Source organism: Mytilus edulis, chromosome 1 (assembly GCF_963676685.1).
Source record: "Mytilus edulis chromosome 1, xbMytEdul2.2, whole genome shotgun sequence".
Classification (NCBI taxonomy): Eukaryota; Metazoa; Mollusca; class Bivalvia; order Mytilida; family Mytilidae; genus Mytilus; species Mytilus edulis.
Genome location: NC_092344.1, coordinates 40479993 through 40624171, shown reverse-complemented (window position 1 = coordinate 40624171; position 144179 = coordinate 40479993). Strand labels below are relative to the sequence as shown.

The following is a 144179-nucleotide window of genomic DNA, read 5'->3' as shown; positions in this document are numbered from 1 at the left end:
CCGTGACTGTTCATCCAAAACAAACTCGGTTGATCTCCTTGTTTACCACGCTGCTCGGATTCCTTGACGTGTGTTACTCCACCTAAAATCACTCTAATTTTAAACATGCACTGAATAGACAATTTACTCATGACATATGAGGGTTTTGAATTAATGTTCAAAGGGAAGTTCGTCAACTCTGTCATTGAATTTCTACATTGTGTAATATAATATTGAGAAAAACATACAATATAAATTTATAAATTATGCGTACAAAATATTTACCTTGTTTTATCGTGGTGTCTGCTTGTTTAAGTTTTTGTCTTTCCGGACAAACTTGGGCCGATTGGCGTCTTGGTTTTTTCGATTCATTACTAGTATGCAATATGTCTACTGTAAATTTCACACCTCCCGTCTTTTGTGTTTAACTCCAGTCTGTGTTAAGTCTTTGATTATATCGATTGAAGTTCTATTTTCGTGTCGTGCCGATTCACCCAAAACAAAGTTAGTTGATCTCAATGTTGGATGAACCTTGTTCGATTTTCTGCTGCCTTTACATTACATTACATGCAATATATCATATATACCAGAGTTATAACTTTAAAACAAAGTCAAATTATTCAGTAATAAAATTTGCTTGTTTACTTACTTATCATTACTGCACACACTGGTAATTGTTGAACTGCTATTTTCCCCTTTTCCCCCTTCAAACTGTATTTGGACCACAATCCATTGGTGCCAAGTGTTTTCAGCATTCTCCTAATGGTGTTGCCACTAGAAAAACCACCTTGGGCACTCAGCTGTTTCACCTGTTGAATAGAACAAGAAATTAAACCGTGATATGCACTATTCCAATCTTCTTTTTACATCGGGGAAACTGTATTAACCTTGTTGTGTGTGCCGGTCCTTCACACTTTCGTTTCACTTGAACTCCTCCTATAAAGTGTTATACTAAGGTAATCAGGCCTTTCATTATATATGTCCTACATCAGATCAAATCACTCATTTTTAAATCAGGTTGGAAAAAAAGTAAGAAGTGATTAGATAAACGAATTGTATTTTTTAGAAAACTGGATTGCTATATCGTTGCCAACTAACTGGGAAAATGCACACGCCATTATAAGTTACATATGGTTCGCTACTGACACCCTCTGGATCCATAGAGGGTAAGTAAAATGAATAGGGGATGAGGCCGAAGGCTGAAGCTTCTATGGATGTTATTCACCCTGTATGGTCCGTAGGGTCAGTTGTGAACCATATAATGATTTTATCGCACGCGAGACTTTTTCTGCTGCGTTTTGTGACGTATAAAATTTTCTGACGTCAGACACGCGAATCAATGAATGTGTTATGTTAAAATGTTCCTTTTAAAATTGTTACACGATGATGACTGCTGTACCCACATTTTGACTATTCTTATTTATTGTGTCTGTTTAGTTCACGCATCATTGTAAATATTACGGAATTTTATAAGCCTGTCATCAAAGTGAGAGGTTTAGCGCTATAAAACCAGGTTTAATCCACCATTTTCTACATTCGAAAATGCCTGTACCAATTCAGGAATATGACAGTTCTCGTCCATTCGTTTTTGATGTGTTTTGTCATTTGATTTTACCATGTGATTATGGACTTTGCGAATTGATTTTCCTCTAAGTTCAGTATTTTTGTGATTTTACTTTTTGTAGAGAGAAAAAACCAAAGGAAACACAGCAACATTAATGGATGACGTCAGCATTAACAATAGACGTGACGTCACGAACCATCTATGGAATTTACTAACCCCCTACGCATCCATAGGGAATCACAACGTGACGGCGTAAAACCAATCACAAAGTGATAATTTACCAGCTGTGCGATAAAACGCCGTATCTATCCAAGAGTATAAACAGATGCATGAACATATCAATAACTAGAAAGAAAAAAAAACCTGACAAATTCTAATGATTGTGAAAAATTTAATTACCATTTTCCTCCTGGAGGATTGGTCGTCCTGTAACCTAGAGCAGAAGGCCTCAATCTCCAGTACGGACTCAATCTGATTGAAGTCAACTGCAGATTGCTCCTCTGCCCCTCTGCCTGATTCTCCGCAGCTCCACTACTTGTAACATTGAGCTTTCTTAGGAGACTCAATATCTCTTGTTGATTTTTCTGTATTGAGTCCAACTTTTCCATAATGGTGTTATTGTCTTTTCTATCTTGTCGGGACATCCGAACAATAGGTGGAATAGGGGCTTCTGAATAACTTGCTCATCACGTGAATGAGGACGGCTGTCTAATAAAGATACACTACACTCCATTGGTTTCATTGGTTCTAGTGAAAGAGATCTACCATCAGGAATTATATCATAAATGTATTTACATCATCATTGTCCTTAATTAGTGATAAATAAAGTTGAATTCTTTGATTCGCTGTTTTACGTCATGCAGGCTAACAAATTAAAAACTGTACCTATACGCATTATTTTAAGTCTAAATTTTTAGTATTCGTATTCTTAATTAGTGATAAATAAAGTTGAATTCTTTGATTCGCGGTTTTACGTCATGCCGGCTAACAAATTAAAAACTGTACCTATACGCATTATTTTAAGTCTTGATTTTTAGTATTCGTATTGTCATCTTAGAAAGTCATACCAATTACTACAAATAAAATACTACAACAGGGAAGTATGGGACAATGACTGAATTGATTAGTGTCAACCCTATGATTATAACCCGTGTATATAGCAAAATCCTAAATACACCGTTTGGTGGTGTTCCTGTCAGATGCGGAACGTACAGATAAGGTAATAGGTATCAGGTGAATATACTATTGATATCGGTATCGGATTCGACCCGGAACTTGTAAATTATTGGCAATATTAATTATGTGGAAAACAAAAGGGTATGAAGTGGTGAAATTTTCACTCAACACCGTTGTCCTATATAAAAAAAAAAAAAAAAAAAATATATTAGTTATATATGAAGTTGAATTCTTTGATTTGTCTTTTTTACTCCATGAAGGCTGACAAATTGGACATCGTTATTTTAGTATAATATATGTTTTTGTAGATAACTCTTTACAGTACAGCATTACCATAAAAAAAATCCCAATGATGTCTTCGTGACTTCATGAAATAATTGTGTTCATTTGATATATAATTTGAGTGTGCAGCTATGTATTACAATGTACATTGTTGATTTCAACATAAGGAAATTATATATTAATCAATAAAGTACGTAGTCATAATTCAAACAGGTAAATTTCGAATGTTATGCTGGACGTTGTCCAGTCAGAATAAAACTTAAAATCAGACTAGTTGCATTTTAATTGTCAAATATCTTAAAACTTTCTTATGATGTATTTTTTTTACTTCTGATAAGGGATGGTAAATGCAAAAATGAACCAATAAAGCTTTTAATGTTTGAAAAAGTTTATATGCTTATTTACCATTTTCCACACATCATATTTGCTCTGTTGGACATAAAACAATGTGTGTTTGTATCTTAAGATTGAAAAATAATGCAAGTTAAGAAAATGGGAAATAATCTTTAAATGTTTTATCATTTTTTATTTTTGCAGTACTGTTGACCCTGATGTGAAAACAAAACTAATGTGATATTACAATCATACACCAGAGAAATTGAACACCTACACAAGTATTATTACCATGCATGTCCTAACTAGAATTGTTGACATGAATATTACAGCTTCATTATAGAAGTCCACATAGGACCTTGAGAAATGAGCAAAACCTATATTGAGTTAGCTATAAGAAAAAAGTCTCCTTAGTTAAGTCATAAAACAGTTATGACAGAATATTTACTAAAAAAGCTGATATAAAAACAAAATAACTATGTCGACATGCAGCAACCAAAAAGTAATTTCATAGAAAAACAGGCTCCTGGCTAATGAGGCATCTTGAGGCATCTTTTCATTGTCTTCTACTTTTGTATTTTGCACAAGACGGTAGCAAATGATCAATTTTCTATGAAACTATCAGTGTTTCATAAAACCAATTGTACGTTGGTAATACGTTTTTTTTTATTAATTTACTATCGGAATTATCAGTTTCAGAAAGTTTATAAAATATTTTTAATTTTACAGCATATATCTGTATATGAATTTTAATTGTATGTTTAAAGCAATATCTGACAGAAATAGAATAATATTGAGCACATTTCATTTTGATTTTTTTTGAAAGACAATAACAATCAAAACCGAAGAGCAAACAAAGACTCACAACACCAAGGGACATTTACATCAACAGTTATAAATAAGAAACAACACAAACTCCACTAAAAACCGGGAGTGAAATCAAGTGCTCCGGAAGGGTAAGCATTTCCTGCACCGTATACGGAACCCGTCGTGTTATTTCTTTGACGTTGTCCAGTCAGAATAAAACTTAAAATCAGACTAGTTGCATTATAATTGTCAATATCTTAAAACTTTCTTATGATGTATTGTTTTACTTCTGATGAGGGATGGTAAATGCAAAAATGAACCAATAAAGCTTTCTAATGAATGAAAAAGTTTATATGCTTCTTTACCATTTTCCACACATCATATTTGCTCTGTTGGACTGAAAACAATGTTTGTTTGTATCTTGAGATTGAAAAATAATGCAAGTTAAGAAAATGGGAAATAATCTTTAAATGTTTTATCATTTTTTATTTTTGCAGTACTGTTGACCCTGATGTGAAAACAAAACTACTGTGATATTACAATCATACACCAGAGAAATTGAACAACTACACAAGTATTATTACCATGCATGTCCTAACTAGAATTGTTGACATGAATATTACAGCTTCATTATAGAAGTCCACATAGGACCTTGAGAAATGAGCAAAACCTATATTGAGTTAGCTATAAGAAAAAAGTCTCCTTAGTTAAGTCATAAAACAGTTATGACAGAATATTTACTAAAAAAGCTGATATAAAAACAAAATAACTATGTCGACATGCAGCAACCAAAAAGTAATTTCATAGAAAAACAGGCTCCTGGCTAATGAGGCATCTTTTCATTGTCTTCTACTTTTGTATTTTGCACAAGACGGTAGCAAATGATCAATTTTCTATGAAACTATCAGTGTTTCATAAAACCAATTGTACGTTGGAAATACGTTTTTTTTTTTATTAATTTACTATCGGAATTATCAGTTTCAGAAAGTTTATAAAATATTTTTAATTTTACAGCATATATCTGTATATGAATTTTAATTGTATGTTTAAAGCAATATCTGACAGAAATAGAATAATATTGAGCACATTTCATTTTGATTTTTTTTGAAAGACAATAACAATCAAAACCGAAGAGCAAACAAAGACTCACAACACCAAGGGACATTTACATCAACAGTTATAAATAAGAAACAACACAAACTCCACTAAAAACCGGGAGTGAAATCAAGTGCTCCGGAAGGGTAAGCATTTCCTGCACCGTATACGGAACCCGTCGTGTTATTTCTTTGTTAAATAAAAATTGATTTTTTTTTTAAATTTACGTCATTCATTGCCTTTTCAGTATGGCTATTAATCCGGAACTAATATTTCAATTATAAACCAAGTTAAATTCCTCTGGTATCATGAACGTGATTCACTGATTCCCTTTTTGTACTAAAAGATTTTACACGACAGGAAAATGTCTTCAAAGTGAAAGAGTTATACCCTCAAATTTTAGGGCAACAGAATATCCCATACATTGAGAGGATTGGAATAGAAATATATTCACTACAGGTATTATAGATCAACTGACCCACAATAAAACTATTGCCAAAGTGTTGAGTCCGTTTGGCTGTGCGGGATGTATAAGTACGCCGCCGCGTCCGTTAAGAATACGTATGGTTAATCCAATGCCTTGTGTAGAGTGTGCCACATTCTGCAAGTTAAAAACAACATGCAACAACAATTTGATGGGTCTACAGATGGCAAGTTTCCTTAACATTACAGATACGAACCACTCGGGAGGAATATCGGCGGCTAATGTGTATAATACTGAATGCCACTCGCTAGATAACTAGTATTTATGCTATATAGCGATAAGTAAAACAGATTTTTTTTAAGATGCAAAACACATCTTATGAAGATGTCAATATTTAGGAGGGCTTGCTTTTTCCAATTAATTATATTGCAGAATGTCTTGGTTGGTTGTTTAACTATGTTACCGCCGTTGGTGAACTCGTGTCAAATGAAAACAAAATAGAATTGCCTGTAGGAATGGACTTTCAATATTTGACCTTAAAAAGGGGCAATTGATATTTTCTTTTTTTATTACTAAGAACATATCAGTCTTATTATTATTGAATATAATGCACATTTGTACCCATATGGGTTAAAGGCATACATAAATCAACATAGTAATTTTACAATACATCATACAGAAAAAACCAACAAAAGAACATTATATACATATATGTATCTATATTGCAGTTGTTGAGTCCACCCTCCTCAGTGACCATGACTTTTTAACAAATGAAGCAGCATACTGCATAATTGACGGACAAGAAAGACATAAAACCAATTTATCCAAATTATCCATATTATCTATATCGGAATAGACATTTTTAACTTTTTGCAAGAATTCAAATCTCAAATCTTTATTTTTTGTACATGTAAATAAAAAATGCTCTTCATCATCTATTTTATTTAGACAACAATGTTGACATAAACGTTCTTCTCTTTTTATATTTTTGTATCTACCCCTTTCAATTTCCAAAATATGGTCACTCACCCTTAATTTAGTGAATTTTGTATATCAGATATATTTAAATTATTTTCATGAGTTATATTTTTTACAAAGGTATACCAAGAATAGGTTCCTGTTTCATCCAACAGTTTAGCTGTGCAATATGCATCATATAACAACGGATTAATTTCTGTGTTAGATACTCTTGCCATATATTTTAGTGCTTGAACCTTTACATATACATCTATTGGATATTGTCCTAACTCTGCCCTTGATGCAATGTTTACTGCTTTAATTTTTACTTAAACCTAGAATTAATTTGCAAAATTTTAAATTCACCTTTTCAATAAAGCTATTATCAATTGATGTTAGTAAATCAAAATCTTTATGATTATTTATTGCTCTACTCTGAGATCTTAATATTTTTTCATAGTCCATATACCGAATTTCTGAGTTATACATTAAAATAGGTTTTATCAAAGATTCAAACAGTTTTTTATGTATATTTATTATTAGTGTTTCTTGTCTAGGTTTACTCTTTAATAAACCATGTTGTCGAAATGTTACAATGCCTACATATATGTGTCAACTATATTCATTCAGACCGCCATCATACTAATGAATAAGGGTTGTTATTTGATTCCAATCATTTTTATAAGTGAATTGTTCGTTTCTTAAGTGTAAACTCCATAAACAATGTTGCATCAGCTTTTTACTTTGCCTATGGGAACATTATATTGAAGTATATTCGTGACACATGAATACAATGCTTGGGTGTAAAGAAAGTTTTAATTAAAAGATCTAATACATAATGTTTTAGAAAGAGGTAGGGCCAATATGCCGAGGATTTTTTTCACAGAAGGGCCAATTTCAAAAAGTGCCAACAGAGTAAAATTTCCTATAACAACCAAAAATAAAAATGCTTTTTGATCAATATCTCGATTTACATATAGTATGATATGTGTGATCAATAGTTAATTTAACCCTAAAAAAGGATGAAAGTCCAATATCCGGATTTTCGGGTGTTTTTATGTGGAAAAAACAGGGAATCCCCCAAGAAGGACATTTCAAACCAAAGAAAAGTTATGCTTTTTATGACTGTTGTTATTCATACTACTTTTTACTTCAAAAATGAAATTGGTTTAGTGTGTCCTTATTACATAAAAAACAACTTTTTAAAGAAAAAATTGTAACATCGATAAATTGTACCAATATAGTTTCTAAATAAGAGTCATAATGATAAGAATCGCCGTAGCTCCACCAGTAGAGCACAGAACTACTAATAAATGACGGTTTTGAAGAAAGGGTTCGAACCTCGCTCAGAACTTTTGCATTTTTTTGTGTTGTTATATTAAATTTTAAAGTTTCTATCATATTTTTTCGGTTGTTTGCTTGATTCATAGAGTCATTTTGGTTCATTTTGACTATTCAGTTAGTGTACTAGTAAATAATTTTACGTGTATCAAAGAAAAAACAATGTATCGCTTATTGTGTGCAATCCTATGACTGTCCATACTCTTGAATTACTTTCTATTCATGTGTTTACGTTATTACATATATCCAAGGGACAACTGCCGTCAAACTGATGTAGGTGCCTGTACATAACCAATAACACGAGAATTAATTCTATAGAAATTAAGCCTACATGTTGCGGGTGTAATATACACATAACTTAAAATAAGGCCATTGTATACAATTTTCATAACAACAAAACACATTTCGTCGAAACCTTTTTTGAACATGGTATTATATGTAACAAATGCAGTCAACAACAATTTTGTCGCCAAATCACAAACTGTAAAGATACTAGTACTGAAATTTTTACCACCGTCTATACACGGGTACGTAACTCATCAGAAAAATAAAACAACATAACAGAACAAATCAATTACACTACAAATCGTGATTGTAGGTAAAACACCAAGAAGCTGTTGCATCTGTATCACAACGAAGGGCCGATTTGTTAAAATTACAGAAAAGGCAATACAACATGAAGTAGTAACACAGGGTGATCTATGACCAACTGATGTAAGATGTTCTGCGGTTAAAATATATACATGCACATGACTGTATTTTCTTGTCTAATCTTATAGACGATAAAACCTTAAAAGACCAGGACAAATACTGTGTAACAGATATACATATTCAGAATGAGAAAATCACGATTTGAATTAGTTCGATATCATTTGGCTCCTTGAGAAGTTACATGGTATGGCACCTTGCATAAAGGATGTTAATAATAAAATAAAATCAATATTAAAAAATCAATAGTCATGGCCTTGTTTTTGTAGGAATACCTGTTCAAGGTATGAAAATAAATGATGTGACGTATTTTTATGTACTATAAATAGCATCTATCGGGCTGTTTAAAACATTATTTACCTATCTTATCGAATGAAACAAATTGCCGACAAATTGTCCCTACCTCTTTCACTTATTAGGTTTTTGTTTTATTGAAAACTACTGTTATTCAAGCAAGTGTACTTTGTTTTTTATTTTATATTAACAGAAAGGGCAAAAAAGATGCCTTTGGGAAAATGGATAAAAATATGAGCAGCAAACAACCCAGAAAAATCTAATTACGGGCTATGGAACAAGTTCCGCACAAATGTTAAAACAACAAGTATAAAATGTCCTTTTTTATATACTCTGGTTATACAATAGTTATCAAAGGAATTTTGGTTCTCAATGGTCTTCAACTTCGTACTTTATTTTGCCTTTTTAACTTTTTGGGATTTGAGCGTCACTGATGAGTCTTTTGTAGACGAAACGCGCGTCTGACGTATATACAAAATTTAGTCCTGGTATCTATGATGAGTTTATTTACAAATTGTTTATTAACTCCAAAAAAAATCTATTATTCAGTTCTTATTTGAGATTGTTGCTATAAGATACTTTTGAAGTAATTTCATTGCATGAAATAATTTAACAGTTTTGGATCCTCAATGCTCTTCAACTTTGTTCTTGTTTGCCTTTATAAATATTTTGATATGAGCGTCACTGATGAGTCTGATGTAGACGAAACGCGCGTCTGGCGTACTTAATTATAATCCTGGTACCTTTGATAACCAATTAAGGCATATCAGGCTTAATTATGGTATATATAACAACACAAAGTTGACTTACAGACTAGAGTTGTATTATCATTATGACTTTTTTAGACAGACCACATTTAAAGTTCAGATATGCTATCAATGAGACATGTTTGTGAATTTTGATTTAGATTTTTGCTTATTACAGGTGTTGTTTTTTTTAAAATTTTAGTCCACTATTTAAATAGTCTGCTTTTAGCTTCTTTCATGACAAAAGAATAAATTAAACAAATACTACAAGTTTGAAATTCATAATTCCTTTGCTGGCAATGTCTTACACTATTTTTCAGAAATATGAATTAAAGCTTGCGGCTTGACAGTGCTGTTAATACTTAATTTTGTCAATTTATATTATTAACAACTAAATCAGTTCAATATATTGTCGAGACTATTGTATACAGGTATTCTATCCAATTCTAACGTTTTAGATCATTTTGTTATTTTATAATTCATTATATGTAAAAATCCTTATTTAGTAAAATTAACGGTATCAATTTTCTTGCAACAGATGCGCATTTCGACAATACATGTCTCTTCAGTGATGCTCGTGTCCAAAATATTTGAAATCCAAAGCTTATATAAAAGATGAAGAGCTATAATCCAAAAGGTCCAAAAAGTATAGCCAAATCCGTGAAAGGAATCAGAGCTTTGCTTGAGGGAGATACATTCCTTAATTTATAATAATTTCTATCATTTTGTAACAGCAAATTTTAATAACACAAAAAAAATCCGTATTTTCATGCCAGTACCGAAGTACTGGCTACTGGGCTGGTGATACCCTCGGGGACTAATAGTCCACCAGCAGAGGCATCGACCCAGTGATAGTAATAAAATTAACGGTATCAATTTTCTTGCACCAGATTTAAACTTGCTCTTTTTTTTTTACATGTTTAAGATTTTATTTTTAAGAAGCAAATCTCCAAGACAATTAAATACAGACATGTCAATATGTGATATAGTTAACCATGCAATTTCTAATGTCACTCCTTTTCATTTGTAGAATACCTCTGATCTGCAATGGTGACAGAAATTATATGTATATCTCAACTTGACTCAGATGAATAATTGGAAAGTGCTTTTTGTTTTAAGATAACAGCCGACAGCATTGAATTGACTTAGGCAAACTAATTAGTGGACATTACCATGATCAATCATCATTAAAATAATTTCACAATGACTTTGAAATTGTTGTTTTAATGGAATTATAATTTATTTTTCACCACTTTAAAATATTCTAGTTTATACAATAATCCTTTTTAAAGGACCTGTAGTATTTAAAGATACACCAGAAAGAGATCATGACATATTCAACACCATTACCTCTAACAGTTTAAAGTGGCATCAATGTTCTTGAGAAAGAACTGCCACTGAATGAACTTCCTGCACCAGTAATTGAAATTCCATTAATGTCAGTAATGATGTAATCCTTAATGAAGATACTATAAAAAGAACTCTCCAACATTTAGGATTAAGTGCTTATTTATTACGTGATCCATCCATAGGAATTGTTCTTTACTGTGAAGTTATACAAATGTAGATGACGGAATACTGATCGACATCCACCGAAATGAAAACATACAAGAAAATTTCAAAAATTTCAAAAATGTTAAAAACAAATGTCTGATGTGCAGAACATTTAGAGAAATCATACACACAAGCTATGGAGATGCAAATCGTAAATCCTTTTCTATTTTTTTAACTGGAAGAACTGACACTTTTTTTTACAACCTAGATATTACCAATTCAACTTAAGAAAGAACATACTACAAAAAGGATAATATGAACTTTATATTACTGACTTTGTGAACATTAATTTAAAATGGACATATTGTTATATTTGTTTCTTTTAACTTTTTCCATTTTGTTTGGCAAGTGCCCCTTTCGACTTGTTTACTGAATAGAAAAAAGGATATGGAGTTTCCATCCATAACACAAAATCAGTTAAATGTACAACAAACAAAAAACACCCACAAAAAGCAACAATAGGTTATAGAAATATATTGTTAACCAGTTTACCGCTGGAATTTAATATAAGTACTACCGTCGTCTGCTAATCCTACGCACTGCTAGGACTTTGAAACAATTTTCAAAGCGTCTATCATTCTATCTATACAATTGAATAAGATAAAAGTTAAAGACTATGTCCCATCCACAATACAAGTACTACCGTCGTCTGTTAGTACTAGGGAAAGTTTCAAGCTGATTGGTCTTAAAATTCATCATAAACTACCTTGACCAAAAAATTCAACCTGAAGCGGGACGGACGGAAAAAGGACGCACAAACCGAAAAACATAATGACCCTCAGTTGGAAATTAAAATAAAATCACGATAAAATGTTTAATATTTCGGACATACATCTTTCATCAGTATTAAAGATTTAAAGAAAGGCAATAGTAGTTTATCGGTTTTCTAAAGTCATAAATCGATTGAAAAAACAATCCGGGTTACAAACCAAAACCAAGGGAAACATATCAACTATTGGAGGAAAACAACGAGAACACCGAAGTGCAGCAAAATTTAACGCTAACACACATAGAAACGAACACCTGCCATATTCTTGACTTGATACAGGACATTTTAAGAAAAATTGTAGGTTAAATTTGGTTCAATGTTATGCCAATCCTCCTACTCTACGGCAATATTAAAACATTTCGCTGAAACACTTTGACAGAAAAAAGTAAAATCACTGAACTGAAGGGAAAATTTAAAACGGAAAGTCCCTACTCAAATGGCAAAATCAAAAGCTGAAACTCAACAAATGAATGAACAAATGTAATACAGTACACCCCAGCAAACACAAAAACGTTTTTAAAATGTTATTTAAATGTTAGGTCAAATGTCATGAAAATATCTCACGAAAATATGTGAAAAATATGAAATGTATGGCTGAATAAATATCACAAAATCATTTCCAAATATATTTTCTTGAACATGTGCATGATAAAATTAAAACATTGCAACTACAATATCAGGTAAACATCAGTAAATGTCCTTAAAACATTTTGATAATGTTTTTTTAAATATTTGAAAAATGTTGTAAAAACATCCATTACTTTAAATAATGTCATAAAAATGTTTTGGGATCTTTTCTCTAAACCACCTACAAAATATTTTTAAAATGTTTTTGTGACATTTTCACTGAAGGTCCAGCAAAATATTTCTAAAATGTTTAAAGAAAATGTTTTGGGAACATTTATTTTAATGTGCATGCAAACTATTTTCCAACAAAACTGTAGTAAATCAATATTTCAGAGACCCCCGGTACCACCTTACCCTCTGCAAAGTACACCGGTGCATGAGCCTCAACGCATCTCTCAGTCTCCAATGCCGTGTCCAGAGATATCTTCTTGTAATTCAGGGCTACCTATATCAACTGCTACCCTACCAATTAATTCAGACCCCAATGTCGCAATACAAATGATGTTTTCAAACATGAGTATTATGAATCAAAAACTAGAAAGTGTCAGCAATTCTAACATAGTTATATACCAACAGTTACAAAAACTTGACTTATTGGAGGATATCAGCAAAAAACTCCAAATATTTGAAAAAAACATGACAGATATGAAAATTGAAATAAATAACATTAAAGCAACACAAGAACAACAAGCACATACGTTGGCAAAAGAAGAAAATCATCATTACAGTTGAACGGCAAACGATTTAATGGCTTCTAAGTTCAAGACATTGGTCACGTGATAAAAGGTCAGAGTTTACGATTTTTTGGTAAACGTGCATGCCTCGTGGTTTTTGGACTCGTGTCGTCTTATTTGTACTCGTACATTAATAAAAACCAAAGTGTTCAATTCTAGATTGAATAAGCTTTCTTATTTTATATAATTATAATAAAAAAGTATTGTTAAAATGTTATAAATTCACGAGTGAAGTGAAACTTTTTTTCTGAAAATTTGCGTAGGGTCACGGAAAATCATTAATAAGTCCTTAAATAGGTTTGGTAACGTGTTGAGGGGTATAAAATATGAAGTAAAACCGTTTTTTCCTTCTTATATCACAATATCAGATCACAAAAACCCCGGATACGCAATTGTGTCAGTTTATTCGTGGCGAAGCGGAGTTCAAAGGGAGATAACTCGGTACTCGCATCGTAGGATATTGCAAGTTCACAACAGTAAATTTTAGTAAAATTAATGATTGCAGATCTATTTCGAAGAGTTCTTGAATACCTTTCAATATTCCATGTTCCTCTACTGTTGTAACATTAAAATAGTCATGGAAAGGTTGAATATGACATTTTTTTCAAGTTCTTACAGGTTGTTGAACACTTCCAAAGAAGAAAAATACCTACATTTTATAACAGACTGACTATTTCTCTGAAACTTGAACTTATTGTATATATATATTCTCAAACACCTTTTTGGTAGATAGAAGGATACAAGATGGGTTTATCAGTCATTTGTCAAAAGAACCTGTGTTACAATAGAAGCAGAAGCAGAAGATTACATTTAAACAAAAATATGGAAAAAAAGGAAATATAGTCTTCAAAATTGTGACCATTACCATAGATTGAAAATAAAATCAATCTGCAGTAGCCAGAAGTACATGTACAATTTTTGTTTTATTATAGCTGCTTTAAGATACAATTGCAGATCTCAGGGAGTCTGGTGATTGGAACCTCCTCTCAGTTTTATGGAAGATTAATGCATTTGAATGGGATCATGCATGTAATTGGAACCATCCTTTTTATCCTTGGTTGAGAATACCACAACTTATGTTTAAAATTTTCTGGATTCACCCTGAGATAAGAAACTACATAAGTTGTACAAGTTATGTTGCTTGCCTTAATCAAGAGAAAAAAAATCTGAACATCCAAAGAACCAGAAAGGGATTTAAAACATAATAATCAACACAAAGATAACTGAACAAAAGCTGTATTGCAATCTGATATCCTGCAGTTATCATAAATCCTATTATATGTAATATTTCAAGTTTTGCTTTATATTTTTTCTTCTTTCTTATATTTGAATTCAAAAGTCCTGCAACCAACTGTTAAGTCCTTTCAATTAAATCATTGATTGGATAAGGCAGCAACCATTTGATTTTCTGGGGGGGGGGGGGGGGGGGGGGGGGCTATGGTTTTTTTTGGGAAAAAAAGTTTGTTTCCAGGTTTTAAAGAAAAAAATAATTTGTTTTTGATTCTGAGAAAAAAAAATTGTTTGTTTCACCCTCAGCTGCCACTATATGTAATGCTAAAATTGAAAGAAAAAAAGTTTGTACAGAAAAAAAAACCATAGGCCCCCCCCCCCCCCCCCCCCACCCCACCCCCGAAAATCAAATGGTTGCTGCCTAATAACCTAAGCTGACCAGTAAATAAAATTTGAAAATGCTTTGTTGAAATAAAATAGTGGTATTGTCATTAGATATACTGAATCAACTTCAAATTTAATCCAAATTCACATTTACCTGCTCTAAAATGCATAGTCAATTGGACTTCAAAAATCTGAGACTACTTCAATGTATTACATAGAGATTGTGGTCACCTCCCAAGTTATAGTAAGTCTCAGACAAAAACAAAACTGATTTAAATACAGTATGTTCAGAATTTTTTTGAAAAAGGACAACAAAAAGAAATTTATTATTCTGATATCAGAAATAAATTCAAAGCGGAATGTCAGTTCTTTTAATTGAGATAACTAGTTTAATAACATTATTTACTAGATATATAAAAAAAATCATGATATTATCTGCATTTACAATCATTGACTAAGCTTGTCATCCACTCACTTACTTTAAATGCTTTTAAAAAGTTAACCTGTCAGTACTAAAATAAAGAAATGTGGTATAAGACAAGATATTTTATTCCAATTAAAGGGCATATGAAGAGCAAAGTAATGTACATGTATTACAATGATTTACATATATGTATATATAATGGAACAATGATGTTGATATTAATCAGATAAATATGGAGATAACCAACTCCATTCTTAGATTTTAAACCACAGCCAGATCAGAGCCACACATATATTTGAAAAGGCATATAACAATTATATCTTCAATTAACAGCCAAATATTCCCAAAGGCCCAATTAAAACAATATCTGTACTCTATATATTGATAGTTTTCTGAGTTCAAAACATTTATTTTTCAACACTTTTCAATGCCTCTAGGTTTTCTTGAATGAAAAGCCAATTAGATTTGGCACTTGTGCTTAACTTTTCAATTTTTTTACAACTTATTATTATATTATCATTAAATTCTTTTCATAAAACTTATAAAGGGGAAACTGACATTTATGGTATAGTTGCCAATGAGATAACATTCTGGAAACTTATCACCAGAGTCCAAGTCTCTGTTAGCAGTGACAGTTAAATTACAAGTCACTTTACATACATCAACAATCAATACATTCCTTAGAGGAGCTGCTGTATACTAGAAAAAATGATTTTGATGATTTAACCCTATCAATTATCATTTTAGCATTACATTATTGTCAATTGCTATCTGCTCTATTTGTTCCAACCTGTTATGAGAGTCAAAATGTATACCTAGGGTGGGAATTAAACCCATGTACGTTCATTTACTTTATTGTTCTTTGTGTACATAAAATGTACATGTACATGAAATATATCAAATGCAAAAAATGCTGTAATGTATCATTACACCCTCACCAGTTAAGGACCAAGTAAAGAAAGTCCCTGCACCTACCTAGACGTATTTCTTGAGTAAGATGTATTATATAACTCTTGAAAGTATAACACGATAAAGGTTATTGGTAAGTATATAGTAACATCAACGTGCAATTCAGGTAAACAAACTGTCAAACATAAACAATCTACCACGTGTTTGTCTGCTGTGCTTGAATTCAAAACGACCCATCAGGCTTATTTACACGAATTTTTGCTCAAGCAGACAGTTAAATATGTCCGTTTACCTTATGGGGTCTGTTAAGAATGGATTTGCTGTTATAAATTGTGTATGCATGGAAATATAAGGAAGATAGCATTGATTTTTACCGTAACTTTTGAATACACAACATTCCCAAGGTATCCCCACAAAACACATGGCTACTTTGTAACGACGGCTGGTAACGTGTAGCCACTTTCTAACGGCAAATGTGATTGGATGATCTTCAAAGATCAATAATAAAATTCCTAATAAATGATTGGATACGAATTTGTGTCAGATTATAAATAGGTGAAAAAATGTAAACATTGAAATCCGCCATCTTGACGTAGGAAACAAACTTATTTTCAGTCTTGGATTAAAGGACATTGCCCACATTGCCAGCGTATCATGCATAAACAGTCATCTGCAAATATATCTTTCAATTTGTGTTTTACATTTACTTTTCTATGTTTTAGTTAATTTAATGTTTTAATTTACTACAGAATGGGACATCGTTCTCAAAGATGCCGTAGAAAAAATTATAGGTGGCGCTGTTTGTGGGCGTAAACATTTTACATACGGGTTCTTTTTTTGTCGACAAATTGACCTCTATCTGTCAGATTCAGGCGTTTGCCTTCCAACTGATTACATCATAGAAGATCGAGTAAAGTCAATGGAACAAGTCAACACATAACTTGAAAATGAAAACTTTGAACTTAAAGAACAATTTCTAAGGCTCCAAACACATTCAATGAAGTATAATTTGAAATTTGATTTTTAGTGGTATAACTGAGCAGGACAATGAATCCAAAGAAGATACTGAAAGTGTAATAAAAAACTTTATCGAAACTGAACTTGAAATCCGAGACGCTAACACAATTTCCTTTCAGAATGTTCATAGACTCAGACCAAGAAATGACGGAAAACCGAGAAATATTATAGCGAAATTTTCAAAATACGATGACCACCAACGTGTGATTCGAGTCGTCCCAGCAAAACTAAGGCATAAGTCACGTTATTCAGTCCAGCAGCAGTACCCCGCTGAAATTAATGATCGTAGACGAGCATTAGTACCGAAGTTAAAAGAGTTCCAAAGGGCCCGTAGAAACGCTAAAATTGTATATGATCAACTCATTGTCGATGGCCAGCCGTATGAGCCCCCACCCCGTGGTGCACCCCCTGATCAACATGTACACGGAAGTTAGGACAACACATCAGACACACATGAACAGTCATTACGATTCTCCTTTGTAAACGTGTGTGGATTAAAATCCAAGTTATTGAACAATGACTTTTGTGATATAATCAATCAATATGACTTTTTTTCATTTTGCGAAACAAAAACTGATAAGTATGATGTACTCGACTTACCTGTAAATTATTCTTATTATGCAAAACACAGAAAAAAATTCGAAAGAAAGTCAGGCGGCATTGTAATAGCATTTAAGAAAATTTTTGACAAACATTTGAAATTTTTAGATACTGATTCCGACTATGTTCAGTGGTTTGAAATTTCCCCGGAATTAACTGGGTTACGGGCCAATATTTTAGTTGGAGGAGTTTATATTCCCCCTGAGTACTCTAAGTATTCAACTGATAATGCGTTTTCTGAAATTGAAACGGAAATGATGCAATTTTCGGAAAATGCTAGTTCTACAATATTGCTGGGTGATTTTAATGCTAGAACTGCAACAATGCCTGATTTTATAGTTCCTGATGATACACTATTTGATATTTTAGATTTAACTGATAATCAGGATGTAGATACTCTTAAAATATGTATTCTTACAATTTTTTATTAGACTACAATATCCCTTTGCAAAGATCTTCAGAGGATAAAAAGTCTAATGGGTTTGGTTCAAAATTAATTGACATGTGTAAAAGGTGCTCATTGTATATTGCTAACGGTAGATTATTTGATGATACAATTGGTAAAACCACGTGTAAAAATGTGAGTCTCATTGATTATTTGATTATTTCTCCTGATTTATTTAATTATATTACAAACTTTAATGTATTAGATTTTGATCCGATGATCTCAGATGTACATAACAGAATACATTTTACCTTGAGTTTCCAGACTTTGAAACAAGTAAATCCCAAAAACCTAAATGACCTAGATCATACTAAAATTAAGTGGAATCCTGTTCATGCTAACCAATTTCAGCAGGTGTTATCAAATCGCTTAGGTGAAATTGACAGCGCGCTAGATGACCTAGATAGTAACCAAAAAATTACAACTGAACATGTAAATATGGTTGTCAATGACCTTGGCAATGTGTTGACCCAGACAGCCAGTAGTGTATTGGGCAACTCGAATATTCGTTCATATAAATCGAGTAATAGTAATAAACCTTGGTTTGATAGAGCTTGTCGAGGGAAAAGGGATGCATTTCATCAGGTAAAGGCAAAATTGAAGCATGACAAATCCGATTGTCAGATTATTGCTAAATGAGAGATCCAGAGAGTTTAAAAAGCAGATGAGCAACAGTTTTAATAAATATAAAGATAAGTGCGCAAATGAGCTGCGAAATTTTTCAAAATCCGACTCGAAGCAATTTTGGAAGTTGTTGAATAAATTTAGTAACTCTAAAAAAGATAGTCCGGATATATCTGTCGAAACTTTTTCAGAATATTTCAAAAATCTTAACTCTGATAATTCGGAGGATGAAATGCAAGACGATATGAAACCTGGGGATATTACTATCGATATAGATGCTGTCATTCAAGAAAATCCTATATATGATGAAATATTAAATGGGATTATTACCCAGACAAAAGTTGCTGAAGCTATTAAAAAATTGAAAAATAGTAAAGCACCTGGGATTGACAGCATTCTAAACGAATATCTTAAAAACACCCCACCTGAGTTTATCTCAATGTATTGTAAACTTTTTAACATTGTGCTAGACACAGGTATTATCCCAGATAGTTGGCTCCTGGGTATAATTAAGCCGGTGTTTAAGAATAAAGGAAATCCACAAGATCCTGACAACTTTCGAGCAATAACACTCATTAGTTGTCTGGGTAAACTTTTCACTTCGATTATAAACGAAAGACTGAATTTCTTTTCTAATGAACTGGAATTGATCTCTAAAAATCAAGCCGGTTTTAGGAAAGGGCATTCAACTACAGACAATATATTTGTCATACATGTACTTGTTTCATTGTATTTGTCCTTTGGTAAAAAATTGTTTTGTACATTCATAGATTTTAGAAAGGCTTTTGATACCATTTGGAGAACTGGACTTTGGTTTAAATTACAAAAAAGCCAGATAAAAGGAAAATGTTTCCAAGTTATATATAATATGTATACTAATATCAAATCATGTGTTCAGTACAACAATACGAAATCAGATTTCTTCCCTTCTATGATTGGAGTTCGTCAGGGTGAAAATCTTTCCCCTTTTTTGTTTTCCATATTCTTAAATGACTTAGAAGATTACTTTAGAGAACTTCATGTTTTACCTTTAGAATTAATTAAAGAAAAATGTTATAATGAATTACATGTATTTTTAGAAATTTTTGTTTTGTTGTATGCAGATGACACTGTTATTTTTGCTGATAATTATGATGAAATGCAAAATGCTCTCAAAGTTTTTGAAAACTATTGTAAAATGTGGAAACTTAGTGTGAATATTGGTAAAACTAAAGTGATGGTTTTTAGCAAAAGAAAATCGAAAATGGATTTTGATTTTAAACTTGATGGTACATCTCTTGAAATTGTAGATAGCTATACATATCTTGGTCTTTTGCTTAATTATAATGGGTCATTTGTTTGTGCAAAGAAAAAGCTTGTAGAACAGTCGCAAAAAGCCCTTTTTGCTGTTTATACAAAGATTAGAAATTTACATTTACCTATTGACCTACAACTTAAATTGTTTGATTATCTTGTCGAACCTATTTTATTGTATGGATCAGAAATATGGGGATTTGAAAACATTGATATAATTGAAAAAGTTCATCTACAATTTTGCAAGAGAATTTTAAATGTGAGATCAAGTACTCCAAATGTTATGGTATATGGAGAATTAGGAAGGTTTCCACTAGAAATTAAAGTAAAATTAAGAATGTTATCGTTTTGGAGTAGAATGGCTAAAAATGAAAACGAACTTAGTAGTTCTATGTATAAGCTTATTTTCAAATTACATGCTGATGGTATTTGTGAATTTAAATGGGTGTCATTTGTAAAATCTATATTTGACAACTCAGGATTAGGTTATATGTTTTTCAACCAATACATTGATTATTCAACTTTCAAACCCGTTATATAACAGATTCTTCAAGATCAGTTTCTTCAAAAGTGGTCCAGTAATATTGATAACTCGTCTCGTGGCGAATATTATAAGTTATTTAAATCTCAGTTTGGTCTGGAAAATTATCTATTACGTCTTCCAGAGGATAAAAGAATCTGGATTTCAAAACTGAGAACATGTAACCTAAAAATTCCTATGGAAACTGGCAGATGGTACAACATCGCTAGAACAGATCGCATATGTACCTTATGTAATGAATCATGTATTGGTGATGAATATCATTATTTATATGTATGTAATAATAGTTCTATTACTGAACTTCGGAAGAAATATATACCGAAATATTATACAACATACCCATCTGTACAGAAAATGCAAAATATGCTGTCATTGTGTCACTGTCAGTTATTGTATAATCTAGCTATATTTATTAAGAAACTGTCTACCTTCATTTAGAAAGATGCATGTATCTTACAAGTTTTATTATCTTTAGAAATTACACTTTTGTTAATAGTTACATGTCTATTCTGTCATTTATTGTATTTGATTTGTAATTTGTCCTCATGTAACACATATTTTGTGTCTGAGTGTAAATAAAGAATTGAATTGAATTGAACAATATTTGAAAAATGTTGTAAGAACATAAAACACTTTAAATAATGTCATAAAAATGTTTTGGGGATATTTTCTCTAAACCACCTACAAAACATTTTTAAAATATTTTTGTGACATTTTCACTAAAGGTCCAGCAAAATATTTCTAAAATGTTGTAAAAACATTAAACACATTAAATAATGTCATAAAAATGTTTTGGAAATATTTTCAGCACAATACTTTCTACATATTTCAAGGAAATGATTTTGGTTCGATCATTTTCTGTACACAAAAATGATGTTTCCAGCTTTTTCAATACTATATACAAGTTCTATAGCAACTGATTCAATGTATCTTTAAACAGGAATAATGTTCGTTTTTCTAAGCACGCTTCTATTGCCATCTGAATTATTATTTGATTCAAGCATCTCTGAGGAGTCTTGTATAGACGAAACCTATAACTGACATAGAAGCATTTATAATCCTGATGACTTTGATAAGTATATTCATTACAAAGAAGTGGCACACCAAAAGCTGAAATCCTGTTGTCAACCAAAAAAGGTAATGAAAATTTTGTTGAACAAAGACACAAGGACAGACAAAATTGCCATTTACTTCTCAACCATACCATCTTAAGGTAGCACAATACAGATTTTTTCACTCCCAATCAGACAACTTTAAACTGATGTAATTCATTTCATCCTTCTTTATATTTTATAAATGAGGTACCAAAAGAAAGAAGAAAGATTATTCTTTCAAATTGTGATAATTTCATTATGACATAATTATTACATAATTAATTATTATGTAATTAGTTGCTATATTGTGATGTCCACACTTGAATGAAGTTAGCGTCTTTGTTCTTCATAGCATCCAAAAATATTTTATAGACAAGCACAGCAATGTATTGCCAAACTCGCATCTGTATGCCTTTAACTTCTGCCAATTAAGGCACACCTCCACTTATTGGGAGTAGTTTTTATCCTCCACCAAGAATATATATACACACCGATGTATCTAATATATATATATAAAATGTAGGGTTGTCACTGACTCGGACGTACTTATGAATATAATTATTTTCTGTGACTGTATCTTACATGAATTTGTAGGATCCTTTACTATAGATAATTTAGCTGATCTGTAACAATAACATCTTCATGCCTTATATATCATGTACTGTAGTACGCCGCTAGATTAAAACTGACGTGGAAAGGTAACACATGCCCACCGAAAGCTCTTTTATGAGAGCCCAGGTGGTCGTGTGGTCTAGCGGGACGGCTGCAGTGCAGGCGATTTGGTGTCACGATATCACAGTAGCATGGGTTCGATTCCCGGCGAGGGAAGAACAAAAAATTTGCGAAAGCAAATTTACAGATCTAACATTGTTGGGTTGATGTTTAGACGAGTTGTATATACATTATGTACACAGCCATGTATCACCATCATTGATGGCGATCCGATGGATACATCTGTTGTAGGGTTGTCACTGACTCAGACGTACTTATAAACAAGAAATAATTGTAACAGGATGCTGTTACGAAGTCTCCCAAACAAAGCTCCCAGAATTCTTTTTTTTTGTCCCATACAAGAACATATATGGTTTAGGGGTAGGGATCTTGATTGTTTAATTAACTCTTTGGTACTACGGTACTACCCCTATAATTTTCGTAATTTTAGCTGTCAGATCGCACTTGCTAATAAAGGATTTATTGAGAATGAACATTTGAAATGATTGTGTTTTGTTACGAGTTTTGTTTTACTCTTATTTTGCTAAATGTTGAAGTGAATCTATTTAAAAGTTATTGTTGAAAACCTTTTTTATGATAATCCTTGGTATGATTAAATCTATTTACCTCTTGGGAACTGTCTCATTTGCACTTAAGTTTAAAAATCTTACCATTTTATGTAAAAATTTCACTTTAATCAAAATAGATCTGTACAACATCATGAAAACTATAATATATAGGAATAACTGTACATGTTGGACATTTGCCAAAGTTCTTCACAAAGACTAAGTCGAGACAGCTGCCGGACTCTGTAGTCATCTGTTGCACTATCTGTTTGTAGCCATAGTTTGTCAAGAGTTCAAGAATTTTTGAATTTAACTGAAACACATTGTCATTGAAATCTCCCATTATTGCAACTGGCAAATTTTCTTTACTATCTACTTCATCTAGTAGATGAACTAAGTTATGACAGAACAGTTGTAGAGGATAAACTGGAGGTCTATAAATATTGATGAGAACAAGTTTGGTTGGTTTTTCAATCTGGATAGCAACATATTCTATATTTACAGCTGAGTATTTTCTTTTAGAAAAATGTACATCCTTGTGAACTAGTGTGGCAACTCCTCCTCGTTCAGCTGCAGCTAGTGTGCTGTATGGTGAGGTTGATGTGTATGCTTCTGATCTTGATTTAGAACATAGTATAAAGTCTGGTAATAATGATGGTGGTAAATAAGTTTCCTTCTTTAACCATGTTTCATTAAAGCAAATAATATCTGCATTTTTCATAACTGTTGCCTGTGTTATATCTTCTTTGTGTGGTAGAAGTCCCTCTGTATTGTGGAAGGTGATAGTCAATGAGTGTTCGACTGAAGGTTCAGTTGCAGCTTTTGCTAGGTGGAAGGATTCCATTGAATCAAGAGCTATTGTTATATCTTCTGAAGCATAAATTACTTTAGGATCAAAGTCTATAATGTGCATACCTTTTAGTGATGAAACTCTGCTAAGTGCTACGTATGCCATTCCTGGTGCAAATGTTCTTTTAAGAGACACAACAATTTCTTTTACTGTCATTCCCTGAACCTTATGGATAGTTGCTGCCCATCCAAGTCTGAGTGGCAGTTGTTTTCTTGTTACATTCTTCCCATGTAAAACTTCTTCGACTGGAGATATTCGTACAGAATCTTTGGGTAAAGATTTTGTTTGTGCCAACTTTGAAATATGTTTCTTACCACTTTCAGGGTGGTCAAACTTAACATAAACTGCTCTTATTTCATCATTTTGACTTTTCTCTATGCCTGTTATGCTTCCAAATGCACCATTTACTAAACCATCAGTAGTGTCTATATTACGAATCAACATGATTCTAGCACAAAGTCCTAGTTCAATGACATCTTGTAAGTCTTCTGATGTATATGTAGAATATGGTTCATCTTTTTGTGATAATTGTCCTGTTAAAGAGTTTTTGAAGAAATCCTTTGCCTTTGACTTTATAGTTTGCTGACAGACATCTTTGATCATGTGTTCATTATGTGAATTTACTTCTTTGTTTGTTGGGAAGATATGTAAAACATTTGCTGAACTCTCTGGAATTTTTGACACAGTTACAGATGACAAAACTGTCAAATCATCTTCCGAGAATGGTTGACCCTTAATGTGTGTTCTAATTCTATTTAGTAATAGCGCAAATTGTTGGTCATCTTTTTGTCGCATGATCTCTGTCAGGATAACAATTTTGAAGACAGGATTCCAAAGATCAAGGAAAACAGAACTGATGTCTCTATACAATGGTGAAGCTCGAACAGGGGGTAGTTGATAAAAGTCTCCAACAGCAAGTATAGCTATGTTTCCAAAATATGTTTTTGTCTGTTTGATTTGAGATAATCTGCCATGAATGTATGACAGAAGTTTATGGTCGACCATCGAAATCTCATCAATAACAAGAATGCGAACACTTTCATATTTTGCTCGAAGACTATTCACTAGACTCTCTCCTAAAGGTTTGTAAGGAAGTTTGATAGCTTTGTTTATTGCAAATGCAGAGTGTATTGTAGATCCTTCAATGTTAAATGCAGCCGTTCCTGTGGGTGCAGTAAGTAGGACAGATGTTGCGTCAGGAGTACTAGCTGTTTTTGAAAGTATTCTGTTAGCTTCGTGGTATATACAACGAACCAAATGTGTCTTTCCAGTGCCTGCTCCCCCAGTGAGAAAAAGATGGAATGGTTCAGGTTCTTTGTTAAGCGTTACTTCAATACACCATTTCCTGATTTCATAATAAATTTCTTGTTGTTTTTCATTAAGTTGTCTGACAGAACTTCTGATTTCGTTTACAGTTGTTTTAGGTTTTTTGATCTCAACTAATTGGTTTGGATTACTAGAATGTGTCTTACTTACAAATACATCAAACTCTGGTAGATCTTCATTTTCTTCAGGGATTTTAACAGGTTTTTCCATTTCTATCTCTAACCTTTCTGCTTCTGCTTCTGGTGCTATTTGTGCCCAAGCATCTTGTTGAATGTTTCCTTGCTGCAAATCTTCCCAAGCTTTTTCTAATTCTTCAGGATCCGTTTCAAACCTTTCTCTGTTATAATTTACTATATCTAGCACCTTAGATCCATCTGGTAAAATCCCTATTTTCACAAAGTCCTCATATCTTAGATACAGTTGTGGTTTAATGTCTGCACTTCTATGGGGTAAGTATAACTGAAGTAAAGAAAGAAAGAAATCTTCTGGTGCTTTTTTCCTGTTAAATCTTGGATATCTGTTGATATTTTCCTTTCCCTTACATTTTTGTTTTACAAATCCTAAATTATTTTGCATTTCATAGACAAGATTTGTTTTGGATGATTTTGGTCTTTGAGAAATTGGATAAATATTATACAATGAACAAAAGTCTGCTAAGCAAAGGTTGTCAAATTGTGATGAACATGGACGTTCATAGTATTTTTCAAAGATTGTTATCATCCAAATATTTTCATCATCATCCTTTCTAGATCTAATTATGTTGATAGGTAGACTCCTTTTTAAAGGATTACTACCTGTAGGTATAAATATGACATTTCTAGAGCAATCCTTCAATTTGAAGCTGCATACTCTATAGACTGCTTCTTGAGCTGAAACCTCTCTATTGTTCATATAAACTTGTCCAATTTGCTTCATTGTGCTTGCTGAATCCTGGTTACCTTTAACAGCCTCTTTCTTAGCATTAAGAAGTAGTTCACTCATCTCCCCTTCTGATTTACTGATGTAAGACAAGATATAGGCAACACATGAGTATACATCAGTAACAAATTGGATATCAATATTGGCATTCCATGCTGATAAAAGATACTGATTGTAATTGTTCACCCATAGGTCTGAAAGGTTCCTCTTATGGTGTATCACATTTTTAGTTGTCACTGTTTGAAGACATTGTTTATATTTAGAATAAGTTGTATTTGCCATTGTGAAAATATCCTTTAATGTGAGTTCAGATAAAGAATCATATGAAGTGATCACAGCCCATACATCTTTAAGTATCTGCTTGGCAGATCTTTTTGGCTTACAGACTTCATCAAGCTCTTTTGCTGTTGAAGGTGTTTTCTGTGTTGACTTGTCTTCCTTTTCAAGTTCATCTGTTTCAATTCTTGCAATAAATGTATTACATATTGGAGGTCTAGGAAAGTTAAACCTGCATGTTGTTGAATGTTTCTTGCAAGATTTTGTATGACTTTTACTATGCATTTGTACTGATGTAACAATTTCATAAAGTTTAGGATTTTTGTCTTTATCAGGTAACTGACAGGTTATGTGTTGATCAACAAATCTGCAAACATCTTTATCACTATCTTGATTTAGTTTAGGTGCACCATCAATCCATACCAAACAATGGATATGGGGAGATCCTCGTTGTTGAAACTCAGTTCTAAAAAAGAAATCAACGATCTTTCCTATTGGCTGTGCTGGTGACATCAAAATATCAGTGAATAAAGCTTTCACTCTGTGATCAAACAATCTGGCACAGATAACTGGGTTGTCTTTAATAAGTTTGCATTTATCTGTCCACTGTAGATCACCAATATTTCTCCTGTCATGACTTACTTGAAGTAAAGTATTTAAAACATCATTCCATCGTGTTTCACCAGCAGAAAATGTCAGAAAAAATGTTGGAATTCCAATTTGCCTAATCATTGCATATAGGTCTTTCATTGTTCTTTCCCAGTATGGGGGTGTGCCACGAACTGGCTGGAGGAAGCGGAAACCAACATCTGACTTCAATATCTTCTTTAAACTATCAGGTTTTGTTAACATGGAGGCATTTACTTTCTGTCCATCTTCACTTTTTTGTTTACCTTTACGAAGAGCTATGGATATGTTTGATGTAACATTCATAATTTCAGTAACATACTGAGCAAAAAATATATACTGACTGTCTGTTGCAAATCTTGTGTCTGCTGACAAAAGTCGTGCATTAAAGTATTTGGAAGCTGTTAATCTGACTTGTCTTTCCATAGAATATCCAAACTCTCCGCCAGGATGCAAATGTGGAAATGCCATTGCATCTATACCTTTCTCTTTGAATATGCTTTTTGGTATTTGATTTTCTCCAGGAGCTAGGCAAAACACCTTCCCATCAGTATCAAGGATTTCTTGACCAAGGTCTATAGGCTGTAAGCAGGTGTCTACAGGATAAGCAGCAATATCATTATCTTCAATGTCTTTGGATTGCTCATGTTCACCTTCGTCATCACTGATGGTACCAGCATCATTATTCTTGCTTTCTTCTTTACTATCTTTGCTGCTTTCACCATTAAGAATGTCCATCTCTAATGAGTTGTTACAAACAATGAGATCGGAATCATCTTCAGTATACCATAAATTCCTTAGTTGTACATCTTTATACCATTTATTGTTTTTTAGAAGGAACTGAACTGCTTCCTGAACATTAGCTGGATTAATCCATCCAAATTTGTGATAGCCTTTATATTCAACTTTACGCTTTAGTTTAACTTTAATTAACTGTGCATCATTAATTGGTCTAGGCAATGTTGCAGTCACACTATTTAAGTCACATGGTACATTGATACAAGGTCCCTTTACTCCACATTGACCTCCTTTTGGTAAACAAAGAATCTTCATGAATGGAATACGTAATGCAACAAGTTGTCTTTCCAGATCATTTAATTTCTCAAGTTCAGGTGGAATAGGTTCAAGATAAAGGCCATTTGCTTGTGCCTGTGGTGGCATATTGTTTACAGATAAATGTCTATGACATGTAAAGCATATCCATTCCTTTGCCTTTTCACATTTTACTTTACAATGTTTATCACATGTATGAACAAAATTTCCAGTTAAACATTCGCTTGCTTTTTCATTAGAATACTTTGCTCTGTTACAGTTTTTTACTTGACTTTTGTACAAAGATCTTATGCAGACTGTGCAGACATATACTGGATGGTCCTGTATGCTTTTCTGAAATTTTTTTATTGCTTTCTGAACAGATTTTCTATTGGCTATTTTTTTTTCTCTTACATATTTGTCATTATGATATTTGCTTTTTAACATAGTTTTCAGTTTACATCTAAATAGTGGGTCCGATGAATATCTCTTTATTGATGAAGCCTTCAACTTATTTCGTAAAGATTCATAACGTTGGTACTTGTTCTTTGAAACAGATTTAACTTTCTCTCTGAATTCTGCATTGTTCTTATACTTCTTAGAATATTGAGTTTTAAGTCTCATTTGAAAATCAGTATTTGTTCTGTACTTTGACTTAGACATTTCTTTCAACTTGTTTCTAAAAACAGAGTTGTTTGCATATTTCATTATGGAAGACACCTGCTTAAATTGTTTGTATTTCAAAATTGTCTGGTATCTTAATCTATCACTTTTCTTTTTCTTCTCCTTGTACACTTTGTCTGTGCTATACTTTAATCTATCACTTTTATTTTTGTGTTCCTTGTACACTTTGTCTGTGCTATACTTTAATCTATCACTTTTCTTTTTGTGTTCCTTGTACACTTTGTCTGTGCTATACTTTAATCTACCACTTTTCTTTTTGTGTTCCTTGTACACTTTGTCTGTGCTATACTTTAATCTACCACTTTTCTTCTTCTTTTCCTTGTGCACTTTGTCTGTGCTATACTTTAATCTATCACTTTTCTTTTTGTGTTCCTTGTACACTTTGTCTGTGCTGTATCTTAATCTTTCATTCCTGTTTTTCTTTTCTTTGTCCTTTTTCTCTTTGATTTTTTTATTTTCTAAATAGTGTTCTTTTGTGGTGCTATTTTGTCTAGTTTTATCCTTTACTTCAGCCTTTCTAATCTTTTGTGTTTCTTTTTTCAGCTGATCACATAAATATGTTTGTAAACCTGATGAAAAATTCTGCAAAACAGGCTGAGTACTTGTGGTAAGAACAACATCATAATGATTTAGGTTTCTGTGATACAGATATATTCCTCTATTGTCAGATAAAGTTATTGTACTATGCTTAAGCCAAACCCAATGTACTCCAGACTTTGTATAGGTGTAAATATCAGTTTGAAGTAAATGGCTGGCTGTAAATATTTCCACCTCTGTCGCACAGGTTTTATTTTCTCTCATTCTTGTGTTAACTAAATAGGAATTGGCATTTCCTTTGTACTGTGGAGGTAAATAACCTTTCAAGTCATTTTGATTTTCTATAAAATGGTTACAAATTCTATGTCTTATTATGTCATGAAATCTTTGATGACCACAAATGGTATACGACAATGCTGCAAAGAAGCAGTTCCCATCACCAGTAATAGTTTCAAATGTAGCTGGTGCAGCTAGTTGTAAAGATGATAAAACATCTGTTGCTTGATTAATATTCTGAGTTTTGGAAGATTTAAGGTTTAATAATAGCTGCATGCGTTCCTTCCCTTCTGTATTAACCGGAAAGTAGACATAAGATGAAGAAATCTGTAAAATATAAAGTGATTAATTGTGTATTTGTTCAACGATACATAATCTATGTTGAGATTTACTTAAGGTAAATGTTTTGCCAATAAAAACCATTTTCAAAAATATGGCTTTTACATTTTAAAAATTAAAAAACTAGGAACTACCCAGTTGTAGTCTTTTTATTACATTTATACATATTTAAAAAAAGGTTTCAGGGGCTTATTACTTTTTTTTTCATTGTTGTATTTGTTAATAGATGAGATTTAAATATTGGTAAAACTTATGTTACCTGTCTAGAAAGTCCTATATTTAAACATATATACCTTTTCTCTAAATTGCTGCTTCCGTTTTTTGTCTTTAATTCTTTTTGCTCTATTTCGTGCCATGTTGTATGACGTCTGAAATGAAAACAATGAAATTGTCAAAATTATTTCGAAACAATGAAAAACAACTTTTGAGAAACAACAAGTGAAACTGTGAGTAGCTCACAGTTGATACCCCTGTCAGACCCAAATACTTGACAGTAAACAGGAAGTTGTTGAGTGATGAATCTAAAAAAGCATGACATGTTAAAACAGACTTATATAATCCTTGAAACAAAATTTCAAATCCTTGTAATGTAGTTCCCGAGATAAATTTGTCAAAAATTTTCAACTTGGATGTCATGTGTAAAATGATGATGGAAGTCGGGTATAAATATTGACAAAACAAAATTTAGTAAATTAACAAATGAAGTTGAACTACCCAAACTCGAATCTTGAAAATGCATACTTATATAATCCTTGAAACAAAATTTCAAATCCTTGTAATGTAGTTCCCGAGATAAATTTGTCAAAAATTTTCAAGTTGGATGTCATGCATAAAATGATGATGGAAGTCGGGTATAAATATTGACAAAACAAAATTTAGTAAATTAACAAATGAAGTTGAACTACCCAAACTCGAATCTTGAAAATGCATAAATTTGATTGAATAAAAAACAAAGCCATACTTTCATACCTGACTACAATATCTCTTGCGTTAAATTAATATCTTCACTGGAGAAGATTGCGCTACTTACAAACCCTAAAAAAAAAAAAAACTTTATTTTAACAAAAATGAATACATCATTATGCAGTATACATTATACTGGTATACAAATAACATAATATATAACAATATTCAAAATCACCAGAATGTCTCCTCTGAAAAATCATAGAATATGAAAAATAATAAGTGTCTTTTTAAATTGTCCTTTTAACAGTGTTCATATTTTCATTTTTTTCTGTTCAGATTCTTCTGTGGGAAGTTCTGATGTCCCAGCACCATCAGAAACTGAGGTTTTCTCATTTACATCAGGTTTTTTATCCTGAGAAGATTCTTGGGAAGTAAATGAGTCCTCGAATTCATCAGTCTCATATTCAGCCAATTTCCTTTTCAGATTATAGTTCTCTTTTAAAGTGTCAGATGATTTTTTTCTTCGGTCACTGTCTAGTTTTTCATTTTTCTTAATATTTGTCTGCAGCACCTCTGCATCAGCAGCAAGCTTATTTCCCATTGCTAATATTTCATCTATGGTTTTATTTAAAAAAACTCTGTGTTCTACAGGAACTTTATTGGCGAATTTGGAATAGCAACCATTTAATTGATATGCTCTGGCTTTCAGATCTTCTGACATTTTCTTCATGTGTATATAGGTTTGTTGCATCTTTCCTCTGAAAATTCAATTAAAATTTAACTATTAAGTATGTTATCTTACAGTAACCTGAATGAATCAATTAAATCTGTGAGTTACTGCTCCCTACAATGATACCACTGTCAATAGTATTCCATAGGAAGATATTAAGTGATGCAACTGATAATTTATCAAACAATTTAACTCACTCATTTGAACCCTAGATAAATTGTCTTTGCCTACTCCTGTAAAAAAATAATTCTTTTTCACCTGTGCAAACCCAGGAAGATCAGCAAACAGACAGAGAGGACAATTTCAATGTAATATAACAGCTTCCACTTTGAGAATGAAGTATATTTTTTACAGGCAATATACTATGATACAAAGTAATACTATAGAGATACTAGAGTATATATGCATACTAGTGCAATTTTTTTTTAAAGAATTCAAATATGTTCCAACAGCAATTAAATATGAGAGTGAAATCTTGCATATTTCCAACACAAAACAAAAAGTGAAAGATAACTTTCAATTATCAATCTTTCTTGAATTAATTTGAATGTTGATAGAAACCTATCTTGTAGCGGTAATTTTTTTCATGAAGTAGGCCTGGCATAGTACATAGAATACTTTTTATGATTAGAATTTAAAAAAACCAATATTTGATATTACTGCAATATTAAAGGCAGATGTTTTTGAAAATAAAACAAAATTTCAATATATTTTACATCTATATCTCTGGATAAGATGATGCTGTCAATCATGAGTGAATAGTTATAAATGGTAGTAGTGTATAGATATGATGTAAAATAGCATGGTTAATTTAGCCAATCAAACACGTCCTTAATTTAGATATTGACTCGCCCAATTATTTCTGTATCTGAAATTTTTAATTGTAAGGAGATGTTTAATAATGGAAATTAGAAAAATCATTAGAGATCGAACTAAAAATGTTGCATTGTATTAAATTTTGCAGTATGTGACTTAACAATAGAATGTGGGAGAGTGCAAAACTAAAGATGTGAATGAGTGTTATCCGGCACCACCACGAGGAGGGTCTACAAATAAAGCATATAAATAAGCACTAGCTCACACAATTCTTTACGTGCAGACTTAACCATGCAATTTGAAACCTGGCCTTTGCAAAAGCAATTCAATTAAATGAATAAATGTTTCAATTTTTTTTTAACCATGCATAAAGGTATGAGTATGAAAATTGTGTAAGAAATTTATCCTTATTTATGTTCAAATAGTGTAAGAAATTTATCCTTATTTATGTTCAATTCATCATCAAAAACTTTTTAAGCCAAGTTTCAGATTAAGCAAAAGTTGAGGTTGCTTATTTCTAAATTTAATTGTTGTACTAGATTGACAAAATGTTCAGAAAGTGTTAAAAAGCATTGCACAACAAATTTACAAACCTCAAATTTTACTTGGTGCCATGTAATGTGACAAACAGTGACATACATACATACATACATACATACATACATACATACATACATACATACATACATACATACATACATACATACATACATACATACATACATACATACATACATACATACATACATACATACATACATACATACATACATACATACATACATACATACATACATACATACATACATACATACATACATACATACATACATACATACATACATACATACATACATACATACATACATACATACATACATACATACATACATACATACATACATACATACATACATACATACATACATACATACATACATACATACATACATACATACATACATACATACATACATACATACATACATACATACATACATACATACATACATACATACATACATACATACATACATACATACATACATACATACATACATACATACATACATACATACATACATACATACATACATACATACATACATACATACATACATACATACATACATACATACATACATACATACATACATACATACATACATACATACATACATACATACATACATACATACATACATACATACATACATACATACATACATACATACATACATAGAGCCTTTGTAGATAATAAATTTACATACCTTTTGGTGAAATCTTCACAACACTTTCTTCAATGTTAGACTCGAAACAAACTAAGAACGCTTGCAAGCACGTTTTTCACCAAACTAAGCGCATTTGTCAATGCACGTTTGTCAACAGTAATCAAACTAACCATGTTTGTAAGCACGTGTCGAAAAATAAAATAAATTGAATCAGTTTCATTGTCCCATACAGGATTATATATGGTTTAGAGATGAGGATCTCTACCGTTTACAAGATAATAGCAAATTCTCAAATTAAACGGGGTGGGGTTGACTCCCACAGACTTTCCTTTTATTTGATTTGATTAGTTTTATTGTCCCATACAAGAATATATGTGGTTTAGGGGTGGGGATGTTGACTGTTTACAAGTTTTCAAACAAGAGGGGGTGGGGTGACTCTCTCGGGACTTCCCTTTAATTTCATTTGATTTGTTTTATTGTCCCCTACAAGAATATATATGGTTTAGGGGTGGGGATCTGGACCGTTTACAAGATAATAGTACATTCTCGAATTGAACGGGGTGGGGGTGACCCCCAGGAACTTCCATTTAATTTCATTTGATTAGTTTTATTGTCCCATACAAGAATAGATATGGTTTAAGGGTGGGGATGTTGACCCTTTACAAGTTTTCAAACAAGAGGGGGTGGGGTGAGCCCCTAGGGACATCACTTTTATTTCATTTCATTTGTTTTATTGTCCCCTACAAGAATATATATGGTTTAGGGGTGGGGATCTGGACCGTTTACAAGTGAACGGGGTGGGGGTGACCCCCAGGAACTTCCATTTAATTTCATTTGATTAGTTTTATTGTCCCATACAAGAATAGATATGGTTTAAGGGTGGGGATGTTGACCCTTTACAAGTTTTCAAACAAGAGGGGGTGGGGTGAGCCCCTAGGGACATCACTTTTATTTCATTTCATTTGTTTTATTGTCCCCTACAAGAATATATATGGTTTAGGGGTGGGGATCTGGACCGTTTACAAGATAATAGCACATTCTCAAATTGAACAGGGTGGGGATGACCCCCGGGGACTTCCCTTTAATTTCATTTGATTAGTTTTATCGTCCCATTCAAGAATATATATGGTTTAGGGGTGGGGATCTGGACCGTTTACAAGATAATAGCACATTCTCAAATTGAACGGGGTGGGGATGACCCCCGGGGACTTCCCTTTAATTTCATTTGATTTGTTTTATCGTCCCATTCAAGAATATATATGGTTTAGGGGTGGGGATTTGGACTGTTTACAAGATAAAAGCACATTCTCAAATTGAAGGGGGTGGGGATGACCCCCAGGGACTCTCCTTATATTTCATGTGATTTGTTTTATTGTCCTATAATCATTTCTGAAGACTGCATGTATCTATCACCTACAGTTTTCAAGTTATATTCATTTGAAAATTTTAGAAAATAAAATCCCATAGGGTTCTATAGTAAACCCCTCCCTCCTTTCTACCCCCCAAAATACCCCTTAACAGACCCCAATGCACAAACGAAAGATTGATGGCTCACCTAGACATGTTAGTCTAACATATTGTAAAATCCTAAGTAAATCTGACAAGCTGTTTAGGAGAACCGCTGCGGACAAGTTCATTTTTAAAGTGGCGGAAGAAGAAGAAGAGGAAGAATAATAAAAATAATAAGAACTGACCAAAAACAATAAGTCTCCAAACTTTGTTTGGGAGACTTAAATATATAAAATATATAAAATATATATATAACTGTTCTAAAGTCCTCCATCAATAAAAAGGAAAATTTATATACAACACACTGTATCAACTAGATAAGTACAACAGCCACATTCGGGAACACGACAACGACGGCTATGAAAGGCAATTTTAATAATAATTTTTATATTAAGGTAGACAACAAACTATATCACATAACAAATTATTCAACAGAAACCATAACAAAAACATTAAAAAATAAATACACGAATGTTGGACGTAGAAATACCGAGACACATCAAACAGCAATGTTAGTTCACACTCGATAAACGTCAACAAAGACACATCGTATATAAATCAACCAATTTGTAATGGTTTCCTTCAAAAATTGACAAAGTGCCACAATAAGTCTTTCCTCCTCATAACCCGGTAGGAGCAGTTTTTGTGCAAGGAGCACACTCCTGTATATGACGTCAGTTTAGTGTGAACATGCACGAGCACAGCGTACCAATTGAGATATGCACGCACCTTAAGATGGAGCAGAGGTTATTTTGCTGCAGAGAACTGGGAAATGGATATTTGGATTATTATAGGGAATATAGTATATCTGTATTTGTTGCAAAACTTCCTGTTTAAGCATTTCCTGTAAAGCGTCTGTCACCCGATAAATAATGGCATTTACTGTTGATGTTGGCATTCAGAAGAAATTACTACATTTATGTATCGGCTGAGGGTTACCCATAACGTTCAAGAAGACAAGAAGTTGCTTCTCTGATTCTACTGGGACTGATCCGCCGTATGTCTATCTCACCAAATTAACATGGAGCACACGGAGTAGTTTGTAAAAAGTAAAATCACAAAAATACTGAACTTAGAGGAAAATCAATTCGGAAAGTCCATAATCACATGGCAAAATCAAATAACAAAACGCATCAAAAACGAATGGACAAGAACTGTCATATTTAAACATATGCGGTAATGTGTTTTGAAGTCCGAAATATTTGTGTACAATCTGAAGTCTTCAAAAACAGTATTGTATTTGTTAGAAAAGTAATTTGTTGAATCTTTTAAACTCAAAATTCATTTCATCATCTTCATCTAGGATTATTTCAAACATAAATACTGCAGACAGTAAATAATCGGCCATATTTAACAACTGTAGTTAGCAGTTTGTGAATTCAATCTTTGGCAAAACTTTTAGGAATTTGTGGTCCTTAATGCTGTTCAATTTCGTGCTTTATTTGGTCTTTTAAACATTTCTTGATTAGAGCGTCACTGATGATTCTTTTGTTGACGAAACGCGCGTCTAGCGTAAATATACTATTTTAATATTGGTATCTGTAATGAGTTTATTAGACATGCGCTCTTTGGCTTTAATAACTTAAGCTAACACCCGAAGTCCCTCTCACATTATCGGAATACATAAAATTTCTTTGTACAAGCTTCAGAAACAGGACGAAAAGCGATGTGCATCGCTCTTTTACAGCGGGTATGCATAAGTTTATATTTCCGATAATGTACACATATTGTAATTTTCCCGCATATTACACCAGACACTATAGACTCTCTATTTGTTGCTCAAATCCAGTGTTTGGGTGTGTTCGTGTTGATTAGTCTTTAGCTTTCTATTTTGTGTCTTCTGTACTATTATTTGTCTTTATTTTTAGCCAAGGCGTTGTCTTTTTATGTTCGATCTATAAGGTTTAATCTCCCTCTGGTATCTTTTCTTTCGTCCCTCCTTTGTCTCTAATTTAAAAAGGAATCGATATAGTTTAAACGCGTCCCGTTATGAGGACCCCCAAAATTAACTGTTACGCAAAAATTTAAGAAATTTCCAAAGTGTCCCTTGCTTAACTAAGAATGATAACAGGAGATTTAACTTTGACAAGTCTCATCATGGAAGTGGTAAAGGAGATAACAACATAGTGTGTGTGTACCTGCATGTTGTTTGTGTAATAATTGGCTGATTGTACGATTATAATTTTTAAATTTGCATGTTTTATAAAAAAAAAATGTTTTTATTTTGAGATATCATTGCAATGTCACGTTATCACAGAGATTAACCATTGTTTTTAAAATAAGCATGTAACTTATATTCTATTAAATGAGAAGACCTCATTTTGTGTGTCGCCTCTCTTCCTTCCACAATAAATTAATCATTATGCATTTGTATGTACATGTACCATGCAGTCTCATCTGTCATCCTCAATAGAAGGTTATCCAACTCATCGGAGAAATATTTAAGATTGCATACGGAAACATCATTGTTTACGTTGTTTCTTCGTTCCCCGTTTTTAACAGTCTCTTCCTAAATAAAACTGCATTTAATTCATGGAATTTTAATCGTAATTTACCTTGTTTGCCTTGGATTTACATTCATTTAAGATTCTGTTTTGACAAATGTTCAAACAGAAATTGTACAGTGGATGAATTATGGGATATTAATGAAAAAAGTGTTGTACAACGTAAAAAACTATATTTACATTTGCACCATCTCGTCAATTTAGCCAGACTTATCCATAACGATTATAAATGATATCTGGGAGTCTGCAACTCAGAAAAATATACTGGATCTGAACATGAATGAAACATTTGCCCCTGGACGTTCGGCTACAGACAAATTCATGCATTTTTCTTTGCCTTCTTCAAATTATATTAACAGTATACTATTCCAAGAAGAGAACTTCCCATACATGTACTTTTTATTTTATTTTTAAAGTATATGAATCAGTCATGTGAGTGTTAGATGATGCCATTAAATAGTTTTGTTTAAAAAAAACCATCACAAACTACTGACTTAAACATGTTAAAAATTCACTTTAGCATGTTTAATGACGGTTCATTATTATGGATACAGAGAGGAAATAAAGGCGCGCTAAATTCTTAGATATGGTATAAATACACCTTGTCGCTATTTGTCTGTCATTACTGGATATCACACAGGTTCCCGTAAAATTTTGACGTCATAAAACAAAATATCTAACGCCACAATGGAAAAGTCATTGTTGTATGCTTCAAAAGTTCAAGAGGCCGGGTCAGCCAGGATTAGCGATAAGGTGTATTGTGTTTCAAACTTGGTGTCATTTTTATCATACGATCCGTCCTCACATAGAAATAATATTGGTTTACAATGAGGCCATATACATGTATATTTATATGATAAAGTGTAAATAAGTTCAGTTTTGGTTGATGCGGTCAAATAATTTTGTTAAAACAACTCTCACTCAGTCGGATATATCGAAACCACTGAAATTTGTTTACAATTCAATATTTTGAATAAAAAAGGGACTTGAATGACTTGCTGATATTCTAAATTGATGTGTCATTTCAATTATACAATCCATCGTAATATGTATTACTATAAGTGATTTAGTATGCGGTTTATATATATATATTAAGATTTACATAACAAAGTGTAATTATGGTCAGTTTTGGTTGATGCTGTCACATATGGTCAGTTTTTGTTGATGCTGTCAAATATGGTCAGTTTTGGTTGATGCGGACAAATAATTTTGTTATATTCATGAGTCAGTCTGAGATATCAAAACTACTGAAATTAGTTTACGATTCAAAATTTTAATGAAAAAGAGGACTTGCTGGCACTATAAACTGATGTGAGCATAATTTTATTTTCCAATATTGCTTTCATTTATATTAAACAATCCATCCTGATATAAAAATATAGGTGATTTACTTTGCGGCTATTAAGATTGACATCATGTACATAATAAAGTGCAAATATGGTCAGTTTTGGTTGATGCGGACAAATTATTTTGTTATACCAGTCAGTCTGAGGTATGAAAACTACTGATATTTGTTTATGATGCAATATTTTGAATAAAAAGAGGACATGCTGGCATTCTAAATTGATGCAAATGAAATTAGGTAGCATTGTGTTCCAATATTTCTATCATTTGTATTTTCATGATTTTACAATCCATCCTTACATAAACATATTACAGATTTACTATGCGACTATAAGAGTTACATAAAAAAGAGCAAATATCATGAATATGGTCAGTTTTGGTTGATGCGGTCAAATATGGTCAGTTTTGGTTGATGCTGTCAAATATGGTCAGTTTTGATTAATGCAGACAAATAATTTTGTTACATGATTACATGTTACTGTCCGTCTGAGGTATGAAAACTACTGATATTTGTTTCTGATGCGATATTTTGAATAAAAATAGGAAATACTGGCACTCTCAATTAATGCGAGAAATAAAATTGTGGTCATTGATTTCCAATATTGTAGTTATTTATATACTACAGTCCCTCTTGACCTAAAATTATAAAAAAAGCAAATATGGTAAGTTTTGGTTGATGCGGTCAAAAGATTTTATTATACGACTCAGTCTGAAGTATGAAAACTACTGATATTTGTTTATGATTCAATATTTTGAATAAAAAGAGGACATGCTCATTGGCAGTTCATGGAGGGGGGGGGGTTCAGGAGTTGGAACCCCCTTTTTTAGCTCACCTGACCTAAAAGGCCAAGTGAGCTTTTCTCATCACTTGACGTCCGTCGTCGTCGTCGTCTGTCGTCGTTAACAATTTTTCTAACATCTTCTCCTCTGAAACTACTGAATGGATTTGAATGAAACTTAGCATGATTGTTCCTTAGATCATCCTGCACAAAGTGTGTGCTTCGATTTTTGATCCGTCAAAAAACATGGCCGCCGTTACTTAAAATAGAACATAGGGGTCAAATGCAGTTTTTGGCTTATATCTCAAAAACGAAAGCATTTAGAGCAAATCTGATATGGGGTAAAAATGTTTATTAGGTTAAGATCTATCAGCCCTGAAATTTTCAGATGAATCAAACAAACCATTGTTGGGTTGCTGCCACTTAATTGGTAATTTTAAGGAAATTTTGCAGTTTTTGGTCATTATCTTGAATATTATTATAGATAAAGATAAACTGTAAACAGCAAAAATGATCAGCAAAGTAGGATCTACAAATAAGTTAAAATGACCAAAATTGTCAATTGACCCCTTAAGGGGTTATCATCCTTTAATGACAATTTTTCACAATTTGTTCATCATATTTGCTAACTTTAAAAAATCTTCTCTAAAACTACTAAACCAAATTCAACCAAACTTAAACTGAATGATCAGTAGGGTGTATAAAATAAAGTTTGTGCTTTATTTTTTATTTCGTCAAAAAACATGGCCGTCATGGCTAAAAATAGAACACAGGGTAAAATGCAGTTTTTGGCTTATATCTCAAAAACTCAAGCATTTAGAGCAAATAAGACAAGAAGTTAAAGTATTTATTAGGTCAAGGTCTACCTGTCCTGAAATTTTTTAGGTATAATGCCCCTGAATTGATGATTTTAAAGAAATTTTGCAGTTTTTGGTTATTATCTTGAATATTATTATAGATACAGATAAACTGTTTATAGCAAAAATGTTAAGCAAAGTAAGATCTACAAATAAGTCAATTTGACCAAAATAGTCAATTGACCCCTTAAGGAGTTATTGCCCTTTAAAGACTTTTTTCACAATTTGTTCATCATGTTGACTTACTTTAAAAAATCTTCTCCTTTGAAACTGCTGTATCAATTTCAGCCAAAATTAGGCTAAATGAGTTTCAGAGTTTCAGAGTATCTAGTATAAATTTTATATTTCATTTCCTTGTATGTCAGAAACATAGCTCCTATGGCTAAAATAGAACATAGGAGAAAATGATTATTTTTTTTTTGCTTTTGAAGAAAATAGGACGATTCAAAGAACATTTAAATAAATTGAAAAGCCAAAATAATCATTGATGAGAGATTTAACCAAAAAAATTAAGGTGAGCGATTCAGGCTCTTGAGAGCCTCTTGTTTTTAACGATATTTGCATTTGAACAGGAACATATAGTTGGACCCCTACCCTTTTAAAATGGCTGGATCTGCCCCTGCATGCTGGCACTATAAATTGATGCAAACAAAATTGTTTTCCAATATTGCTGTAACTTGTAGAGTTAAGTCCTTCTTGACCTAAAATTAAAACTGAAGTACCGTGTGCAGCTATATAGATTTGCAAATAATGTCAGTTTAGATTGATGTGGTCAAAAGATTTTTGTTAAACAGGTCCGTCTGAGGGTATGAAAACTACTCGTAAACAGATATTACATTTGGTTAATGAGGTCAGATAATTTTGTTATGTGATAACGAGCCATCCTTAATCCCAGAATAACAAATGTAAAACAATTCAAATAATAACCCCCCTCCCCCCATAATACTAATTAACGGCCTAATTTATGTACAAAAAATGAAAGAAAAACAAATATTTTATGTTACACCTCAACCAAAGAAAATCACTGAATTACGGGCTCCTGACTTGGAACAGGCACATACATGCATAATATGGCGGGGTTAAACATGTTCTCTTGCCGATTATAAATCTGAAATAAAACCGGCAAAATAGCAAAACTCTATATAATATTAATCGCTATTTTGCCGAAGCCTTTATATTAAGACAAATATTTCTTAAAACCTATAAATCAATGCTAGCCGTAAAATTTATAAATCAATTTTAGCCGTAGAATTTATAAATTAATTCTGGCCGTAGAATTTATAAATCAATTCTAACCAAATTTGAAACCAATTCTAACCGTAGAACTGTTCTAGAAGTAGAACTGACCAAAGATTTGGTCAGTTCTAGCTAGAACTGTCTTAAACTGTTCTAGGGTAGAACTGTCAGGATCAGTTCTAGCTAGAATTGTCCAAATCAGTTCTAGGTAGAACTGACCAAATCAGTTCTAGGTAGAACTGACCAAATCAGTTCTAGCTAGAACAGTTCTAACCTAGAACTGACTAAAAGGTGTCGGGCTGACAGTTCTACATACGGTTCTAAACAGTTCTCCTGACAGATTCTGACAGAATTTATGAGAGGTTAGAACTGATCTCCACTATATATCTTTATTTTTCATTTTTTTTTTTAAAGTTTTCTAAATAAATTGATAAATGTGTTATGGTTCCGTGGTCTACCAGGATTGTCCATATTACATGGTCTAAACAGTCATACTCTAATAAGCAAGACATTTAAAAGATGATGCGACAATCAGAAGCCCTTCAGATTTATTTAAGTTAGTTCCTTAAAAATTAACGGAGATTAAAACTAGAGCGCTCACCTTGGTCTATGTGCATATTAATAAAAGGAAACAGATTGACTCGTGACAAAATTGTAATTTTGTGATGGTGATGTGTTTGTAGATCTTACTTTACTGAAACTTTTTGCTGCTTACATTTATCTCTATATATAACGAACTTGGCCAAGAAGAGCGGAAATAATTTTGTAAAAGTGTACAAAATTTGTGAAAATGATAAAAATAGACTATAGAGGGCAATTTGGCATGTCGGCCATCTTGGTTCGCGGGCGGGGTCATCGGACACAATGCTAAAACTATATACCCTAATTATGATTGTGTACAACTTTTGTTAAATAGTTCTTACAAATGTAAGTCTTACTAGTTTCAGAGAAGAACATTTTTGTAAGATTACAAAAATTTACGAATAATTGACTCTAAAGGCCAATAACTCCTTAAGGGGTCAACTTACCATTTTTGCTCATGTTGACTTATTTGTATATCTTACTTTCTGAACATTATTGCTGTTTACAGTTTATCACTATCGATAATAATATTCAAGATAATAACCAAAAACGGCAGAATTTCCTTAAAATTGTCAATTCAGGGGCAGCTGCCTCGATAAACATTTTTACTTATTTGTTCTTAAATGCTTTGGTTTCAGAAATATAGCCAAAATCTACATGTTACACCTATGTTCTACTTTTAGGCATGGCGGCCATCTTGGTTGGTTGGCCGAGTCATCGGACACATTTTCAAACTAGATACCTTAATGATGATTGTGGCCAAGTTTGGTTAAATTTGGCCCTGTAGTTTCAGAGAAGATTTTTTTTGTAAAAGTTAACGAAGACGGACGCCAAGTGAGCTAAAAAAAAATGATTTTGTGTTACTATATTAGCACATGCATAGTCAACCATTTTAAATTTGGAGTTTAGTATGACGTCCATTATTACTGAACTAGACTAAGTATACATAATTGTTAAGGGGTCAGCAGAAGGACGCCTCCGGGTGCGGTTGTTTGTTGCTACATTAAAAACCCCATTAGTGGCAATCGGCTGTTGTCGGCTCTATGTTCGGGTTCTTGTCTCTTCGACATTCTTAAAACTTACAAACTTGATGTATGCAAACCTCAACAAATGCGCTTTTACAATTAAACTGTTAACAAAACTTTGAATTTTTGAAAAACTAAGACTTTTCTACCTCAGGAATAGATTACCTTAGCTGTATTTGGCAAAACTTTTTGCTTTTAAACTTAGTAAACTACTTGGCCTTTAAATTCTTTTTAGTTTCGAGCGTCACTGATTTGTCGTTTGTAGACGAAACGCGCGTCTGGTGTACATGTAGCTGCGGAACCGTAGCTCTTAGGTCCTTATGTTATTTTTTGACTATTTGAGGACCAGAATGTGTACATGTAAATATATATAAAATTTTAATCCTGGTATCTATGATGAGTTTATTTACATATTTTTGAATTATTGTAACTGATTTCATAGAGCAAAACTTGTAGCCGATTGTTATCTTCAATTTTGTACTATGCATATCTGAATGAATACAAGTCATTGCCTTTCATAGATTTTTTTCAACACAATAAGATATATGTACTACTTTGTATACATACGTTTTAACAATGACATTTGGTTATACTTCACTTTTTATTTTCAGACAAGTTTCGCCTTTACTTGACCGCAGGTGCACCACATAGAAGCAGAGACAATGTAAGTTTATTTCAGTTTGTTTCGTCAAATATTTAGTTGTAATCTTCGCACCTTAGTACACATAAAAAAGCACCCAAAATCATGAGTATTGATAGATTCGGGATGCGTTTGGGTTCTTTTAACAAAAGCAGGTTAGCTACGTCCATTCCGACTTGGTTGGTGTAATGGTTAAGGAGTCGCATTCAAAAATCATTTCAAAGACAATGGTCGGGTTCAAACCTTAAACGGCGGCAATGTATTTTTGCATCTGCAGTCCATGCTCTGGAATTAATTATTAATCTATCAATAATAATAAGGTTAAATTAATCTATTTGAAGCCAAAAACTATTTCTTAAACATTTCGTTGTTTCATGTTGGACTATATAGCTTAATTAATATAGCCTACGATCTATAAAAAGTAAAATCACAAAAAAACTGAACTCAGAGGAAAATCAAATCGGAAAGTCCCTAAACAAATGGCAAAATCAAATAACAAAACATATCAAAAACGAATAGACAACAACTGTCATATTCCTGACTTGGTACAGGCATTTTCAAATGTAGAAACATTTAAACAAAAATTTTATTTCAATATGTCAAATGTATAAGTATTATTTTTACCATCATTCGAATATGAGTTAGTGGTAGAAAGCTTGGCTTGTTGCGCTGCGACTGACAACTTTTATGTAACGGTTAAGTTTGAACCTTGGACGGGGTGATGTATTTATGCATCTTCAATCCAATCTTTGCGTCTTCAATTTATGGTAATTTAGTGAAATTATAAAAAAGAAGATGTGGTATGATCTCTTATGAGACAACTCTCCACAATAGACCAAAATGACATAGAAATTAACAATTATAGGTCACCGTACGACCCTCAACAATCAGCAATGCCCACATCGCATAGTCAGCTATAAAAAGGCCCCTAAATATGATGTAAAACAATTCAAACGAGAAAACTAACGAACCAAAATAAATATGTAACGCATAAATAAAAGATAACCACTCAATTACAGGCTCCTGACTTTGGACAGGCACATGCATGCACAATGAGGCGGGTTTAAACATGTAAGCGGGATCCCAACCCTCCCCCTAACCTGGGAAATTGGTATAACAGTGCAACATACAAACGAATAATAAAAATCAGTAAAAAAAGCTAATCTTATTGGATGGACAAATAAAAAAACAAGTAGACGTGGCCGGGTACTTGTACATCCCAACTTAATTCGGGAATGACACAACATAACAGGTATTTAGAGTTCAAATTAAAATGGAAAGAAACAAAAAATATTCATTCCAATAATAGCAAATTGAATATTCCGTCTTATGGTTTTAAAATTTCATTAACATTTTGCAATTTCAACCTTTATATACTTACTGAATTTTTCTTTTAATATGTATCGTATATCTCTTCATTTAATGGAAAGTTAGGTCAACCCTGATATGCAACCAATGAAAATCTTTAAAGTCTAACAGACTCTGAAGCTAAAAAAGCAGATAATATCGGTAATATATCTTTATTACCAAAGTCTATATAGACTGGTGAAATTGAAATCATCCAGTCGTAAATTTTAAGGACACCGTTACAAGTTTGTCGACCGTTATTGAATAACCGTTTCACAGATGATATCGGATATGTTCCTTACGTCTTAACTACAATCACCCTTCACTTTCACGAATGTGACCTACCGAATTAGACTATTTACCGGATTTGTTATTACACGAGCAATACAACGGGTGCCATATGTGGAGATCACCACTAGTTTTTGGTAGGGTTCGTGTTGCTTATTTTTCAGTTTTCTATGTTGTGTCATGTGTGATATTGTTTGTCTTTTTCATTTCTAGCCATGGCGTTGTCAGTTTATTTTCGATTTATGAGTTTGACTGTCCCTCTGGTATCTTTCGACCCTCTTCTATGTACAAATACCCGGCCACTTCCACTTGTAGTATTTGTATTTTTATCAATCTGATGAGTCAAGTCTTTTTCAACTGATTATTGTAGTTCGTTCTTATATCGGACTGTCCCAGGTTAGGTGAGGGTTGTGATATCGCTAACGTGTTAACCCCGCCACTCCTCTATGTATGTGCCGGTGTCCTAATGCCATTCTTCCCCCATGCTAAATTTTCCGTGGGGAAAGACTGGATCGATCCAATATTTCCCCCCGGAAAAATTGGCATGATCCTACTTTTCCCCCTCAGCGTTAGGGGTGGGGGGGACAGGATCAGTCCAATTTTTCCCCCGCAGTTAGCGCGAGAAGCTAAATTTTCCGCCTTGTAATATAACGTCGGCGACGTCACGGTAAGAATTTTTTATGAAAAAAAAAAGAATAGTCACTTTTCTTCTATCAATTTATAGTTACCAAAGCTTCATCGTACGACTATACATTTGATAGGTATTTATAGAGATATATATGTTATATTTATACACAAGAAACACAATCTGATGTGATTATTACATCCTTTCTCTTTCGTGAACCCTTGGTATCATTGACTAAATGAATACAATTACTTTAACCACTTCTGGTCAAGTAGTAGATTTTCCCCAGGACAGACGTCTATGATGTCTCCAAAGTAATATGGTGAAATGACTTCACATGATAAATCATGCAAAGTATAATTACTAAGTAATCGAACTCACCAAAAGCACGGATAGAGAGGAATACTCGTTGATTAAAGATTTAATTCAGGAGAAAAGGTCCGATACGGATGAAACTTCATCCAACCCAGAGAAGATATGAACACCCTCTCTAGCCAGCACGGGAGACGTAGAAGTACATGGACAAACCACAGTTTATTTTGAGCTGTACAAGGTTTACAAAAAAAAAAATCCCACCTGCCCTACAGATGCATAGGGTCGAACACTTTCCAGCACTCATGATACAAATTCGACGTGGTAGTAAGTAATTAAAGGCCGCTGGGACCGTACGGCATTTCACAACGAGAAACCATCATAAATTATAGTCGGCTTTGAAATGCCCCGACCATAAAATTGTGAAAAAATTGAAACAAAACTAACGGACTTATTTATAAGAAAATAATTTACGAAAAAAACATGACCGACATGAAACGACAACAATCACTACTACATGTTCCTGGCTTTGGAATACCACATAAAGAATGTGGCGGCCTTAAAATCAATCCTCCTCCAACCGCAAGAAAAACTGTAAAATATCATCGGCAATTGACTTCACTAAATACGGTGCACCATAATCACTTACTTGAGACAATAGACACAAAGCACAGAAATGAAAGTAAAAAGTATTCGCCTTTTACACTGAAGGGTATTTCAAAGCCAGTGAAAATGTAGTCTAGTCGGACTAGGGGATATAGACAGAATGGTAAACATGTAAACAGACTGATGCATGATATATGTAGTCAGACTTGTGGACATATAGACAGACAGTTAAAATGTAAAAAGACTTGGGGACACATCGAAAACTTCTGAACAGAAAGACAGTCTAGTTGACACATTGACAGACTGATAAAATTGTATCCAGACTTGTGTAAATTTGAATGAACAACAAATTTGTATACACCTAAATATAATTCTAACAGTGTTCGGTTTAATTTCTAGACATGCATATACATATATTGAAATCTATATCATGGGGGAAAGATTGGCATGGGGGAAAAGTTACTATATGTATACGTATTATCAACTTTCCGCAGGGGACGAATGACAATGATCCAAAATCTCCCCGGGGGAAACATTGGCTCATGCCAGTCTTTCCCCCGGGGGAAAACTGGCATGGGGGGAGAATGGCTATATACATGTAACACCTGTCCCAAGTCAGAAGCCTGTATTTGTTCTTCGTTAATTTTTGGTACATAAATTAGGCCTTTAGTTTTCTCGTATGAATTGTTTTACATATTCATTTTGAGGCCTGTTATCGCTTGCTATGCAGCACGGGTTTTTGTTCATTGTTGAAGGCCGTACGCAACCTATAGTTGAAAATTTCATGTCATTTTGGCCTCTTGTGGACAGTTGTAATAATTTGCAAACATACCAAACCTTCTTATTTTATATATATTTATAGGCACACATTTTGAATTACATAAACATCAATACTTCATACAATACATAATTACATACATAAAAATAAACTATGTGAATGAATAAAAGAAGGTGTTGTATTAATGCATTAACATTATTTTAACATTTCGGTTCTGAGCTTAAAAGATCAAAATATAAATTTTCCGAAATTACATAACTTTTTTACATTGCTTGTACTCATTAGTTTTATTATATTCATTCATTTTATACTTGAATGTAAAAAATATAGTCAAATTCAGAAATAGAGAAAAGTATATAAAAAAGTATTATTGGAGAAATCCTTCTACATACAAACTTATCCAGTTGTTATCTGTCAGAAATATTAAAGAATTGAATAACTTAGGTATATTTTTAAAATCTGCAGAAAAACTTAGAATTTAATTGCAGTAAATAATATTTTTGTTCTCACTTTATTTAAGTGTTATATCATTATATCATTCTCCGCTCGTATTTCGTATTTTGTATTATGTATTAGGTATTATATGTTCTTTCATGCACACCTTATATTTATATATATTATATATCTCTTGTAAAATTCTTATATTGGTGTAAAATTGTGTATATGTATCCTATAAGCTGTATTGCTTTCGGAATAAAATATTATTATTATATTAACTAGTACAGTAGTACAACAAATTATTTCAAGTATTCATCAAAAAGTAAGACACTACATCGCTAATTCTTATTTCAGATCATGAAAACAAGCTACCCCTTATACGACAAGGAGGCACTTTTTTTAATCTTAATGAGTAAACATTAGAACAAGCAATATCAGTACAGAACGGAGTTCAGATTTTAATTTCAGAAAGTTGCCATCACGAGTGTACTATGTATTAAAAAATCGATATTTATTACTTGAAGTCACAATATAAACCTACCCATAATTTTAGAGACTGAGTAATATCCACAGAAGATAACATAATTTAAATAAACATGTTAACCAAATACGTTATAACACGAATAACAGAAACCAACATGCATGTCCATATTGTCAAATCAAGAGAAATCATATTTTTGGGGTCTTTAACCTTATATTATTTTCACTTTTACTATAGTATTTATACACAGCGTATCTATTAGTTTAAACACCTTCTGTGAAAAATAATCATTTGAACCACAGCTTTGATATTTCGTATTGTGCACCTGTCCTAAGTCGGGAGTGTATTGTTCATTGGTGTGCCCATGTAAACCTAGATGCTTGGACATTTAGCTCTGCCCTTTGATTTGATTGCTCTTTTTTTGTGTTTTGGCCCATCCAGAGCTGGTTGCATGTTAGTGGGGTATTCATAGGTCATGTGGTTATAATTTTCATGTACATATAAAGTTTACTCATAGGTCAATACAAATACAAGTTCAGTACCAAGAGGTCACATTTTTTAGCCATGTTGACCTCTTTGCCAGCATCTTTTGCTACAAGCTCCAATCTACAAAATTATGTATTGTTAGTTTGTACGTAGCTTACTACTTGGTGGGGTTCGTGTTGTTTATTCTTTAGTTTTCTATGTTGTGTCGTGTGTGCTGTTGTTTGTTTTTTTTTTTTGTCTTTTTTCATTTTTAGCCATGGCGTTGTCAGTTTGTTTTAGATTGATGAGTTAACTGTCCCTTTGGTATCTTTCGTCCCTCTTTTACTAAATGCAAACATTTTCATTTCATTTTGGTTTCAAAGGCTATTTTTTAAGAGTTTAGATATATATTAAACATGTTAGATACTAAATGCACCCTATTCCAAATGCCTATGATTAATGTTATTTATATGCTATACACCTTATATGCAACATATGTATTTGTAGATTTTGTTAACCTTCGAGCAGAACAGTGAATCGCCCTCACAAAAGGTCGTTGTGTCTCCTCAGCTATTTTTCACCACGCCTGACGATTTTCCGATCATGACAGCGGCTCCATCAGTCCTATATATAGCGACTATTTTCCCCATCACCTGTCTCAAAACCGTTTAGTTTAAAGGCTAGGAATTAATCAGCCTTTAGCATATTTTTTAAGCCAATAAAATATGTGTTCGCCTAAAATTAAAATATAAAAGTGACGAAAAATATTTAAAAAAATCAAACTTTGAACAAGCCATAGGATTGCTTTCAATTTTAAAACAGGCTATCATTACATGACCAACAGTACAGTATAACCAAGATAACCCAACTAATAAAAATGCGTGTTTCAGCTCAAATTAACTTAAATATTATTATATATGCATACTAATACATAATGTCAGTGTGAGCACTATGATTGAAATACAAGACTTAGTATTTAAGAGGAAAGGGAATGGAAATGGAGAAATCAACCCATTAACCGAGTAAAAATATGGCTAAGGACGACCAGCCGGTCTTTAATTGAACAGTGAGAACCATCACACCCAGGGCGCAGCTGTAAAAATTTATTTCGCCAATTTATCTTATGGGTCTACAGATGTTTCAAACTGCTCAAATGTTTACCTGGCAGTTGTGTGAAGCTTTTAAATAAACAACTTATGCTTCTGTAGACGATACATCTGTTGAACTATTAGATATATCAGAAATGTGTGGAGCGCTGTTGATGATGGTGTCCTGCTCCTCCCTTCGACATTTTTTTACAATATTTGTCATTCAGGTATGTAATCCCCCAAGGCTAACCCTTTGGATTTATCTAATTGACACAGTGAAATACAGTCTGTATAAGGTCTGCCTGACTCTGCAATATAGTGTCCAATTTGGAATTTTTAGTAAGCTTATTAAAACAGTAGATTTCATTATCTTCACACCTGCAATATATCTCAGTTTTCAGATGAGCTAACTGTAGAAGATACTTTGTCGTTTAAATTCACACAGTTCTTCTCTCTTATCACTTGCAATTGTACCGACTTCAATTTCGTGTTGAATTGTCAATCTGAATAACATAGTTAATGTTCTGTTTGCTACCAATCCAGTATTTCTTGTAGAATACTTAAAAACGTCTGTGAATATATCACTTGTTACATAAGCATTGAATTTCATAATTTTAAATACATTAGCAAATTCAGAAGATAATTTATAATGGTTTTTTGTTTAAGTTCCTGTACTTGAGAATAGTGATGATTTGAAAGAGTATTCAGTTTGGTTTCACAAGCTTTCAAAATATAACAAAAATATTTACATAAGAAATGTACAATTGGGGTCTGTGGGTGGTTGGTTGCCTTGATAGCTCTTTAAATATAATTCCTATATTAGATATATACATGTACCACTATTTTTCTCTCCATATTTTCTTCATTAAATTCAAACGACTGCATGTATTCACACATGGAAAATGTTGGTCAAGTTTTACAATATTTTAGTAAAATGATCAATAATCCTCTTGTAATTAGTGGATAGCAAGATACAAGTATACAATATTATTTATAACCGCAAACACAGCAACTCCAAGAGTAGTCTAGAGGCCACATTTTTAATTTTTAGAATGTTTCAAAAAGTTTAACTTCATAATCTATAAATATTTTCTTTACAGAATTTCTATTGTTAATAATACGAAAAAAAGTTCTTATGAAACATTTCTTGTTAACTTATCCTCTTTGTCTTGGATAATTTGTAGGTAGTACTGAACTGAGAAACAAAGATTGAGTTTAAATGTCCTTTAACGATGAAGAAACTATTGTTTCTCTGAATCTTACGGGCTTTTTAGAATACAAAATCTAAATATTTATCAGTAGTAGTTCTAATTTTTATTTCAGAAAGATTTTTGTGACAAGATAATCTTTATTGCTAATTAAACATTGTTAGAGGTATCTAGAATAAAAATATGTCAATAGAACACTAATGCCTCACTTGCAATTTCAATTTTTATGTTCCAGCTAGAAATTGAAAGCGGCAGGATGCCAGTGGAGGGCAGGGCACTTTTTTAGGTTAGGAAAAAGCGAGTCATTTTTTTAGTGTGTATCCGTCTTGGTTTTTTGTCATATGTTCACATTTAAGTTGTTGTTTTGATTTAATATATTATAGGCAGTGGCTATTCGTCCGGCTAGCCGGACAAATAGTCAAAAATGTCTATTCATCCGGCAAGCCGGACAAATAGCATTTTTACGGTTTTTCGCTATTTGTCCGGCCAAATATATAATGATGAAGATATAACATCGTGTTTTGAAGGTTTTGAATGAAACGGATTGTTTTATAATATATTGTCTAACCTCGGATTATGAAAAAAAACACTCATTCTTTAAAAAAAAAAACAAAAAAACTATACATTTGATTCAGATTTTTTTTATTCTAATATTCTAAAGGAACTTGGGTATTGGGTGGGGGAGGGGGCACAAATGATTCTCTCTTTTGTTGTTCTGCCTATGAATTTCCTGTAAGGTAAATAGTCGGGCCAATCATTATTGGCTTCATCTATAATTTCAAAAGATCCTGAATTTATAGTTTCTGTGAAGTTTGGTTAAAGTAAGGATCTCATATGATTATGCACGATTCTTCATTTATGATAAATTGTTCGGCGATTTTTTAATTCATATGAAATTTGAGAAGGGCAGGCACGTGTAACCTGTACCCAAAAGAAGGATTGTGTTTTCGATAAGATTTTTTTAGAAAAAAATGACGGTATATTAGATACAACAGAAAAAGGGGGGATACCAAAACCCTGGTGTCTTATTCCCAGTCCAGGCATATCAGTATGTTTATAGATCTGCGTTGTAGTATAACTAAAAAATAATGCATCCAAGCAAGTTTGATATAGTATTTTCCGAATGCGTTTTGTCTCCATAAGGTAAATGGGGGTAAATCATCAATTTCACTTTAATTTCAGGCTTATTCATCACAGTTAACATATATCACTTCTATAGACATTTGTTTAAAGCAATCACATTCTCTCTGGTTTTCTCTGTGACATCTTTAAATATGAATCACGATCTCCAATTCTCAACACGTCCATTGCATACGCGCTTGTGTTATCCGACACCGCGTGTGTTATCCGACACCTCATCCGGGACACTTTCCACGTCACATGACACTTTTATTGATATTGAATATTTGCGCATCCGCAGACGGATGGCCGGACGAATAGAGATTTTTAACTATTCGTCCGGCTAGCCGGACGAATAGACACTCCGTATATTATAAGTCATTCATATATTGTCATTATACATATCAATACACATTCACACCTCACATGAATGATAAAAACACTACCAAATAAAAATAATAAAACATGATTGTAGATACAGCACTATTATTTTTACATTTCTAATGTTCAATTGTTCATAAGTTTCCTAACACAGAGAGTTGTTTCTTCTTTCTTTGGCCTTAAAGAACTGGGTAACTGTAGGTTGAAGTAATCTAGCAAACATTGTGTCATCACAGTTCAGTTTTACATTTAGTAGTTGGTTTAATGTTCTGGTCTTCATGCTGTTTCTGTGACTGGTATTTATAAGTTTCACCTGTGAGAATTCCCTCTCCACCTCTGCTGTACTAAGGATCATAGATGTATTTAAGTCATGTGACTGTAAAGTTGTGAAGAAGTTGTAGTAGTTTGGTCATTGAGCTCTCTTGTGCTGTCAGGGTGTTAAGTAGTTGAATGAAGTCTTTAGTCTATTTTATGTTAAGTGGACCGTGATATAAGGGTAAAAACTTTAATTTGGCATTAAAATTAGAAAGATCATATCAAAGAAATCATGTGTACTAAGTTTCAAGTTGATAAGTCTAAGATTTCACCTTCAGTACTTGAAAAACTGAAAATAATATAAATGTGTCTTTTCAAAATAAATCTGAATTGCTTTAATCTACCATCCAGCCCACAAAAAGGAAAAAGGAAAATAACAATAATTCCGAATTCTTAGGCTGACACAGGTTATCCATTATTAACGGAAAGGTATGACATATTTTCTGTTGCGATTAGATGCAAGAACAAACAGTTCCGCGTATCTCCAGGGCACGCAAACAACCTGGTACAGTGGAGATCAGTTCTAACCTCTCATAAATTCTGTCAGAAACTGTCAGAACTGTTCTAGAACAGTATGTAGAACTGTCAGCCTGACACCTTTTAGTCAGTTCTAGGTTAGAACTGTTCCAGCTAGAACTGATTTGGTCAGTTCTACCTAGAACTGATTTAGACAGTTCTAGCTAGAACTGATCCTGACAGTTCTACCCTAGAACAGTTTTAGACAGTTCTAGCTAGAACTGACCAAATCTTTGGTCAGTTCTACGGTTAGAATTGATTTCAAATTCTACGGCTAGAAATTGATTTATAAATTCTACGGCCAGAATTGATTTATAAATTCTACGGCTAGAATTGATTTATAAATCCTACAGCTAAAATTGATTTATAAATTCTACGGCTAGAATTTATTTGGTTAAAATTTAAGAACTCTTTGTCTAAATATAAAGGCTTCGGCAAAATAGCGATTAATAATATAAAGAGTTTTGCTATTTTGCCGGTTTTAACCCCGCCATATTCTGCATGTATGTGACTGTTCCAAGTCAGGAGCCTGTTATTCAGTGATTTTCCTTTGTTGATGTGTTACATAAATTATTTGTTTTTCTTTAATTTTTTGAACATAAATTAAGCCGTTAATATTTGGGGGGGGGGGGGGGGGATTATTATTTCATTTATTTTACATTTGTCATTCGGGGAGTCAGGATGACTCGTTTTACATAACAAAATTATCTGACCTTAATGTAATACGTTATTCCGGCCCAAACCAATAGGGACGGATCCAGCAGTTTTAAAAAAAAGGGGGGGGGGTCTAACTAAAATTTATTGTCCTCATTCAAATGCAGTTATCGTCCATAAAAGGGTGCTGTACAATAATTCAGTTATAATTTTAGGTCAAGAGGGACTGTAATATATACAAGTTATAGCAATATTGAAAAACAATGACCTCAAAATTTTGTACGCATGAATTTATAGTGCCAGCATGTCCTCTTTTTATTCAAAGTATTGAATCGTAAACAAATATCAGTAGTTTTCATACTTCAGACTGAGTCGTGTAATAAAATCTTTTGACCGCATCAATCTAAACTGACCTTATTTGCTCTTTCGTTCTGCAAATCTATATAGTTGTACAGTAATTCAGTTATAATTTTAGGTCAAGAGGGACTGTAATATACAAGTTATAGCAATATTGGATAACAATGACCTCAAAATTTTGTTCGCATGAATTTATTGTGCCAGTATATCCTCTTTTTATTCAAAGTATTGAATCGTAAACAAATATCAGTAGTTTTCATATTTCAGACTGAGTCGTGTAATAAAATCTTTTGACCGCATCAATCTTAACTGACCGTTATTGCTCTTTCTTTCTGCAAATCTATATAGCTGTACAGCAATTCAGTTATAATTTTAGGTCAAGAGGGACTGTAATATACAAGTTACAGCAATATTGGAAAACAATGACCTCAAAATTTTGTTCGCATGAATTTATAGTGCCAGCATGTCCTTTTTGTTCAAAGTTTTGAATCGTAAACAAATATCAGTAGTTTTCATACTTCAGACTGAGTCGTGTAATAAAATCTTTTGACCGCATCAATCTAAACTGACCTTATTTGCTCTTTCTTTCTGCAAATCTATATAGCTGTACAGTAATTCAGTTATAATTTTAGGTCAAGAGGGACTGCAATATATACAAGTTATAGCAATATTGGATAACAATGACCTCAAAATTTTGTTCGCATGAATTTATAGTGCCAGCATGTCCTCTTTTTATTCAAAGTATTGAATCGTAAACAAATATCAGTAGTTTTCATACTTCAGACTGAGTCGTGTAATAAAATCTTTTGACCACATCAATCTAAACTGACCTTATTTGCTCTTTCTTTCTGCAAATCTATATAGCTGTACAGTAATTCAGTTATAATTTTAGGTCAAGAGGGACTGTAATATACAAGTTACAGCAACATTGGAAAACAATGACCTAAAAATTTGTTCGCATGAATTTATAGTGCCAGTATATCCTCTTTTTATTCAAAGTATTGAATCGTAAACAAATATCAGTAGTTTTCATACTTCAGACTGAGTCGTGTAATAAAATCTTTTGACCGCATCAATCTTAACTGACCGTTATTGCTCTTTCTTTCTGCAAATCTATATAGCTGTACAGCAATTCAGTTATAATTTTAGGTCAAGAGGGACTGTAATATACAAGTTACAGCAATATTGGAAAACAATGACCTAAAAATTTTGTTCGCATGAACTTATAGTGCCAGCATGTCCTTTTTATTCAAAGTTTTGAATCGTAAACAAATATCAGTAGTTTTCATACTTCAGACTGAGTCGTGTAATAAAATCTTTTGACCGCATCAATCTAAACTGACCTTATTTGCTCTTTCTTTCTGCAAATCTATATAGCTGTACAGTAATTCAGTTATAATTTTAGGTCAAGAGGGACTGCAATATATACAAGTTATAGCAATATTGGATAACAATGACCTCAAAATTTTGTTCGCATGAATTTATAGTGCCAGCATGTCCTCTTTTTATTCAAAGTATTGAATCGTAAACAAATATCAGTAGTTTTCATACTTCAGACTGAGTCGTGTAATAAAATCTTTTGACCGCATCAATCTAAACTGACCTTATTTGCTCTTTCGTTCTGCAAATCTATATAGTTGTACAGTAATTCAGTTATAATTTTAGGTCAAGAGGGACTGTAATATACAAGTTATAGCAATATTGGATAACAATGACCTAAAAATTTTGTTCGCATGAATTTATAGTGCCAGCATGTCCTCTTTTTATTCAAAGTATTGAATCGTAAACAAATATCAGTAGTTTTCATACTTCAGACTGAGTCATGTAATAAAATCTTTTGACAGCATCTATCTAAACTGACCTTATTTGATCTTTCTTTCTGCAAATCTATAATGCTGCACAGTAATTCAGTTATAATTTTAGGTCAAGAGGGACTGTAATATAAAAGTTACAGCAATATTGGAAAACAATGACCTCAAAATTTTGTTCGCATGAATTTATAGTGCCAGTATATCCTCTTTTTATTCAAAGTATTGAATCGTAAACAAATATCAGTAGTTTTAATACTTCAGACTGAGTTGTATAATAAAATCTTTTGACCGCATCAATCTAAACTGACCTTATTTGCTCTTTCGTTCTGCAAATCTATATAGTTGTACAGTAATTCAGTTATAATTTTAGGTCAAGAGGGACTGTAATATACAAGTTATAGCAATATTGGATAACAATGACCTAAAAATTTTGTTTGCATGAATTTATAGTGCCAGCATGTCCTCTTTTTATTCAAAGTATTGAATCGTAAACAAATATCAGTAGTTTTCATACTTCAGACTGAGTCATGTAATAAAATCTTTTGACAGCATCTATCTAAACTGACCTTATTTGCTCTTTCTTTCTGCAAATCTATAATGCTGCACAGTAATTCAGTTATAATTTTAGGTCAAGAGGGACTGTAATATACAAGTTACAGCAATATTGGAAAACAATGACCTCAAAATTTTGTTCGCATGAATTTATAGTGCCAGTATATCCTCTTTTTATTCAAAGTATTGAATCGTAAACAAATATCAGTAGTTTTAATACTTCAGACTGAGTTGTATAATAAAATCTTTTGACCGCATCAACCAAAACTGACCATATTTGCTTTTTTTTTATGTGAGTCTATATAGTTGCACAGTACTTCAGTTATTTTTTTTTTACTGTAGTATATATGATATATAAATAACTGCAATATTGGAAATTGAACAAACATCAGTAGTTTTCATACCTTAGACTGACTCATGTAACAAAAATATGTGTCTGCATCAATCAAAACTGACCATATTTGACAGCATCAACCAAATCTGACCATATATGACTGCATCAGCCAAAACTGATCATTTTACTTTTTTTAATGTAAAATGCGCGAAGCGGGTTTTTTAATAGTGTGCACCACATTTTTTATGTTATATCGAATAGACAGAAAAAAATGATAAGTCATTTCTTATAAATTAATTCTAAATTCCATTTTAAACCTTGCCAAACCATGAAAAAACGTTGATGACATTACGGTCACATGACTAACTTATGTCTATGGGCGCTGATAACACAATAACGACAGAAGACCCGTTACATCCAAACTTAAATTATTAAATAATGAACCGTCACAAAAAGTGATTTTTTAAGTCAGTAGTTCATGATGGGGTTTTTTTAAACAAAACTATTTAACGGCATCATCCAACACTCACATCACTGATTCATATACTTTATTTTAAAATGAAAAGTACATGTATGAGAAGTTCTCTTCTTGGAAAGGTATACTATACTGTTAATATAATTTGAAGAAGGAAAATGATTGGTTTTGTTTGTAGCCTTACGTCCAGTGGCAAATATTTCATTCATGTTCAGATCGAGTATATTTTTCTGACGTTCCAGACTCCCAGATATTATTGCGTAAACCCCTGAGGGTTTACGCAGTATATATTGGACGAGTGATGTAGTCTTTCGGAACACCGGATGTTATTCGGAACACTTCTGTTCTTTCGATGACCACCTTTCAAATACATGCGCAATAGCTATGACCACTTTTCAAATGCATGCGCAATAGCTTACTAATCTGTTGAATATGCATTAGCATCTTAAGTTGCTATAGAGATATTTTACGTATGATCTGAAATTTATATAATACTTTCTTGCACACGATTACAAGCTGCTAATATTAACCTACATGCGTAGTATTTTAATTAGTCAAACGAGGTAACAAGCTGTGCTAGATATGAGATAAGATTTCATGTAAACAATGCGCTTTATATTCTGAACGAGAATAATTAAAAATAAAATCTTTAGAAAGAGTTTTAGTGGCATTTTCTTTACGTTAAGTGAAGATGTACATGTTGTTTATACTGAAATTAAAGGGAAGTCTTTCTTGCATATGATTAAATTACAGTTTTGTTTTTTTTGTTAAATGTTGCAACTTTTATAAAAAAAAAAATGGTTATTAAAAATAAAATTAAATAGATATTAAAAATGAAAAAATAAAATATTTTGAACGAGAACAATTAAAAATAAAATCTTTAAAAAAAGTATTAGCACTTTTTGAAATTTTACGTCTAGGATAGACCAAGGACATGGGAATCATAAATACGTGCCTCAAATAGGTGTAAAAACGAGGATTTTTCAAAAAAAAAATCGTTTATTGAAAATAACGGTAAAATTAATTATGAAAGTTATGTCCGTATCTATTTCATTAATATTGCAAATTTAAAGTTATTTTCTTTGTTTAAATATTGCAACATTATTTACTTTTTTTTTAAACAAGGAGGTCACATAATAACCTCTGAATCCTTTTCGTCATTAAAATGCGACTGATTAGTATAGATATTCAATATGAAAAGGGGGGAAATAACCGTGAATGAAATCTAAATCTAAAATTTGTTTTAAAAAAATACACATTTGACCATGCAGATGTAAGAAATGATACTTCAAGCAATGAAACTACGAATTAAATGTGCCACTTTCATTACGACTGATAACCTAAAAATGAATCATGCATGCATTTTTAGCAGACTTAACCAGGTCGGCGATAAGATATCGAATATAAAAAAGAAGATATGGTTTGGTGTCAATGAGACAACTATCTACAAGAAACCAAAATAACACAGAAGTACAAACTATGGGTCTCCGTACGGCCTTCAACAACAGACAAAGCACGTACCGCATAGTCGGCTATAAAAGGCCCCGAAAAGACAATGTAAAATAATCAGTCAAAAAAGAAAATTAACAAAGTCCGTATCATCGTATGCGTAACTTAGTTGCTCACCAGAGGAACGCTACGCACGCATTTAAACCCGCGTTCCATAAGTCTGAAGAACGTCGAAAAGCAAAGGTACGTATACGCTTGGTGAACGCTTTTCCTTCAGGAAAATTTTAATGGAACATAAAAAATTTCATTCAGCTCAAGCGTTTGTCAAGCGTATACCTGTAAACTGCACGTACATAATATACACTAGCTCTGCACGAGCGTTGAAAACGCTACAGATAAGTTTGAGACACGTGAAGGGCACATTGCATACAAAAATACTCGTCGCCTTAAAGCTTTCATTTAGGAGAAGAAGTCCGATACGGGTGAAACTTCATCAAACCTACAGAAGATATTACACCCTCTCCAACCATGCAACATGGGACAAGACATAGAAGTACAGGAACTACTCCCATTAGTTTGAGCTGTACAAGATCTACAAAAATATCCCGCCTGCCTCAAAGGTGCATAGGATCGACCATGGTCCAGCACTAATGATACAAGTATCAGCCAGAGTTACAATGACGTGGTAGTAAGTCTTTAAAGGCCACCGAGCGGCCTCCAAAAATGAAAAAAAACTCTATTTAGTCGGCTATTAAATGCCCCGACCATTAAGATTTAAAATCAAAAATCAAACAAAACTAAATAGCCTTATTGATAACAAAATAATTTACGAAAAAAACTTGACCGACATGAATTATGAACAACAACCACTGTACTACATGTTCCTGGCTTTAGAATGGACATTGGTATATAAACAATGTGGTGGCCATAAACCCAACCCTCCCTAATGAACCAAACCATAAGGACAACACATCGCAAGAAAAAAACTGTAAAATATCAGTTGCAATTCGCGTCCCTAAAAATATGGGTAAGGTGCACAATAATCACTTACATAAAAACAATAGACACAAATCACTGAAATAATCGCACTTACCGAAAGCTATTTCAAAGCTAGTGAACATGTAGACGAACCAGTGGGCATAGACGGACTGGTAAACATGTAAACAGACGGCCGGGCGAATGTGACAGATTTATTGACAAACATTCACATATAGACAGACCTGCAGTCGGGAATGTAGAAAGACTAGGAGAAACGCATAGGTACGCTTTACGCACACCCAATACACGTTTTAGGTCGTTGTGCACACGATACAGATATGATTGACAGGTTGAATGCATCAAATTTACTAGCGTATTGGCAGCGTGCATGATTTTTTTTACCACGGCCGACGTACGTCGGATCTATACGTTGATGTGTGAAGCCGGTATTACATTAGGTAAACAGGCAATGTCAGTTTCTAATTCTTATGCACAACAAAAGTAATATAAAACAATACATCTTTATTAAACAATTATCTAATATATATATAATGCCAAACAAGCATTTGGGTTTACGATTGCATTTCTTTTTTTAAAGAAAGCAACTTGTTCATTATCGTTATGGATAAGTTTGGCAACGAGATAATGCAAATCTGAGACCTCAGTGCAAATGTACATAGTTTTCTTGCGTTTAACAACACTGTGTTCATTACTATGATATCCCATAATTCATCCACTGTACAATTTTCGTTTGAACATTTGTCAAAACAGAATCTTAAATCATGAATGTAAATCCAAGGCAAACAAGGTAAATTAAGATTAAATTTACTTAAATTAAATGCAGAGTTATATTTACGAAGAGACTGTTAAAAACGGGGAACGAGGAAACGTAAACAATGATGTTTCATTTGCAATCTCATAAAAATATTTCTCCGATGAGTTGGATAACCTCCTATCCACTTCGATATTTGTACATGTAACTTTTGATCAGTAAAAAATATAGAAACATCTGCTATTATATATAGTAAAGTAATAGGAACTGATTTTTTGTTCTAAATTCTAAATTGCCCTTTCTGCAGTGACGTCATTTAGAACTGTTCTACAGTCCTGACTGATTTAGTCAGTTCTGCTGACAGTTCTACGGTTAGAACTGATTTGGTCAGTTCTACCTAGAACAGTTTTAGACAGTTCTACCCTAGAAATGATCCTGACAGTTCTACCTAGAACTGATTTAGTCAGTTCTACCTAGAACTGATTTAGTCAGTTCTACCTAGAACTGATCCTGACAGTTCTACCTAGAACAGTTCTAGCTAGAACTGTTCTAGGACAGGTTAGAACAGTTCTATGACAGAATATTCTGACAGTTCTAATGAGAGGTTAGAAGTGATCTCCACTGTACATGCACCCCTATAAATGTGAACTACAATGTATCTGTTACGTGTAGCTCTAGGGTACGCGAACAAATAGTTACATGTACCTCTAGGGTACGTTAATGAAGTGTCACTTGTACCTCTAGGGTACGTGAACAGTATGTTACGTGAACACTTAATTTCGTGAACGGCCTGTTACCTTAGCTAGATTTGGCAAAAAATTTAGGAATTTTGGTCCTCAATGCTCTTCAACTTCGTACTTTATTTGACATTTTAACTTTTTTTTATTCGAGCGTCACTGATGAGTCTTTTGTAGACGAAACGCGCGTCTGGCGTATATACAAAATTTAGTCCTGGTATCTATGATGAGTTTATTTACAGCCACTGGGTCGATGCCACTGCTGGTGGAGATTTATTTCCCCGAGGGTATCACCAGCCCAGTAGTCAGCACTTTTTGTGCTGACATGAATTATCATTGAAATGTTTATATTTATAAATTAACTGTTTACAAAATTTACAATTTTTTAAATACTAAGGCTTTTCTACCTCAGGCATAGATTACCTTAGCTGGATTTGGCAAAACTTTTAGGAATTTTGGTCCTCAATGCTCTTCAACTTCGTACTTTATTTGGCCTTTTTAACTTTTTTGGATTCGAGCGTCACTGATGAGTCTTTTGTAGACGAAACGCCCGTCTGGCGTATATACAAAATTTAGCCTACCATCAGTAGTCATTTCGAGAAAATTTTCAATATCCTCATCTGATTAACACCACTTCAAAGTTCTTGAATATGCCGTTTCGGAATATTCAAGAAGTCCTTCTTTAACTGCAGTGAGTATGGCAGTAAGTACTTTACAAAGGGGTTTAGTGGAACACTTGGAAGAACCTGTAATATACCTTTCCTTATAAGGATTCTTGTGAAGCTTAGAAATCCAATATAGGGATGGAAGAACCTGGTATTCGTCCTTTAGATTAACAACACTTAAAAATTAGACTTCGACACTTCAAGATAAATTCTACGCAATTTTTTATAAAAAAAAGTTTATGAATATTTTTTGTATTTTTCCAGATTCTGTTTGCAAAATGTCTGTGGCTCTGAAAATAATTGTTTTTGAAGAGGTCTGGTGCTTTTCCTCTAATCATACATCTTAATGTCTACTAAAGAATCTTCTGAAATAATGTCGACAACTTCGCCTTACAGTTCTTGTCTCAGTCCGGCAACGTATGCTACTTTCTGGTTAGCGTAGTCGTAGTACATGCTACATGCATTCCATCAACAACTGCTATACCTAGACGTAGCAAGTATCTGAAAGACTTGCTGTCATCCTTGGCTCTGTTGTATCGCTTCGCGTCTTAAGAGTTGTTCAATTGGACAATCTGTTCATAGGCTTTCTTGAATCAACGTTCACTCTCAACCAGTTTAGACCTCTTGTTGAGGTTTCTCATTTGTACTGTAGCTTTCATTATAATTTTGATAAAGAATGTAGTTAACTAATAAGCTTACACGTGGGTAAAAAATTAAGTCATCTTTCCTCCTTAATTGATCTGGGATGTAGATAATTTCTTTTTAGCAATGGCCATTGATATGCAAGAGTGTGCAGAATCTAATTACTTTAACATATTAAAATAAACATTTCAAAAATCAGTCACTAGATAGCAACTGAAGTATAGGTACATGTTTATCACTGTGTCTAAACCACACCGGCAAAATTTGCTCGGACTCGATGGTATCTAACATCCGGCACAATGACGGAACACTAATAGACAAAAGAAAGGTAGGTTTCTCCTTATTTATTTTTTTTTTTTTTTATGATATCGAAGAATATATATACATATACAACTATTTTCTATTGTGAGATGCAATATTTTCTACAACCGTTCTATATTAACGGAGAAATAAGTCAAAATGCATGTCAAAATGACGAATTGAGTGAACCTTGCCTCGAAATTGTTTAATTTCTCGTTAAATTGTTCACATTGTATGAAAAGAAAGGTACGGGAAGATAGATTTTGACACGGAGATTGCAAATTTAGTTATTATGAGCATCTCCATAATTGTATCTCTGTGTATGGAACGAAAGAAATGGGTCATGTCAAAATGGAACTGGCCGGTTTCGTCAATGTATACAACCCGGTTTCGTCATAGATTTAAAAATGAATAACTCGGTTTGGTCACATAAAAAAATTCATAATCGCATTACATTATAATTGATTATTTTACTTCAGCGTTTAAAAGGAGTTTTGTTGGTCGTTGGAAAACAAGTTCGTTCACTTGACAACGACTTATTATTTATATGAGTCACAGATTCAAATAAATAATAAGCAAAAACTTGAATTCCTACTCTTATAGAACACAAATATTTTAATATACTTTGCATTCCGAAATTTTTTAACAGCATATTGAGATTAAAGCTCTCTAAATATGCGTTTTCTATATGAGTTATGGGAAAATATGCTGAACATGTTTAAACTTGAAATTAAAGTTTACGGTCTTAAAAATCGAAACACACAATTGATATGTGATTTTCTCGCACAAAAGGATGGACACCTTTATAGATGTATGTAATCTTTTCTACAATCGTTAAAAATAAATCTTCTTAAGGATAAACGTTGATAATAAGACATTGGTATATGCATGCATAATCGACATAGAAAATAAATGTAGGATTACAACTACCATGCATTAAAATAATTTTTTTATCCCTTATTGTAACTATACTGCTATGTACAAATTAGTATAATAAATAGTCTCAGGTCATCGACAAAATTCAATAATAATTATTTTGTTAACATTACTAAAAAAAAAAAAAGAGTCTGTACTGTCGCCGTTGTGTTATGATGATCGTACACTGACGTTGATCAATATTTTTTGACAATATATATACGGACAAACGGATTCAGTTTATTTCAAAGTGGACGTAATTCGAACAACTTTTACATACCGCTGAGCGTAGCGAGTCGAACAATATTTTGATTATTTTTTGCTTTACAAAATCGTTAAATACAGGAATCAATATAGTTTTGGCAACCAAAGGTGGGGTCGGGGCGTGCAACCTATACGTCATCTAGATTCGCCACTTATCTTATAAAGTGTATACCGAATTAAAATATTGTAAGAAATGAGAAAACAGGGATACCCGGGAAATCGGATTATGTGAGTTGGATTATGTTTATTATAATAAATGCCGAATATCAAGTTCTTTTTATCGATTTATATACATTTTTTCAAATATATATAAAAGTTATATAGCAAAAATGATAAGGCAGACAAATATACAAATAAATCTACTTGGCCGATATCCTAATAAAACTTATTGACCTTTAATTACGAGTTTTTTTTCTTCATTTCTTTGCGTTTTTACACGCCCGTCCCAATTTTGACAGGAAGTATTATTGTATACACCCGTCTGTCCGTCCGTCCTTCCATCCGTCCGTTCCTCCATCTATCAGTCATTCGGTCCGTCCGTCTGTCCATCTATCTATCAGTCTGTCCAGCATAAACATGTTGCACCGTAACTTCAGGACAGCTTATCTTATTTTCTTAAAATTTAACATAGTTATTTCTTATAATGGTCAAACGATCTGCAAACCTTTTAGTGAAAATCAAAAAATCTTTTTGAGTTACAGAAAATGTAAGTGAAACAGGAATGTGGGGTTTTTTAACATGTCGCGCCATATCTCAAAAACGAAGTATTATAACGGCATTGAACTTTATACACTTCTTAGTTATATAAATATTTTAAACTTCTGTTTACTTTTTGGTGATGTTTAAAATTTTGGTTTAGAGTGATTGAATTTTTTTACATTTATAATTTAGGGCCCTGTTATAGCTTGCTTTCATGCAGTTTGTGTGTTTTTCTCATTGTTTAAGGCATACCCTGACCTAAACTTGATTAATTCAACATATTTTTTGTGTCTAAAAGAAAGTTGTCTCATTGTCAATGTTTATGGGATAAGTGGTTACCGTCACTTCTTCTTAATAAGACCTAGATATAAATGACGGTCATGTTTTGCAAACCAACTTTTATACACATTGAAAATACAAAACTGTCGGATATTGTTTTAGAAAGTTATCTTGATGTTTTAATTGATTTTGAACTGTACAAAAATGAATTTGAACTGTAAAAATAATGTGAAAAACATGCCTATGAAAATAAATGTGCCTACCAGAAACGGGGAGAAAGTTACAAATCTCACTGCTATGTTATGGATGCGTAAGTGTGAAAACTCGCTTTAGTGCGCAAGTAACACAGCATACATGTGACAGAGTTGTCAAGCCACAACTGGAGATTTGGAAATTTTCAGCTGAAGTTTTAGCCTCATAACTGGAGATTTTATATCGACGTACGCAATGGTTTTTTCGTGTGTGTTTAAACTGCATATCTTCCTTTTTTGTTAAAAAAAAACCCCAATGATTTCATACCTTCAAGCACCTGCATAGCCATTTTTACTTAGTAAAATAGAAGATAAAGGGGGGGGGGGCAAATATTTATTCATCATATATAGTTCAAAGTTAAAGTGATCAGCCATCATATATAGTTCAAAGATAAAGTTATCAGCCATCATACATAGTTGGAAAAAAGTACCTCTGCTTTAGCCAGATTGTCAACTTTAGTACCACTACTGAACATGTTTGTAAAAGAAGGTGTTGAATTGATAGAGTTGTGGGCTTTCTGGTGGGTAGCTGTCTCCATATTTTTGGTCAAGTAATTAGGGCCCCATAGTCAGCTTTGCATGAAGTGTAGTAAGCATTGTCTTGACCCTTGCCACTGGACTTGCACCATTTTTAAATTTGGCTAGATACTCATTACTGTATCTTTAATATTATGCTGGGGTACATGTATTTGGTGATAACATGATACAGTTTGTATTTTGTCAAATTATAAGACAAACACACTTATATAGGTATTCCATTGGCCTAGATAGAAGACAAGACATAGATATCATATTTGAGTTGATTTTATTGTCTTTGAGGTTCAGTATAAACTAAGTCTGTTCCATGTTTTCAACAGCATCACAATTTATAAAGTCGATGTTTATTCATCTGTTCCAGCCATGTATATTTAACTAGCTAGTTGATTACTAGGTAAATGCCAATCATCTTTTATTGCTGTATTTTCAGTCTATAATCCTTAACACCTTCATTGATTACTTGAGGCTATTTTCCTATTTACCTTTTTGACACAAATTCCATTACAGGAAACTTCCGTTTTTCTCGGACTTTTCCCATATCAATTTGGAGTTTCTCGGACTTTTTCACTGTCCATATCTATTTTGTAAACAGAAATGTCTACTGAAATATTTTCGAGATTGACATTTTCAAAAAGCGGAAGATTTCAAATTTTAACGGGAGGGACGGAAGAGGGTCTGAAAAGCGGGAGATTTTAACTCCCGCCGGAAGAATCACATGTATGACACAGTATATATAGTACCAGAAAATCTGGCAGGACTGCATGCATGATTAATTTGTGCAGAACAGTATAGACTATAGTCGGTTTGGGACTGTTCGTCAATGATTGAATGCATAAATGTATTAATAATTGATAGTAAATATTGTAAACTAAGTGTATATAATATAGTATAGTAAATTAAAATTATGGCACAATCAAAACACATCCTTTTATTTTTCATCTTTACATACTACTATTATAAACAAAGAAAATATAATAATGTTACAAAATAATTAGATACCAGTGTTTGCTATTCAGTATTTATATTCCATTTAAAATTAGTTTGAAGTTAGTGAAATAAGGAATACGACTTTCATTAGGAAAATGTGTATTATCATAATTAACTATGTCCAAAAGTGCCCGTTTAAAATAGATTTTAACACGCCAAGTTTACTTTACAATAAATATATATTTAAATTCTCGAAAGACAATGTTCAGATCCGTGCCAAAGTTTCTTTTCATAAATTGTTTGTTAAAAAAAACCCAAAAAAAACCGGGTGATATATGTAGACGAAACCGGGTGATTGTGTAGTAGCAACATTGACGAAACCGGTTTATTTTAATTTGACATGACCCTTTTCTTTCGTATCATATATACACAGAAATACAATTATGGAGATGCTCATAATAACTAAATTTGCAATCTCCGTGTCAATATCTATCTTCCCGTACCTTTCTTTCCGTACAATCACGGTGGGTATGGTTGTCCTGCGAGAGAACGTACTGTGCTGGTGATTCGGTCCTGACGGGTGCTGGTGATCAATGAAAAAATGTAAACAAAGACGAAAATGATGATTTTTGACGTTTTCACTCATAAAAAATGGAAGAAAACAGTTGAGATTTTTCAATTTCGTTTCTTATGGGTTCATATATAAACCATTAAAAAAATGACCCTCTAAACTGTTTCAGTAAGCGTAACACAAAAATGCTCATTTTCAGAAAATCTCGAACTGAAAAAATAAAACAAAAATGCCCATAGAGTCCGCTTTCTATACCGCAATCCACACGACAAAACAATTTTGTGAAAAAAACATTGCAATTTATTAAAATTTAGCATTTTCTCAATTTATTCATGTCCTGATACTGTGCTGGTGGGTCCTGTCATTGTGCTGGTGGGTCCTGATACGGTGCTGGTGATTTTGGATAACAAGTTGGTCATATTTGAAACAAATGTTACAAAATCAATATAATTAGCCAGATAATTGTTGCCAACAGGATCTATGACTCCTATTTTAGCTCTTGTGCATCCATTTGGCTGTTTAATATGTGTTTTCAAATGATCTGAACTTGTATTACATAATAACATAAAAGGGCAACATCTTTCGTCCAATATCAGATAACAATATATAGTATCTAAAATAAGTTAAAAATTCCACAATACTATATAATTCATCTTATGTGTCAATTTGTTCGAAAAAAGTCGAAAAGAAGAGACTTTTTTTTAATGTCATGATTATATGTCGCTTTCTAGATCTATGCTTAGCATTTATTTCAGATGACATGGACTCCTCACCCTGATGACCCTGCTGCCTTTCATAACTTTATCCGTATACATATATTAATAGATAAACAAAAGGCTGCATGCAACACGTATTTTTGTATTTAAAATGATTCGTTGTAACGAGAATATTTGTGGTGAATGGAAACTGTGAGGGTCACAATCTTAAATTGCTTATAAATGTTGCTGGAACCAGTTTCGTTATCTGATCTGAATTTTCTGAAATGTGCAAGGTAGATAGACATTTTGATTTTTTTCCCTCGGTAATGAACCATTGTGTTGATCCCATGCTAAACATAACAAAAATCTCTGTACAAAGGTCTGTGAATTTTCTACAAAAATAGTGATTTTATTTTCACTAAATTCTCTTTTTCTGCTAAATACAATAATAAACTATAAATAATAATGCTTTGCAAGAAGTTTCCCCTTGATATATGTACAAAATTATATCTCTATTATTCATTGCCTGTGCTGTTTTGATACTATTGCAGTTTGCACATTTCGGAATTGACAGGCCACAGGAGGGGTCATAAACCGTACACGAAAAGATAAAATATTGATATAAGTACTTAATTTGCATCTTTGAACCCCCACCCCGGCTTGTTTTTTTAGGAGCCTGGGGTGTCTAAAAATGGTCGATTACAGACAGCCGAGTACGCATTTTACTTTCCAGGCGTGTTATTGTTGATTGTTAAAGTCCTGAAAACGGATAGATGGAAACAAAAATGTTTGATATATCTGCCTTTAGATTCAGTTTTTTTTTAAATATAAATTAAGGCTACATTTTAATATAATAATTCTATGAATTCACAATATAAAAAAATGCAGAAAAAAAAATGAATGAAGTGAAATATCTTAGTAAGGAGTCATTACTACAGAGATGGTGTGTTTGACACACAAAACTTAAAAGCTTAGTGATATTACCAATATTAAAATAAAAGTGTATTTTAGTTGGGTATTTTTTCCATTTACTCATTTTCAATTATAATCAAGGCACATTTTATTTTTATTCATGAAAAATATTTATACATAGAAAAGAAGGACACATTGTTCACTTCCTCCCCCGTAATTCTTTATCAAAAATATTTATTTTGAAATAAAAAAGCTAAGAAATCTATATTTTATTAGTGTTCTCTAGGTTATCTCGTCTTAATTCTCTGACATATTCAGCCTGCCCTTTCATAAAATAGTGATTTTTTTTAGTGTTCTATCGAACTTTCGAAAAAAAAAATACCTGATAACCGTTTTGACAAAAAAAATTGTTGGATAAATCTTACAGCAAGTGATTCTTAATAGCTATAAGATACATTTTTCTTTTACAATACAACTTTTAAATCTTACGGGAAACTATTCCAAGCTTTCACTGTAACCTCGCTCTAACTTATCCCCATCCCCCCCCCCCCCCAAACCACACCAAACAAACAAACCCGCAATACTATTGTCATTCTTATAGTCAGCACTCAATTGTTCACAAACAAATGTGTTTTAAGCTGCTAAAGACATGATTCAAACGCTCAGAAAGTCCTTTGTTCTATATTTTTGCTCTCCATTTTTATGCAAAACCTTTTACATTTTTATTTTATGGGTTATTGTTGAAGGTCGTACGATGACGTATGGTTGTTAACACATACTTCCTTTGGTTTCTTATGGAAATTTGTCCATTGACAACAAACATACCACATCATCTACTTTATATAAGTATTGTATAAATCACAACGTATTTTGGTGATCTTGCAAAATGATCGTAATCCCGAAAATCGTAAACATATTTTCTTATCTTAAAAGGGGGCAAGAAGGGTTCCATTAACAGGCCAATAAATAAGATTACAGTTAGTTTAAAAAAAAAAATTAAAAAATAAGGGTATTTTTTCTCTCATAATAACAGTAAACACATTCACAACAATGTCAATTTCAAGAAAGCAGACAACAGCTAATAAGTCAATAACAGTACAGCATCAATGATCTTGAATATATGCCACTTTTAACTAGAATATAAAAGCACAGAACCAGGACATAGGAGCACAGAACCAGGACCGTTTTTCTTATCACCAGCACAGCGTCAGGACAATTCCGTTTAACGAACTTGCACGACTTTTGCAATATAATATTGTTGTAATATACTTTGCATGGTACTTATGACACATCAGAGAAAAATTAAGCAACAAAACAGTCGTTTTATTGCCGTTCTGATACAATGTAAACAAACCCACCAGCACAGAATCAGGACCCACCAGCACCCGTCAGGACCAAATCACCAGCACAGTACGTTCTCTCGCAGGACAACCATACCCACCGTGACAATGTGAACAATTTAACGAGAAATTAAACAATTTCGAGGCAAGGTTAACTCAATTCGTCATTTTGACATGCATTTTGACTTATTTCTCCGTTAATATAGAACGGTTGAAGAAAATATTGCATCTCACAATAGAAAATAGTTGTATATGTATATATATTCTTCGATATCATAAAAAGAATAAAAAAATAAGGAGAAACCTACCTTTCTTTTGTCTATTGGTGTTCCGTCATTGTGCCGGATGTTAGATACCATCGAGTCCGAGCAAATTTTGCCGGTGTGGTTTAGACACAGTGTATATGTTCAGTGCACCATCTTACAAATACAAAAATAAACCTCTGTGATCTTGAGAATCTAAACATTTCAGATGCTTTGAAGTATTTTTTATTTATGAGGGATTATTCAAAATACATAATTCCGAGGAAAATTCAAAACGGAAATTCCTAATACAATAACAAAAATAAAAGACACGAATGCAAAAATTATCTTAAGTTAGAACATAAAATAAAAAGCATCCTGGTGCAATCGTCGGTATGTTTTCAAGTCCAGGAGCACCTACCAAGACGCATGTCGTAACATTTGGAACAAAACAGTGTATATACAATGGTTTCGACCAGAAACGGTTTATCGTAGAGTTAAAAATTCATATGTGACAAGTTTGTCAATCTTGACTAGGGGTTTCAAAAAGAATTGTTTCTCATCAGTTCAAGGTTCATTTTACAATGAAATATTAATTTTTCTGTTAAAAAAAGGTAATTTCACCTACATGCGCATGATTTGAATAAATATCTTGGAACAAAAGGTGAACTCGATTTCTCCCTTCCGACGGATATAATCTTTTTTTGCTTGGATGAAAGTGAATTCACCCCTATGATATTTTTATCAATATTTTTTGTTTTTATTTTTGCTGAGGTATAGAAGTATTGTCACCTTGCTATCCATCCAACTGACAAAATGTTGCAAGATCGTTCGCTTGGCCATACGGAATTCATAAATAAATAACGAAATTTTTTAGAAAAAAATGTGAACCCTGCCTCCAATTATTTTGTTGTGACAATCATGAAAACTTTAATAATTCTATGTGCAAACCTTTAAAGAGGTCCTTAAAATGCTTTGTTGCAATGCAAAATCGGTCCATACCAAAATTGCACTCGTATCACAAGTCTTAAACTACTTGCCTAATACAAAATAATGGTAATATTCTCATTAAAAGGTAAACTAAATTTTCAAACTAAGCAAATATTTTGTTAAAATATTGTGCTATTTAGACCCCTACCCCTAGGTTTCATTAGCCCTCGGATATGTATACTTTTTGGGTGAAAGATAAAACAAGAGTAAATTGTTGCAACTGCTACAAAGTAAACATGGTTGTTGTAGGATGTTACATCAGCTGGAGTAAATTGTGTTTTACAACTACCGTCGGACACGCTATATTCTGCTTAAACAGCAGGGCTTACTGATAGCTGTTTTATTCTTCCACGTACAATGTGTAGCTAGGAAATTACTCCGATTTCAGATTTTTTGATTTTTTTAAAAGGTAAGTTTGTAGAGAAGGGAAATCATATAAACAATTGAAATTAATAAACTAGATGTATAATACATTTTAAAGTATATTTGCTACATTTTGAATTTTACATACACCAAAAATTAAGTTTTTGAATAGAGATTGATTTTGCCTTTTTTCATTCTTATAAAGCCTAATGAATAAAATCAGTAGCTAATTCTTTACAATATTATTTTGTAGATACGAAGGCAGACTTTCGAAAAACAAATTAAAACCATTTGGAATGTATTCATGTAATCAGTTACTTACTAGAAACAAGAATATGTCCATAGTACACGGATGTCCCATCCGCACTACCATTTTCTATGTTTAATTGCAATGGACCGTGAAAATGGGTCAAAAACTCTTATTTGGCAATAAAATTAGAAAAATCATATCATAGGGAACATGTGTACTAAGTTTCAAGTTCATTGGACTTCAACTTCATCAAATTCTACCTCGGCCAAAAACTTTAACCTGAAGAGGGACAGACGAACGGACGCTGCAGATCAGAAAACATAATGCCCATAAATGGGGCATAAAAATATGGTGTTAATATTATATGTCTTAGAGATCTTACTTTATTCATTTCTAACGAAAATGCTTATATTCAATAGTTTTTTTTATATCGGTGGTAGATATAAAGCAATAGTATTACTTCTGGGAGAAATTGTGACGATACACATGTTAATACTGTTGTTACATCCCCCCTTTTTTAAATAGGAACCTTGCTCATTATTTCGGAAATGGAAAATGGAAAAACCACCAAATAATGGGCAATGTCACCTACTAGGAGTTTAAAAATCGCGATTTTGATTGTAACGGACAGTTACTGTAGGTTAATCTTTTAATTACATTCTGGACTTTGCTTGTGTCCGATTTTCCGTATCTATTACGATTTTCAATGTGAAAGAAGAACGGAAAGAGGGACAATCAAACTCATAGAACGAAAATTAAACTGACAATGCCATGGCTCAAAATGAAAAAAATACAAACAGACAAATGACAGTAAACGTGACACAACATAGAAAACTAAAGACTGAGAAACACGAACACCATCAAAAACTGGGGGTGATCTCAGGTGCTCCGAAGGGAAAGCAGATCCTGCTCCACATGTGGCATCCGTCGTGTTGCTTATGTTATTACACACCCGGTTAATAGTCTAATTCGGTAGGTCACATTCATGAAAAGGGAAGGGAATAGACTAAATTTGCATTTTACTATTGTTTAAAATTTGATCCTAAAATTTTAATTCATATGGCGAAATTTGGCCCATTCGGCAGGTAGTTTAATACAAAACTTTTGTATAGGTTAACGGACAAGTTAATGTGACATGCATTTTCATTCTGGATTGCGCTAAATAGAAACGCTCAGTCGTGTTTTTAACGTCCGCAGGATGACATGTCAACATACCCGTTGGTTTGCTCCTTCCGGGGTTCGAACTGACAACCTTACGCTACCACTATACCACTGATGTGGTTAATAGACAACAACGAACCCCTCATTCATAAATGGTTGAACAATATTATTTGGCGAAAGAAATAATCTTTGACCTTGTGCACATTAAAGTTTCAGTCATTAAAATTAGTAACAAGTATAACCGTATTTGCTGCTTTTAATAATTCAGATGCAAATGCATTGTCTGATGTGTTAGAAAAAACGTTCATTGTCAGATCTAGAAATTTGACTGCATTTTTGGTTTTTAAGACAGACGATATGGTCACATAAATACTACAAATAAACAACAGTATATTTGTACAAAATGTTAGAATGAATCTCAGCTTTATTATGCCCCATTTATGGGCATTAATGTTTCTGGTCTGTGCGTCCATCGTCCGTCCGTCCGTTCGTCCGTCCCGCTTCAGGTTAAAGTTTTTGGTCGAGGTAGTTTTTAATGAAGTTGAAGTCCAATCAACGTGAAACTTAGTAAACGTGTTCCCCATGATATGATTTTTCTAATTTTAATGCCAAATTAGAGATTTTATTCCATTTTCAAAGTCCACTGAACATAGAAAATTATAGTGCGGATTGGGCATCCGTGTACTTGGGACACATTCTTGTTATACCTCAAATGACCGAATTCTAAAAAATTTCATGCATAATGTTTTACGTCTTTTATGAACATGTTGATAATGTAAAATGAAGATGCGGATGATTTTTAATGAGACAGCTATTCACAAGAGACTAAATGACACAACTATGTTTCTCCGTACGGTCTTCAAGAATGAGCAAAGTAAAACCGCACAGTCAGCTTTAAAAGGGCGATAATTTAAACGAGAAATCTAAAGACCTAATTGTTTGTACAAAATAATGAACGAAATACAAATATATAGCACGTACAGCACCAAACGACTACCTCTGAAGTACAGGCTCCTGACTTGGACCGGGCACAAACAGAATGCGGTTGGGGTAAAGATGCAAATAGACATCAACACCCCCCGCCCCCCCCCCCCCCTCATCTTGTGACAGTGGTGCAACAGAACAAAACACGAACTGTGCGAAACAATACAACGATTATCTCTCCGTTCGGTCTTCAAGAAAGAGCAAAGTCAAACCGCAGTCAGCTTGAAAAGGGCGATAAAATCATTCGAACGAGAAAACGAACGACCTAATTTTGGTACAAAATAATGAACGAAAAACTAATATATCGCACAGCACCAAACGACTATCTCTGAAGTACAGGCTCCTGACTTGGACCGGGCACAAACAGAATTCGGTTGGGGTAAAGATGCAAATTGACATCAAACCTCGTCAAATCTTGGAACAGTGGTGCAACAGAACAATACAAGAACTGTGCGAAACAATAAACAAACAACGCGTTTGATTAGCAGCAATGCACAACAACCACTCAATTACAGGCTCCTGAATTGGGACAGGCAGGTAAATAGAAATTAGAAAGGGAAAACTACTTAATATATTATGTTTTAAAGGATTTTCATAAGTTTTATTCCAATCTACAATAGCTTGTTTATGATATGCACTACTCCGTTCTTTGTGATAAGATCTGGCTCAGAAATACCACTGTTGTTCACTGTTATATTGCCTGTAAATAATAAACAAAATAATATTACGACATTTTCAAAAGTGCAGATTTAACTGTAAACAGCCAAATTTTGAAGTTGTTTATTTTTTTCTTTTATCTCATAATGTTATTTGTTTGGGTTTTTTTGTAAATGAGGAAATAAATTTGTTTTGCATTATTTAGCGAAACATATCATAATCTTAACAACGAGTGCCTCGAGAGTATTCGAACTTTTAATGATTGATTGATTGTTCGTGTTTTCAGCACTATGGAAGACTTGGAAAACTTGCAACGATCAGTCACAACGTTATTTTTAATGTTATTTGACTGTCAATTTATACATCCGCAAACAGTTCTAATGACTGTTATTTATCTGACAAACAGTTTTTGTGTTTTGTTATTTGTGTTTCTTAAAGAAATTGTATTGGTACTAGGATTTCGTGATTATTTATTTCTGACCCATATTCAACTTGATGCCAACACAAGGGCACATACGTGTACATTTGTACACATACATTAATAAAATATACTTATCTTTTTAAGTACTACTTACCGGGAATAACATTGATTCTAATTCTGCTACCTTGAGATGTAAAAAGGTCTTGTCCATTTACTAGGTCAGCAGTGAAATAGACAGAGTTGACAATCAAGCTCGAAACAAAATCTTGAATTAAGAAAAGCAAAACATTATTACTACAGTGCAATAAATTTGAATTTATCCACCGAGACAAGTAGAATTATATCTCTTTGTGAACATTCTCGGTGGTGTTCTCATATGTGTCAAGTTTCATCCATATCATCTTAGTCCTAAGAACAGTAACTGTTGTTCTTTCAAATCACATGTAAAGACGGACAGGGTTCCCTCTCTCCCTCCCTTAAAATGAAAGAAGTATAAAAATGCGTCTTCTTAAAACAATACTTTCGTCTTTAAAATAGTGTGCATGTACTAGCGAATATATAGATACTAATCTGTTTTTATTTTACCAGTTAGAATTTGTTAGCATGATTCAATTCATTTAGTTATTCAAATATTTTTAATTTAGGAAATTATGGAATTATCAATAAACTGAATTTTCATTTTTTTCTAATCGGATAACATTCAATAATGTAGAAATGTAACTTGGCTATATTGTTTCTCATTGGGATTTTGTGTTTAATATAAAAATTAAAAAAAGTGGTAAGATTGCCAATGATACAACTCTCCCCAAGAGACCAAATGACACAGATATTATCAAATATAGGTCACTGTACGGACTTCAATAATGACCAAAGCCCATATTACATAAGACTTACTAGCAATAGCTGTGTCGTTCATTAATAAATTAGTCATATTAAAATTAGGAGCTGCATTAAACGCCTCGTCATTTGGAACAAACATGGTTATGTTCTGTGCTATAAGAAAATAAAAGAACAAATGTCAGGAAATTTGTAAAGCATCATGCATAAATATAACAACATTAATTGAACAGACATAAAACACAAACATTTTTAGCAATTCATTATGTATACAAAATTAAAATATAATTGAGATCGTTGTTGTCTACTTATGTACAACAGTTATTGATTCTTCGTCGTCACCCTTACCAGCATCATAATCGCCGTTGTTGTCATCATGAAGAAGTATAATAGTAATTGGGTTTTTTTCACATTTTAATTAATTAAATATTTTTAAACTTACATGTATTTCAATGACTACGGAAAGTATATTGAACTTTTCAGATTATATTAGATTACAAAAATCATTGAAATTATATAAAGTCACATACTAGTTGATGTTTTTATTATTAAAACTTGAATAAAAACACGATTTAAATATTTTATACAGATAGATAGATACCTTTCAGCTGATCATGCAGACCACCTTTATCAATTAATAGTGATATCTTGGAGAGATTTTGGTGTTCATGCACGTATTGAGTTGTGTAAACTTCTGGGAATCTGTAAAGCATCCGGTCAATAACATGAACAACACCATTGGTGGCCGTATTATCTGGACTCGTTATGTTTGCACCAGAGATAGTGTGAACCTGTAAAGAAATTTTTTTTCTCAAAAATCTTGACAAGCATTTTGGTTTTCGAAATCATAATGCACGTACATTATTATCTGGACTATTTATATTTGCGCCAGAGATGGTGTGAACCTGTAATGGAATTGTCATGTCTCAAAAGTCTCGAGAAGCATTTGGGTCTTGAAATCCTAATCCACGTACAATTAATACGCCTATAGTTATGCGATCAATGATGCTTCAGCTTTAGAACAAAGTTAGTAAATGAATGGCAATTTACTTCTAAGATGTGCCACGTTTTTATGCTCTAAAATGTTTTACAATAAGTCTAAGAATTAAAGATGAGAATGGTCAAGTATTCGTCATAACAAACTGAGACAACATATGGACTCAACACTTATCACCATAATATTTTGTCTTCTGTCTGTCTTTTTTGTTGTCCTATTTCTATTCTTTTTTTTTTTTTATAAAAGTCGCGCGTTGAGTTTTTTTTGGGTTTTTTTTTTTGCTACAAAAGACTCACATAGACGCTCGAATAGAAAAAGCATAAAGACCAAATCGAGTGCAAAGTTGAAGATATCTAGGACCCGAGTATGTTGATGGATAATATCGTGTAAATTAATATTTGGTGTAAGTTGTGGATTTATTTACTTTGTTGTTCCGACTTTTTTTTTAAGGACCACGGTGTTGACTGTTTCTTTTACGGCTAGTCATTTTTCATTAATTTTTTTCATTTTCATACCTCCTTACTTTTTGCTTTTCCTCGTTAATTGACCGGGCCCATAAGACAGACATTAAGTGTGCCTTTCATAGCTGACTATGCGGTATGGACTTTGCTTATTGTTAAAGTCCGTACGGTGACATATAGTTGTGATATTTTTTGTCATTTTGTCTCTTGTGGAGAGATGTCTTATTGACATTTATACCGCATCTTTTTCTTTTTTTATTATAGCACAAAACAATAGTTCGTTACATTTACCTTTGAGTTCCCCTTTGGATATACATTAAATCGCAGTTGGCTGTTGTCTAACATCGTATCATAAAGGCCATTATTTTGTAGTGAGGCCAAAAGAGATATGTCTTTTGTGATGTGATATGATACAATGTCAAATGCCAATTCCCAGTTTCCAAAATTAAAAATCTTCACAATTTCTGGTGGTAAATTATTAATCGCTGCATCACTTGGTGCAAAGACTGTATATGGACCTAAAAATATGATTGAAAAATAAAAAAAATAATAAAGTATTAAAGTACGCTCTAAGAATTTGAAGAATACTTGCATCTGATCTATCTTATTAAGTTTTATTATAACAAGACACATTATGATAATTTTGAGAAAACTGTTCTTTTTTATATGTGTGTATATATACATGTTGTGCTTCTTGTTTGATACTCTTATATACGTATCGAACGATTGTGTATAAGGGAGCTACCATTTGATTTTTATGGGGGGGGGGGATGAAAAAATTTGTCCTACATTTTTTTATTTGTAATCTCTGTCCTGCCTTTTTATTTTTCACACTTTTCGGTCCTGCCTTTTTTTCTTAGTTTATCCTGACTTTTTTTACATAAATTGTCATCCTGCCTTTTTTTACCAAGTTGCTCATCCTGCCTTGGTTTTTACTCCAAACTCCTGTCCTGCCTTTTTTTTCTAATTTCATCCTAGCAACGCCCTCTACCCCCTTAAAAAAATAAATGGTAGCTCCCTTCTAATGTAAACCTGTTCTATATATTCTTAATCTATGCAAAAATCGTCATTGCATGAATTTTTTTATCAAACTAATCCATACGTGTTGAATGCTTTTGCTAAAACTTCTTTAAAATGTATTATATATTCATCGGCTATGACTCCCCAACGGAATTTACTAAGAATTACGCGACGAGTGTCACCAGGAGAGAAGTTACTGTTCATCGTTGTATCATGTTAGTGTTTGTGTTGCTCATTTAGAGTTATGTGTTTGTATTTTGTGGGATTTTGTTTGTAAGCACGTTTTTTTTTCTCTCTTGCCCAAAAATGTATCTTCTAACAAACCTCTTGTGAAACTTTTCATGGCAGATATACTGAAATGTTATCCAGTGCTGCATTTGAATTATTCCCCTTTGCATGTGTTAATTTTGATTGAACGGCATAAAGTCCCATTTTATATATATATAAAAAGTAAGCTCTGTTTAACGGCATAAAGTCCTATTTTATGTATATAAAAAGTAAACTCTGTTTAAGGCACCCTAGCTGATCCTTTTTCATTATAGCTTCTCAGTCGAGTGTAAATATACAAACCAATTTTGAAAAAATAATAATTTTACATTCCTTGGTTAAATTATAATAACTTGATGTGAGACAAAATGTCGTATATAGTAAATAATATAAGTATTACAAAAATGTATTCATAATTTTCTACAATTCTTGAAACTTATTTTTACAAAGAATCTGCACTGCCTGTTTTAAAACTTATTTCATTAATTGAAAATATCAATATTTTCAAAATAAAATATTATTTTAGTTTTATATGTACATTATATGTATACTGAAGACCTGATGGTGACCTTCTGCTGTTGTCTGTTTTATGGTTGGGTTGTTGTCTCTTTGACACATTCCCCATTTCCATTCTCAAATGTGTATTTGCATGATGTACATGTATATTACCTGAATGGTCATCGCCTAAGCGGTACATATATCCAGTGCCCTGTAGTAAATTGCCGAATGACGAACATCCTATGCTTGATAGCAAGTCATATATATCCTCTTTCGAATGAACATTACATATTAAAAAACTTGTAAGTAAAAGTCGGAGAAACATTTTACTGTGAATTATTGACTCTTAAAAATAAAACTTATAAACACATTCTACTTATTATCACTGTGTAATAGGTGATAATAGAGAGATATTGAACTTTGAAATAGTGATAAAATAGACAACTGATGTCATTATGTGTGTATGTTGTTAATATGATGTTGATCTTATATCTTACAGATGTATATATTAAATACAAAATCATGTGTATTTCAAAATGGTGGCAATGTGTTAATGTTTATTTATCCTACACAACATGCACAATACTACATGTATGACACCCAAACATACAATGTATACAACTGTACAAGTATAGAGTGTGTTCCTCGCACAAACAAGTTGTACAATCACCATCACAAATTGCTATGCTGATAGATTTTACGACATGTTTTCGCAGGCTTAGATCTTGTTTTATCAAATACCAGATTAATTGTCTTAAATGTAATTTTACCGATTGTGCAATTTGTGGTTTCGCATGGCAGAGCAGAATACGCTCTGAGTTTCGGTCTTTTCGGAGTTGATGATATAGTTACTGTATATTGTAGTTCACATGTTACCACCACTGCTAACCATAGGAAAACTCTTGCGATTCTTTATGATTTCAGATTAATTTGCACACCTAATTTGGGTGATCTCAGGTGCTCCAGAAGGTAAGCAGATTCTGATCCACATGTGACACCCGTCGTGTTCTCATATTATCACATACCCGGTAAATAGTATAATTCGGTAGGTCACAGTCGTGAAAGTTTGTACCGTTTGATTTTTACTTCTTTTTTTGCTAAAAAACTAAATTGCGCAAAGAGTTCGATTTTTTTTTAGGATTAAATGGTAATTCTGTAATCGGCCATTTCAATTAAATGTCTGAGATAGCGATTTTATGTATGCATATATTTTAAAACAAAATTGTTCGGCCATTGATGATAATGTAATAGTAAAGGGTCTTCCTAAAACCGGGGTAGTTAAGTTCTTCATTTGATTTTTTTTTTATATCTTAAGCAAGAACGTAGTTATACAAAAGAGGGACGAAAGATACCAAAAGGACAGTCAAACTCATAAATCTAAAACAAACTGACAACGCCATGGCTAAAAATGAAAAGGACAAACAAACAACAGCACACACGACACAACATAGAAAACTAAAGAATAAACAACACGAACCCCACCAAAAAACTAGGGGTGATCTCAGGTGCTCCGGAAGGGTAAGCAGATCCTGCTCCACATGTGGCACCCGTCGTGTTGCTTATGTGATAACAAATCCGGTAAATAGTCTAATTCGGTAGGTCACATTCATGAAAGGGAAGGGGATTGTAGTTACGACGTAAGGAACATATCCGATATCATTTGTGAAACGGTTATTCCATAACGGTCAACCAACTCGTGATGGCGTCCGTAAAATTTACGAAGGGATGATTTCAACTTCACCATTTGGAACTCTTGGTTTAATAGCATTTCTTGTGAGCAGCAACCCTCTATAAAAAAAATCATGATAGGAAATGCAAGCACGGGAATATCGTATCAGTTGGGAGATATATACCCCGTATGCAGGTGCTGCTGGAATGTTGCTACTTAGAAATGGAAAGTTCACAATTGGAAAGCTGAAATCATCCCTTTTGTCGTAAAGTTTTGTTTTCAACCGACCCTCATTGTCAATTTTTAGATGTAAGTCAAGATATGAGGCCGACTTAACTGTATCTGTAGTATCCTTTATCTCTAGCTCGATTGGATAGATGCGTTCCACATAGTCACCAAATTTTGAATTATTTAGTGAAAGAACATCTATGTAGCGAAAAGTAGAGTTAAAGGATATTGATAACTTCTTATCTTTCATCCTAAGAAGTTCCTGCAAGAAGTCAGCCTCATAATAATAAAGAAACAAGTCGGCAAGTAGAGGGGCACAGTTTGTTCCCATTGGAATGTCGACAGTCTGTTGAAAAACACGTCCTCCGAAGTGTGCACAAGTATACAAGTGTGACTAGATAAACAAGCTAAAATGTTAATTATTATGTATTATAAACTATGGTGGTGCTTAAATTTGGAAATCTAGAAAGTATTGATTGATTCGTGTTTGCTTATCGTCCAGTCGCAACTATGTCATGTATATTTAAAAAGTTATAATATTTTTAACGTTTAATTATTTTTTATTGTGCATTCCTCCGGAAAAAAACAACGAAGTTCATCGTTAACCACACGAAATAGTAATGTCAAGGAATACAGAAAAATCTAAATGATGGCTAAATCTGTTTATTTGTTTCCATTCATCTTAAAGTAGCATAATATGAACTTTATTAAAATATCTTTTCAAACGCTTTAGCAGTACATAATACTTTCTGAAATTAAGAAGACTTGTATTAACATATTTGAATTAAAATAATAAAATGTAGAAAGAGAACTAGTTCTTGACAATAAATCTAGTAAATACATTCGAACAGACCCAATATTACAGCTACAGATATTTCAAAAATGAAAAATAATATTCTTTTACTCAGAACAGTTTCAAATTACTATTTCAGACTGAGATTTAGTAAGTAAGTAATAGCTTATATATAAAGACAGCAGTTTGCTAAAAACGAAAACGTTCGAGATAGATTCAGTTCCCATTACCCATCACTACTTCATCAGATACAGGTTGTTTTTCAGGTGTAGATTCATCATCTGAGATGTCTGTGTCAATGCGGCATACTCTCAACATCTTGGAGAATTCAATTTTGTTCCGGATAACATGTCTAGTTTCTGATAAGTCATATACATATATTTTACCATCTACCACAAAAGTTGACTTGATTTTCTTCCTTCTAACTAACTGTCGTGCTTCGTAAGCTTGCTACGGTTTGGTCTTGATTAATCGAAATACCTTGTAGGTCTGGTCTGTCTTTAAGTTGTTTGGATGCCTTCAGCAGTTTCTTTTTTAAACGTTGGTTTGGTATTCGAGCTATAATCTGTCTAGGTTTAGCTGTACGATGACTAATCGTTATGTCATTTGGCTGCATATCAACACCTAATTTATTGGTGATTTCTATAATTTTGGTATCGGTATTTTCACCTAAAGTATATGGTACACCGCTTAGCCTTACACATTGCTTCCCCTGCTGTGCTGTTCTAACTCATCACATTTAATTTTTAGATAGTCTATCTGGTTTTTAAAGTTTTTGACATCTCCATAGGAGAATTCTAATTCAGTTTGCTTTTGTTTTATTTCGGCTAGTTCGAAGAGAATAGTCTTCTGTTTTTCTTCAATAAGGGCTTTGAAATCATCAGTTAAAATTTGCTTTACTGCTATAGCTATTTTAGCGATATCACTGTCACTAATGCTAACAATGGGTTGTTGGTTGGTCGCAGCCATGCTATCAATACAGCTATCAAGGTCAGTACTTTTGATAAGATTTGTTGTTTTTTGTGGCACTCTGTGTTTTAATGGACTCGGGTGTATTGCATCCGTCACCCTGCATTAAATTGTGTTTGGATTCTTCAAAAGTGTTGGACACAAATGTTTTTATTTCAAGTTTGGTTTTCAATTACAGACGCTCGAGTAACATAGTCTATATCAATCGCAACCTGTATAAAAAAGATGCCCGAATGGTTAGTTTTAGGACTGAAATCACCCGCCTTAGACCCTGGATAAGAGCTTTAAACCTATATTATTATGAATATATGGGGAAATTAGAAACCCGAGACATTTGTTGGGCAGATAGCCCCGAGGTAATCACGAAAGATGACCCACTTAAAACTTTCGCTGTTGAGATTAAAACATCTGAGGACAAAATGAACCCCCTTCTTTATAACTTTATTTGTGCGAACTGGTTTCATACAAGCACAAGGAAACCACTTTGAAAAGTTAGCAAAAGAAGACTTTCCTCAACTTATCCACATAATGGGGATTCTTACTGATGAAACGTCACAAATAACCGACACACTGTCAACAGATGCCAATAATAATGGCAAGTACACGAAACCAAAAACACCAATTTTAACTAAGAACCAACATACAGAAACTGAACAAGTAGACAATAAAATCACTGTCACTGATGAAATTCAAAGCCTAGAAACCAGTGTAACACACAAGATATCACAAACGCTGGATAATCAAAATTCAAATTTTCAAACATTAAAAACAGATATAGAACAGGTGAAGCTGATAATAAAGTGTACTGAAACAGCAGATGAACTTGACACATTGTTGCAAGCATAAAAAAATGAAGTAATAACACTAAATGAAAGATTGAACAATAAAAAGGAAGAGATTAATCATCTCCATATTAGTAACCAACAACTTAAGGACACTCTTACGAAGTCAATAGAGGACCTTAATACTGCATTACAGTCATCAAGAAATGAAACCCATGTTTTGATGGACAAACTGGACAAAAAGGATGAGGAGATCGAAAAATTCAGTACCAGCAAATTTTGCAAACCGCTGAAGAATTGGCAATACACGTCCGCAGTAAATGATTTATTATAAAAATTGTTTTAAAAAATTCTGTTAGTTTTCGTATGAATAAAACTTATCATACAGTTAGTAAAATTGTAAAATATACCGTGAAAAAAATCTAACAAGTGTTGTTTGTGGTATGTCTAATAATTTTTTGTTACAAATTTTCCCATGACGTCAATGTCTTGCAGACTCTCTCTTGACTTTACGTATGAAATGAAACAAGATCAGATAACAGACAAAAATGCCTTGATCAAACAAAAAATATCGAATTGTCACCAAGTTACTGTTGTAGAACACACCAACATGCTATCAGGAGGAAACGCCATGATGTCACTATTTCCTATATACCTTATTATAACACAAGGACAGTCAAGGTACTTAACTTGCATTTTAGAAAAATGTCAGGTGGTGACGAAGTTCCGTTATATGCCGCTTTATAGGCTGTCAAACCCGCTAAAACTTGTTATATCGTAAATCTAAATTGATTATTATATATAGTAGACAAAAAATATTTGACGAAAATTGTTAGTTTGTAAATTGCACTAATTTTTCTTTTTTTAAGATTTTCCCAGTTTACAAGTACTTAAATACATACTATTTTTTCTAAAAAAAATAAGAAAGTAAAAAGAAAGCACTTTTAACTTTAGACTCATTAATATACTAGAGTTACTCCTCTTTAACTGGACATTGACTCCTCTTGGTTTATCAATACCAATACTTTTTTACTCCTCTAAAAACTACTGGTGATTATTTTAAGTAATATTAGTATACAAGTTTTATAGTAGCAGACAATTATTACTTAAAAGTTTTTTCTGTATCTTATTTTTGTCTATCAAAACATGGGTTTCATTTCTTGATGACTGTAATGCAGTATTAAGGTCCTCTAATCTAAATTTTTTACAGACTAAGACATGACTATGTTATTTTCAACATTGAAAATTGGAATGTTGGGGGGGGGGGGGGCTCTTTTCTGGTGACATTGATAAAACCCAGGATAAAACCTTTATAGACTGAATTTCAAAATATGACCTAGCATTCGTTGTAGAAATCCATGTTGGTTATAATAGCAATATAAACAATGTGGGCCCTTTTAACTACTATCCTGTATGTAGACCTATCACTAAGGCTAACAATTATAGTTAGTATGGTGGAATAGCCATTTTGAGAAAACCTCACATAAAAGATCATGTGAAAATTTTGAAAAATTCTAATACTTATTATCAATGGGTTAAATTAGAAAAAAAATTCTTTGGCTTTCACAGAGACCTATATATTTGTGTTATTTGGCCTACTTCGATTCGTGCAACTAGGGTTAGTAGAGTCTGTCAAGTTTACTCGACTGACAACCGAACCCCCCCGAGTTTGAACTGTTGAACCTACCCGAGTTAACTCTACATCAACCCTGGGTCGAGGCAGGTTTAGTCGAGTTTCAAGATGGCGTCAAATAATTGTAACAACAAAACATGATTCAAAATAAATGTTTTTTGACAAAATACAGCCGAAGAAAGTGGCTGACAATGGGAATTTATGTTTGCCTGTATTATTGAATCAACAAATATAGTTCATGTGTAATGTTTATAAATAAACAAAATTATAATTTTTTTCTCAATTTTTTCCGCTAGCAAACTTTTTTTTATCAAAGGCACACATGATTAGGACTTCTTGTTACTGACACATAAATGTATTTATTTTAATTTTAATGCTCAGTCGATACATTTTTGCTCACTTTCCTTTTGATAGTCAACTCGATGGAAGAGTTTTGACTTCGATTCGGAAATGTTGCGCACATGCGCAGTAGTAATGTTTTTTTACTCGAGTCAACCCAAGTAGGACGAATCGAAGTAGGCCTTGGTGATTTTAATGGTAATTATACCTGTTATACTCCCAATGGAGCAAGTGTTGTAGACTATTCTATTGTGTCGGAGAGTGCCCTTGATTATATTTTGTACTTTAGAGTTGCTGAATGTGTACCTACATTATCTGATTGTCATTGTAAAATTGAATGGGAAATGTCAGCACAACTTAGTCCTAAGTTGAGAGATGATTGTATTGATCATGATTTGCATACTATGCCATCTCGATACATGTGGTCAGAGAACTCAGCTACAGTGTTTCAGGAGGCTCTAACTTCTCCCTCTGTACTTGCAAAAAAATCAGATTTCATGCTTAAGGGGAATTTTACTTCCAAAATAGACATAAATGAAGCCTCAGTTAAACTAGCTAACATTTTCATTGAGGCTGCTGAACAATCTTTGAAAAAAACCCTAAATATAGGAAAAAGAAAAAGAAGACAAAAAATTCTTTGACTCTGATTTGCACTCAATGAGAAAGAATCTTATAAATTATTGAAGAATTTATTCTTCTAACCGAAAGATCCGATGGTTAAAAATCATTATTACAAATTATATAGGGAATACAACAAATCAGAAAAACTAAAGAAAGTTTTTAAGGCAGATATTTTAGAACAATTAAAACTCTTCATGAGGACAATCCCAAACTATACTGGGGGTTGATTAATAAGTTACAGGACAAAAATCATGATTCCTCAGTTAACAATATATCACCATCTGACCGGGACCATCACTTTCAAGATTTAAGTAAGGTTAATGATAATTTTTTAGATTAGGGTTAAACATCTTGAGGAGAGTAGAATCTGCCGAGATATCCCCGAAATGTTTTAATGAATTAGATTTTGTAATAACTGATAATGAAATTATCACTGCCATCTCAAAATTAAAGTGGAATAAATCCCCTGGTTTGGACAATACTACAAATAACATGATTAAATGCAGCCAAAGAATTTTAGTTGGTTGCTTCAAAAAATATTCAACTCTTGTTTGAGTAATGGCATTTATCCTGAAAAATGGGCAGAAGAATATATTGCACCCTCACATAAGGCTAATGATATTCTTGATCCTAATAACTGTCGTGGTTTGACCATAACTAGTTCAATAGGAAAATTGTTTAATTCTATTTTAAATTCCCGACTTGAACAATTTCTAATCGAACTCAAATAATTGATGGCTGCCAAATTGGCTTCACAAAGAAAGCTAGGACCTCTGACCACATGTTTGTAATCAAGACAATTATTAATATATATTGTAATAATCCTGGTGGTAGACTATATGCCTGCTTTGTTGACTTCAAAAAGGCCTTTGATACTGTTATTCACACCGGAATCAAATTGAAACTACTAGATATTGGGGTGGGATCTTCTTTTTACAACATCATTAAAAGCATGTATGAAGTAAGTAAATCATATGTAAAAGTAAATGAAAACTTAACAAACTACTTTTCAACGAACCTGGGAGTGAAACAAGGAGACAACCTTAGTCCAACCTCTTCAAGATCTTTATTAATAATTTGACAAACTAGTTCAATAGGAAAATTGTTTAATTCTATTTTAAATTCCCGACTTATTTAAAACACTCTGAAGACCCAGTTTCAATAAATGCTCAAGATTTACACTGCCTTATGTATGCTGACGGTATTGTTTTATTGTCAACATCTCCGAATGGTTTGCCAAAAAAAATTGGTCATTTTGCAAAATTACTGCAATATTTGGTGCTTAAGTGTGAATACAAACAAAACAAAAGTTCTTATATTCAACAAGACAGGTAGATTGATTATCAAATTATATGATTTTATGTTAAATGGTGTAAAACTAGAGTGACTGTGTTAATACATATAAATATTTGGGTATACATTTTTGTGCATCTGGCTCCTTTACAGTACTCACTGCTGTGCACTGGTCATGAGGAGAACTACTGCAAAATAAGACACTATATTTCTGGTTCTATTTTAACTTTGTTTTGTTTCCCTATTAGGCAGCAACCATTTGATTTTCTGGGGGGGGGGGGGGGGGGCTATGGTTTTTTTTTCTGTGCAAACTTTTTTGTTCGCCTTCGGCGAAGAACAATCTATTTTTTTAGCGACAAACTGAAGACAATTTTTTTCTTTCAATTTTAGCATTACATATAGTGGCAGCTGAGGGTGAAACAAGAAAAATCAAATGGTTGCTGCCTTAATAAACTTTATATCATATTCTTTTAATATTAATCGGCCTCAGTCATTACACTCAATGCCTCTTACCAGAATTATATCCTACATTGCTCATATCATCACTTTTTTACTTTGTGTATTATGTATTGTGTATTGCACTAAACTTTTATATAATCATTGTATTATGATGTTTTTGTATCGTGCCCGACAAGGGCCCATGATTGGTATAATAAAATAATGTCTAATGTCTATATCATCAACGTAATTTTTGTTTGTTTACTTTTAAAAGGTGCACTCGAATGGTACTATTGAAACATTATACCTGTTCACATATCGTAGTTTAAGTTACATGTGATTCAAAATTTATATAGTTATGTCCGTATCGTACACACACTGAACTAAAAGCACTAAAACATGTCGATCTTTTTTTTAAGGTGTTTGTTATATTTAGATGGGAAAATAAAGATCAGACCGGTTCTTCTATGTTGTGTGTTAACGCACTGTGTTAAATAACATCGATCTCGATCGATCTTGCTTGTGCAATGTAAAGCTAGGTTCACACTGCCGATCAGATCAACTCGATGATCCCGATTGTCCAAATTTCACGACCAAGCGTGACCAAATTCATGATCGGGTCTGTTTACGACTTCTACCCGACTGTACACGACAATAACCCGACCATTTGCGACTCAATCACGACTCAAACCCGACCAATAATTGAATACAGTCATATTCGATAATTCCGACCAATTGACGATCTCTACACGGTCGTTACTCGACCAACTATACTCGATCTCAGCCTGATCTCTGCCAGACCAGATCGACTTGATCGTATAGGAGTCGTAGCGGTAGTCGGGCATTGATCGGGTATGTACAATTTTAGTATAAAATATCTGATTTTTTTTAAGATGACCCTTGTCCGTCCGTAATTACGTATACGTACGTCCCAACAATTAGTTTCCGTTCTCTAATTTTATTTTGCCTCAACCAAATTTCATGAAACGCAATACAATAAAACACAGTTCAAGTGCGAATTTGGGTAGTGTCACTTTTACCGTTCTTGAGTAATGACTCTTTATAACGTTATATGCAAGCTGGGAAATTATCTGTGTCGATCCAAGGAACACGTTCCCTGTTTGTTTGGTTAGATTTAGTACTTTACAGAAGGTCTGAGTAAAATTATATATTTAAAATATCTACATGGAAATAAAGCAGTTGGATTGTTTGGCAAGGTGGTTAGAGCTTAGATAGACAGATTAATAGCTGCGACAGAGCATGAAGAGAACGTAAAAACAAACAAAAAGGGGTAGACAGCAAAGGGTGCCGAAAAATCTAAATAATGCAGTGGCTAAAAAGGCGAGCACTGTGTGGGCAGTATAAATAGTAATCACAAAAATACTAAACTCCAAGGAAAATTAATCGGAAAGTCCCTAATCAAATGGCAAAATCAAAAGTATTAGAGACTTGCAGGAGCTGAAAAAAGAGGATCTCAATGGTTATAAAAACTTCCTGACAGTAAAGTAGGACGCTGATTTGTTATGGGAGTTACTGCTCTTTTTCCTTCAAAATGAGATTTGTCACTAGATTAGTACTGATGATAGATAGCAATATGCAGAAAAATTATCATCCCATTTTCCTTGCTTTCTTACAAATTAAGCCTACTGTTTTTGTCATATACGTGCATTTGTATATAAACTCATCATAGATACCAGGACTAAATTTTGTATATACGCCAGACGCGCATTTTGTCTACAAAAGGCTCATCAGTGACGCTCGAATCCATAAAAGTTAAAAAGGCCAAATAAAGTACGAAGTTGAAGAGCATTGAGGACCAAAATTCCTAAAAGTTTTGCCAAATCCAGCTAAGGTAATCTATGCCGGAGGTAGAAAAGCCTTAGTATTTCAAAAAATCCAAATTTTGTAAACAGTTAATTTATAAATATAACCATATCAATGATAATTTATGTCAGCATAAAAAGTGCAGACTACTGGGCTGGTGATACCCTCGGGGAAATAAATCTCCACCAGCAGTGGCATCGACCCAGTGGTGTAATCAGTATTTTCCATAGATCTGTTACCCAGTAGTTTAATGGTTCAAGATATTTTTTGTTGGTGTATCCATGGCAACAACCTACCTTTTTTACTAATATATTGCACAAAGTGGGTAAAGTTAACGTTGTCACATATTTTCCCAAAATTTGACCAAAAATAGATCTAAAATTTCAATCCCCTTGAGGATACCTTTTCTGAAACTATCACGAATTCAAGTAAAAATCATTTGTCTTTCGTCTCAATTTGTTTTTATAAAATTGTATCAAAAAGCGTATGAAAAAAAGTGTTTGTTAACATTCGACCGTACGGTGACATATAGTTGTTAATTTATGTGTCAGTTGGTGTCCTGTGGAGAGTTGTCTCATTGACAACTATACCACATCTATTTATTTTTATACTACAAAAATTTCTGGACATACGGAAAATACGAACAGTCAAACAAACATTGCCCATTAAACAGCTAAAATATAATATTGATGTTTTTAAAAACTAACTTTGAAGGCTACATTAGTCATCAGCTGTTTTTAAAATAATGAATTTTAATGCACAATTACTTTCATATTTGAAAAATCTTCTGGGGCCAAAATGCAGAATCTACTTCACTTCCGAAACACCTGCGATCATCCCAGGTTTTATTGGGTTTCGTGTTACTAAGTTGACATGTCAAAAACTCTCCGGTAGAAAGTCAGATCGATGACGACTTAGGTAGACCACCCCGAACATTCTTGTCGATTGAGACAAACCAAGTCTCCCGATCGCTTAACTTGTCTTGATCGAGTTGGTCTGATCGGCAGTGTGAACCTATCTTTTACGCGAACTGGTCTTTTAAAGATCGATTCAAATAAAGATCGATTCAATTTTGTTGCCAGTGTAAACGGGGTCTTATGTATCTAAAAGAGGGGTGAAAAATAGATACCAGAGGGACAGTCAAACCGATAACGACACGGCTAAGCAATAATAATAAAAAAAATATAAAAAAACAGACAAATATTAGTACAATAAACTCATCATAGATACCAGGAATAAATTTTGATATATACGCCAGACGCACGTCTCGTCTACAAAAGACTCATCAGTGACGCTCGAATCCAAAAAGTTAAAAGGCCACATGTGGAGCAGGATCTGCTTAACCTTCCGGAGCACCTGAAATCATGAAATCGTGATGTTCAGTCTTTAGTTTTCTATGTTGTGTCTCAGGCATAGATTACCTAAGCTGTATTTCGCAAAACATTTAGGAATTTTGGTCCGTACTGCTCTTCAACTTTGTACTTTATTTGGCGCATGTTATTACAAACCCGGGAAATAGTCTAATTCGCTAGGTCACATTCGTGGTGAAAAGGGAAGTGGATTGTAGTTACGACATAAGGAACATATCCGATACCATCTGTGAAACGGTTATATAAATGTACCTAATATAGCAATACTGTGACATTTCGTGCAATCTCGATTTCACTTTTCTTATTCGTCACAAATCGGAGTTCGAAAAGGAATGAAACATGTGTTTTGTTTTAATTTAACATTAACATAACTATTATAGTTGTAATACTTTATTCCAAAAGCAAGTACAGCTTATAGGATATACAGTATATATACAAATATTGACAAATTAATTATGCATTCACCATATCACATACACAGACATATAATAATAAAATGGTAACTACATTTACATATATTAAATCACTCTTTTCCAATACAAATTGAATGTTAAGTTTAATGCAGAGTATAAAATAGAAGCAATTTGCAACTGTAGTATTAAAAACAATATGATATAGTTAAAATCAGAGGTAATTTTTTTTTTGTATTTGGCACGAAATATTTAAATGACGCGGTAAATATTACCATTCCTAAGTTTGATAGCCTCATACAAAAAAAGGTTGATATTTTTTCTGACATTGACCTAATAATTAAATATTGTGTATAGATGTCGATTCTATCATGTATATTGAAGCATTGTATAAAATTATTCGCCTGAATTACAATAAAACAAAGAAATGTATCACCTTTATTAAATACCCTGCCAAGTGGGATAATAATCTCATCTTTTAACGTGTGTTGTCAGAACGAACCCAGTGAAGATTGTATTCTCAAATGAAGTGTCATTTTGAAGAAAAATAACTTGAGTAAAGAAAAATGCTTCTTATAAGGAATTTATGAATGGCGCTCATTGGGTTTCTTATCGCATCAGTACTCATTGTTTCATCGCAAGGTTGGTTATGATTTATTTTCCTTCTTTTCCTATTAAATATTTAATTTTATGATATGATTTTTATTTTCTATTTATGAAGATATATTACATAAAAGCTATTAGCTCATTTCGTAACATTTTTCTCAGGAACTACAATACAAGGATTTCTGAAATTTGGTTTCAGGGTATATATAAGTCATTTATACCGTGTGATGCGTTTTCAGATTCATCACTCGACAACTCCCTGTTACCGAACACTTACATATTTACACTATTAAAATTATCCACTTGCGGCGGGGTATCATCAGTGAGCAGTAGCTCGCAGTTTTACTTGTATTCACTTGTTTAAATAAACATCAGTGCTATAGCTTGTCGGATTGTCAATATATGTTTTCGTTACTATAACATATACAATGAGTTTTGCAGTTAAAATCTTTATGCTTTCCTCCTTCAACCCAAACAAACAACGAGAGGTTTACCTTTCACTTGAATGAATCGGCGAGTATCTCATGTATTTAACATTTATTGGACTATTTGGGCAATGCATAAATGAACAGAGAAACAAGAAATTGGATTGCAATATTTTTACTTATTCAGAGTAAAAACGTTTCTCATACAAAAATAAACAATATATACATATACATTTTCCAACAAGATAATAACAGAGACATATAATGTATTATATGTCTCTGATAATAATGAATGCAAAACATAAAACGATAATAAAATAATACAGAATACAATAGCTTGGCCTAGGAAGGGGTCAACTAAGCCATATAAAGTATAAAGATATAAAATGATAAATGTAACACATGCTACATAAGCATACAAAAATGAAGATGGTAGCCAACAAACTTAATAAACTGGCGTTATTACCGAAAAACATTTGTAATCGACCAAAAATATATATGAACATCTAACCAATATCTTAAATAAAAAGCTAAAGGTGTTGAAAAGGGGAAGGAGGGTGGGAAAGTTTATAAAATCTCAAAATAAAAATCTTGTTTACAAAACTATCGATCTGTAGATAAGCAAGAAAGTGTAATAAGATACATAGTGAAGAAACTAACCAATAGGCATCCAGTCAAAAGAGCGTAATGCAGGGGTTCCCCAAAGGATTATGAAAATAATCAAAAAGAAATGAATTATAGTTTTCGTCGTTTGCATAAAATAAGTTATTAAGATAACTTGCCTTTATGCTTTCCTCCTTCAACCCAAACAAACAACGAGAGGTTTACCTTTCACTTGAATGAATCGGCGAGTATCTCATGTATTTAACATTTATTGGACCATTTGGGCAATGCATAAATGAAAAGAGAAACAAGAAGTTGGATTGCAATATTTTTACTTATTCAGAGTAAAAATGTTTCTTGTACAAAAATAAACAATATATAATATACTGTATACATATACATTTTCCAACAAGATAATAACAGAGACATGATAATAATGAATGCAAAACATAAAACGATAATAAAATAATACAGAATACAATAACTTGGCCTAGGAAGGGGTCAACTAAGCCACCAGGAAAGATGCAATAAAATAAATCTTTCCTACCCCACAAATGCAAAATCTATATTTTTCATTCAGTTATTTGTATATTAACTTTCAGCGGCAGACCCAATTTGGACAAACTTACCTCATAGTATTAGCATCAATGAAAATATTGCTGCATCAACATCAATTTATCAAGTAGAAGCTACTGACGCAGACGTTGGCGATAGTTTAACCTACAAACAAAATCCTAAAAATACAAACTTTGACCTTACCGGTCAAATATTGACAATCAAGAATGTTCGAGATTTTGAAACGGACCCAAATGTGTATACGCTTACATTTAAGTACGTTTAATGTTTAATTTTCCTTGTTCATATGGCATAATTCTCTTTAATGTACACCGTGTATCTTTGAAAGCTTTTTAATCTATATGCAAAATATTTTACACAAACTGTCAGAGGGTACTTACTTAAAGTTGAAACGTGCGACATGTTCTTTTTTACTTAAGCATAAAGTTTTACTATGTGCATTTCTTTAATTTTTTGGGGTATAAATAATAGTAATATATATCACTGAATCAAACGATTTGTTTTGTTTGCAAACTCCACTTAAATATTTGCTAATAAGCTGCATTTGTTTTTATTTATACCTCAATAGTACAACATTACTTTTAATATGTGTCTGTTTCACAAGGGTAAACGATGGATCAGCAACTGCAACAGCAACGCTCACTATCCATATTCTGGATGTAAACGAGGCAGCACCAGTAGTTTCCGGTGCTTCCGGAAGTGTTGACGAAGGAAGGGCAATAGGATCAACAGTTTCTATCAGTATCAGTGCCAGCGATACCGATCCTTCTGACATACTATCGTATAGTCTATCTGGTAAGATGGAAATATAGCAATCAATAATTCTACTTCACAAATTACTCGTGTTTCTTTTACTTGTCCATAAATTTGAATGACAAGCTAAGAGTAGGTGCAGAATACAATGTACCTATTTAAGGTTTTCAAGAAGGAGTGTTATTTTAAGTAGAAACTATATAAGCGTCAACAGTTAAATTTATTTTTAATTCATGTTTTTGGTTGCATCGTATGCTTTAAAAAACGTACTACGTCCCTGTCTTAATTTTTTTTTTTAAATATGATTTTGAAGTTATCCATTTGAAAGAAATGTATTATATTTAAAAAAAATTAACTGTCCCAGATAACGGCGTTTTCTCCTGTGACTCCCTAGTATTCAAGTCCTTAAGTCAAACAGCATTTACTCATTCCCAAAGAAGTGAAAATGTACATGTACAAAAATGTATGAAGCTGGAGATTCAAACGTGCAGATTTGTAAGTTGTTGGTTGCTCATATGAAATAAAGCGTCTGCAAATTAAAGCGAAGTGTAGACACGGATGATTGACGATCACTCGAGACTGCACGTGAGTTAATCAATGAATTTAGCCTTTCCGGTTATTATAACTACAAAGCACTTAATGATCAATGATTAAATATTCTTAAATGAGTGTCATCAAGCAACAAACACAAACTTTTAGCTACTTATTTACAAGCAGAACCAAATACAATGAAAGTCCCAACTATGTACTGGCTTCCGAAGGTACACAAAAATGGCTAGAGGTATAGGGGGAGGGTTGAGATCTCATAAACATGTTTAACCCCACCGCAATTTTGCGCCTGTCCCAAGTCAGGAGCCTCTGGCCTTTTTTAGTCTTGTATGATTTTTAATTTTAGTTTCTTGTGTATAATTCGGAGTTTAGTATGACGTCCATTATCACTGTACTAGTATACATATTTTTTAAGGAGCAGAAGGACGCCTACGGGTGCGGGAGTTTCTCGCTACATTGAAGACCCATTGATGGCCTTCGGCTGTTGTCTGCTCTATGGTAGGGTTGTTCTCGCTTTGACACATTCCCCATTTCCTTTCTCAATTTTATAATACATGACAAATAAGTATATCATTTTCAGCTGAACAAGAATGTTCTAATAACCCAGCATTTATTTACAAATTGAAAATTTTACACATAAAAACGGTTTTTGTTTGTTGAAAAGGCCATATTTTAAAATTGGCCAGAACTAACATTGACAATATATACAATCACATCTACTTTTAGGGACAGATGCAGATTATTTCAATATAGATTCGTCAACAGGGGCGATAACGACAAGATCTGTATTTGACCGAGAAGTCACGGCAACATACACGGACTTGTTACTTTCAGTATCTGATGGTTTGCATACAGCAACAGCAAGTCTCACTATAACTATTAATGACATTAATGATAACACTCCTGTATTTGGTTCGTCGTATTATTTTGGAACTGTTACAGAAAATGCTATAAGTGGTACGTACCATAGATAATCGAGTTGTCATACTGCAAGTTGTACGTATAATTTGATGTCGTAAACTATCACTGCAATCCACAATTTAAAGTGTTATCATTGTCTGTCTGAACGTCCGTACGTCTCGTAATTGGTTTCCGTTCTTTAACATAATGTAAGTTTCCTCGACCAAATGTTATGAAACTTATACACACTGCTTACTGAGACAAACACATTTCAAGTTTAAAGGATGGCGCCACTGTTTCCTTTCTAGTCAGAGCTATTCCCCTTTTCAAATGGAAACATAACAGATTTTTTTGTTTCCGTTCTCTAACTTTTGTGACTCAACGAAATGTTATGAAACGTATTCACAATGCTTATTACGTCAAAACTCACACCAAGTTACAATTTTAATAGCGTCACTTTTACAGTTCTTGTGTAATGTCCTTTTTATAATGCTATGTGCAAGTGGGGGGATAATCGGTGTCCCGTGGAAATATTCTTCTTTTTCTTTTTAAATATATACACATGGAAAAAAGTATTGCAACACCCTGATTTTTTAAAACTTGAAAAATCAGCCTCTTATCTTGGATGGAATATGATAAAATATTTGTAAAATAATATTGAAACGTAGTTAATGATAACATTGGCATTAAAACGAACAAAAAATGTATGAAAAAAAATGATTTATCTAACCAAAATTTTTATAACAAAATGAAGTGTTTTTTTTTGTTGTACAAAATGAAGTGGTTTTTTTGTACAAAAAAATGCATTTTACAACTTTTACTGTAGTCGAACTTTACAATGTCAGATATTTCAAAATTAATCTTTAGATGATTGTTCACATCATGGTTGGTCGTTATACGCCAAAGAATTAGTACTTTATGCGCAGCCTCCATTCAAACGGATAATCGCATCTTAACGTCTTCAGATTCCTGCCATAAGTCGACTAATTTGTTGCTTAGGTAACAGCAACCATTCCTGATGAAGGGTATTGTTTATTTCATGACGTGTTTGAACTGGGGTGTCCTTTCGTGCACTGTACGCCTAATAGTGTCCCATATATGCTCGATATGGTTCACATTCGGGCTACGATCGGGCCAAGGAAGATAAACCGAATTCCATTGGAACAATGAATCTTCCTCCACGATGCTAATTTCCAACTTTGGTGAGCTCTGCACTATATTGGATACGGACAACTGTGTGTCTGTTCGTAGGCAAAGGTCCCCGAAATGGTCTTATCGCACGATAACCAGTAGCGATGAGCTGATCTCGAACAGTTCTTGTTTAAAAGGCTCCTGTATGGTCATCACTCTCTTTTTAGGATTGTATTGTTTGCAATGGGTTTCCATCTGACCAACCTTTATTATGCTTGATTTTCCCTAGCAGATGTTATAAGGGGTCTTCTTGATCTCGGAAGGTCTTTAACATCGTTTGTTGACTGATTTTTATTCTCAAAACGACTTGTGGAATGGTGATGACCAACACTACGTGCAATTGTCACAGCGACATACCTGCTTCTCTGATACTGATTAACTGCGATCTTGCTGCAGTTATGAGTTTTGGATGATCAATTACAAGGTGCCAATCACATAACTTTATAAACTTGGTGATTTAAAGTGTTGAAAACAATGAGGATAAAACATCTGTTTTATTGTTTACGAGTACAGTAGCTGCATGTGCAGATAAGAACTTATCGAGTCAATATTTATTGATTAAACTCGGTTGATATTTAAATAATGTTTAACTAGTTCTGGTTCAACAAATTATATCACAAAGCAATAAAGACTATTTTTTTAATTTGAATTTCAATTTGGTGTTGCAATACTTTTTTCCATGTGTATAGCTGAACAGATGGAAAATGAATTACCGATCTTGGCCAGAATTTAATGCTGTTTTTTCAGAAATTTACATGTAATGAAATCACGTGGCGATCACATTTTGCTTGAACCAAGGATTGAATTAATTAGATTGTCTCTTTCATTTTGTAAGAATTCGTTTGATAACCAAAACGTCATGTCTACAGAATAATTATAAATGTTATTAACTTTTTTTCAAATCTGAAAGTTTCAATTTAAAAAAAATTTCGACAGAAGTTGTGTAGTGATATGAGAGCATTATCATCCCAAATTAATTGTATGGTTATAGATGTCGGTTTAAGGAGGCAGACATAAATTAAGGGAAATAACTCTTAAAATCATCCGTACGTTTGTGCCAACCATTTTCATTAATTAAGAATTGAATGCTCTTTTTTGTAAATTTATTGGGATGTAAAAGCGTTGACCGAAGTACATTTTGTATGAAGCGCGGAAGCGCTTCATACTAAAAATGTGCGCACGGTCAACGCTTTTACAACCCTATAAAGTTATAAAAAAAAGCATTCAATACTTATAATTACATTTTTACCTATAGGATCCTGAAAACACGCCTTTTATCAAGTTTTTATTTCATTTACCTGTGCACTTTATTGTGGGACCTCGTGTCATCATGAATGAAAAGTTTTATTGTGTGATACAACTGCTTAAGGAATAACACGTGATGTACAGTTAGCCAATCAGAATAACGTATTATAGTGAAACATACATTTAATGTAATTATATAAAAATGTGAACGCATTCTTTTATTGCATTTTTTTTGCGGTATATATGTAAAAGAGGTTATATATCTAACAGGAACAAGTGTAGCAGCTGTTTCGGCATCTGATAGCGACATTGACATAAACGCAGATATCACTTTCAACATCGCAAGTGGTGACACGGCTTCGAAATTCAGTATATCTGGAAATGACATAGTTACTACAGCTACTGCTGTAGACTATGAGGCGGAAAAATCGTTTACTTTGATTATCAAGGCAACGGATCAAGGATCACCTGCAAATACAGCCACTACAACTGTTAAAATTTCTGTAAGTTAAATACATTTTTAAGTGACCTGATAGGTTATTGGCGAAGGAAATTAGTTGTTTTTCTTGACTTCAATTATACCAAAAACTATTCATTAATTTTCGTTTTATAATACTGCATGTACAATCATTAAAAGGTTAATCAAATCGTTTACATGTTTTGATGGCGTCTTTGTTAGAATAATTTGTATGTTCAAGGAATTTTTAGTGATTTGTGTTGTATGTCTGTAATGCATGGTTTCATATGTTTGCATGCTGTAGCCCTTTTTACAAAAAATCGTACGTGTAAAATTTATCGTAAGTCTAAAATATTCCTTAACAATTTAACTAAATATTTTTATAGTAAGATTATTAATTTTACAATTAAGATTTTTTGTGAAAAGGGCAAGTGGATCCCAATTTTTGTCATATTAACATATAATGCCTGTTTAATTGTGTCTTTAAAACGGAACTGCATGTATAAATAACGGTGATACAAACTGGAGTTTGAGCTAGCTATAAAAACAGGGTTTTACCTACCAATCTCTGGGAAAATGCTTGTATTAATTAAATGACTTTTTTTTTACTTGTTTCGTCGATTGGTAATGTTTGATTCTGTTAGTTTTTATTGATATTACCTTTTAAATTTGTCTTTGAGATCGGTGTTTTTGTTTAACTTTTTTACTGCAGCTAGCAGTTGTTTTTGGAAATTCGTTTAAAAAAAAGTATCATTAAATTTAGAAATAGTAGATGTGGTGGTACTATCCAAGAGACAGTAACTCAACAATAAAAATAACAACCAAGTGTCTGGAAAAGTAGTTAATAATTTTTACCGGGACTATCAAAGATTTAACTTCAATGATAATTATTATAGCACGTTTAATATCGCAGTCGTGCTGCTTCAGACAAATGACAAAAATCAAAACCTAACAATATGTTAACAAAAGTTTTGTTTGTATTTCCATACTAATACCGTTTAACATTTAACCGACAAAAAGTCAATTCACATATACATGTACAGCTATAGTATCATTAAGTTAGACGTCTAGACGCTCTAGCTGTTGCTCATTTGGATGCTGAAACTAGAACAATACATAACATAATGCATTAATTAATCTTAGGAAGTTGCAAACATTAATAAGTAGTAGGGAGAAAAAAAACATTTTAAAAATTATATTTGGTTTTTGCTCATAGTTGAAGACTGTACACTGACCTATAGTTTTTAACTTTTACGTCGTTTTGTCTCTGGTGGACAGTTGTTTAATTGGCAATCCTACCACATCTTTATTGTTCTCTGTCATGCGAGTACATGAGTAAATGTCTGGTCTGTTCATTTTTAAAATTGTGAATCAAAATTATAAGATTATCTTCTAATTTTTGTATTAACACATTAATTAGTTAATGAACTTAGTATGTCTATGTGTGTACTGTGCATATTTGCACTATTTTGTAAAATGTTTCTAAAAGAAGTAGACGGATAGTAAGTTAATTTTTTTTTTAAGTTTTCGCTTTCTCGATTTCGCGTTTTCGCTTTCTCGATTTCCCGAATTTGCGTTTTCGCTTTCTCAATTTCTCGATTTCTCAATTTCTCGATTTCCCGATTTCTCGATTTCGCGTGAAAGTGAAAGAAGAAAACGCGAAAATGCGAAATGGCCGCATCCGGCCACCATAGATTTGTTTTAAAAAAAAATGAAAGAAAAGAGTTTATCTTTTGATTCCAGGTGACTAATGTTAACGAATTTCCGCCTGTATGGAGCACATTTACCCCTCCTTGGATAGATGCCACAACACCCTTCAGTTTATCTGAAAATGCAGCAGTAGGTACAACAGTTGTTACCATAGTAGCAACTGATAACGATGATGATATAGACGGGGAGGTGACTTATGAACTTGGCACTATTTCAACAAGTAAATAATTTGACCAATAAATATATTTATAGTATATAGATATAGGAAGATGTGGTATGTGTGCCAATGAGACAACTCTCCATCCAAGTAACAATTTATAAAAGTAAACCATTATAGGTCAAGGTACGGGTTTCAACACGGAGCCTTGGCTCACACCGAACAGCAAGCTATAAAGGGCTCCAAAAATTACTAGTGTAAAACCATTCAAACGGTGAAACCAACGGTCTAATCTATATAAAAAACGAGAAACGAGAAACACTTATGAATTATCTTATCATTTTTATACTGGCTGTAGCAGCGTTAAAGTTTTACCTTTTTCTATCTCGAATGAAATGTTGACGTTAAATGTCTAATACTGGTTATTTTTACTGTTACTTACTCTATCATAAAATTGAGAATGGAAATGGGGAATGTGCCAAAGAGACAACAACCCGACCATAGAACAGACAACAGCAGAAGGTTTTCTTGTGTCGATTTGGAATTTTCAATGGTGAAGAATCTTCGTTGAATATCGTACTATGCGTTGACATTTTTTTTAATTACTGTCATTAATTTAATCAGATCGTTAGAGTAACATTTTAGTGAGGCTTTTAAGGTTTATAAAGTATACCTACTGGAATGATATGCATAAAACCACTTAATTAAGATATCAAATCGTAGGTCGTGTAAAGAACCCATATAGGCCTCGAACATAATTGTATAGACACTTATTGTCGAAATGCGCATCTTGTGCAGCAAAATTGGTATCGTATGTATGGTGCAGTGAATAGTGTTCCTAGTGACACATTTGCAATATCCCAAAATTTTTATCTGCATGTCCTTTCGATCACGGATGATGTGTTCTTACAAATATTTTCCATTTACCCCTTCCCCTTGATTTCTTTTATATATTTTTCATTTGTAATGGGTTTAATTTTTTAACAATATCAAAGCTCTATGTGTATACTTTGTATTTTATTTGCCTTTTAATGTTTGTGTGAGTATTACTTTAAGGTTCGGGAGGTGGATCTACAAGTGGTCTGTTCCGACTTGATTCTGTGACTGGTGCACTTTCAACTATAGACGCATTTGATTATGAAAATTCGGATGGCATTAGCTATTATGATATTGTTGTGAAGGCTAAAGATGGCGGTTCAACTATAAAATCTACAGATAGAACTGTACGCGTCGAATTGGTTGATTTTAATGACAATGCCCCAGCTTTTTCCGCAACCAGTTTTACAGCAAGTATATCAGAAGTTGCAGCGATTGGAACAACTATCAAAGAATTTACCATAACAGATGAAGACTCGTCGACATCAAATACGTTTAACATTGTGAGTGGAGATATAGGTGGGTTCTTTGAGTTTGATGCCAATAAACTAAAGTTGAAATCAGTAATTGACCTTGATACTCCAACATCAGCGTCAAATACGTACACTTTACAAATTACAGTAACAGATGGTGGAACGCCAGAACTAACAGGGACGACATATCTTACCGTATCTGTATCATCTTCAAATGAGCATGCACCAACGTTTCTTACAACTACCATCAGTCAGACGGTTTGTATACTTTAAAAGTTACTACATTTGCAATGAAAACATGTGACAAGTTGTTTTTAGAAATATTTAAACATTATTTTTACCTTCAATCGATAATATTAGAATAACTTGTTGGTTTGAAATTAAAGGGGCACTATAGTTACGAGATATATGAAAAATATGAAATATGATTTGTTTGTTCAATCAAAAATGAAAGTGAAATAGTTTGAATCCGTATTCATGTTATCTTCAATAACCTCTTAGCTAGAGATTGATACCGCATGCATTGCGCGTGTTCAATTATTTAAATGAAAAGAATGTCAATATTGAACGTGAAATAATTTAAGGTAAATCAAATATATTGACTGATTCGATCCACAAAAAAATCATTCTAATACAGAAACGACCATTAACATATATTTTTAATCTATAGCATGAAAATAAACAGACCTAGAAATATCCAAATGCACGAGTCTGGTATCTATTTATATCTATATTTATGTATTATATATCGCTTTCATGACAATCGGAGGTGTTCAGGGGTCAAATCGACAGTTAATTAGATGGCGTCTAGACTAAAATACACACGAAACAAAGCTACTTATTATCGAGCCCATGCCCGCTATGTTGTTTATTTTAACTTTTTTTTTTTAAATCAGATGAATGTTTACATAGTTATAAATCAAATACTAGAATTTGAGTCAAATCGGTGAACATGAATTTGACATATAATTCTCCCTTAAAACTTGTCAAGTGCGTTTTTGATTCGTCAAATATTTTATAATGACCCTGAACACGATATTTTTCATAACGCTCATTCGGTACCTGGTAATTGAATATAACTTATGACTTTATTTTACAGGTTCCTGAGTCAGCGCTAGTTGGATATACAGTTACGATTTTGTCAGCCACAGATAATGATTACAGCGAAGATGGAGATATACAGTACTCAATTGTCTGTAAGTTTTTTTTCATTCTTTAGTGTTTGGCCGTTGCATTTATGACAGTTTCATAGGCAAAAAAAATAGTCAGGCGGAGAATGAGGAATCCTTAAAATGGTCAATCTAAGGGAGCTACCATTTTGATTGTTTTCTATGTCATATTTAAAAGATTAAAGGTATGAGTAATTTAACATTGTGCCTTGTTCTGTTTTTTTTTAGAATTAAAACAACTTAGTATCTTCTTTTTTTTGTTTCATTGCTATTTTTTCAAATAACACTACAGGATTTATTTTTTTAAGGTGTAAGATGTTGTTCAAGTAATTATCTTAAGAGCATCATTAATTTTTTCCTGACCATGTGTTCCTTCAAGGACGTCTCACTTTAACATAAGGATGGTTTAACAAAGCACAAATACTGAGTTGATTAAGAGTTGTTGGACTAGAATTGTAAAAACTAGGACATATTGAATATGTAAATAAAGACAGATTTGAGATATGTCATTAAGACACCAACCATGATACAACTCAAAAGGCCCTTCGAAACTCCGAGAAAGAATTCACAGACTGATATACTAATTTAATGAATATTTTACACACTGATTTTTGTAATTCAATAAATCTATATAAAATGATAATTCTGACTTATTCATTGACGGACGTATCAATCGTACCTTCTTTTAATTCCTATTCTGTTCATTATTTCTTATGCAAGTTTAAAGTTATTTTACATTTCTTTACACTGTTAAAAAAATAAACAATTTTAATATACAATATACTTGCTGTTGTAGCTGGAAACACTGATAACTCCTTCCGAATTGACGAAACAGACGGGAAACTTACTCTTATAAAGACACTAGACTATGAAACAACAACATCGTATGTTCTTCACATTAAGGCTAAAGATGGCGGCACTCCGGAAAAGTCTGCTACCTGTACAGTTTCTGTAACCGTATCGGACGAAAATGACAATGAACCAACATGCACAACATTGTCAGTAATAACAATTCTAGAGACAGCTTCCGTTGGCGATACGGTAACTTATTATTAAAAATATTAGATTAGAAAATATACATTCTGATTTCACAGAAACGTGTAAAAGTGTTGGAACATTTTTCTTATATACGATATAGACTTATAAAATCCAAATTTCAGTAAGATTTTCATATGGCAAAATTTGGGGTAATTTGCTAATTTGCATAACGGCCATTTTGCCTTATCATGACGGAAGCCATTACAATAGGATTATATAAGCCCCTTAATTAAAAATGCCAATATGCCAATACCTATGTCTGTCGAATGAACAATTTGTTCGCATATAGGTGCCTTGAACATGTTTTCAGGCTTCTGTCCGTGTACAAATGGACATTGTCTACTCTGAAATCTTTCGGCCTTTTTAGTTTAAAAATCGGAAGCGTAACCATGATAGTATAATTGCTATATAAGATCAAATAAAATGACGGAAAATCGTAAAATAGCAATATTCAAAACAGAAATACATATGAACGAAGATATTGTTCATGATTTGTTCGCATATAGGGAAACACCTTGTAGGTTGAATTTTATAGTTAAATAACACTTAACTTTACCTCCTTTTAAATTTTTTCGGCCATATTCTTTTAAAAACATGATGATTTCAACCTTCCCATTTCGTAAAAGTCAAATTTTAAGCATTTTCCCTTAGAATTACACAACATTTTTTGAAAATATCCGCTAAAGAAAGTTTTTAGAGATACATTAGTTTTAGATACATGACGGAAAAGGCCTGGATTATCCGCAAATCTGAAATGAATTATATTTCTAATCTTAAAGCTAAGGGAAGTAAGTTGATTAAAAGGGACAAAGTCACGTGGTGCAAATCATTTGAATAAAGTACCATTAATTTTGTACAATTTTCAAATTTAATCATGTCAGTGAGGTTAAAAAACAAGTAGGCAAGAGAGGAAGTCAAACAAATATGAAATATTGTATTAACAAGTAAACTTTTTTCTGTATTTTTTTTTTTTATTTAACAAAAATAATAGATAAAAAAGCTCCATCTTTTAAATGTATGTATCGATATATTTGTAAGGATGTGTAATAGTTTATATATTGTTTTTAAGATGTCGTCACTTAGTGTTCGATTTGTCTTGGTTCTTGACGAGTATAATTATAACCAAATATTATCCGCCTTAAAAAATACAAATTGAAACTAAAAAATACGTCTGGAGTGTAAATAATTTGTATTAATGTATATAATGCAAAATCATACCATTAAGTAAAGTTCTCACCAGTAATGTATGCTAAAAACGTTAAAGAACAACAAAAACATTCAGTTGTATACATTTATAATTCATATGCCCAGAAAAATGTTTGATATTATACAAAATCTGTTTGATGTTCGACTCCAAAGTGTTTCGCATTCTGATATAGTTCTGATTGTTTTAAGCAACAACAAAACATAAGATATACATGCGACTACAACGAAAGCTACGTACGCACGTGTAGCATATTACTAGTTTGCGTATGATACTCGGGAAACTTATTATAAGAATTATTTACTTATATATTGTAGGTTACAACTTTGTCTTGTAATGACCAAGACGGAGTCGGAAGTTTATCATATAGTACAACAGAGACAAAATTTTCTGTTGTTGCAACATCGGGACAAGTTACTCTTGCAGATTGTAAGTTGCTTATATTCTATTTGTCCTATCATATTTGTTGAATGTATAAAAAGGAGATGTGGTATAATTGCCAAGGAGAAAACAATCGGACAAACTTATAGATATAATTTCGGATATTGCAAGTCACAGACTTTTCAAACCAGTCCGCATTGCATTTTCCAAAGGTCTTGATGGCGTCAACTTGGGCAATATCCTTTACCATAAATTAGTTCAATCGAAAATACCTCATTATTTCAAAGATCAGTCTGTACTAAAATTTTCAATTACAAACACGTTTTGCAGGATCTCAATATCGATGACTTCAAGTCTAAACCTCCTGATTGCACTTGTGCTAGTTCCCAATTCACATATAATCCGACTGGCCACGTTATTACCGGTGACCCCAACATTGTCAAAAACAATTCTCAGCGAAATGTGTTATCGAAAGGTCCGAAATATCGTGAGCCTAAATCCATCAATTGGAAATACAACTTCAAAACTTTAATGGATTCAGTCGAGAATTATGCCAGACAGTGGGTTAAGTGCAAAAAGGAAGACATAGACACTCTTTCCGAATGGATTAAGGCATTGAGGTCGTTGATACAAATCATAATTAAGAAACTGATTGGGTCTATCAATGCCCATGCTACGTCAATCTTTAAAGACCTAAATGTTGCAAAACACTTATCCTACCTCCATGACAAATATGATGTTCCTCGCAGATAAAGACCCAAATAACATCGCTTTTGTGTGTAAAACTCATTACATTAACTGCTTGATAAACGAGTTAGGTATTGACAATTCACTTGGAAACTCAACATATACCCTCACGACACTTACCAAAGAGGAAATCTTAGATAATCATAGGTCTGTTCTATGTTCCTTTGGAATTTTAACCAAAGAGGATGAACTAGATCTTCCATCCCTGTATTGGATACCTAAACTACATAAGTGTCCTTACAAAACAACGGAAAATATTGCTTGGTCTTCCAAGTGCTCCAAGAAACCTCTTTCTAAATTATTAACATCTATTTTATCAGCAATCAAAGACGGGCTTCAACGTTATTGTGAAACTGTCTATTCTAGCGGTGGATTGAATCAGATGTGGATACTTAAAAATTCCAAAGATCTTTTAGAGTACATACAATCTAACTCTCTTTCATCTTGCAATAGTATTTAAACATTTGACTTTTCTACACTTTACACAAGTATTCCATGTTCCAAACTAAAAGACAAATTGAAAGAGTTGGTATTGCCTTGTTTCATTAAAAGGAATGGCCAACGTAGATACAAGTATCTTGTCTTAGGGAGGGATAAATCCTATTTTGTAAAGGATCACTCTGATTGAAACAAAAAATTCTCTGAAACTGACATTATCAAGATGTTTTATTCCTTGATTAACAACATATTTGTTACGTTCGGAGGACGTGTTTTTCAACAGACTGTCGGCATTCCAATGGGAACCAATTGCGTCCCTCTTCTTGCCGACTTGTTTCTTTATTATTATGAGGCTGACTTCATACAGGAACTTCGTAGGAAGAAAGATAAGAAGTTAGCGAAATCCTTTAACTCTACTTTCCGCTATATAGATAACGTTCTTTCACTGAATAATTCAAAATTTGGTGACTATGTTGAACGCATCTATCCCACTAAACTAGAGATATAGGATACGACAGATAAAGTTAAGTCGACCTCATATCTTGACTTACATCATCTAGAAATTGGCAATGAGGGTCGGTTGAAAACGAAACTTTACGACAAAAGGGATGATTTCAGCTTTCCAATTGTGAACTTTTGATTTCTAAGTAGCAACATTCCAGCAGCACCTGCATACGGGCTATATATCTCCCAATTGATACGATATTCCCGTGCCAGAATTTCCTATCATGATTTTCTTCATAGAAGGTTGCTGCTCACAAGGAAGCTATTAAACCAAGAGTTCCAATTGGTGAAGTTGAAATCATCCCTTCGTAAATTTTACGGACGCCATTATGAGTTGGTTGACCGTTATGGCATAACCGTTTCACAAATGATATCGGATAGGTTCCTCATGTCGTAACTACAATCCCCTTCCCTTTCATGAATGTGACCTACCGAATTAGACAATTTACCGGATTTGTTATTACATAAGCAACACGACGGGTGCCACATGTGGAGCAGGATCTGCTTACCCTTCTTGAGCACCTAGAGTTCGTGTTGCTTATTCTTTAGTTTTTTATATTGTGTGTACAAATGTTTGTCCGTTTGTCTTTTTGATGTTTAGCCTTGGCGTTGTCGGTTTATTTTCGATTTATGAATTTGACATTGAAAGTGAAACAAAGGTAAATAATTTGATTAACTGATTCGATCAACACAAAATCATTCTCATAAAAGTAAAAACGACGATAAACATATATTTTTAATCTATAATACAAAATTTAACAGACCTATAAAAATCCAATTGCACTATTTATATCCATGTTATGTTAACATCGCTTATATGGTCATATAAGGTCAACTCGATAGTCAATTAGATGGCGTCTTGGCTAAAATTCACGCGAAATGAAGCTACATCCTATTGAGACCATGTCCTGTAAATTGTTTATTTTATACTTTTGATAGTTTGAAAAAATGTTTTACATTATTATAAATAAAATATGAGAATTTGAGTCAAATCGGTGACCATGAATTTGGCGGCTAATGCCCCTTTAAAGGATCGATAAGTTTACCAAATCTGCATTTGTTAGCTCGATACCGAGGCCTTTAAGTTAACTCATCAGCAGTATATCTTGAATATTACTACTATGTATTGTTATTTTAGTATAATTAATAGCATATTTGTATAACTGTAAACATTTCTCAATTGATATAATATTGTTACATCGATGTTTGTCAGAGGTTAAACAATTACATTTCGAACCATATACATTTCTAGCTGTTAATTATGACAGTACAGAACAGTCGTATGCATATGATGTTACGGTCAGCGATGGTCTTCATTCCACAATTGTTGGTGTGACTGTTAGCATAACAGCAGTTAATGAGTACACACCAAGCTTCACCACTGTAACTGAAACTGTTGCAGAAAATATGGCGGTTGGTAGTTCCATAACAACATTCACAGCAACGGATATTGATTATTCTCCACATGATATTACGTCATATACGATAACAGCAGGTAGTAAACAATACTCTACTTATTGCAGTAAACAATATTATATAATAAAAGGATGAATAAAAAAACTCCATTCAAAATTTCTTAAAAACTTAACTTCACTATGTAGATTTTTTCCTATAACCTCACTAATCCTGTAACGATTATTGTAACAAATTGTTTTATGTAAGCTAGAATCTACCAGCTTGCAAACTTGATAGATGAGGCATAAAAAAGCCCGGATTCCAGATATTCCTTAATATTAACAAACATATCGTCGAGGTTTTGTGTTGCTCAGTCTTTCGTTTTCTTTCTATCTTATGTTGTGTGTGCTATTATTTGTCAAATGTTTTTCTTTTCCTTTTTAAGCAATGGCGTTGTCAGTTTATTTTCAACTTGTGAGAGTGAATGTCTCTTTTGATTAGTTTTGTCTCTCTTTTAATAATTTCAGGCTTTTAACTGTATATAAAGATCAAAATTAAACAGCATATATACAACATAAATACAATACTCTTCCTCCAAAACAACCTGTGTGAGCACATGTTGTCTCTTTGACAGTCTTTTTCAAATATTTGTTCTTCTTCTTCTACATGGTATATAAAGAAGTTCTGACGAAATTCCTTTGATACCAGTTTACATATTTTTGAGAGATGTGATTTCTGTTATAGATAATGCATATTTTAAGGTTTTTCTTGTCGAAGAACACACCGAGGGGTGTCAGGATTGATCAAACGAAAGACCGACCGGAGGGAGGTCTTTCTTTGAACAATCCTGACATCCCGAGGTGTGTTCTACGACAAGAAAAACCTTAAAATATGCATTATCTGACTTATATACCGTCAACAAATATTAATTTTATAAAGTTTTGTAAAATTTAGTATCCTATTTTACCGACAACACTAAAGTGGGATATTCCTTTCTAATGCGTTCAGGTTTTAAATACGCCCTGCGGCTCATTTAGAATGTGAAATAAAACTCACTAAATAATTTAGATATAAACCTTTTAAAAATTATTATCCATACACAATAAAAATATTACTGTAACTGCATGAAGTAAGACACAAATGTATTGTTACCATGCGATAACGGTGTATGACAAATACAAGACACATTGTAATTGTAAGTAATTTATTGTACCACATACAAATGTAGCTTATGGAAAAGGGGGAGGGGTATGTTTTTTTTCTATTTGTTATGTTATTTCTATCGCGGAAAAGTGGTTATTTTTTTTAACAATTTTATTTGAATCGAATGAGATTGTCTTTTGAATAGCAATACATTTTATTAAAAGATAATCTGGATATAATTATATATCCTCCGCACCTGACCCTTTCGTGAGTTACGTTAATGTTATTCAATAGCATAAAAGATTATCTTATTAGTTGATCATTTGATAAAGTAAAAGGTATACGTAAATTTTAAAAAGTTAAGAACTGACACGAAGACGAATATAAATACATGTAGGTCACAGTATGATTTCCTATTCAGTGTGTATCGTTCTGAAATTGCATGAAATATTTGCCACTGGACGTTAAGCAAGCAACCAAAAATCAGTCAACCGTTTCAGTTTGACTCAATAAGATTTTCAAAATCTTACACACGAATATGTTAAATCTGGATTTATTTTATGAAAGTCTACATTAAAATTCATCTGACATATATGATAATGTTTCTTTATTGTAGCGATAAATTAACAAAACTTCACGTTATTTGTTTCTAAAATTAAAATACGGGACTACAATGACGGTTTCTTTTACACCTTTCATCGATTGAACTTTAAAAAATAAATTTCCAAATCGGCAACAAAAAACTATTAGAGGAATAAAGTTTTGAAGTAAATCATAGATTGCATGTTTATCAAGGAAAATAATGACCTCACATAGGTCATTATTTTATGCCTTGAAGCATATATCATTGAAACATGGTATCGTCCGGGTTGATTCTGAAAAAAGAATGACCTGTCGTTCTGAAAGAAAATAACTCCATATAGGTATATAAATGAGATTCTTACCATGATTCTTTCATTCTGAGAATGCAATGACCGACATCTATAGCCTCGCATATTGAGTTTATTGCTTTCCGACTTGAGGAAGTTGATCAATATTTATTAACCCCTTTTGAGAATTCTGTTTTACGACACAACTATCTCTCAAACCTGGCTTCTAGATTTACTTTTAAAATAAAAAGGATATATATACATATGTATATTAAATTCTTGATTTTTATCGATTCTGATAGAGGATTGCAGACTAATAATTAAAGTATCGTTTTAACAGTAAGCAACAGCGGAAGTGACAAGTTTTCAATAGATACAAGTTCTGGAGAGATAAAATTATCACAGTCATTGAATTACGACACTTTAACTCCAAAGTATTATGAAATAACTATTGTTGCTGAAGATGGCGGTGGTCTAAAGGTAAGGGAAAACTTTTCTTCTAGATACATACATGAAAACTTATTTTAAATTTGTTATCTGGTATATTTTTTCGTTTATTTGTAAAATTAAAGAAATTTAATCTCCCAGTTCATTTATATTATTTGAGTTTAACCCGGTTTTGTTTTCTCTCAATCGTTGTATGACATTGGAATATCGGTATACTACTGTTGCCTGTATTTATATGGTATCTTTTTAAATAATGATCTAATGAGCGGATAAAAAAATCCTAGGCAAGTAATACTTATGAATCATGTGCAATATTATGTCATTCAACGAATGCTCTCAGAGCATTATGTAACGAACGAGAGTATGTTTATGTTTAAAAAAAATTGTAAAGTATGTTTTACATTTATTTACTAAACATTTATTAGTTTTATTTTGGGTAATGCTTACTTTTTAGGGCACTGGAACTGTTACTGTGTCAGTTACAGATGTAAATGATAATGCACCTTCATGTCTGCATTCTCTCTACGTGAAATCATTGGCAGAAGACACAAGTAAAAAATAGTAGTTTGATTGATTAATAAATGGAAAGTTTACAATGAAGCATAGTATTTCAATCATATCCAGTCTAATTGGAATATTTTAATATAAAAACAGTGGCTTATAAATTTATAAAACCTTAATTCTAATATATTTTCCAATTGTATTGTTCTTAAATAACATAAAAACGATGCTTGTCTTGTTTTATACTATTCTTTCGAGACTACAATGTGCTTAACTGAGAGAAAAAAGTACTCGTTCAATTTGAATCTGTATAGTATTTTGAATGATATTTATTACTGGAATATCATTTTGTCAAAATATTTCAGAGTAGGTCTTGTATTTATGGATTACTTCACGGTACTTCTCAGATATGAGTCAAGTTTCAAATAATACTTTACATTATAATTCAGATCGACACGTAATCGATTAATAAATAATAACCCAACATTATAAACACGTAAAAATTGAATACATGAATATATTTATCATGCTTCAATTGGATAGACTCTTTAATAGTAAATGTATGTTTGATTTTTAGTTCCATCAACGATTATTAACGATTTATCCTGTTCTGATGATGATTCTGGTGCAAATGCAGATTTAACTTTCACCTTAACACAATCACCTGGATCGGTGTTTTCAATAATGGAATCAGGAACGGTATCTCTTAATTTGATAGGTATAATTATGTTTAGTTGACATTAGTTTCGCATGAAAATGTGACACAAAATTTGATCGACAATTCTTGAAAGCGCAAGGAGATGACAGCTATCCGTTTTACAAGGACAATGTTGTCTTCAAACCATCTCCAAAATTGTGAAACATATTATACGAACTAATGAATGGTTATGTATGTAAATACCAGTGAGACAAGAACCCTTTAACAAAACAAAAAATCATGTCTACACAACATTTATGACTTTCACAAATGATCACGTATCAATCCTAAGTATGAACGGAAGTGTGGTAGGGGATTTCACAGATACTTTGAAATATCTAAAATTAACACCAAATTCCATGAAGATATATAAGATTTTTTTCTGATATTTTTCATAACAAAAAAGGTTTTATTAAACATTTTCAAATTTTTTCATTTTGATATTAATTTTTTTTCCAATGTAATGACGCTGTATGACAATTTTTAACCATAATATTATATCTACATGTGGTATTCACCACTTTAGTGAAATAAGTCGAACCTACACTGTGAAAGAAATATTATTTTCGAAATGTAGAATAAATATAAGTCGAGCTCCTCTTCGGAATGACATTCAAACAAAATCATACCAATGAGTGCATGTTTACAAGTACTGAAAACCAGTTTGAGTATTTAGTCTTATATGAAATTAAGTTGTCATTTACTGATATCGGTATCTTGTGTTTTGAGTAGATTTCATACAGCAATGCCATATAAAATAAGGAACCGTACATTTTTTGCAAAGGTAAGGTAAGTCAATACAGAATTAAAAGGCAGAATTGATTGATTGATTGATGATTAATGTCATATTCAGCCCTCTTACCAGTGTTAGTCCGAGGCACTCAGCGTTTTTTTTATTGAGGAAGTTAGAGTGCTCGGAAAGAACCACCGACCTTCGGCAGGAAAGCTGACAATCCTAGTCAATTGAGAATAAATTCGGGACACCGGCCACGTGCGGAATTCGAACTCACAAGCTCGGTGTTAACAAGCTAGTAATACAGTGGTTTGACTTCTTGGAACAATTGGCTATCGATGCTCCTTTAAAAGTAGGGAAAACCTTAAAAAAAAAAACACATTTAGTTTGAAATAGGCGAATCTTTTTTATCCCTTGAATTGGCTGACGAAAGATTTGAACAATAATAGTATATTATTAACAACTAGTTTGTCAAAATGTTTATGTATCCAAAGTCAGGAACCTCAAGGACAAGCAGTTTATACAAAACCGTTTTGGGGTATTGAATAATGAAATCAGACTGTCATTTGAAAACAAACAAATACACATTAATTGGGTAATTTTCAGAAGAGGTCAATGGAACTTTACCATTAACAGACAGCCTAAGCATTTAAAAATAAAGTTTAGACTCGCTTGTCATTAATCTTGGATTTAACATTGCTATGCGAATTCAAATAACAAGGTATTCAAAGAGAAATTTTTTATTTTTTTTAATTTTGTTGAAGTTGGTTGGATGAAGATATCTTCATATTGAATCTATGAAATGTTTTGATATTAGATATAGTTAAATGGAGTACATAATTCACACATGTAAAAGATATATTGAAATGTCAAAGAAAAAGTCACATCGTGTCATAAACACATTGATCTTATGTATAATATATCATTTGGTATCTTTCCAGGTTCTCTTAATTATGAGTCAGTTACTGCATATGCTTTAGAAGTATTGGTAGTGGATGGCGGCACTCCACCTCTATCTGCGACAGTTTCAATTGACATAACCATCACTGATGTCAATGACGGAGGACCGACCTTTAATGAAATATATAATACATCTGTTATAGAAAATACCGCTATTGGTACTGTTGTAGAAACAGTAACCGCTACAGATCCTGACCATTCAAATTCGACATTTGGAAATCTATTCTACACAATCATATCTGGAGATTTGGATAGCAAGTTTACAATTGATTCTTCTACAGGCCAGATAACCTTAAACGGAAACTTAGACCGCGAAACAACTGACTATTATTTCCTAGTTGTGCAAGCAAAAGAGCAAGTTGGGACTTATTCAGCTTCTACAACAGTAAATGTGTCAATAATTGATGTTAATGATAACATTCCCATTTGTACTTTTATGACGTTCAGTTCAGAAATAGCAGAGTCGACTGCACCAGCTTCAATTCTACAGACATTTAACTGCTCAGACATTGATTCAACAATTCATGCGTCACTCACATATACAATAGTATCTGGTAAAACAAGCGTTTTTGAACTCTCTTCAAATGATATGTTGCTGAAGACGGCATTAAACTTTGAGTCTGATATTACATCTTATAATCTTGTCATACAGGTTTCGGATGGGACAAACCTGGTCAATATAACAGGAACAATTACTATAACCGATGTCAATGAGGAAGCACCAGAATTCACATCAGGTTATATATTTGTTTACACCCCTACTTCTTTAAACAAATTTAAATGTATTCGAATTCTTCGACGACTACTAGACTAGTATTAGTAGCTAAGAGTCAGAAAAAACACAATACAAATTTTATAAATTATTTCACCAGTGTAATCATTAAAGAAAAAAGTTCACCTTCACACAAAAAAAAATACAATATACTGAAGTATATCATTAACACTGACATAAATCAATAATATTATATATTACTTCAACAGATTGCATCCTTAAAGTTCATCAGCTATGTGAACGATATGAACTTTCTATTTCAGTGGAATACACTATAGTCGTAGCTGAAAATTCTACCATTGGTTCAACCATTGTTACAGTAACAGCCACAGATACCGATACAACTGATGTATTAACGTATACTATTACGTCATCGGTATCGTACTTCAGTATTGATTCTTCAACTGGTGATATTCTTCTTACAAAAGAGCTGGACCGGGAGATTGTTGATAGTCATACAATAAACGTATCAGTGTCAGATAGTATAAATAACAACTTTACAACTGTATCAATCACAGTGACAGATGTCAACGATAATGCACCAATCCTCAATCCAATTTCATACAGGTACAAGTACTTTCGTCATGCATCTAATACAAAAATAACGAGGTCCAATTTGTTAGCCTGCATAACATATAAACGACAATGTAATAATTCAAATTAATTTTTAACTGATATAGGACAATGATGTTGATTTACACCATTCCAAGCGCTTTTGTTTTCCACATAATTATTATTACCAATAATTAACCAGTTCCGGGTCGAATCCGACACCGATACCAATATTTTAAGTCAAATGTAGTTTCCGGTTGTAGTTCCTCTTTATTCTGCCCTCCACGTTCTGGAGTACCACCACTATAGTTTTGTTCGAAAATCACGACCGGGATCAGGAGAGATTTGCATATAAAACTGTGCACCTTATAAGCAGCATGATTTTATCAAATTACAAAAAAAAAAATATGTATAAAAATTAGTGTTTTAAATCAGACGCAGGTACTTTATTTCATTCACGGAATCCTGCGTGTGTACTAGTACAACAATGAAAATTAACAAATTGCAATGAATGCTTCATTTGTAGCAATCTTTAAAAATTTTATTTTAGTTGTTTATAATTTTCCAACACTTTGAGTAGTTTATAACAGCAATCACCTTTTCTGGTTGGCCTGTCCTCTGTCCATAGCCTTTTATTCCACTTCTTGGCGCATTATTATATTTTTTAGTAAAGGCAAAAATATTTACTGAATAAAGTTTGATACCTGTTAAAATACTACAAAAATATCTGATTATCATTCAAAATAATGTTTTGTGTTTAAATCAACGATGAACGCAAAGTGAAAAGAAATAGTTTTTGTGTTATTGCTATGTTTTTATCGCCGCCATCTTTTTTACATTCAGTTCCTCACAATGTTTTTAAAGATGTTACCTCACAATACAGTTAGTAGCTATATATGTATGTTACATTTTATATGCCATCAGCAAAACGTTAGGTTCCATTTGTAAAGCATGAACTACTTACCCCGCTGACGCACCTATTCTATCTCGGATTTCTAATAGGGTTTGTGTTGATCAATCAAGCTTTTCTTTGGAGTATTTATTAATCTTCATTTTGCTCTTTGTCATGGTATTGTATGTCATCCTTCGACCTATAAAGTTTGATTGTAAAATTATCTTTTATATATTTTTCCTTTAGTTTTGGATATTTATATTAATGCTCTCTTTATTCTCGATATCTTATGGGTTGTTCATTTGGCAACTTAACTTCATGCTTTGTGGGTTTTTTTACCATTTCATTTAACTTTTGTAACCATTATTCACACTGTGATGAGAATTTTGTATCTTTACATAGTATTTTCAATCTTTTTTAGGGGAACTGTGTCTGAAGATGACGTAGCTGCTGCTAGTGTTATACTGATAGTAGTAGGCACTGATGCTGACGACATACTTACTGATGGGAATGGAAATATATCTTTTAGCATCATAGGTTTGCTTTAATTGAAATCTGTTGTTTTATTAATTTATGTTCAAGCTTAAGGGCATACGATACAGTTACAGGGGAGGTAATGACGTTGCTAACGTAAAATGTAATTTTCGCGACGTCAAACTGTGACATATCGGGAAAAGATGTATTTTTCGACTGATTTTTATCAATCAAACTGATTAAATTTGAAAACGAGTGCATGGACCCCTATTTTTGAAAACGACATTTTGTTGTGAGATTATGTGGACCAAATTTTGTAAAACTGTAAATAGTGCATTTTTTTTTAATATTGATAAATATACAGCAAAAAATAACGGTTTTTTTCTCAATTCATGACCATTTGATAAATATGAGTTATTTCTGAATAAAAAAAGCATAAATTTTTAGGATACTTATCACGTACAGAAATTACAAATTATTTAACAAAAAACAATTTATGTTTATCTTTTAAAACAAAAAAGTTATGTCATTCTTTCGAAAGATAAAATACGGCCACAAATCCGAATTTTGAGCAAATATACAAAATTTCTACCTCATTTAACTCAAAAAGTAGCACATGAAGGTATATTTTTTATTACATATTTGATTTAATCAGGCAAAAAATAGCCTATATGGAAATTTTCATCAAACTGTAAATACGGAATCAAAACTGTATCGTATGCCCTTAAACTGGAATGCAATGTGCAATCATCCATTTTATTAGTCGACATAAGTGTTGTTTTATTTATTTAACAGTATATGCATATTTTTCTAGAAACAAAAGAAAACTACGATTGTGTATAAATGAAAGTTATACAACACACATTTAACAGCTTTTCTTCCAGAGCACAATATCAAATGCATTTGTAGTTCAATATATACTTCTACTGTACATTTTTTTTTTCAGATGGCGATCCAACAAACGACTTTCAAATGAATGTCACTTCTGGGGAACTGGTAACAACAAAACAGCTTGATTATGAAATTACAACCTCTTATTCGCTTGTTGTAAGAGCTGTTGACAGAGCGGGAGACAGTCAATCTTTGTCAGCGACGGCTTTTATAACAGTTTCTGTTACAAATGTAAACGAATTTGACCCAGTTTTTAATGATACGTTTTCATCATCTATTGACGAAGACATAGACATTGGTACACCAGTTTTAACCGTTTTTACAACTGACGGCGATAGTAGCATAGCTGGTGACGTTTATTTTTCCTGCATGCATACCAAATTCTACGTTGATTCTGAAACTGGAACACTTTATCTAAAGGACAATTTAGATTATGAAACAACGACATCATATGAAGTTAATATCACGGCTACCGATAAAGGTAGTCCGGCACGTAATGAAACTACTAGCGTCATGATAACTGTGAACGATGTTAATGATAACAATCCAGAATGTTATCCATCTTTGTATACAACTGTTCTAGCGGAAGATGCCGCAATTGGAACGACCTTTGTCACTTTGACTTGTACAGATGCGGACAGTAGTGACAACGGAAATCTTTCATATACAATCACGAGTGTCAACACCGTTGCAGGGTCTGGATCGTTTACAATTGATTCAAATTCATCTGTATCAACAACTTCCGGCTTAGATTTCGAGAACACAGAAAATCATATTCTCGTTATTAACGTCACTGATGGTGGAACAATACAGAGATCAACAACAGTAACAGTAAATCTTGCTGTAACAGATGTCAACGAGCATGACCCCGTGTTTTCGTCAACAACATATCAATTTAGCATTTCAGAAGCAACTTCGATCGGAACTGTTGTGCAGAATATATCAGCAACTGATTCAGATTCAGCTGATTTAGTTTACTACTATTTTAACAGTACTAACTCTGCATTTGATATTGACTACGTAACTGGCGAAGTAAAGGTGAAGTCAGCACTTGACAAGGAAATTAATCCAAGTTATTCCATTGTTGTTATTACTATAGATTCAGGAACGGTAAACTCCTCCCGGTCAACATCGGTAACTATTGAAATAACAATACTTGACGAAAACGAAAAGCCACCGATGTTTTTAACGAGCCTTTACATTGTTTCATTATCAGAGAATTCGTCCATTGGGTCATCGGTTGTTACCTTGAATGCAACTGATTCAGATAATGATAATGTAACGTATACCATAATTTCAGGAAATATGTTTACCATATTTACTCTTAATTTAACAACAGGATTACTAGAGCTTAACTCAAGTCTCGATTATGAAAATTCAACGAGTCTTTCACTTATTGTGCAAGCCGAAGATACCCGTGGTCTGAGCAGTACTGGTACAGTTGAAGTGGTTGTTGTCGCATATAACGAATATTCTCCTGTGTTTTCAGAAAATGATTCAAACGTGTCCGTTCCAGAAAACACTACTGTTGGATCAACTTTATTGACTTTGTTAGCAACAGACGATGATAGAGGCGATGACGGTATAATTCAATACAGTATTAACGCATCAACAACACAGTTTGCAATCGAAAGCTCATCTGGGTCTATCAAACTGACGGGTATACTAGATCGCGAAACGACAAAGGAGTACATTATTGATGTGTTGGCTGTTGACAGTGGTAAAACACCATCGAGCTTTACAACCACGTATAGCTTAATTATCATCGTAGAAGATGTGAACGATGTAACACCAATATGTTCTTCAAATACTATAACACACGGAATTGCAGAGGACAGTGTCATCTCGACAATTCTTGTTCAACTTAACTGTTCAGACGAGGATGATGATCCAAATTTGATAAATAACCAACTCAGTTACATTATTTTAAGCGGGAATACTGGTAATGCCTTTAGTTTGAACAACACAACTGGAGAACTAAGCTTAATGAACGCTTTAGACAGGGAAACAACGTCTTCGTATAGTTTGGTTTTAACGGTATCTGATTCAGGCATTCCTGTATTAACAACAGCCGTAAATGTTTTTATAACAATATCAGGTATGTTCTGTTTTAGAATTGTTAACTGTATATATTGTGCAAGACTTTCGTTTTTTTGCAATGATTTAAAATCCGAATATGAATATCGGTCTAGGCCATGTTATGGTAAATTGCGTTATTTTGAATGCAGTGTTTGCTGCTTTGCTTTTAATCATATATTGTTGAATTCATTTTTGTAGATATCAATGACAACTCTCCGCAGTTTACAAATGGCACATATAAATTCTTGGTAGATGAAAACATTGCACTGTCTTCAGTTGTGGGACAAGTTTTGGCTACTGATTCAGACTCTAGCGGAGCAGGTTTGTCTCATATTTGCTTACTTGTACGTTGTTTTTTTTTAAATGAAAACATACAAGATTTACTTACCATATTTTCGGGGTATCATTGAAAGGTCGTTGATTAATCATACTGATTAACTGTAACTTTCGTCTTGGCTTTGGCTCTGGATGGCTATTCGGTGAAGTTACTTTTTGGGCGTAGGTATTGAGTAAAATGGCAACAATTTAGTAGAACCATTTTTACAAACGCATAGTAAATCAGCACGTCAATGATTTGGATCATCAGCAAATATCTTGAATCGTATATTCTTATTCAAAGTTGCGTATGACATAATGTTTTTGATCCATCCGTCTGTCTGTTCGTCAGTCCGCCAGTCCTGTTCTTGTCATTAAAAATTCTCAGCAACATTACAGCATAATTCATGAAACATGGTAGATAATCGGGACATACTATTTAGGTGCGCATGTCGACAGGAAGCTATGGTTTAATATTTTCTAGGATTTATGCCCATTTTGAATTAGAATTTTTACCTAAATACTACTGCAACAGTTTCTAATCGCCACTCCACTGAAATCACACAACAGAAATTCATGAAACATAGTAGATACTAAAGACATTATATGCACATCATCAGGAAATTATGAGTCAATTCTTTTTTTAATGGCCAAATCCCTTTGAACTTAAAAAAAAATTAACTTTAATTTTCTACTGTAACAGTTTAAAATCGCAACTCACTGAAACCACACAACATAGTTCAATGAAACGTGGTGAACAACGTATAGTTTGGTGTTAACGGTATCTGATTTAGCGATTCCTGTATTAACAACAGCCGTAAATGTCTCAAATGAGTTTATAATATGAAGGAGATTTGCATATCCTCGAGAACATTTTATCAGATTAAAAAAAATTAATGTATGACTGTTTTCTATTCAAATTTCACTAGGGCTAGTTTATTACTCCATTTCATCTGGAAATGAAGAAGGAAAATTTGCTGTAGACCTTTTGAGTGGTAATGTAAAAGTTATATCTTCTTTGGATGCGGAAATAACTAATTTGTACAATATAACAATAAATGCAACTGACAACGGAAGTCCTGTTCAGTTTGATGTTTCATATGTGGTAATTACTGTGAATGATGTCAATGATAACTCTCCTAGCTGTTTGCATTCTTTTATTTCTGCTACCGTCATAGAAAATGCAACTTATGGAGATAACGTTGCACAATTGACGTGTTCCGATAATGATGGCACCTCAAATTTGTTATATCTTCTACTAAGTACAGACCAAGATTTCGAAATAAATGCAACAAGTGGAGTGTTGACATTGAATAATAGCTTAGATGCAGAAATAACACCTTCGTTTGCACTTGTTGTCAACGTAACAGATATGAAATATTATACAACTGTCACAATATATGTTACAGTAAGCGATATCAATGAATACACACCAGTATTTTCGGTGTCTGATTCTTACAATGTTACGATAGCTGAAGATTTTCCAGTAGCTGGTACTATATATAATATAACAGCAACTGATGATGACTATTCTAATGATACACTTGTATACTCAATCGTCAGTGGGATTACAAGCTCAGAATTTACAATTAACTCCAACACTGGTATAATTATCTTACTAAAATCACTTGACGCAGAGACAACCAGCCAATACATATTAGAAATAGAAGTAACAGATGGTGTTTATAGTAATACAACTAATTTAACCATTACAGTTTCTGATGTGAATGATAACGATCCATTCTGTGACCAAAGTGTGTATACTGTATCTTTCAATGAAAACACAACGATTGGATCCAGTATTGTAACTCCTAATTGTTCAGACATCGATATTTCGAATACAGATCTAGTGTTTTCGATCACATCGGGAAATACGGACCAAAGTTTTGAAATAAACGCCACGCTTGGAATTTTATCGCTTAACAATAGCTTAGATTATGAAAATTCTATACAATACACTCTAGTTATATCTGTGACAGATAATGGTACTCCTAACCGCAGCATAACTATCAAGTTTTTCATAAATGTTATCCCTATCAATGAGCAACCTCCAATATTCGGGTCAACGGAATACAATGTATCCGTTGCGGAGGATTTACCGCTAAACAGTAATGTTATCTTGGTTAATGCGTCTGATTCTGACACTGGTAATTTCCATGGTACCATAATTTATGTTATATTCTACGGTGATTCAACTGGTCATTTCGCCGTTGACACATTGGGTCAAATAAAACTAGTAAGACAACTGGACAGAGAAACGAGTGAATTCTATAATTTGACTATTTTGGCTTCGGACAGTTCTACATCGGCTGCTGATTCTATGACTTCAACCACTTTTGTTAGTGTAACCGTGTCTGACGTCAATGATAACTATCCAAGATTTTCTGAAAGCTCCTATTCAGTCTCTTTATTGGAAAACGCTGTAATAGGCGCTACAGCGCTTAGTTTGAGCGCAACGGACGACGATATAAATGAAAACGGACAGTCAGGGTTTCTATATTCTATTATATCTGGTAATACAGGCCATGCATTTAATTTGTCTGACAACAAATTAATTTTAGCAGGTGAAGTAGATAAGGAGACATTATCATCCTTCAAACTTCAAATACAGGTACGAGACAATGGAACACTATCATTGTCAGACAATGCGTATATTCATATAGAAGTTTTAGCTGTTAATGAGTACACTCCGGCGTTTGCTAATGACAGTAATTCGATAACGGTTAGCGAAATTATTCCACTTGGAACTATTTTGCACACACTTGCAGCAACAGACCAAGATACAGGAGATTATGGAACATTACGGTATTATATTGCTGACAACATTACATATAGCGAATTTTTACTTGACGAATATAGTGGACAGTTGATTGTTTGGTCTGCATTAGATTATGACACAGCACCAACGGAGTACAACTTGACAGTCCAAGTCATTGACACTGGATTTAACGTTTCTGACTCTAAATCTGACTATATGTGGCTATATATAAATCTAACGGATGAAAACGATCACACTCCAACGTTTTCTCAAAATGTATACACATTCACAATTCAGGAGAATACAACTTCCGGTAGTTTGATCGGCAGCATTGGGGCGTCTGATGACGATTCTGGAAACAATGGCGAAGTTACATACTCTATTGTTAGTGGTGATGGTGCTAGTGTATTTTCTGTCAATGAAACATCTGGTGAGATAACATCATCATCAGATATTGACTATGAATCAAAAAGTTTGTTTTCTATAGTTATGGAAGCCAAAGATAATGGCACTAGCAGTTTGTCATCGCGATGTTTAGTAAAAGTTATAATTACTGACATTAATGATAATGCCCCAATTTTCCAACCTGACAATTTTGCTATTAATATTGCCGAGGATTCTGTCATTGGTACGTCTGTTACATCAATGTATGCAGTTGATCCAGATTCAGCGGTGTCTAACAACAACGTATTTACATACAATATGATTTCTGATACCTTTACTATTGACGTCTCGACTGGTATAATAACAACAACTACTTGCTTAGATACAGAAAACATCACAAGGTATGTAAAATTATATATATATAAAGATTTGGAGAATAGTTTAAACTTATTTTCTAAGCAGAGTGCCAGAAAAAAATATAAGTAAGATAGAGTCATATCTCTCCATATTTTGGAGAGTTTGGTGTTTATGGCATATCTTTAAAAATAATAATTAGAAGATGACATGTACGCTGAACTTTCGTATGTCACCTAACGGCCTTAATCAAAGCCTGTACGTCATAGCAACATTTCTAATGCTAGTTATTATGAAGTAAAGCAACAAACAAAAGCATATGAACCACATGTCGCATGGCATATAACAGGCACATGATGCAGTTACAGTGGAGTAACAACGCAACAGACGATTATTGATTGTTTCTGTTTAATCCTATCATCTATTTCTGTATATAGGATGATAAAGAGGTTGACACACTGTGAACACCAACTTGTTGTTGCTGTTTGATGTTATACATGTTTAGCTGATTGTGTAGTTACGTTGTTGTCTAATTTACGTAAACCCACACATCTCCCTTTAGTTTAGTTAAATAATTTTATAATTTTGGAAAATTCCTTCCCTGACAACTTTCAATGACATATTTGCAACTTGATGTTGTTTTTTTTTATATTTATGATATATTTTTACACTAAAATTGAAAACAAATCAACATTTTATATAAAAAACTATTATAATATTTTAAACACTTAACTATAATTTTAGATACTGTTGAGACGTTGACATCATTTTTTGGTTTGTTGCTTTATTATATTTATTATGTTTGCAGCTATATATTAAATATAACTGCAGTCGACCAAGGGTCACCAGTTTTAACTGGGACAGCGACAATTACAGTCTTAATTGATGATGTCAATGATAATATTCCGATTGTTTACGGAGATTACTTGTCCGTAGTAACTGAAGATTCTGGCATAAACACAGTCGTAGTAATTATCAATGCAACGGATGCCGATGACGGTGTAAATGCTGAACTTACATACTCTATTGTAAGCGGTAACACTGACAATGACTTTAAAATAGACAGTGGCTTTGGAATTTTACAGGTAGCCAAAACACTTGATAGGGAGAGAACATCATCATACGATTTAGTTATAAACGTTACAGATGGTGGATCCACATTGAAATCAAGCATTGTGAATGTAACTATTACTATTTCTGATCTCAACGACAATATTCCTACTTTTACCTCTGTAACCTTCAATTTCAATATCGCTGAGGATGCTGTCATTGGACTAGAAGTTGGAACCGTGACTGCTAATGATTTAGACGCTGATGGTAACGGGCATATTACATATTCTTTACCAATATTTTGGTCGGGTTTGAATTCTCATTTCCAAGTCAATGATACGACGGGTGTCATTTCAACAGCTGCTGCATTAGATCGGGAAATCTTCGATTCGTATACAATACTTTGTAAAATAGCAGACAACGGGTCACCAACATTCACTAACACTGTTAATATATCAATAACGATAACAGATGTTAATGACAACGATCCGATGTTCAATGATACAGCTTATTCTGCATCTTTCCCAGAAAATCAGGCTGTTGGTACCACATTGGTATATGTTTTTGCAACCGACGCCGATATTGGTGCCAATAAGGACATAATATTAACAATTGATTTATCAACAACAAATGGACAAACCGCTGACACGTACATTGCTATTGATTCAGCGTCGCAAACGTTAACAGTGAAGCAAAATATCGACCGTGAGATTACGTCATCGTTCCTGTTTACACTACTAGCTACTGATGGTGGGATGCCATCGAAATCGTCTAACGCTTCAATTAGTTTCATTGTGGAAGATTTGAACGACAATGCTCCATCTTTCTCCTCCAGTTTTTATAATGCAGAGATACCATACAATGATAACTGTCATGTGACTGTTGTAGTGGTCTCAGCTAGTGACAGTGATGATGGTGATATTGTAACATACAACCTAGCAACAACTGAATATTCAAATATATTTGGTTTGAATTCTACTTCAGGTAAGAACTGTTTAATTAAGTTAATGTTGATACTGCACATTAGTCATATAACATGGCTTTACGCAACGACAATGCAAACCATATTACTCTCAACATAAAGAATGGTATATGTGGATACTGTATATAAATGTTCAAATGAGGCGATGTTCAATAAATCAACTGTCGGGGTGATATCGGTATTTCATTTTAAAAATTTATCCTTTTGCTGAATTCTGAAATTAAACTACTTACATCATGTTATAAATGAAAACAATGTTGTCGAATGTTAAAGTATGAGGTTAAATTTATTCTTTTTAACAACCGTAAATTTATAAATAATTGTTATTATTTATTAGCTTAGTGAAAATATCTTGCTTATCTTTTGCTCTCAGGTGTGATATCACTGATCGCAACGCCTGGTGAAAACGCAAAGTATGAACTGGAAATCATTGCAAGCGACACTGCGTTAACTAACAGTACTGTGAAAGTTCGAGTCGACACATTCGAATCAGAGAGTGCAGTTGTGACATTATCACTTGGTATTAACAAAACAGCTTTTGAACCGTTGGAACAAACATTCATTTCCGAATTTGAGTTAGTTATTCAGCAAAATTACAGTACTAGTCAAACTAGAAAATGGTGTATTAAAGCAACATCAGAAAGGTAAGTATAATTCATTAACTAAAAGACGGAATGACTGTTTAACGGAAGTTTGCCAATTTTACAGCGAAGGACCATGTATTGCCTAGATTCTATTATGTAATATTCGTTTTGGGTTTTTAACCGATCTATAAACATCATGAATACGTAGTAGACATCATGAATACGTAGTAGACATCATGAAGTGCAAACTAACCTTCCTTATCGCTTGTAATAAATTCATTTCTTCAATGAATACTCATCAAATACTTTTTAAAGAAGATAAATTAATAATATTAAAATGTTTTGTTATATGGATATACATATAAGTGAAAAATCATTAATATCTATGTACACGCATGCAGAAGAATACGTGGACAATTAAATTTATGTTTATCTATATATGGCTAACGTTTTTTCACATTTTGATGGATTGTAAAATTTATGTTTTACTTGAAGTGGTGGTTTAATAATTGATAAGCTTTTTCACACCTTCATTTTGAACAGAAATAAGAAATAAACTTGACATTAAATAGTCTATATTATGTTTTAGTTCCATAGATGTTTCAGTATATGTTTTGGAAAACAATTCTACAGAATCGGCAAATAATGTACCACAGAACAAAACAATGATAAGTGCAATAGTTGTACGGTCACTGCTAACGACTTCCGATGGATCTCTTATTTTGTCTGGTAAGTCTGTCTTACTTGCATTGCTCTGTTTGTTAGAATATGTGTTTGACTGTGTTTAACATTTTATGCACGTATACGATTTAAAGCTTAGGGACATTATGCATTCTAGTCGTTCCGTTCGTCCTTCCGAATAGGTTTTGGACAAGGTTGTTAACACTGAATGTTGGGAACATAAACTTGGAAGTCAGTGGAGATGTCCAAATATATATACCAAATTAGTTTTAATCCCGCTACCATGGTTAACATAATTTTGAAATGTGAGAGTGCTAAGGATATAATTCTGTGGTACAAAAATAGCTCTATAATTGTAAAATAATAATTTAAATTTGCTGTTTCCTGTTTCCTTCCTGTGACAATATGAAATAAAAAAGTGAAATCGAAGAGAAGAGACACCAATAGCAATGCTGATAATTTATCTAGCACAATTTCATGTGGTAGGAGGTCAAAAGACTTTGTAAGGTGGGGTCTGACATCCATGGCCACGTCGAAATGTACATATTTCAGAAATGATTTTTTTTAAAGTCTTAATTTTAAAATTCTACTGAATTTTGGCTAATAGTTGACTTTGTCAATTATTTATTTTTTGTGGTAATATCTTGGACTACTAAACTGAACAATGTATAAATGATATTTTTTTTACATCATCACACCTTTTAGGTGGTGTTTGGGACCAGTTCAACATAACCGGTATTTCATCCTTTACTGCGACTGTAACATCAACGGCTGGTTCGACAGACGATCAGTGGATAACGTCAACTACAGGAATTGCAGTTTTAAGCATCATTTGTGTATTAATTGTAGTTGGTGTTCTACTAACCGTTTACCTGATAAGGACCTTAAGAAAACCAAAGTAAGGATAAACTTCACCTGTTATATGACTCAAATTTACAGGTTTAAACAAATGTTGCAACTGATTCAGGCTAGTTTTTGTTTACGTACTATCTATGGTAATCTTAATTCGGTTGGACAGCCTGTTTTAATTATTAAATTCAAAAACTTTTGTCTCCGATTTTTCTTGATTAAATGCTTCAAACGCAGCATTATATTTTTTCGGTTGTGAGTCCGTTTGTTAGATCGTTTGTTCATCCGTGCGTCCGTTCGTCCGTCTCTCCCGCTTCAGGTTAAAGTTTTTGGTCAAGGTAGGTTTTTGATAAAGTTGAAGTCCAATCAACTTGAAACTTGGTACACATGTTTCCTATGATATGGTCTTTCTAATTTAAATGCCAAATTAGAATTTTGAACCCACTTTCACTAAACATTGAAAATGATAGTGCGAGTGTGACATTCGTGTACTTTGGACACATTTTTGTTCAGAAAATAATCTTGCAAGGGACTATTTGTTCCCCTTCCAATTTCGCATATTTCTGGTAGAATTTCACGTTTTAGTTTGGAAATGAACTCATTGAAAATTCAGAGAAAATAAGCTTTAAGTTTTACAATGATAAAACTAATGTTATTTGAAAGCACGAGTCGTATTTATTATCCTTTTTTTCTATCTTGGTCTAAAATGGCTTTGTTGAGCCAATGTATTGTTTTAGTATTACATTACAGGATAAAATCAGAAGAAGAAATGAAAAAAGAAAAAAGATTGGAAACGAAGATTGAAGAAAAGGACTTAGAGAAACCTCTAGATGTTAAAAAGCAAACTATGCTAATAGAAATTGGTAAGATAAATACGGGATTTTAAAAATTGTTGTTATATACTACAAAAAAAATAGACAGGTCAGAATGATGAAAGGTATGCTAAATAAAACATAAATTTAACAGGGATCGACAAATACTATCAAATATTGCGTCATAAAAAAACACAATTTATTGAAACAAATGGTGTACAATTCTTTTTTTGTTTGTTTACTTTACTTTGTTCTACAGAGCTCTAACTATTATACATGTACGTGTAAAATTCTATCATAAGCCCATTGGTTTAAACACAAATATTAATTGTTGTAGTGTCAGAATTGCTTCGATGCTATGTTAGAAACATTGCATAGTATATAACACATTTAGTTTATATTTCAGAGGACGATCTCGATGATTTAAAGACTGCACCGTCGACACGACAACCAAGTAGAATAGGTTCAGTCTTCAGTAATAAGAGTAGAAGAACACATATATCAACAGCCCTTCCAAAAGGAACACAAGCTTCGGCAAAACATCTGTTTAGAAATCAAATGTCTGCGGCTAAATCTGACATAAAACTGGAAAATGTCGACAAATTTTATGACGAAATCGACAAAAGCAAGCTTCCACCACCTGTTATAGTGAGGGGACCAATGCCAAAAATAGTTAGTGTATTATGAATTGATATAAATTAACAGACATTTATCTTATATTTTCTATTATTTTCTTTGAATGATAACCCTTATATAAATGTGGTCTCTAGGATACGGTATCGGTATAAAGTTATCCGTGTTAATGGGACCAAATACAAAAGCAAAAGGTTGCAATAAAGTTAAACCTTGTACGTCTGTACATCCGTACGTGCGAAGTTCCAGAAATTAGTTTACGTCTCTAACATAAGTTTTTCAAATCCAAATATAATGAATGTTATACACAATGATGTTTACCACTGAACACAGATCGGGTTCGAATTTGGTGGGCCTTTTTAAACAGAAAATCAATAATTTTACTGTTTATGAACTATCGCTGTTACTGTTTTTGAGTCCTTATGACTCCTGAAAACTCGAGAAAAAAATGTGAGCGGGTGAATCTGTTTCGCACGGATTCATTTTCCTTTATCCAAAGCAGCAATGCTTAATCACAGGTAGCATATGAAGTATCTATTTTTTACAATTGATACAAAATAGCAGGGCTTTCCCTGTTGATCGTTATGGTATATTAGTGTCTTATATCATTATGAATATGGATCACTAGTATTCTCAATCCTCTTGTTTTGTTTATGAAGATCACTGAGTTCGACCTGCCCCTATATATTATACTTGGCATATTTACCATAATTTATATATTTTGTGCTACTAGTGAAGCAGGACACTTAACCTATGGTGACCAATATTCCTTTTTAATCATCGGGTTCTTTTTGCCTAGGTCTTCTTTACCCTTCTTTGATGTAAAATTTGACGTTAAATTTCTTTAATTTTCATTTACGAATATAGCATTTGTATTTATTTATTTATTTTGTATAAGTTACTAGAAAGAGGAGACAAAATACCATGTTTCTCGTTATATAAACATGATTATACTTTATTACACTAAATAAAAATAAAATCGAGAAAGGAAATAGGGAATGTGTCTGTCTTTTAGGATTTCATTTAAGACTGCATAGACAATCTAGGACAACTGAATGTATTTGAGCAAATATATTAGAATAACACAACGAAATGACATAGAACACTTTAAACTTTCATAAAATTTCCCAGCATGTATTAAGTTAAACAATTGTTTGGAATTACTTTTGTTATTTAGCAGATCCATAATATACCAGAGAAAGTTGATCATTCTGTATTTTTTTCAGGATAAAAAGACACATTATAAAGACAATGATTTCTGGAATGATATAGCACTTCCTAATGTCACTGGGTTCAATAACGTTTCAAAAGCAAAGAAAACTGAACATAATACCGTTGGAAGACCAACAGTTACGCGTTTCTATGATGCAGGTAATACATATGTTGTAAAAAATATCACATCGCTCTTTGTCTGCTTCAAAAAGTAAAAACGTAATATCAAGAAGCCTAAGTAACTCTAAGATCAATGTTTTCTTCTGGAAAAGGAATAATTTGTACTTCTACATTGCGACAATGACCATTAGTAAGAATAAAAGTAAATACTATATAATGTCTCGGCAAAACTCAAAAGTGTGTACTCTGGGATTAACGTGGATCTCTGAACATTTTGAAACAATGATTCTTAATTTATACTAATGAAATGAGAGATAAACGCAGGAAATAAAACAGAACAAAAAAGTTTTATATTTTAAATAATTGGAGTTGTCCTTCTTGACGTATTACGCTATAGATTGAAATAAACAATTAATTTCCCCATAGGCGACAATGGTAGCCTTTTTCGAGACACAGACTTTAGGAAGTTGATTTTTTTAACGAAACCTTGCTAGAATCAAAGAAAAGTTATTAGGACAGTATTTTTTGGTCCAAAAAATATAGGTTCGCGTTGCTTTTCTTAGCGTATTTTGTACTTATCTCCCATGCCTATCAATTTTGCCCTTAAAAATACGTGTCTTGTCCTAGCGTTGAAAAGTCATCTCAGTGCCTTTAGGGCTACGGAATAATTTTTATTTTGCCTTTTGTATAAAGCAGAGTGCACGAAGTCTCTAATAATAAAAAATAACGGGCGCACATATCGACCAATCAGGATTCGCCATACTCTTAATTCTGAATACCATGTTATGCTCATAAAATGGCTGCGCCCATAAAATCTAATGGTGTATTGTAACCTATAGATTGAAATAAACAATTAATTTCCCCATAGGCGACAATGATAGCCTTTTTTGAGATACAGACTTTTAATTAGAAAGTTGATTTTTAAAACGAAACCTTGCTAGAATTGCTGAAAAGTTATTCGGACAGTATTTTTTGGTCCAAAAAATATTGGTTGGCGTTGCTTTTCTTAACGTATTTTTACTTATTACTTATTCCCATGCCTATCAATTTTGCACTTCAAAATACGTTTCTCGTCCTAGCGTTGAAAAGACATCTCATTTCCGTTAGGGCTAATGAAAATAATGTGATTGGCCTATGATATAATGCAGAATGCACGAAGTCTCTAATAATAAAAAATAACGGGCGCACATATCAACCCATAAGAATTAACCATACTTTTAATTCTGAATACCATGCTAATAAAATGGCTGCGCCCATACAATCTAATGGTGTATTGTAACCTTATGATAGTTATGATAAAATCGAAAAAAAAACCGATTATTTTTCTACTATAGACTGTTGTTTGTTTCCTATGATTTTGTATAAAACACCGCGCAAATGATGGTGATTATATTGTTTAAAACACATCTTATACTTTGTAGTGGTGGTGTATTTTTTATTGTTATTATTAAACTAGAAAGAAAGCATGTCACTTTTCCGTAATCGTTGTTCTACGTAGAAAAATTCTTTTTTCTATATAAGAATATGCCTGTACCAAGTCAAGAATCTGACATGTGTTATTCATTCGATGTGGTGGAGCTTTTGATTTTGCCATTTGATTAGGTACTTTCCGCTTTGAATTTTCCTCGGAGTTCATTTATTGTGGGAGTCTACTTTAAAAAAATTAACACAATTATTTTTGTGAGAGAAATCATTTTCAAAGAATGCTATAAGAATATGCATATTCTTCTAGAAAAATATCAGTCCAGATAGCTATCATATACCCATTTTAACTTAAATGAACCAGTTATAATGAGACTTTCTTTCTTTTATTTTAATCGGATTTGCTATACTTTATATTAAATGTTATGTTGTTACTTGTTTCAGCTTCTAAACAGATTGTGGAAATCGACTATGCCACAGGTACCAAAAAATACATTAATGACAATTGATTTGTTTCCGATATGTTAAATATGTTACATGTTTGTTATAAATATTTTATTTTTTAATCGTTGACGAATAAAATTATTTTGAACGTATAGTCTTAATGTTTCAGTCACCACGAACAGGTTTTGTAGTGTGTATTTTGCAACCGAGATTTTGATGGGTTTAATTTCCGCATTTTGTAGACTGTTGTTTCGGGTTTTTTTTTTGTCTTTCTTTTTTTGCTATGATATTGTCGGATGTTTTTCCTCTTATGATTCTAAATTTTTCTTTGATAATGTTTGTCTTTTTTCAAGACATGAGCTGTATATTGACAGTAAGGGGTGTACACGTATACCTGGTTCACATAATACCGACCAATGTGTATGCCGTACCAAATCAGTGACCAGGTCCGTGTGAGGTTCGTTGTTGTTTGTCATCGTTTGAGATGCGGATTGAATTCAACTGGCAAAGTTCATAGTATTAACAACTTTTCTAATAAAGCTCAAAAGCATTGGAGGGATAAGGAAGAGCAATATTTAGCGAACTCGGTTAATTCAGTATCATATTGTATAGACAAACAAAATTAGTTTTCTTTTGTTTGAAGAATGCTTCATGGGGTTTATAAGAATCGTCCTATCCATCCGTCCGTTCATCTATGAACATTTAAACAAGACTAATAACGGGCCAGATGCATATCAATAAAAAAAGTTATAAAGGTGGTGCATTATGGAACATGTTTGCTTACATATATGTCAGTGTCATTGTTGACAATTGACAAAAATGAGAGAAAAATTATTGTGGTTTCAGTAATCGCTAATTTTCAAATGATTTTTATTTTATTTATGCAAAACTTATCCGTCGCATTTTTTGCAATAATAAAAACATCGCCAACATTTTTTACCTTCAAGTATTCCCGTTCTTACATGTTGTATGGGATATGGGATATTTTGGAGACGACGGTTTCCATTGGTGATTTTCTTTTAAAAAAAAAGGGGGGGATGATATTACAATATATACACGTTTATTTAAGTAATAGAATGAGTTTGAAGTGAATAAGATTGAATGGGCTTTGCTCATTGTTGAAGGCCGTACGTTGAGCTATAGTTGTTAATATATCTGTTATTTTGGTCATTTGTGGACAGTTGTCTCATTGTCAATCATACCACATCTTCTTTTTTATATTGAATACACGTAGACATCAATTTGCGAATTTGAGAGACCAATAAAATTCTTTTATATAATAGTTACTTGTATTTACTTTCCTTCTATAGATAATACACTTCCTGACTATGGTATAATTTTTGGTTATTATACTTTTAAAAGTCTGCCTTCATAGGTTTAACAACAACGGTATAGGTTAATTATCAGTTATTTCAACTATTTTCCTATTTGAATAACAGTTGCTAGGTAAGAAATGGTGGGAAATGTTTCCTAACCGTTACATAACAAACTAACATTCGACACTATACTATGATGCTGCATGCACAGCAAACTAATGTAACGATATAAAGAAAATTTGAATGTATTGGTAATAATATGTCATGCAAATTTGGGATAAGAACAATCTAAATTTAGCATTTTTTGTTAAGTGAAATCAATAACCTACTTATCTCAAACAGAGTCATTGCAACAAAACATCGTTTCTTTTTAGACGATATTTGACTGCGTATTTATACATCTTAAACAGTTCAATTAACGCATCCTTAGAACGTGTCTTACTGTTCATACATTGGTTACGGAGAGAACTCTGGAGGCCAAATTTGTATACCCATGTCAACATAAGACGTGTAATCAAAAAATGATTTAAATATTAATGATAAAGAAACTCATCTTGAACAATTATAGTTTTGAAATTCTACAACTGAAAACTTCTTGAAGTCAGTTATAATAATTAATAAATATTATATTCACCATTACATTAGCTCTATCAGTTGCGAAAATTGAGAACATTTTGTTAATTTAAACAGATTAAGATATACATTTTGTCACATTCATCTACTTAGCTTTGCTCTCGTTAAAACAATATTCGATTTCAAAATGAAATTAACGCTTAAGTGTCAAGTGTTTATCACCTCTAAAAAATCTTAAGATACATAGATATTCTTTAGTTAAGATCATATCGTTTTGACACTTTCGTGTACAATTGTTTTAAACAATTGTCGATCTTAAACCTATATAAATAGTTGTAAACAATGCTTACAAAAAGGTAAACATGTTAAAAAAATTGATGGCCAATTTGGTGTATCATATTTTGGCGGGAAAATTATCAAGATTCTCTGAGACTGAAAAATAAAACTTTAAATAGTAATTACAAAGTCGAAATCTGGTTTTTTGGGTTACTCTATTACTGAGATAGAAGAACAGTGTATTAAATGTTCTGTTCGAAAACAGATCATTGCTCAGATTACAAATAAATCGTGTATATAACATTTAATAAATAAAACCCCAAAACTAAAATTATCAATCAAAAATCGTAAGTAAATCTACAAACACTGTTAACTTAAAATATATACAAGCTACTGAAAAGAGATGTACGTTACATGTCAATGAGCCGCCAACCCTGCGACACAAAAAAACAAGATATATAGAAGTCAAAACGTGTCTTCTTCAAGTATAAACTAGTGTCTACACAATAGATCAAGATCTAAATTGCTTAAGAAACGTTATGAAAGAAATGAATTTAAACGAAGACTGACTATTTGTTACAAATTCCCTATACGACAAAAAAACCTGACAGAAAGTATAACGAGATTCCTGACTTAAAAGAGAGGCGAAAGATACCCGACGGACATTCAAACTCATCAGTCGAAAATAAAATGACAACGGTATGGCTAAAAAGAAAAGGATCAACAAACAAACAATTTTACACAAAACACAACACAGAAAACTGTGCAACCCGAACCCCACCAAAACTGGGGGTAATCTCAGGTGCCCCGAAAGGGCAGACAAGCCTGTGGCGTGATTGTATTCGATTATTTATAATCTCTTCATGGAACAACCTATATGTATATATATACATAAGTAAACGTAAAAATTATGTACCGAAAAAAATAATTTACCTCTTCATATGTCATTCAAATAACCTTTTCTCCAAAATACCAACAAACAATAGTTTCAAAGAATCCTAGCAGTTGCCGAAAGCACGCTTGAAGTATTTCGTTGGCTATCTTCTTGACGAATTATATTCTAGAATTGGTTGCTGTACTTCAGTATAAAATTGAGAATGGAAATGGGGAATGTGTCAAAGAGACAACAACCCGACCATAGAGAAGACACCAACAGGTCTTCAATGCAGCGAGAAATTCCCGCACCTGGAGGCGTCCTTCAGCTGGCCCCTAAACAAATATATATACTAGTGCAGTGATAATGAACGCCATACTAAACTCCAAATTGTACACAAGAAACTAAAATTACAAATAATACAAGACTAACAAAGGCCAGAGGCTCCTGACTTGGGACAGGCGTATAACAATACGCACATTATAATTCAGTTCAAGAGAAGTCCGAGTCTGATGTCAGAAGATGTAACCAAAGAAAATAAACAAAATGACAATAATTCATAAATAACTTTAGACTACTAGCAGTTAACTGACATGCCAGCTCCAGACTTCAATTAAACTGATTGAAAGATTATGTCTTCATCATATAAATATCAGGTTCAATCCTTCCCGTGAGGGATTGAGTATCATATCATCATAACATATATGAGAAGAACATAACCCGTGTCATGCCAACAACTGGTTTTTAAATAAATGTGTTTAGTTCCGATGCAAAGACCCTATAAGTGAATTATAAATATTAACGACAAAATATGCAATCTTTAATGACCTGACAACAGTATCGTAACTATATCCCTTCTTAATAAGTCTATTTAAAGGTTTTGTTAGCTTCTGAGGTGAATACTGACATTTGTGTGCTTTATAAAGAATATTTCCATAAAATATTGGATTTGAAATACCTGAACGTATAAGAAGTCTGCATGTTGAGCTATATTTACGAATGATGTCTTTATATACCGATGATAAAATTTAGTAAATGTTTTGACTAGTTTGTGATATCGAAAACCCTGGTGTAATAATTTTTCAGTAATACATAAATTTCTCTCGTTAAAATCTAAAACATTGTTACATACACGAGCGAATCGTACAAGTTGAGATATATAAACACCGTAAGATGGTGACCAGGGAACGTCATCATCTAAAAATGGATAATGAACGATAGGAAATGAGAAATCATCTCTTTTATCATGAATTTTAGTATTAAGCTTTCCGTTAATGATATAGATATCAAGATCGAGGAAAGGGCAGTGGTCATTGTTAGTATTAGCTTTATTTAAAGTAAGTTCAACAGGATAAGTTCCTTTAGTATACATACTAAAGTCGTCATTATTGAGAGCCAAAATGTCATCCAAATATCTAAAAGTATTATTAAATTTGTGTATCAGATGTTGTTTCGATGGGTCTTTGCTGATTTTTGTTATAAATTGTAACTAATAGCAATTCAAAAACAGGTCCGCAATAAGTGGTGCACAGTTAGTCCCCATTGGAATTCCGATAACCTGACGATATACGGAATCTCAAAAGCGAACAAAAATGTTATCTAGTAAAAATTCAAGGGCAGATATAGTATCAAAGCATGTCCAATTGACATAGTTTTTTTGTTTATTGCTACTAAAAAATTACATTAAAGAGATTGAACATATATGTATGTATAGCATACAGCTACATTTTGTACAACATTCATGGTACAGAAAAACATGGACCAATTCTCAGAGTTAATTTGTACAGAACATCAATGCAGAAAAATCAAAAGATCCATATAAGGATTTTTTCAATCAAAACTGATGCTGGCCTTTGTAATGGTTTTTGCCTGATACAATCAAATATAGTTTATTATTAAACGCAATTGCTTCTTCGAAATTCATAATTTTCCATAATCAGCAAAATATACTCTCAGACAATAACAAAGTGAAGATCTATATATGTCCACCTATATATATATAAAACGGAAGATGAGGTATGATTTCCACTGAAACTATTCACCAGAGACCAAATGATGTTGATGTTAGCAACTATAGGTCACAAAAACTGTGTTAAATGATCTTCCATGAAAAAGCAGCATTCCGCAGAATGCAGAATACTTTTGATGCAATCAATAATCTAAATAATAACTATCAATAGATACATGTATAAGAAGATGTGGTATGAGTGCCAATTAGACAACTCTCCATATTCAGTCTTGATTGTCTTCTGGTATATTACTTTCCAATACAAGTGCATTGAAAACAATGAAAATGTTGATTGGCACTTTGTTAAGGTAATTATTGCTTTCGGTGTATCTCGGAAGTTATCATAGAGATATGGTTCTTCTAAAAGCTTACTGAGGTTACTTGCACTATCAGTTAAGTTATCGTGCAGTCAAGTATTTTCTATTTCTTTTTTTATTTTCAATGTTTCTGGCATAGTTCCCCTGTGAAACAGTATACCTATAATAAATAATAGGTGTGTTTGACATTTGTAGTCATGTATTGGTCAGTGTTTGCTATAACTTTCGGTACATAGTTCCTGCGCGCATCAGTATATCTCCTTTTCAAAGGCAAAATCAAATGCTAACAAGCACCATGTGATAAGATTTATAGTGTACTCTTTAACTCTAGATACGCTCAGATACTTTAGATTGTTTTCATCCGTTCAGAATGCCGTTCAGTATGCTTTCACTTGTGTGAACCAACTAGTGACAACTAAATAAAATTTGATATATGAAATACAATGATCTTATTTTTATTTGTCTTGTGCTTTGGTTTTGTGTGAGAAATGTTTGGACAATTCAAATTTGTTGTTTTTTCTTTAGTGATAGAAGTATTTGAAAATTATGATAAAGTGTGCATTTAAATCCTATTCATAACATTTATTTGGTTGTTTAAATATTGGGAACATTTTTTTGGATACCTACATGATTATGTATAACTGACTACATGCGAATGCAAAGCTTTTTTTAAGATTTCTATGAGGAATTTCGAGTTTTAAACTCTTCCCCTTCTTCTTTAGTCTCACTGATAGCTCCTGTACAGACGGACTACCGCTTTTAAATCAATGTTTGTGAATACGAATCAAGGAGGTGCGACGTACAATGCATAAATGATACAATCTAATTAAAAACCGATCTCTCATCGCTCCTGTTTCTGATATGTCGCGACATATCAGAAACAGGAGCGATGAGAGATCGGTTTTTAATTAGATTGTAAATGAGAGAGCATATAAAAAAGAAGATGTGGTATGATTGACAATGAGACAACTATCCACAAAAGACCAAAATGACACAGGCATTAACAACTATATGCCACCGTACGGCCTTCAATAATGAGCAAAGCCCATACCACATAGTCAGCTATAAAATGCCCCGATAAGACAATGTAAAACAATTCAAACGAGAAAACTAACGGCCTTATTAGTACAGCATAAATACCAAAACGACAATTTGAGATTGAAAGATATGGTCTTCGCCAAAAGACAGGTGTCTATTCTCTGAATTGATTTCTATAAGCAGGATAAAGCATTACTTTGCTATAGTTCAGTTCATATAACGTATCATGCAGTGAAAAGAAAAAAGAATATTATCTACAAGAAATTGTTTTTGAGCAGATGTATAATGTTATATTATTATTTCTAAATCTGAAGATTAAATTTGATACTGCTATAATTCATTGTTAGCATTCCTTGAAACGTTCTAAATACCACTGTTTGTGTATCGATTGTTACAATGGTATTGAGCTAAGTTGTAATCTGAAGAGAGGGGAAAGATACCAAAGGAACATGGTAACTCAAAGTTCGAAAATAAATTGGCCATGCAATGGTTAAAAAAGAAAAGACAAACATTCTAACAAACAGCACACAAAACACATTTTAGGACACTTAAAATTGAGCAACACGAACTCTCCAAAAAATTTGGGGTTACCTTGGGTGTTCCAGAATGAGAAGGGTAGTATATCCTATCCCACGTGTAGCACCCAACGTGTTGAACTTCCGTTAATTATGTGTTCTTCTTCGTTCCCTATTCCACTTAATGATTCAATGTTCAATATCAAAATGACTGTCATGTTTAAAACAATGACTAGATAATAAAATCGGTATTTTGTTATAAAAATGTAAGGATAAGTGTATTTATGACTCTTAGAGATTTTTTATAAGCTTAAATCAAGTCCCCGAATTGCAAAACACATTAAAGTATCATAATGACTTACGACAGCTACTGGTGAGGTTTCGTATTTGGGATAGTCTTATAAAAATGTAACGAGTTTAAAATACTGTTTAACAGTTATCGTTCTTTTTAATATCAAACATAAATTTATTGAATATACGCACATCTCTGTCAGTAAAAACACCGGACAAAATTGACAGGAACATATTTTGAAGAGGTATTCTAAAATAATAAATTTAAAAGTCAAATTCATGAGAAAAAAAAATAATAATTTGCTGCTGCATAGATATTTTAACTTTGCTTATAATTCAAAATTTGAAAAAAAGTGTTATGATTGCCAATGACACAATACTACAGAACATAAGACAACGTTTTGAATTATATCAAGTAACCGAAAGACCGTCAAATATGAGCACGACCCATATCTAATCAAAATTGGTACATGTTGTTGGCATTCAAGAGGACATTTAAGCAATAATGTTTGCGTCAACGCTGTTATGACAATCCTTTAAACATAAAAATTTGACTGGAATGCATAATTTGATTCCAACCTTAGTCCAAAACCGTACCTTCAAACAAACAGGTCAGTTAAAATAAATCAACTGCCACAATTGCATACTCATGGCAGTGCCAACGCAATGTTCTGGAATTTTTCTTTCTAAAAGTGCAAACACATAAAATAACATCCATCGTTGTTTAAACAAGATATAAATACACTTAAACTAGGTATATGTAATATTTTGACATAGATATTTTTCTACTTATATTTTAAAATCAAATCCTTGCTCGTGACATCTACATTGGATTGATGTAAAGAGGTTATTAAACTAAATGTTTAGTCTGGGTTTGTTTCTTTTAAAGAGATGATGTTAAAACCAAAATAAAGTATACAGTTTTACAATAAAGTAAGTGTTATGGGACTTTAAAATACGGATATGGAACCGTCTATTATGTTAATATAGTTCTTGAGTGATTAATGTTTTTAAGAAAGCAACAGCATTACGCAACAGTTTGATCAAAATACTTATCCATTGCAGTTAAAAAGTTATGTACAGAAAAGAAATGTCAGGGATCGCAAAATTTATGTATTAACCTTTAACATTATATCATAAAATCGACATTTATTATACTTAATATCTTCAAACTTGGAATATGACATTTCGAATTGCAGACTTGTTAAGCACCATCTTCTGATTTTGCCAATTACATTATAGTTTCTGTGTATTAGGATACATTCATTGCATTTATCATCGTGCTAACTGCTGATTTTCGAATACATCTGTCTGATTAATTTTATATTGTTTTTGTCTAGTATTGTTTTATAATTGTAATATTACTTATATGAAAATAATAAGATGTGGTATAATTACCAATGAGACAACTCTCCACAAGAGACCGAATGACACAGAAATTAGCAACTATTATAGGTCACCGCATGGCCTTTAACAATGAACAAATCTCATACCGCATAGTTAGCTATATAAGGCTCAGAAATAACAAATTTTAAACAATTCCAACGATAAAACTAACGAACTATGTTTATTTTGAAGATGATTACTATTGGCTTTTTCATTTTTTTTTTTTTCATTTTTTTTTTGTTTTCCTTTTGTTATGTAACTTGTTTTCTTTCTTTGTTAGTTTGATTGCTTGATTGTTTTCGTCCTCCAAATGTGTGTTTTAAGGGTAAACTTTTTGATTGGTATTCTGAAACTGATATTACCGGATATAATTTGTGATCGATGAACTATTATGTACTTTCACTTTTCTTAAAATAAGTGAATATAGTTTTACGTACAGTAGATAAGGTTTCACAGCTTCAGCAAGTACACGAATATCTAGGTTTTATGTACAGCTCTTTTTTTTAGTATTTGTTTAACACGTAAACATATTCTTGTTTATGTAACTAGATTTCATGTACTTTTAAAATTTATATAATTTTATAACAAATATAAGAGTTCATATACTTAATTTATATAATTTTATAACAAATATAAGAGTTTAGCCTTATCATTCGGACACATATCACAAAGGCGGACTCCCTTGAAATTGAGCAGCATACCAAAAAGGCGGACTCCCTTATATTCGAACTCGAAAATACCGGCACCAAATTATGTGTGCTAGATTAATATTCATCAAGTTCGCCAAATACAAAAATAATCAGCCATATTAATGATAGTTTGTTGAACGTCCAGTGTAAAAAAAACTTTATGAACCGTCTGCACTCAATTAGATGGTTTTTCAAAGTGAGTCCATTGCGCAGAAGGGCAGGCAATTTGTACTGCCACTGAAAAAGAGGCTATGCTTCTGGGATATTGAGATTGTGTCTTGCAACAGACCATCTACGGAATATTTAAAAAGATGTTGGATTCTTTTAAATCGGGTCTCGAAATAAAGATTCCCACTCTTTGGCTGAGTTGTTGCTGTGTTTTTTATTTGACATCCCACACACCCAACGCTCCATTTACAAGTGATGCAATTGGTGTACATGATAATTTAGCAATGGGAACCAATTGTACCCCTCTTCTTGTCGACTTGTTTCTTTATTATTATGAGGCTGACTTCATACAGGAACTTCTTAGGAAGACAAATAGAAAGAAGGTAATATCCTTTAACTTTACGTTCCGCTATATAGATAATGTTCTTTCACTAAATAATACAAAATTTGGTGACTATACTGAACGAATCTATCCCATCGAACTGGAGATAAAGGATACTATAGATACAGCTAAGTCTGCCTCATATCTTGACTTACATCTAGAAATTGGCAATGAGGGTTGGTTGAAAACAAAAGTTTACGACAAAAGAGATGATTTCAGCTTCCCAATTGTGAACTTTCCATTTCTATGTAGCAACATTCCAGCAGCGCCTGCGTACGGAGTATATATCTCCCAATTGATACGATATTCCCGGGCTTGTATTTCCTATCATGATTTCCTTGATAAATGATTGCTACTCACAAGGAAGCTATTAAACCAAGAGTTCCAAATGGTGAAGTCGAAATCATCCCTTCGTAAATTTTACGGATGCCATTACGAGTTGGTTGACCGTTATGGAATAACCGTTTCACAGATGATATCGAA

At 32.8% G+C, this 144179-nt stretch overlaps 3 protein-coding genes across 3 annotated transcripts; 1 reads left to right on the top strand and 2 right to left on the bottom strand.

Moving 5' to 3' along the window:
* Positions 1-23241: 23241 nt before the first annotated feature.
* LOC139482614 (uncharacterized) lies at positions 23242-30176 on the bottom strand. The gene has a single exon (XM_071266527.1). It carries the CDS (start codon positions 30028-30030, stop codon positions 23356-23358), a length of 6675 nt encoding a protein of 2224 aa, XP_071122628.1. The 5' UTR covers positions 30031-30176; the 3' UTR covers positions 23242-23355.
* Positions 30177-75903: 45727 nt separating this feature from the next.
* On the bottom strand, positions 75904-80880 carry LOC139482605 (transforming growth factor-beta-induced protein ig-h3-like). Its single transcript, XM_071266520.1, has 6 exons — positions 80659-80880; positions 78994-79220; positions 77846-78035; positions 77302-77400; positions 76562-76672; positions 75904-76029 (listed from the first exon to the last, which is right to left on the bottom strand). Exons 1-6 carry the CDS (start codon positions 80810-80812, stop codon positions 75941-75943), a joined length of 870 nt encoding a protein of 289 aa, XP_071122621.1. The 5' UTR covers positions 80813-80880; the 3' UTR covers positions 75904-75940.
* A 12477-nt stretch (positions 80881-93357) lies between these two features.
* On the top strand, positions 93358-134012 carry LOC139482596 (protocadherin Fat 4-like). Its single transcript, XM_071266511.1, has 28 exons — positions 93358-93498; positions 95093-95321; positions 95671-95861; positions 97095-97325; positions 99975-100207; positions 101905-102091; positions 103085-103635; positions 104477-104573; positions 105343-105587; positions 107106-107217; positions 110111-110353; positions 112606-112745; positions 113167-113263; positions 113791-113931; positions 115585-116340; positions 116639-116942; positions 118241-118356; positions 119240-121282; positions 121462-121584; positions 122508-125121; positions 125883-127108; positions 127480-127750; positions 128280-128419; positions 129077-129269; positions 129971-130083; positions 130439-130704; positions 131892-132036; positions 133864-134012. Exons 1-28 carry the CDS (start codon positions 93447-93449, stop codon positions 133926-133928), a joined length of 11124 nt encoding a protein of 3707 aa, XP_071122612.1. The 5' UTR covers positions 93358-93446; the 3' UTR covers positions 133929-134012.
* Positions 134013-144179: the final 10167 nt, after the last annotated feature.

Bases quoted from the DNA above. Each gene is read 5' to 3' on its own strand.
- LOC139482614 (XM_071266527.1), bottom strand. From the start codon at position 30,030: ATGCAGCTATTATTAAACCTTAAATCTTCCAAAACTCAGAATATTAAT.
- LOC139482605 (XM_071266520.1), bottom strand. From the start codon at position 80,812: ATGTTTCTCCGACTTTTACTTACAAGTTTTTTAATATGTAATGTTCAT. The intron at 77,401-77,845 runs GTATCTATCTAT...ATTTTCTTATAG, and splicing joins TCTGCATGATCAGCTGAAAG to CACAGAACATAACCATGTTT. The intron at 76,030-76,561 runs GTAAGTAGTACT...TATTATTTACAG, and splicing joins TAGAATCAATGTTATTCCCG to GCAATATAACAGTGAACAAC.
- LOC139482596 (XM_071266511.1), top strand. From the start codon at position 93,447: ATGGCGCTCATTGGGTTTCTTATCGCATCAGTACTCATTGTTTCATCG. The intron at 127,751-128,279 runs GTAAGTATAATT...ATTATGTTTTAG, and splicing joins ATTAAAGCAACATCAGAAAG to TTCCATAGATGTTTCAGTAT. The intron at 130,084-130,438 runs GTAAGATAAATA...TTTATATTTCAG, and splicing joins AACTATGCTAATAGAAATTG to AGGACGATCTCGATGATTTA.